Consider the following 144,179-nt stretch of genomic DNA (forward strand, 5'->3'; position numbering starts at 1 on the left):
CTCAATATCTCTCCTGCCTCTGGCTTTTTTCCTGGATGGTGCACCCATACTTTTCTTCCTGTGCTTCCAAATCCTCCCACACCTCTCTGGGTGTTATCGGAGAGGGAAGATCTTTCTTCAATGTTGGGGGTGTATACTTGTTCACAAATCAATTGAGCAAGTCTGTCATGTGCTTGATATGATAGAGCAGCATCTCCTTGGTTCAACAATACTACTTTACCTTCTCCTCTATAATCTGGGTCTATGACTCCCCCTAGCACTGACACTCCCTTGATGGCTAGGCTGGATCGAGGGGCAATTCTACCATATGTTCCAGGGCGTACTCTTACTCCTATTCCTAGGGGAACAGTTTTCCTACAGGTATTTCTCCATCCTCTGGAGCAAACAGGTCTAGTCCTATACTGCCAGAAGTAGCCTGCAAAGTAATCGAGCATGAGGGTTTGTTTTCCAGACAATCATTGTATGGGTGGTTTCTTTATCATGCCCTGTCATCCGAATGAAAGGAGTCTGCTGCCCAACTGGTCTGTTGTTTAATTCGAACAAGGCTTTGTCTAAATTGCTACTCCATCCTTTTAGAGTCTGATGTGCTGATAGCTTTTTTTAGCTGTTCTTTCAACAATCCGTTATATCTCGCAATCATGCCTGCAGCTTGTGGATAATAACTAAGGTGCAAAATCCACCGAATTCCCTGTTCCTGTGCCCAGTCCTGCACTGTTTTCCCTGAGAAGTGTGTGCCCCTATCTGTTTGGATCTCATCAGGTACCCCATAACGTTTTATCAGGTAGTTTAACCCTCGCAAAGTGGACTTCTGGTCTGCAGACTTACAGGGCATACCTAACATAAGGCCAGAGTAGGTGTCCACCATGGTCAATACATAGCTTTTTCCTCCTTCTTTTGGTAGCCGCCCGATATAGTCCAATTGCCACACCATAGCAGCTGTAGTTCCTCTTCTGATATGGCCGCTAGGCTTCTTTTGCTGGGGCATTTGTCTAATCTGGTTGCATGTGGGGCACTCCTTTACTGCTTGTTGCACTCGTTCTTTAGTAACTGGAATCTGTCGTTGTTATGCCCATGCATAAGTGCCATTTTCTCCTAGATGTCCGGATGTTGCATGGGCCCAGTTTGATAAAGCAGCTTCAGCTTCCTCATTGATGACCACTGTTCAAGTTTTGGCCATCTGATCTGCGGTCTTGTTGAATAGAGATGCAAGTGAGGTGTCCGATGGGCAATGGGCATCCACATGTCCCACATAGATTTGAGATTTTTGCCCTTTCTCCCACATCTCTTCCAATAGCTGCTCGCCTCCCCAAATAGGGGTGCCTTTAATTTTCCATCCATCCTTGCTCCAAGTGGGGGCCCAGCTTACTAGTCCTTGGTAAGTGGCCCAGCTGTCAGTGTACACAAATGTTTTCTCTCCGATGAGGGCTTGTTTGATCACTGCTGCAACCCCCTGCAGTTCTGCAAGCTGGCTTGATCCATTATCTCCTCCTCGCAGCAACAGCGTTTCTGTAGAAGGCTGGAATGCAACTGTTTGCCATTGCCTTTTTCCTTGATGGTACCGGGCGGTGCCATCTGTAAACCATGCATTTTGCTGTTCTTCTTCAGTGAGTTGTTCCAAAGGTGGGGCTGTTTTAAATGGCGAGGATTCCATTTCAGAGGGTTCTGGTGAGGGGGCCATTGCCTGCAAGTCCACTGCTCCTAGCATATCTTCTTGTAACTTCGACATTCCTGCTGGCCCCGGCTTTGCCCTCTGCTGCAGATACCATTTCCACTTTACGAAGGTAGACTTCTGCGCCCTGCCTACTTTAGTGCCAACCCCTCCTTCTCTTATCCAGCCTAGTAAGGGGACCCGTGTTCTTAAGGTGACCAGCCGGTCACCAGTTATGCGTTCTGTTTCCACTAATATGCCCCTGCTAGTTCTTTTTCTAACGGGGTGTAATTGCTCATGGATGGTGTTAATCTATTTGACCAGAATCCTTGTGGCACGCTCTTTTTCCCCTGCCTCTGCCATAGGCTCCACATCACTACATCATCCTGTACTATCATTTCCAGCTCAAACGGGTCTCCTTCTGTGATGGGACCTAATGCAAAATAGTTCTGTAATGCATCTTTTGCTCCCTCAAAGGCCTCTTACTGTTCAGGTCCCCATTGGAAAGTGTGATTCTTTTGTGTGACTTGATATAAAGGTCTCAGTATTAATCCTAAGTGATATGTTGTCTCCAGAATCCCATCAAACCAATAAATCGTTGTGCTTCTGCCTTGGTTGTAGGAATCTTTAGCTGCTGTACAGTATCAATCACTTTCTGTGGTATTCTTGTTACCAGCCCTGACCAAATAGCACCCAGGAATTTCACTTCTTGTGTAGGGTCTTGGACCTTTTTCGGGTTAATAGCCCATCCCCTCTGCTGCAAGTAATCAATTAACCTTTCCAGTGTGTCTGAGACTTGTTCTTTGGTTTCCCCAGTAATCATGATGTCATCAATGTAATGTCCAAGTCAAGTGTTTCCTGCTGAGAAGTTGGCTAAATCTCTGGCTATTAATCCATGACACAATGTGGGACTATGTACGTATCCCTGGGGCAACTTCCTGAATGTGAATTGTCTGTTCTGCCAGCTTATTGCAAATTGGTCTTGACTGGCCTCATCAATGTCAATTGAGAAAAAGGCATTTGCTAAATCAATTACGGCATGCCTTTCCCCCACATCTTTGCTCAACTGTTCCACTAGTGTGATGATGTCTGGGACTGTGGCTGCCAAGGGTGGAGCCACTTTATTCAGATGTCGATAGTCAACAGTCATTCAATAGGTATCATCTGGTTTCTTCACAGGCCATATGGGAGAGTTAAATGGGCTCACAGCCGACCTTAACACACCTGCAGCTAGCAGCCCCTGAATGGTTTCTGAAATCTCTTTATGACCTCCAGGTATGCGGTACTGTTTAATGCACACCGGCTCCTTTGGAGGAGGCACATGTAATGGGCTCCACTTTGCATGCCCAACCAAAACTGTCCTAGATTTCTTTATATGTACGCTTCTCACACCAAAAGTAAATGTTCCCCATTGCGTATCAATAGTTTTGCATAGTAACAAATCCATGCCAAAAATGTATTCTGGTACTTCAGCTATTAACACTTCTGCCATGAACGGGGGTCCTTTATCAATTGACAATTTGAGTTTAACAGGTTTGGCCTCTGTCTCAGTGCCCCCGTAACCATTTATGATCACACCCTTTCCTGGCAGCCTCATAGGGTTTCCATTTATGATCATGGATCAATAATAAGAGGTACATATGGCCGCCTGTCCCCGGGGCTTACCTCTTGCACTGCTCTGACCACCGGGGTTTGGCCTGACCTTCATAATAAGGGGTCCGGGACTTCCCTGCCATAGCTGAACAAGTCGGGATATAGGGTTGAGACAGGTACCTTCCTACTCTTCCTGATTCTGTTTTTTCTTTCTCAGACTCTTCCATGGGTAGTGCTGAGGGCTGCTTTTCATCTAATGCCTCCTTTTCTTTCTGTCTACGCTGTAATGCTTTCCATTTATTAAGCAAATAAGGGGTTGGCTTCCCGTCTATCTCCTCTTTCTTCACCCCAGCATTCAATAAATCTATCCACATTTGTCATCTGGTCACTTTTATGGTAGACTCTCCTCCCTTATACTTATTGTCCTGCCCCACGGCTCTTGCTGATTTTTGCCTGTCAAGCCCTTCCAATTGTGCCATTAATAATACCACATCCCCCCACTGGTCTTCCCTGAGCGGGTCCTAGAAGAGCCAACAAGGCACCTTTCATATGCGGAGGGGCATTCCTGATCAACCGTGCCCTGATCCATGCTGTCACAGGTTCAACATCAGGCCCTAAAATCTGTTGGGAATACACTGCATTCTGCATCCCCATTTCTCGCAGTTGTTCATTTGCCTCTGAAAACGTATGCCAAGGGCCCCAACTCTCTTCCACATCAATAGCAGTTGGGTACAATTGCTTCACTCCTTCCATCAACCAACCCATTAGAGAGAAAGCCTGTTGTCCCTGTGCACCTCGTAACCGTTGCCCTAACATGGCATGTGTAGTTACTGATCCCATTTTCAAAAGTTCAGTTGGTGATAAATATGTACCATCTGCTTCAGTGTCCCACAATCTCACCAACCATTTAAACAAAGGCTCTGCAGGCATCTGCCTAAACATACAGGTTATCTCCAACAACTCACTCTGTGTATAATCTCTTACCAAACGAGAATTCTGTATTTGCCCACCATTCACTCCGTTTGATTTGTTTTGCACGAGTGGGTAAACCTTCATTACACTTCTCCTTTCACCTTCAATTTCACCTGCACTTCCTTCTCCACTTTCAACTCCACCTAGTTCTGCTACACGTACTTCCACCTCATCCTCCCAATTCCTGTCATCATCATTATCCGAGACTGTTCCATCCCATGTATAAGGATCCCAGTTTTCTTTGCGTACCAATGCCCTCTCTTGCACAGCTGAGGGTATTTTCGGCTTCTGCCTACTCTTCTGTTTTGCTACTCGTACTGCTAATGCGGTGCACCTTGCCTCCATTTGATCACCCCGAGTCACTGCACTTTCTATAGTCTCTTTCATAAGTAACTGCCTTTCCTGCAAGGCTGCAACCTCATCCTGCAGCTTTCTTTTTTCTGCATCTTGTGTTAATGTTTTCCTGTATACCGTACGGAGTGCCGACAGGAAAAGCCATCCCACTTGCCCTGTTGCTTTCAGCTCCAACTTCGCCCCTCCTAGCTTCACACTCTCGACCACATCTTCCACTAAGAGTGGAGTCACTTTCTCATCTAATGCTTCCCATAAAACCGGTGCTGCCCACCGGTTCAGGAGTCCTGCCACACCAGAGAACGGGTCAGTTGCTAACCACCCGGGAATGGATCTGGCTTCTGGCCCATGCTGCCTTCCGCTCTCTGCCCCACTTTGTTTACGTCCCCAAAGAGGCGTTATTGACTTACACCCCACTTCTGGTACCAAAATGTCTTATCCAGGTGACTGATTGACACCTGATCTGTTTGACATAAGTCAATAAGGACGCTCAATGAAGGACCACACGCCAATTATGAACACCATTTAGCTTTACGGGAATTTCAGGTAAATGTATGCATTTGGCACATCAACGAAGTACAATAAAAATAGCAATAAAGAGCATCTATTTATATATGAGCACACTACAAAGAGCATCTATTTATATATATGAGCAAAGAGTTAATTGACAGATATAAGCTTTGATTAACTGTATACAAATGCGTATTTCAATTGCTGCAGCAAGCTCACACTACGATGTTCAGGAAGCAAAATATAAACGAGCTGAATACTTCAGATTATAAACAAAGTGCAAGCACAATAATCAATCATAATAATTGAGCAGAGAAACAAAGGCCTTTCATCCCTGGGTGGAACTTAACTTAGTCCACGAAATGCTGGGAAGCCCTCTTCCGCCCGCTTGGACCTCTCTCCCCCTCGAGCGTGACGGTCTCTGAACAGCAAAACAGGGATGCAGCGCTGTGGGCCTGGCGATGGCAGCTTTCACAACCCCATCTGCGAGCTTCAATCCCCTCACCCGCACTTCAGTGCTTAAATAACCTGAAGCTTAGATTCTATCCCTTTCTCGCATTTTCTAGCTATGTTATCAGCACGTGTCTCTTGGCTGCTCTGTCATTCCCTAGCCATTGTTTTTATTCCATCTTCTTCCTGTACTCTTGTTCTCAAGGTTGAGACGACCTCCGTCTTTCTCTCCTACACATCCTGTTTCTTACACATCCAGGTGCGAACAATTTTATCTATGGAATGTTGGAAAACAAGCTTGAAAACAACATCATGGATTTTTCCACGTTGTTCGGGTTTCAGCAGGCATCACGCTCATCTACACTGTTCAAGCTAATTAACCCTTCGTGTCACAATGTCTTCCGCACCTTTTCCTATACTGATCAAGCGTGCAGTGAAATTTTCACAGCAGTGCATGCTGTGCGTCGTTTCTGGCAGGCTGTGCGTCGAATTTCACCACACAGGGAGTCCTTCCTGTAGAGATAAAGTCTTTTTGGTCCTGAGACTTCAGGGAACAGGAAGCAAGCTCTATGCAAGCCCTTGGAGAACACTTCTTCACCACAGCCAGAGAGAAGCAAGGCAGCAGGGCAACAGCAAGGGATAGGTCCTTCACAGAAAACAGACAGGTGATTTCTTTGGGCAGCCAGGCAGTTCTTCTTGGCAGGATGCAGGTTCTGGTTCAGGTATCTTCTCCAGGAAGTGTCTGAGTTGGTAGGGGCAGAGGCCCTGTTTATGTACCCAAATGTGCCTTTGAAGTGGGGGAGACTTCAAAGAGTGGCTTAGAAGTGCACAAGGTCCCCTTTCAGTTCAATCCTGTCTGCCAGGATCCCAGTAAGAGGTGTGGCAGTCCTTTGTGAGAGGGCAGGCTACTGTCCTTTGACATGCAAGTGTCAGGCCCTCCACCCTCCCAGCCCAGGGAGACCAATTCAAAATGCAGATGTATGCAAGTGAGGCTGAGTATCCTGTTTTTGGGGTGTGTCTGAGTGAATGCACACAGGAGCTGTCAACTAATCCCAGCCAGGCATGGATTGTAAGGCACGGAAAGATTTAAGTGCAGAGAAATGCTCACTTTCTAAAAGTGGCATTTCTAAAATAGTAATATTAAATCCAACTTCACCTGTCAGCAGGATTTTGTATCACCATTCTGGACATACTAAATATGACCTTCCTACTCCTTTCAGGTAAGCAGCTACCACTCAAACAATTTATAAGGGCAGCCCCAATGTTAGCCTATGAAGGGAGCAGGCCTCACAGCAGTGTAAAAAAACGAATTTGTATACTACAGGGTCATGTAAACTACACAGGTATATGTCCTGCCTTTTGCCTACAAGGCACCCTGCCCTATGGGTTACCTAGGGCATACCTTAGGGGTGACTTATACGTAGAAAAGGGGGAGTTTTAAGCTTGTCAAGTACTTTTAAATGCCAAGTCAAATTGGCAGTGAAACGGTACACACAGGACTTGCAATGGCAGGCCTGAGACAAGGTTGAGGGGCTACTAAAGTGGGTGGCACAATCAGTGCTGCAGGCCCACTAGTAGCATTTAATCTACAGGCCCTGTGCACATATAGTGCACTCTACTAGGGACTTACAAGTAAATTATATAGTCCAATTAGGTATGATCCAATGTTACCATATTTAAAGAGAGAGAGCATTTGCACTTTAGCACTGGTTAGCAGGTGTAAAGTGCGCAGTCTTAAAACCAGCAAAAACAGTATCTAAAAAGTGGCGGGAGTCAGGCACAAAGTTAGGGGTGACCACTCTAAGGCTGTCAGGTCTAACATGTGTCCCCCCCAGCTGAAAGTGGGGAGAGCTATCCAACCTCCTGGGAGCTCTCATCACTAAGGTGGAAGTATCTGAAGAGACCATCAGCGTTGGCATGGTCAATCCCCAGGCGATGCTCCACCGTAAAGTCCATCCCCTGTAGGGAAATGGACCGCCTCAAGAGCTTAGGGTTCTCACCCCTCAGATGCATGAGACATCTGAGGGGTCTGTGGTCTGTGGTCTGTCTGAACCCAGAAGTGAGTCCCAAACAGGTATGGTCTCAGCTTCTTCAGTGCCCAGACCACAGCAAATGCTTCTCTTTCAATAGCACTCCACCTCTGTTTCCGTGGTAATACTCTTCTGCTAATAAAGACTACTGGTTGGTCTGAGCCCTCCTCATTTAGCTGTGTTAGAACAGCCCCTATGCAATGCTCTGAAGCGTCTGTGTGCACAATAAATTCCTGGGAGTAGTCAGGGGTCTTGAGCACGGAGGCCATGTACATGGTGTCCTTCAGGGAATCAAAGGCTTTCTGACAAGCCTCTGTCCAATTCACCAACCTAGGTTGCTTTTCGGAGGTAAGTTCTGTCAAGGGTGACACAATGGTACCATAGCCCTTGACAAACCTATGGTAGTATCCAGTAAGGCCTAAGAAGGCTCTCACTTTGGTCTGTGTTCTAGGTGGTTGCCAGGCCTTGATAGTTTTAATCTTGGCCTGGAGTGGCTGCACCTTGCCACCACCTACTAGGTGTCCCAAGTAAACCACGGAACCCTGCCCAATCTGGCACTTACTAGCCTTGATGGTCAGGCCTGCCTGTTGCAGAGCCTGAAGCACCTCCTTGAGGTGGATCAGGCGTTCCTCCCAGCTGGAACTATAGACATCGATGTCACCTAAGTAGGCTGTGCAGTAGGCATCCTTGCCAGCTAGGACCCCATTAACCAACTGTTAGAAGGTAGCGGGGCATTTTTCAACCCAAAGGGCATCACCCGGAACTGATAATGGCCATCAGGTGTGGAAAATGCAGATCTCTCTTTAGCCCCCTCAGTCCAGGCAATCTGCCAGTACCCCGATGTGAGATCAAAAGTACTCAGGAACTTGGCAGCCCTAGCCTGTCAAGGAGCTCATCAGCTCAGGGGATGGGGTGAGCGTCAGTCCGTGTGACTGAGTTGAGACCCCGGTAGTCCACACAGAACCAGATTTCTGGCTTTGCACTGGGGGCAGCAGCCTTGGGTACCAGCACCACAGGGCTGGACCAGGGACTGCTGGACTTCTCAATAACCCCTAGGGCCAACATCTTGGAGACCTCCTCCTTGATGCTGGCCTTCACCTTATCTGACAACCTGTAAATTTTGTTCTTTACTGGGGGACTGTCTTCCGTGTCAATGTCATGGACACACAGGTGGGTGAGTCCAGGAGTAAGGGAAAATAGGGAAGAGAACTGCTCTAACAACTCATAGCAGTTTCCTCTCTGATCTAGAGTCAGGGAGTCAGAGAGATTTACACCTGCCACTACCCTTCACCTTCTATAGCAGAGAGGAGGTCAGGGAGAGGTTCACTCTCCTCTTCCATGCCCTCATCTGTCACAAGGTGCATACTGACCTCAGACCTCTCAAAATTAGGTTTTGGGTCGGTTATGGTGGAGAACAATTAGGGGGTGCATAGGGATCTTGAGGTCCACTAGGTAAGTGGCCTCCCCCTTCCGCTCCTTGTTCTCAAAGGGCCAGACCAGTGGTCCTGGAAAGCCCTAGGCTCTACTGGCTCCCTTACCCAAACCTTGTCTCCTGGTGAGAATTCAACCAAAGTGGCCTTCCGGTCATACCGCTACTTCATCATCTCTTGACTGGCCTCAAGGTTACTCTTGTCTGCTTCCAAAAGCTTTAGGTTTAGTTGTGAATGGCCAGCATGTAACTGACCACATCCTGGGAGGAGTCTTGGAAGCTTTCTCCCAGCCGTCATTGACTCTGCTTAGCGGTCACCTGACAGGGTGCCCATAGAGAAGCTCGAAGGGGCTGAACCTCACCCCTTTCTGGGGTACCTCTCTATAAGCAAACAGCAGGCATGGCAAGAGGACATCCCACTTACGTCTCATGGCCTCAGGTAGACCAGTGATCATGCCTTTAAGGGTCTTGTTGAATCTCTCAACAAGCCCATTGGATTGAGGATAAGTGGTGGTAAACCGTAAGGTCACCCCACACTCATCCCACATGAACTTCACGTACGCAGACATGAAGTTTGTGCCCCTGTCAGACACAACTTCCTTGGGGAATCCCACACGGGTAAATATTCCCATCAGGGCTCTGGTCACCACTGGTGCAGTCACTCTTCTCAGAGGGATTGCCTCTGGATAGCAGGTGGCATGGTCCACCAAAACCAGGATAAACCTGTTGCCGAAGTCAGTTTTGGGGTCCAAGGGCCCAATGACGTTGATGCCCACCCTTTCAAAGGGGGTGCCAACGATGGGAGTGGGATCAGGGGGGCTTTAAGCCTTTTACCTGTCTTCACACTAGCCTTGCAGGTGGGACAGGCCCTACGGAAATTATCTGAGGCTACCCGCATTCTGGGCCAATGAAAGTTGGTGACAAGCCTGGCAAAGGTCTTGCGTTGGCCCAAATGTCCTGCCAGGGGGATGTCATGAGCCAGACCCAGTAGGAAGGCCCGGTAACACTGGGGGTCTACCAGAACATGTGATGCCCCAATGGCCAGAACCTTAGGCTCACTGTAAAGGAGATCATTCTCCCAGTAGATATGGTGATTGAAAGAGGCTTCACCAGCTGCTTGGGCTGTGGCCTGTCGCCTCAGACCTTCAAGGGTGAGGCATTCCTTCTGCACCTTGAAGAATTCTGCCCTGGTTGGCCCACCCTCTACTTGCCAGCCAGCAAGTTCAGGCAGGTTGCCCAGGTCAGCTATGTCCTCTCTAGTTGGTCCAGGGGCCTCCTCCTCCTCAAGGGCCCCATCCACCACCATGGGAACATCTGAGGTGGGTTTCACGCACCTCTTGCCCTTCCTCTTTGCAGCTGTCTGGGCCATTGTCCCAGGATCCAGATGCCCTTGACTCCTTTCCCGTGGTCATGCAGACCCACTCAGGCAAACCTAACATCTCCAGGTGGGATCTGAGCTCTACCTCCTTCCAGGCAGTATGCTCAAGATCATTGCCTAACAGACAATCTACAGGCATGGCAGGACTCACAGCTACTTTCAGAGTACCAGAGACCCCTCCCCCAACTCAAAGGGAACCAGAGCCACCTGTAGGTGACTCTCACGATTGTCAGCAACTTTGACCTGGTGGAATGTATTAGGGACTATCTGCTCTGCTGATACCAGCTGACTCTTGACAGTGGTCATATTGGCTCCTGTGTCACGCAGAGCCTCCACCCTTTGCCCATCAGTGGTGACCCACTGCCTATACTTTGAAGTATTTGCAGGCATGTGAGCTTTAGGCACCATCTCTATCTACCAGGGACACTAGGGAAACCTCTGTCTGCCCCCCCAAAGCTAACTGGGACTATCTCCCCCCGAGCGCTACACTAACCAACCCAGGTGTCTGTCCAGTGGTGGACTGTGCTCTCTTTGATCACTGGGAGTCGCCCTTCCAGTGTCCATGCTGGTAGCACTCTAAGCATTTGGGGATGAACATCTCTAACTTCTTATCAAAGAATCCTGGTTTCTTCCCAACTCTAGAAGAGGAATGGTTACCACCACCCCTTGGGAATTGTTTTGGAGACCTTTTGAGAGTTCCTTATCTTTAAGTTTTTCTCCCGCCCTCTTTCTTCTGTTGGGAACCCTGATCACCTTTGTGGGTGTGCCCCCCGGATACCTTTTTGGATACTCTTGTGCTCACCCAGAGGTCCGCCTCCTCAGCAAGCTTCCTGGGATCAGTCAGCTTACCATCTACCAAGTGCTGGAGCAACTCTATAAAAGAAATACTGAGCATATGCTCTCTCTGAATCAAGTCATATAACCCTTTGTAATCATCTACTTTGCTGCCCGCACCCATCCATTCAGTGCCTTATTGGAGAAATAAAAACAATCTACCCAAGTTTGTGTGGGAAGTTTGGTGCTGTCCCTAAACCTCTGACGGGATTCCTCAGGAGTCAGCCCAAACTTGGCCAGTAAAGCGGCTTTTATGGGTGCACAGACATCCTGATCATGTGGAGCTGGTGTAAGATGTGTGTCCCTCCTCACTGCTGGTCAATAAAGCCACAAAGCCGCCCCTCATTGCTCCTCAGAGGTCCCATGGTCCCTCAGTGCAACTTCATAGGCAGCCAACCATTTGTCAATGTTATCTCCCACCACAAAACTTGGCACCACATTCTTGGGTATACAAACCTTTTCCTCCCCAACAGGTCCTGCATGTATGCTGCCACCATCACTTCGGGACTCAGACTGTCTCGCCTTGATCTCCAGCTCCTTGAGACTCTGTTCATGAGCCAACAAAAGTTTATTCTCAGCCAAGGCGCTCTCAGCTGCAGCTTCAGCTCGCTCAGTTTCAATCTGCTTAGCAGCTCTTTCAGCTGCAGCTTTTTTGGCTTCTCTCTCTGCCCTCCTTTCCTCCTGTTTAGCCTCAATTTTCAGCCTTGCCATTTGCAATTGAAACTCTCTCTCCTTTCCTCTGAGGTCAGGCCTTGATCAGAGAAACTGCTCCCTGGTATGGCAGGGGGCACAATTGCAGTGGTAACATCATCCACTGATGGCAAAAAATCCTCTGAGGGGCCATCCTCTGGACCCTCCTCCTCAGCATCATCCTTTGAATGGGCTTCTGCCCAGGCCCTCAGCGCCATTTGAAATGTCTCCTTTCTGGAGGCACCTTGGGTGGGTACTCCCATATTCCTGCAGAACCCTTTCAGCTGTTTGACAATATATGTCTCTAACAGAGCTAGGTCAAAATCTCCAGCTTGAGACCCAGCCTGAGACATGTTGAGTGAGGATTTTAGTCAAAATTTGTCAGGAAAAATGAAATTGCAGAAAGAGATAAAAAATCAAGTTGACCTTTAACCGTGGGTAGGTAGTGAAATACTTAGCTACTGTATGTCACTGCACAAATACAAGTTCTATGCTCACCGCTGATCACCAATGTTAGAAATGGGGTCTTTGGTTGGCAGTCAGGTTACCCCCTGTCCAAGCAAGGACCCTCACTGTAGTCAGGGTAAGTCACACACAATCCAAATTATCCTGTGTCCACCCTCTGGTAGCTTGGCACTGACGGGTCAGGCTTAACGTAGAAGGCAATGTGTAAGGTAATTGTGCAATAAATAATACAATAACACCATATAGCACCACAAAAATACAACACACAGTGTTTAGAAAAATATATGACATTTATCTGGATAAATGCAGGTCAAAACAATTAAAATACAATAAAGTATATGTTGAGATATCACTTTAAAGTGATATAAAGTGTATTAAGGGCGTTATTCTAACTTTGGAAGAGGTGTTAATCCGTCCCAAAAGTGACGGAAAAGTGACGGATTTACCACCAGCCGTATTATGAGTCCATTATATCCTATGGAACTCGTAATACGGCTGGTGGTATATCCGTCACTTTACCGTCACTTTTGGGACAGATTAACACTCCTCCAAAGTTAGAATAACCCCCTAAGTCTTTAAAAAGCAAATAAAGCCTCTTTCAAGCACAAAGTACCTGGTTCGCGTGCAAAATCTCCACAAAGAACCGCAGAGGAGGATATGCATGGAAACGAAGGGGTGTGCGTTGATTTCTTGGACTGCACACATCGATGCGTCATTTCGTTTTCACGCAGGGATGGCTATGCATTGATTTCCAGCACTCTATAATGGATCCTCTTTGGGTTGCAATGTTTTCAGACGCCCCGGAGACGATGCATGGATTTTCTGCGCTGGCAGTACGAAGTCATAGGAGCTGCGTCGATTTGGTGGGCATTCCGTTGAATTTTCTACTGCACGCTGGTGCTGCGTCAATTCCTCTCTGGAAGTCAGGCTGTGTCATTCCGGCTTGGCTGTGCATCGATTTGGTGGGCCGTGCATCGAATTTCCAGTCGCTACGCCGGCGCTGCGTCGATCTTCTCATTGTGAAGTAGGGCTGCGTCATTCCAGTTCGACGTGTGGTGAAATTTTCACTGCGTTGCAGGCTGTGCATCATTTCTGACAGGCTATGCGTTGAATTTCGCTGCACAAGGAGTCCTTCTTGTAGAGGTAAAGTCTTTTTGGTCCTGAGACTTCAGGGAACAGGAGGCAAGCTCTATATAAGCCCTTGGAGAGCACTTCTTCACCACAGCCAGAGAGCAGCAAGGCAGCAGGGCAACAGCAAGGCAGCAGTCCTTCACAGAAAGCAGACAGGTGAGTCTTTTGGGCAGCCATGCAGTTCTTCTTGGCAGGATGCAGGTTCTGGCTCAGGTTTCTTCTCCAGGAAGTGTCTGAGTTGGTAGGGGCAGAGGCCCTGTTTATATACCCAAATGTTCCTTTGAAGTGGCGGAGACTTCAAAGAGTGGCTTAGAAGTGCACAAGGTCCCATTTCATTTCAATCCTGTCTGCCAGGGTCCCAGTAGAGGGTGTGGCAGTCCTTTGTGAGAGGGCAGGCTACTGTCCTTTGACATGCAAGTGTCAGGCCCTCCACCCTCCCAGCCCAGGAAGACACATTCAAAATGCAGATATATGCAAGTGAGGCTGAGGATCCTGTGTTTAGGGTGTGTCTGAGTGAATGCACAAGGGAGCTGTCAACTAAGCCCAGCCAGACGTGGATTGTAAGGCACAGAAAGATTTAAGTGCAGAGAAATGCTCACTTTCTAAATGTGGAATTTCTAAAAAAGTAATATTAAATCCAACTTCACCAGTCAGCAGGATTTTGTATCACCATTCTGTACATACTAAATATGACCTTCCTACTCCTTTCAGATCAGCAGCTACCACTCAAACAATGTATGAGGGCAGCCCCAATGTTAGCCTGTGAAGGGAGCAGGCCTCACAGCAGTGTAAAAACGAATTTAGGAGTTTTACACTCCCAGGTCATGTAAACTACACAGGTACATGTCCTGCCTTTTGCCTACAAGGCACCCTGCCCTATGGGTTACCTAGGGCATACCTTAGGGGTGACTTATATGTAGAAAAAGGGGAATTTTAGGCTTGGCAAGTACTTTCAAATGCCAAGTCGAATTAGCAGTGAAACTACACACACAGGCCTTGCAATGGCAGGCCTGAGACAAGGTTAAGGGGATACTGTAGTGGGTGGCACAATCAGTGCTGCAGGCCCAATAGTAGCATCTAATCTACAGGCCCTGGGCACATATAGTGCACTCTACTAGGGACTTACAAGTAAATTAAATAGTTCAATTGGATATGATCCAATGTTACAATGTTTAAAGGGGGGGCATATGCACTTTAGCACTGGTTAGCAGTGGTAAAGTGCGCAGAGTCTTAAAACTAGCAAAAACAGTATCTAAAAAGTGGAGGGAGGCAGGCAAAAAGTTAGGGGTGACCACCTAAAGGCTGTCAGGTCTAACACAACATATTTCACTTTTTAGACACAGAGAGATTAAAGAACACGCCCAGAGTTACACAATGTTAAATAAAACACCAATGACTTGATTCAAACCTGGGCCATCAAGCTCCAAAGTCAGCAGCTCTAGGAACTACACTGTATGTCCTCCTCATCAAGGTCTTTCAAGAAATGCAACCATTTCACCCCAATGCAGTGATGGCTGGTGGAATTTCAAAATGGTTGGGCATAAAGGACGAGGGAAAAGTTTGACTTGGTGAGTGAACTAAGCAAGTTAGTGTGTCAGGCATAAGGTTTGGTAGAATGAGGTTTGGGGGCAAGGGGGATGATCCCCCTGAGAACATTTTTGAAAAGTGGAGCATATTGCACATTTTAGAGGTAATTGTAAGAAATAATTTTGTGAGATTAAAAGAAAGATTATAAAGCAATTCTGAAACATTTAAAAAGGAAAGAATATCATGCATTTTTCTCTCTCCCTCTCCTTGTGATTTCCTTACTCTCTCCCAATCTTTTCCATTCCAACTGCTAGCTCATTCTTAATGTTTATGATTACTGGAAAAAATGCAAATGAATATGTCCAACTCAGTACGTTTTAAGGAAGAGGTTGGTGCAGTAATTAGCAAAATACTCCCTATAGGCTCTAAGGTAAGCACCTCTTTAGTAATTTTTGGATGCTAGCATAAGTCACCGAAGATTAATAAGGATGGCTCTAAATTGCTGTTCTACATGATGCTTGTACCAAGGAGGGAGATTTGTAAAAAATGGGTCCTCTCCTACTCTCTTGGACTGGAAAGATTCTCTAACGTATACCTTGAAGATAGATCCACGGGAAGATAGTAAGAGAAATAGATTTTGGAACCCTCTGAAGTAATGGTTGGAAAGGTGAGAGGATGTGGGTGGGTAGTTAGTTAGATGTGGTCCCATGATTATACGCACTTGGTATACCACCATATCCCTACAGTACGTTGGCAGGTGGTTACAACAGAGGCCAGACACTTTCCAGACTGGTTTGGTTTATGCAGAGTTGGGCTACAAACATGAATTGGTACAATCCGCACTTAAAGACGTCCACTCTCTATGAATGGAACGGTGGAAGGTAAATGAGGACAAGAATATATTTTAAAAAAATGCAAATGATTTACAAGATATTCAAATATTCAGCTCTGGTTAAATGAGTGTGGCTGCTTACACTGATAAACCAAGAAAATCCTATATTAGTAGTGCAGTATCTAAACTCCGTTTCTTTTCTTTGTGACCGCATCAATCACAATGCCTAAACTTTCATATCCACGAAGATTTATTATCTGCATGTGGACTCCGTAGGCCATGAGTTACATTAACATACCAATAACTTGGAACCAGTGGTTTACTCTGATAAAAGGTGCCTTTTAGCAGGCGCTGCTCCTCCGCAAGGCGGAGGAGCATCGCTCCCTGCCAGCAGCAGCAGCTGCAAACCTTATACCAAAAAACGATAATAAATTATGCACTCCCCCTCACTGCGCATGTATGTTCGGCCGTCTCGGGCTGACCAAACACACATGCGTAGTAGGCTCTCCCCAGCCCAGCAACACAGTTGCCGGGCTTGAGAGAGCATGCACAGGCTCCCAGATTGCCTGGGAGTGTCCTGGCTGTGTGCACCCAGCCAATCCTAATGTGCTCTGAGCAGCTTTATGATTGGCCGCAGGAAGAGAGGAGCAGCGCGGTTATGAAGGCGGTGCCGGCACAAGTACGTTTTTTTTAATGTTTAGATTTCCCACCCGCTCCTGCCTTTTTGTATTGATACTGTTCCGTCTGAAGTGTAAAACATACATTTGTTTTGATTGTTAAATTGCTAGCTACTCTATGAAAAGATAACAGAGAAGCAAAGCATTGTTTCTTTTCCTACTATCTATTTGTATAAAAAAATGTGGGTGTGGTTTTCTCCAAGCTCATCAGGTACCCTCCATGTCTAAGCCTTGAATTTTACTGTTGCCTGTAAAAGAGCTACATTTCATATCCAGTCAGGTCAAACCTTTATTTCGGCATAGAGGCCATACACTTGGTTAAAAGCCATGAAAATGTTGTACAACACAATAAAACAATAAACAAAAACCCATCCCATGACTAATGAATAATAAAATAAGTAACAATAAAATATTACATCCAAACATAAAAACACAATAAGTGAAATCTAAACATGAATTAAACCAAATAAATATATATCTAGATGATATACAAACGTCCTTCATAATTGCATACATCACCAGCACAAAATAAAAAAACTAAGGGGCAGAATTAAGAGCTCCTTGCGCCTTCTTGCGCTACATTGGCGTAATTTGTTTACACTAATGTGGTCCAACGAGGCCAAAATCGCCACACCAGGCATATTGAATGCAAAAGGGGTGTTCCCCTGTTAGGGGGCCCCAAAAAATAATGCAAGGAAATCTAAAAGATTTCTTTGAGTCATATTTTTCAGTACTTTTAACACCTGCTCAGAGCAGGTGTTAAACGGATGCACACCAATTTTTACAATGGGCCTCAATGGGCTATGCCATATTAGCGTCAAACGTTTTGATGCTAATTCTGCAACGCTCTGAACTAGCATCAAAAATATTGATACTAGTTTCTCTGCCTACCGCCATGGTGCGCCATATATTAAATACGGAGCACACATGGTGGCGTTAGGGTGGCGCTAAGCGGGCAAGTAAAGTGGCGCTGCACTGGATGCAGCACCACTTTTCTTAAATCAGGCCCTAAGCTTGGGAGCATAAAACTTGACTCTGAGTCGCCACATGGTGGGCCGTATTTTAAAAATGGCGCACAAATGGTGGCGTTAGTGGGCGCTAAGCGACGCAAGAAAAGTTGCACTGAACTGGGTGCAGTGCCACGTTTCTCAAATCAGGTCCTATACTTGGGGAGCATAAAACTTGACCCTGAGTGGCCACATGACCAGCAAATATCGAGTGATCACAAAGATTGCTGGCCTGCTAAAGTCAATTTTCAACATCCTAAGCACCTCTTTGTGTTCTCTGATTCCCCACTTCCGACAAAGCGGAAGTACCCAGAGGAATCTACTGGCCTTATAAGCTGGGCAAAAAAATCAAGACATTTTTAACAGACTCTTGAGATTCACCACAGGCCAAGCACTGCCCATCCATGGTCATCGAATTGTTAACCCATTTTACTGTAAACTGTAAACGTACTGTAGGGAGAGCGACGCATAGCGAAAGACCAGGAACAATCACTGAGCCTGTAGAGGCTCCATTTCATGCATAGATTCCTCCCTATGGTCGATGTCCTAGCCTAGGAGGAAAGCATATGTCAATGCACCACGTCTAACCTGTTAGTGCAGAAAGGAATCTCTGTGCTGTCAATAGGTCGATTTTACCTTTGCCTTGTTGACTAGCGATGCCTCTTCTGGAGAGCTCCACAGATTAGCCAACCAAATCTCCCTTAGCTTAGCTTTAACACACTTAATCCAAGCTATATTACATGAGCCTGAGGGGATAAAAATTTCTTGGAGACCTACACAGTAGGAGATGAGCTTGGGGGTGGCGCCTGATCCTCCTTCACCATAAAGTCATGGGTAGCCCCACTTTATCTGATATTGCTCTCCCATCTAAGTCCAGCCTAGGTGGCATCAGAGGAGTGCTAATAGGAACATGAACCAACGAACGCAAAAAGAGGTTCTCCACTGCATCTAGAGTGGGCGCCTGAAGATGACACCATATCTCATCTCCATATGTGGCAGCCCCCACGGCCTGATGGAAATACACATACAGTAGCGGATGGACAGTGCAAAAGGAGGAATTTTGGGTCATCTTAATTAGACCTCCCATGACTTGCTCAATTGTTAAACTACGTTGGGTAATGTGAGCCTGCCGTCCTAAGCATAGAGAGAGTTCTGCCCAGGTAGGTTAAGATGTGGACTCTTTCTAGTGGAATCCCTGCAGGTTTTGGCCTGGCCCTAGTTGAGTTGCCCGGGTTAAATATCACATACTTGGTCTGGCCAACTTTTATTTCAAGACCCCGTTAAACACAAAATGTCTCAAAGCTATTCAAAAGACTCTGTAGGCCCAAGGGAGACTTATAAAGGAGAAGAGTGTAGTGGGAAAACATGAGAGGTGGAATCCTCATGTTCACCAACTTTTGAACATCACTATCACTCTGCTTCAAGTAGACAATAATGCCATTAATGTAGAGTGAGAAAAGCATGAGAACCAATACATATCCCTGCCTGACCCCTCTACCAAAAGGGAATGGGGTGCCAGCCTGACCACATCTAACCTGTGCAAAATTGTTGTTATGGAGCCTTTCAAAATCTCTAGGAGATAACAGGGCACCCCCATTTCTTGTAGAACTCATCATAATGTCCACCTAGGTACTAAATAAAAAGCAGAGTGGAGATCCACAAATGCGATGTACAGGCGTCTGCCCCCCAGGGTGACTACCTTCCAAAGAAGCATCATGGGCCTAAAAACCTAGTCAATCGTGCTTATGGCTTCCAGGAAACCCACTTGCAGGGAGGACAAAATAGCCTTGTCTGCCATCCATTCCTGCAACCTGCCAAGTAAGACTCTGCAGAAAAGGGTTAACAAGCTATACCATAGACTAATGGGTCTATAGTCAGCAGGATTTTTGTGAGTTCCCTTTTCATGACTGGGAATAATTTCTGCCCCTGCAAAGGAGCCCCTTTCGGAAAAGTGGTGAGTAAAATTGAAAATTAGGAGCTCCAGATACCAATCTCACTCACAAATAGGTCCCCAGGAATTTTGTCCAATCTCAGCGCTTTATTAGGTACAATGGTCATGATGGCACCACGGAACTCCTGGTCTAAAATGTCAAAGTGAAACAGGGCAAGATTGGGGACCAGGGTGTCATACTGGATGTCCTCTTCACACACCACTCCCCCATCTTAGAAAGAATGTGATAGTTGTCCTAAAGCCCCCTGTCTTGTTGCATCACTCAACACAACTACAGGTGCACTCAGTTATAAATAGAGGCTTGCAAAATAGCAACCCAGTTGATGGCAGAAGCAAAAAAGTCTGTTGGCTCAGACCCTTCCCTGGCCCCAAGAGAAACCATGTTCAAAATAACATGGTGATCTTTCTGCTTAGCAGCTGTCAACAGGTTCTCCCACCTCACTTTGTAATCACTCCTTGCGCTTTGGGTTAGTGCTCTATCATTGATCTTAATGGCCTCAATCAAGCATGTTTTGGCTTTACTGCAACCTTTATTGAGCCAGGTCACGGGAGGGATCTTGCTGGACTCCCCCACCCTTTAACCCAGAAAAGATTCCTCATTTTAGCAAACAATTCATTGTGGATCTCTGTGGTGGATTGCAGGTGCCCTTCAATGCATTTTGTCACTGTAAAGGACATCATCCTCCATACTATCGGCCACCAACCCATATATCTGCCTAAAAGCCTTCTGAAAAATTTGCCATACTACTCCATTTAACCATGTGGTTGTTGCAAGTCACTCATAACCTACTGGCCAGTAACTGTTCTGAAATATTTAAAGGCCCTCTCATTTTAAAATTAAGCTTGAGGACCAAAGCATTGTGATCGCTATCCCAACGTTGCATAACAGACATATCTTCAAGGAGCGTCCATAGTCTTATGTCAAGCAAGATATAATCAATAAGGCTGGTGACATGGACGCGATTAAAGGTATGCCAACCCGACCTATCAGACCTAGTTCTGCAATTACATCATCTAAGGCCTTAATTGAAGGCAAGGGCATTGATATTAACTGCGATCGAAGTCCATTTCTAATTGGGGGGATCTCCAAAGCTGGTACCCACCATATAGTGTCCTCATTTATCATTATGGAAAGAAAATCTGGGCACAGCAGTTCACATTGGCAGTTAAAATCCCTCCGTATAATTTTCCTGGTGTTAGTGGGCAAGGAGGCTAGATGAGCATTTAACAATTCAAGCATCATCAGCTCCTTATTATGCCCTGCTGTCCTACAATAGACATTAAAAAAAATGGAAGGGAAATGTAAGCAAATGCACAATATATCTGGCAAATCCACTTGGATCTCTCTCAGCCCCCCCGCTCCTAGGTATGAATCAAGGTGGTTAAACCACCTGAGGGACTCCCCTTCCCCAAAGTGACAGCTTCCTTAGAGAAGTTAGCATAACCTGCAATGTAAAGGGGCTGCAGGGACATGGTCTCTTGAAACATACACAACTCAAACTGATTTATGAACTCACACTATTCTGGATTCGCAAGTTTGGAAGCTAAACCAGCAAAATTCCATGAAATAAGCATACATTGGGAGCTGGAGCTAACACCAGCCCCCTCCCTACTCCTTTTCAGAGGTCTTCGGCACGCACACCAGGAATTCCCCCTGCATCAACACTACAAATTGCAGTATCCTCGGCTGTGATGCCACTCTTAGTAATATGGTAAACCTGGTTATCAATAGCATTCTGGGCAGATGGAGTAATGTTCAATTTGGCACCAATCATAATGAAGGAATGACACCCCTGTAATACACTGTAATACAGTTCACAGGGGAAAACATCCAGGGGAACACATAGTTAAAGTGTAATCAAAAGAAAAGCCTGTTTTCATTCACTGTTAGCTCTGTTAGGTGATCATATGATATTCTATATTCAGACCCATGGCTTGCACTTGGCACTCAGTACTGGTGTCCAGTCTCACACGTTTGCTAGAAGATGGAACTGGGCACATGAAGATGAAGATGAAGTAATTTTCCCAGGATCACACATGTTGTACAAGTGTGAAAATCCACAAATAAACCTCCAGGCTTGTTGTTAGTATGTAACATAGTATTTGTGAATGCCTGTATATATATATCATGTGAGATTAGCTGGCGAGGAAATGAGCACTGTACAATGAGTTGAGCTGTGAGAGTCATACAAGCTTAAGTTCTTCAAACTGAGGACTTGCACATTTCATTTAGACAGCCATATCTAAGCAACATCATCATATTAACGGTTTAGACTTGAAGATTAAGAGATTCACAACAAACCATACAGTGTAGACCCAAATATGAATATGATATTAGAGAGGTTCCAGAGCAGATAACGTTAGCCATAGACCAGAACTTCTCCCCTGCCACTGACTTCGTCTATGTTAAAGCTGTTGAGTCCCAGACTCATCCAGTTGGACCAGTCTGACCTTTACACTGAAATACATTCAGAGGTCAAAATTGAAAAGTTATCATTCATGGGCAAAGGACATCCAAATAAAATGAGAATTCAACCTTCCAAAGGCAAGACTGTGAGCGCTATGGTTTCAGAAGTCGAGGTGATCCATTGTGGACCCCTTTCATTTTACTGCTGGGTTAGGCGTCCACCCCTTTGGTCACTGGTTCAATGACAGTATTATGGCTAAGATTTTTATAGTGCTTACTAACCAGACATGTGTAACACTTCGGCCATGAGTAGAAAATCACAGGCAGGTAGCACAAGGGGCTGGAATGCCTAATCCTGAATTTTATGTAAATGTGGGTGTGCATAATCCTCAGATTAACGGTTAAAAACACAGGAAGGAAGCTCAAAGAGCCAGTGCTCCTGCAACTGACATATGTATTTTTAACCCTTGGGTTGCCGCTCATGAAGAATAGCTCAATTGGATACTGTCCTTGCATAAAGATCTCTTTGTGGAGTATGCATATCCCAAGTACATTTCTTAAACACCAGAGCCCATTATACAGTAGTTTTCAAGTGTGAGAAGTAGAAAAAACTTCTCCAAAATGAAGCCAGTTCCAGAGCCCCAAATGTTTGAGGAGTGACCTTCGCTACGGCAGCCTCTGTGTTCCCAACTTCCCCATTAATTGGAATCCACTCCTTTGGGCACCTTCTTAGCTTGAAAGTTTTTGTAGGACTCAAAAAATAAGGTTTTGCTTAGCTCACTTTACTATTACTCATGTGATAAAGAATCCATGTCTGTAGAGTTTCTTGCCCTGAGAATTTTGCATTCTGCAGAACACATGCTCTGGGCTGGACAGGACAAGATAACAACAGAATATGTCTTTGATTACTCTTGTGCACAATGCCGTTAAGGGTACTGGGTGCAAAGGGAAGAGCATCTCATCACTGACAAAGACCAGAAATATGACCAATCACTGTATGGCTTCAAAATAAAGCCACACAGTGATTGACCATGCTCTGTAATACTCCTGCCCCCACATTATCTTTGTGCAAGGACAGGCCAAATGGAAGCTCCATGATGAGAACCATCTTTGCTACCTTGATGTTCATAGTAAGAAACAACAGGAGACCCACACAAGGATTTGTTAAAGCAGGTGAACTCTTCTCTCAAAAGGAGACCAGGGAGCTGTATGTGTTCCCCTGGCTCCTTAACACAGCATGTGGACACAGCTGAAGTGTGCGTGCCTCGCTGGTCACAGTAATAGATCTGTTCAACCCGACATGAGCACCTGACTTTAGCCTTTGCTTGCACCCTGCCAATCTAAAAGATTAGCACTGCCCTATCTAAATATGAATGGATCACAGCATTGTGACTTAGGACATTTTACAAAAGAAAAAAATTCACAAAAAATAAATAGCATGGAGCTGCTCAAAGTAGAGGGACAATGCTCCCGCACCATATAGGAGGAACCGCCCCAATGGCAAAGGAACTCAGTTCCCCTTTCAGGATCACATCATCCTGAAGATCCATTTACAAGTCCATCAGAAATGATACATACCTGGTCAGGAGCCGAACCAACTCAGGTGGACAGGAACCAGGATATTGCCGGACAAAAGATACAAATGTGCAAGAGAGATAAAAAGTAGAAGTCATCCCCCTCTGACATCAGGACCGCTCCAACCCTCCTGCAATTCAGAAAGAAGATGAATATTCTCTTCAAAAATACTCTACATCCTACACACGAGGGACTAACCTTTTACCAGGTTCTCAGTTAATGAGCCTGAACTGTTCACTGAGCTCCTGCTTTCTCGTAAATGATTCAATCCTATTTTTAAATGAAAATAAATGAATGTTTTAAATACCGCCTTAAAGTTATTCCTAATTCGTTCCTAAACAAACTCTCTGCCAAATGACTCTTCTATTTATAATTAAATACGTGTTGCATGCGCTCATGTTGTATACTTTCATGTTTCCTATGTCTCTGTTAGTTTATGTTCCACGTAAGGACTGTGATCTGCATCTCTGGCAAATAGATTTCCCAATTAGAGATCTATATTAAATATGTAATCCTCAACAAATTCACTGCATTATTTCTGTGAACTAGAGTGCTTGTTCCTGCCACCCTGTCTGAAACAATATATTTCCCTTCGGCAGAGTCCTAATAACACACGAGGCACTATATTTCCCGTAATAGTTTTTTCCACATTGCTGAGAGGTTGTAGCAGTTTCGTCTTTTAAAGAATTAATGGCGTTTGCTTAAAGGTCCTTAAACCCAAAATCCGAAGAACTCTGCGAAGGACTGAGTTTACCAATCCATCTATGACGGGCATAATTGACAAGAAAGCATCCACAAATGTGTAAGTTTGAAAGTTCTGCCACACATCTTTAAGAAAATAACCGATGATATCGTTTCAAAGAGGACATTCTTCAAATAGGAGCAAAAAGCACTAAATTGCGAAGGCACTTGCTCAAAAAGAAAAGAAAAGAACGTTGCCAGTTAACAGTCCTATGAACTGCATGGGCAAGGCAAGGTTTTGTTGTCTAAAAAATATTAAGATCACTCCTAGTTGAAACCCAGTGACTGCAGTGTTAGAGGTGTCAATGTCAGACACTCCCACCACACTTTCCGGGTCTAGTGTCCCTTCTTTGTGTCTCAATGGGAGTGGGGGCAGGTGTTTGAGGGTACACCACCTGTGCCACAACCCTCAACCATCCTGCTGGCCACCTTCTCCTTTGTGTGGAATCTCAGGTCATTCCACCTTTTATGGATCCCTGGAATAGTTCTCTGTGTTACACCAAGGGAATTTACCTTCTCCAAGATGCTGTTCCATATCTTGGTCTTTTGGCTCTGACGAACAGAGACAGAGGCCTTCCCAAATATCTGGTGCATATGGGCCACACATTTCTCTGTTAGGAGCCCAAGCTCTTTTCAGAGGATTTCAGAGGATTTCACCTTCTGTTTCCTGCTACCAGGTTCCTTGTCCAAATCTGCATTGTAAATGGTGTAGTGCAGTCACAGCTATTCCCTTGCTCGTAGTAAGACAGATGCATTCCTCTCTTCCAGCACTTTCCTAGTCCTCTCGGTTATGGCCACACCCTGTATTTGTAAACTTCCTGGTCTGACATCATCATTTTTCATCCAGAATGTGATTTTTCCTACTTTTCTGATTTCCAAAATTGTGATGTCCTAATTGCAAATACAAATCTGTAGGAATCATAACTAATGGAATCGGTGGTTCCATACATTTCGTTTTGCTATTCCCTAATAATGATTTCGCTAGTTGGAAGTCGCAAATCTAACATTTTGTGCATATGACCCTAAAAGACTTCCAGTCCTTATCACATATACAGCTGTGGCATAATTTACCTTATGCAGGCCGAAAATGTTAATCCCCATCAACTAGAAGTTCAAATTATTTATGTTAGACTGTCTTTTCCAGCAACGCAAAGATGCAAGCCAGCAGTATATTAGAGGGTGATTAAGTCAAACTTACTCAGGGACAGCTAATGTGTGTGTAACAGCAATGAGTCAAAATAATGACTGTTTCTTACGGATCCTTCAACATTAACTATTTGCAATGTGCCAGGAAGTTGTTGAATGCATGGAGTTTCCCCTGCAGGCTACCAGCTTCCACTTTTAAGGGACAAGGGACTGGATTTGGCACCACTTAGCAAGTTAGGACTCTCAGGAGAAGAGCCTACGCACTGGCAGATGAAGTCCTTGATGTCCCAGGGGGCAAGCTCAGTCTAAGCCCTTCGAGAAACATTACAAGCAGGGTTTCAGAAAGCAAAGTCCAGTCCTTTCCCTCTTAAGACAGAAGCAGCAGCAGCAGGCCAGCACAGCAAAGCAACAGGCAGAGTGGCTGGTCCTCCTCAAGCATCAAGCTCTTCTCACTGCAGAGGTTCATCTTGATCCAGAAGTAATCTTAAAGTCTGGGGTTTTGGGTCCACTGCTTATACCCATTTTGCCTTTGAAGTAGGCATACTTCAAAGGAAAGTCTCTGTTGTTCACAAGATCCTGCCTTGCGCAGGCCTGGCCCCAGACACACTCCATGGGGTTGGAGCCTGCATTGTGGAAGGACATGCAGAGCCCTTTTAGGTGCAGTTGTTAGCACCTCCCTCCCCACTCTAGCCCAGGAGATTCATCAGGATATGCATGACTCACCCCAGCTCCCTTTGTGTCACTGTCTAGAGGAAATTCACAAACAGCCTAACTGTCAGTGTGACCCAGATGTGGATTCCACAGGCAGGCAGAGGCACAGAATGATTAAGCAAGAAAATGTCCACTTTCTAAAAAGTGGCATTTTCAAACAGACAATCTAAAAACCAACTCTACCAAAAAATTTATTTTTAGATTGTGAGTTCAGAGACCCTAAACTTGATATCATATCTCTATCTGCTCCCAATAGTAAACTGCACTTAAAAGAAAATTTAAAGGCAGTCCCCATGGGAGAGATAGGCCTTGCAATAGTGAAAACTGAATCTAGCAGTATTTCACTATCAGGACAAGTACAAAACACATCAGTACATGTCCTACCTTTTAACTATACTGTACCCTGTCCATGGGGCTACCTAGGCCCTACCTTAGGTAAAAGGTAAGGTTTGGGCCTGGTAAGTGGGTACACTTGCCTGGTTGAATTGGCAGTGCAAAACACACACAGACACTGCAGTGGCAGGTTTGAGACATGTTTACATGGCTACTTATGTGTGTGGCACAATCAATCCTGCAGGCCAACTAGTAGCGTTTGATTTACAGGCATAGGGCACTTTACTAGGGACTTACCAGTAAATCAAATATACCAATCAGGGAAACCCAATATCTTTCAGACAGGGAACACTGAGAACTCAAGATCTCCTCTGGACCCTGCACGCCCGTCTATACTAGCCTTAGGTGCAGATATCATAGTGCCTGTCTTAACCAATGTTCTTAATAACTCCCTTACAGCTGGTCAGTTACTGCAAAATTGGAAACATGCTGTTATAAAGCCATTATTGGAAAAAACCTAGGATGGATGCATCTCTACTTAATAATTATAGACCTATTGCTCTTCTCCCTATAGCATCCAAAATAACTAAAAAACATGTTAATAAGCAAGTGACAGGCTTCCTTGAAGAACATAAGCTTCTTCATCCCACCCAAATGGGCTTCAGATCACAGCATAGCACTGAAACTGCTCTTTTGGCCGTGTCAGAAGACACTCATCAATGACTTGATGCAGGTGGATTTGCAGCAATCATTCTACTAGATCTGAGTGTGAAATTTGATACAGTGGATCACAAGATCTTACTTCAAACAATATCCCAAGTAAGATTTGAGAGTAAGACTTTTAAATGGCTTTCCTCCTTCTTGTGAAAAAGGTCCTTCCAAGTCCCGGCTAGGTCATTCCTTTCCAATATTTTCCCTCTTACTTGTGTGGTTCCTCAAGGCTCTTCCCTGAGGCCTAATCTTGTAAATATTTATGGGGGTCATCCCGGCCGCCAGGGCCGGGGACCGCGGAAGCACCGCCAACAGGCTGGCGGTGCTTCCTGGGCCATTCTGACCGCGGCGGTAAAGCCGCGGTCAGAAAAGGGGAACCGGCCCTGGGGGCCCCATAATGATTTTCAGTGTCTGCTTTGCAGACACTGAAAATCGCGACGGGTGCCACTGCACCCGTCGCACCCCAGCAATACCGCCGGCTCCATTCGGAGCCGGCTTCATCGTTGCTGGGTCTTTCCCGCAGGGCCGGCGGGCGGCCTTTTGGCAGTCGCCCGCCGGCCCAGGGGGAAAGCCAGAATGGCCGCCGCGGTCTTTTGACCGTGGTGCGGTCATTCGGCGGTTCCCGCCAGGCGGGCAACTGGCTAAGATTGTGGAACTCTATGGCATATGACACTCAGCTTGTCTTCTCCTTCTCTACTAATGTCAACTCCGAACAGGCTGCTCTATCTTCCTGTCTATCAGATGTTGCCAGATGGATGGCAGACTGCAAGCTTAAACTTAATGATGGAAAAACTAAGGTAATGTTGGTCTGGGAATTTTTCCTTAATTAAGTCCCCTACTCCAACCCAGAAGGGCTTAAAGACCTCCCTCCATCAAAAGAAACCATGAACAGTTTAGGTTTTTGGCTGGACTCTTGCTTTACAATGGAATGCCACTCCAAAAAACTTGCCACCACCTGCTTCTACTTATTAAGGATCCTTAGGAAAATGTTTTAGCTTCTTCCTTTTCCCTACAAAAGACTTATTATTCCGGCCCTTATACTGTCACATCTAGATTATGGTAATGTTCTCTTCCTGAGCTCTCCTATTTATGTATTAAATAGATTGCAAGTACAACAAAATGCAGCTACTCGCTTACTCATGGACTTTCCCAGATATCTTTCTGCCAAGTCAGCCTTAGTCTCCCTTCACTGCTTCCCATTCAGCAACGGATTAACTTTAAAACCATGTGTATTGCGCACCGAGCCCTTCAGAATAAGGGTCCGGCTCTTCTTAGATGAATCACAACACCCTACAAACCCCAGAGAATGCTTAGATCTTCATCAAACGTCCTAATTAACACTTGCCGTGTTAAGAAAGCAAGATGGGGAGGCAGATCCTTTGCTTGCAGAGCAGCCAATATATGGAACTCTCCCCTCCCCCTTGAAACTTCGACTAGACAAATCTGAACTCTGTTTTCATGGAAAAGTGAAGACTTTATTTTTCTCAGCATAGTCCCATTTTGGTTTCTTGTGTGTCCTGCATAAGTGCTGGGATGCCCCCAGGTAGCCATGCACTCTATAAATCCAGCAAACTAAACTAAACTAAACTAAACTTAAATAAACTAAACTTGCACTTTAGCACCAGTTAGCAGTGGTAAAGTGCCTGAGTATCAAAACCAGCAAAACAAATTACAGCACAGGGTCCAAAAGCAGGGGGTCAGAAGCAAAAAAGTACAGGAAAACCACCCCAAGAGCTGCCAGGTCCAACACGTGTCTCCTCCAGCTGAAAGTGGGGAGAACTACCCAACCCCTTGGGAGTTCTCATCACTAAGGCAGAAAATCTTGGAAAGTCCATCAATCACCATTGGCGTGATCTGTGCGAGAGCGGTGTTCCACCGTAATGTCCATTCGCTATAGGGAGATGGACCACCTAAACAGTTTAGGATTCTCACCCCTCAGCTATATAAGGGGCCTGTGGTCCGAATTAGCTATATAAGGGGCCCGTGGTCTGTTGAACCCAGAAGTGAGTCCCAAAGAAGTACGGTCTTAGCTTCTTCATCACCCAGACCACAGCAAAAGCTTTTCTTTCTATTGTGCTCCCCTTCTGTTCCCTGGGAAGTAACCTCCTACTGATGAAGGCCACAGGTTGATCTAGGCCCTCCTCATTCAGCTGTGAGAGCACAGCTCCCACACCATACTCTAAAGAATCAGTCTGCACCACAAACCCCTTTGGAAAAGTCAGGAGCCTTGAGCAGAGGTGCTTTGCACATGGCCTTCTTCAGGGTGTCAAAAGCACTCTGTCACAATTTTGTCCAGATCACCTGACGTGGTTGCTCCTTGGAAGTCAAGAGAGCAACAGTGGTGCCATACCCCTTGACAAATCTCCTGTAATATCCAGTGAGTCCTAAGAAGGTCCTGGCCTCAGTCTGGGTCTTGGAGGGTGCTCAAGGCAAAAGGGTGTACATTTTTGCCTGTAGGTGTGTCACTTGGCCACTCCCTACCTGGTGTGCTAAGTACACCACAGACCCCTGCGTTATTTGGTACTTACTTGCCTTAATAGTGAGGCCTGCTCTCTGCAGAGCCTTCAACATTTCCTGGGGGTGGTTGAAGTGGTCCTCCCAGCTGGAGCTGAACACTGCAATGTCATCTAGGTAAGTGGCACTGAAGTTCTCCATCCTAGCTAGGACCTGGTTGACCAGCCTCTGGAATGTGGCGTGGACCCAAAAGGTGTGTCACAAAACTGATAGTGCCTCTCTGGTGTTGACAACACAGACCTCTCTTTTGCCTCCTCAGTTAAGGCATTCTGCCAGTACCCAAACATCAGATCAATCTTGCTGAGGAACTGGGCAGCTCCTAACCAGTTAGTGAGCTCATTAGTTCTGGGGATGGGTGTGCATCAGTCCTGGTGACAGCATTGAGCCCCCAGTAGTCAACACAGAACCTAAGTTCAGGTGTGACACCAGGTGGAGCAGCTTTGGCGACCAGAACCACAGGGCTGGAATAAAGGTTGTTGGAGTGCTCAATCATCCCTAACTCCAGCATCTTGGAGACTTTCTCCCTGATGCTTTTTCTCACTCTGTCAGTCAACCTGTAAGTCTTGTGCTTAACAGGCAGACTGTCCCCATTATCAGTGTCATGGGTGCACCAGTGGGTGAGCCCGGGGGTAAGTGAAAAAAAGGAGGCAAACTGTCTCAGCAACTGCAGACAGTCCTTCTGCTGATCTAGGATCAGAGTAGGGGAGAGGTTTACATCCTCTACTGACCCATCCTGCTCTTTGGCAGACAGGAGGTTAGGGAGAGGCTCACTCTCCTGTTCCACCCCATCATCTGTAACCAAGAGCATGGTCAACTCACACCCCTCAAAGTGGGGCTTGAAGCAGTTCATGTGTAACACTTTCAACAGGTTTCTAGGAGTCTGCATGTGTACCAAGTAGGTGACATCACTTTTGCACTCTTTCACATCAAATGGCCCAGACCAATGGTCTTGGAGAGCATGTGGCTCTACTGGCGCCATCACCCACACTTTCTGGCCAGGTTGAAACTCAACCAGAGTGGTATTCTGGTCATACCAGTGTTTCATATCTTCCTGGCTAGGCGCCAGATTCTCTTGGGTGAGTTTGCAGAAGCAGGCTGTCTGGTTCCTGAAGGCCAGCATGTAAATAAATACATCCTAGGGGGCCTCTTGGGAGCTTGCTCCCTTCTCTCCTTCATCAAACTGAGAGGCCCTCTCAGAGGGTGCCCATACAGAAGTTCACAAGGGCTGAAGACAACCTCCTTCTGTGGTACCAACCTGTAAGCAAAAAACAGGCATGGTAACATGGTAACAAGGTGTCCCATAATCATGCCCTTCAGGTTACAGTTGAACGTCTCAACCAACCCATTGCTTCGGGGTGGTAAAGCATGGTGAATTTGTATGGGACACCACATGCCTTCCACATGAACTTCATGTACCGCAACATGAAATTGGTACCCGATCAGATACCACCTCCCTGGGGAAACCCACGGGGGTTTAGATTCCCATCACTGCCCTGACTACTGTGGGCACAGTCACTGTCCTCAGGGTGATAGCTTCTGGATACCAGGTGGCATGGTCCACTAAAACCAGAATAAACCTTTTGCCCATGGCTGTCTTGGGATCCGGAGGACCCACAATGTCAATGCCCACCCGCTCAAAATGGGTGCTCAGGACAGAAAAGGGTTGAAGAGGAGCCCTGCACCTCTTCCCAGATTACCACTTGCCTGGCAGTTCTGACAAGTCCAACAGAATGCATATGAGTTCTTCCCTTTTTGGGGCCAATAAAACTGGATGACAAGCCTTTCAAAGGTCTTGACCTGCCTAATATAACCTGCCAGGGCACATCTGTAGTGAAGTATGTGTTGAAATATGCGTTTTCGACCACTGACTTTGTGTTGCACCACTTTCGCCCCTGGGTTAGCTGTCTAGTCTTAACCAGTTGCAGACTACATTTTGTATTCAGTTTAGCTGCCTATTGACTTTATCGTAGCATTAGTCACTGCCATGTTAAATCTGCTCGTATTTTTCCACATTGTAAACTGTGCTTGTTTTTGTGCTTTTTCTCACCAAGGGCTTTGGTTGATAAAGATGTACTCAGATGGCAGGGAATGGCCTTGTTTTGATTGGACACCTTGGGATTGTGGCCAAATCCCAAAGTGTTATTTTTAAAGCAGATCTAAACTAGCCAGCATGTTTGAATTAAAAAGTGAGGTTTTTTTTCTGGAAAGCTCCTTTTGGTTCTTTAGGATATAAAAAGACCCAGTGCAACAGTGAGAGTGAGAGTGGCCTCAATCAGGATTCTTCCCGTCGGATGCCTGATATCTGTCCCATGAGGGTGGAGATCTCTTTCTCGCAGTATAATATAAAATAAATACATATATTTGCTGTGTACATTGCAGTGGAGAATCATTTTGGTATATTTTCCTTTCACTGCAGTGACTATTTTTAAATGTGTGCTTTCAACATGCTAATCTCCTTTTAGGAACCTTGTGGTGAAATAATAATAAATGTCTTCTTTGAACTGAGAAGTGCATTCCAGAGATTTTTGTCAGCTTGGTCATTAGTGGAACCAAAACAACATCATGAGCCAGACCCAGTAGGAAGGCTCTGAAACACTGGGGTACCACCAGTACACGGGCTGCCCCAGGCTCTACTAAACCATTTCAAGGAAGGTGTTCGATCTTAAAGGAATTATATTTAGGTGTTGGATACTGAATAAATTACATGTATTATTCCCACTCCAACCTAAACATTTGGGGAAGGTGTTGGGCACTAAAGAGGTTACAGTTACTATCCATATTCCACAGTAAAATGACTTAAATAATTGGTTTTCTAATAAATAAAAACATTACTTATAACGCTATTGTACCTAATTAAAATCTTCTGTATATTTAACACTAGCAACTAACCCCTTGCATGCGTCGGACGGCCAGGAGCCATCCAACATCACAATGGGTATGTGCACTGGGCGGCCCCTGGCTGTCTTAGCACCCACCCATAGGGAAGCACTGATGGGGTGTAATTTTTTGGGGGAGACTGAGGGGAAGGTTCGGATCTAGAAAAGTTGTGCCAACGTACTGATCACACACAGAAATGTGAGAAAAATGTGATTTTTTTAGCTAAATTTGAAAATTGCAGGGGATTCTGGGTAGGAAAATGTGGGGAGGATCCATGCAAGCCACACCTCCCTGGACTCCCTCGGTGTCTAGTTTTCAGAAATGTCTGGGTTTGATAGGTTTCCCTAGATGGCCGCTGAACCAGAGATAAACAACGCAGGTGAACCCCCTTGCAAAAACAGGTTGTTTTGTGCTAGATAATTTTTATGTGTCCATATTGTGTTTTGGGCCCTTCCCTGTTGTGGGCACTTGGCCAACCCACACAAGTGAGGTAGCATCTTTATTAGGAGACTTGGGGGAATGCTGGGTAGAAGGATGTTTGTGGATCTCCTCAAATTCCAGAGGTTCACATCACAGAAATGTGAGGAACATGTCTGTTTTAGAAATATTTGGAGGTTTGCAAATGATTCTGGGTGGCAGAACTTGGTGAGAGCCCTTCAAGTCACCCCCTCCCAGATTTCCCTAGCCATTTAGTTTTAAAAAATGTAGTGGTTTACCAGGCTTCCTTAAGTGCCGGATGAGTAAGAGCCCAAAATCCACAACTAGGCACTTTGCAAAAAAGCATCAGTGGAAAAACGTGATGCATCCACATTGCATTTTGGGGTGTTTTCTGTCCCGGGCACTAGGCCCACCAACACAAGTGAGATACAATTTTTATCGGTAGACTTGGGGGAATACTGGGTGGAAGGAAGTTTGTGGCTTCCCTCAGATTCCAGAACATTGCATCACCGACATGTGAGGAAAATGGTTTCTTTTGGGACACATTTTGAGGTTTACAAAGGATTCTGGCTAACAGGTCCTGGTAAGAGCCCACAGGTCACCCCATCCTGGATTCCCCTAGGTGCCTAGTCTTAAAAAATGTACCGGTTGCTAGACCCCAAAATCCACTTCTAGGCACTTTGCAAAAATGTGTCAGTTGGCAGTGGAAAAATGTAATGTGTCCATGTTCCATTTTTGTGTGCTTCCATTCGTAGGAACTAGGCCTGCCCCCACAAGTGAGGTACCATTTTTATCAGGAGACATGGGGGAACACAGAAAGCTGAACAAGTATTATTACCAATCGTCTTTGCCCTGTAATTCACATGCTAGTATGGGTACCCCCCAATTCAGAGATGTGTAAATAACCACTGATTCTAAACTCCATATCTTGTACATGTTTTGGAAACACATAGGTTTCCTTGATACCTATTTTTCACTCTTAATATTTTAACAAATGAAATGCTGTGTACCTGGTACACAATGAACACCCATTTAAAGGTGCAGCTCATTTACTGGATCTGGGTACCCTTTGTTCTTAGTGAACCAACAAGCCCTACATATCCCCGCAACTAGAAGGATACAGTGGATGTAACAGTATGTTGCTTTTGAAAATCTGCCATATCTGGAAAAAGATACAGATGAAAACGTAGACAGAATTTTTTCAACTCAATTTCAATATTTCCTATCTAGCTGTTTTCTTTCTATAGGAAAAACTTGAAGGATCTTCAAAAATGACCCCTTGCTGAATTCAGAAATTTGTGTACATTTCAGAAATGTATAGCATTCATTGCTTTCACTCCCATTTCTATCACTAACTGGAAGGAGGGTAAAAGGACAAAAAATAGGAAAAATGAGGCATGTCCCAGTGAAATGCCAAAACTGTGTTAAAATAATTTGTTTTTCTGATTTTAGTCTGGCTGTTCCTCAAAGCTAGGAAAATTGTGATTTTAACACTATACCTCTTTGCTTCATTGAAGCCATTTGCAGAGTAAATTGAGATGCTTTCTTCTGCAGCATGTTGTTCTTATTGTTCCCAAAAAACCCACATTTTAGCTATATTTTGGCTAATTTCCCCAGCAGGGGAATCCAGAAAACCTGGGTACCTTTAGAATCCCAAGGATGTTGGAAAAAAGAATGTAATTTGGCATGGGTAGCTTATGTGGCCAAAAAGATATGTGGGCCTAAGTGCGAACTACTTCAAATAGCCAAAAAAAGGCTTAGCACAGGAGGGTGAAAAGCACTAGCGGCGAAGAGGTTAACCTAAATAATTGCTTCTATTCTATAGCATGACATTAATTATACATAAAATTTAAATTGGTAAGTAAACTACAATTATTAATAATCAAATTGATAAATAGAAAACATTATTTAATATCATACATATATATATTATATTACCTAGTGGCGGTCGCCACTAGGTAGTTAAAGTGAGGACCTTGTTTCTAAATAAATAGTGTTTTTGACTTACCTATATCTTTGGTGCTGATTTATGAAGCTTCACGAAACTTCCCAAAAGTTTTTGCCAGTCCTGCCAGTTGCTGCCTGGAAAGTTTCGGGGCTATCCGTCCAAAGGGACCCCGCCGGAGTTTGAAAGTATCTTTGTTTGTCTTACGAATGCGGATCCACCATAAAGTTAAAAAAGGAGCTGAAGCATGGCCTCCCGCGCTTTGTTGCTATAAAGCCCCTGGGTGGGATAAGTCCCAGGGGCATTTGTTTGCAATTGTGGTTGGGGGGCTACTGGTCCCCTCCTGCTGCACCCGGGACCTCCACCTCCCCTCAGCTTACAATTTAAATGCGGGGCTGTATGCCCCCCCACTGCCCTGGGGACTACCTCTTCCCCAGGGCTTTCATTAAATTTGCAAGGGGGCCACATGCCCCCGGCCTGCCCCAGGGACCACCACCGTCCTGGGGCATTATGGTAATAATGTGCAGGGCTGCCCCGGTAGACCATCACCTCCACAGGGCAGTGATTTAATAGGCAGGATCTGCATGCCCCATAACTGCCCCGGGGACCACCACCTTCCCGGGGTGTTACAGTAGTAATGTGTGCAGTTGCGTTCTCCTCCGCTGCCCTGGGTACCACTACCTCCCAAGGCTTTGATTAAATATGCAAGGGGGCACATGCCTCCCTACTGCCCCAGAGACCACCACCTCCCCTGGGCGAAAAGTAATTGATTTGCAGATGGCAGCGCAGCCCCCCTGCTGCCCTGGGGATCATCACCTCCCCAGGGCAAATATTTAAAAGAAGAAAGGGGGCCCTTTGGGACCCCCTGGTCCAGATGACCACCACCTCTCTCGGGCTGTGTGCACAGTTGGAGGGGGGTTGCACAACCCCCCTTGAAGAGCCACAGATGTCCCTGGGAACCACCACCCCCAGGCTTGCACCTGCAATGCCCTGGGGTGCCCACCCCCAGGACACAGCTGTTTGCTGTGTCATGACTGCAGCTCTGCAGCGGCAGCCAAACCAAGGCAAACACTTCAGTTTTTGACAGTGGGACCCGCAAAACGGAAGCTTTCATCTCTGCCCCCTGCACATGTGCAGGGGACATTGATGAAATTCTTCAGCAAGTATGGAGCTGCTGTCAAAGCAGCTCCCTGCTTGCTGAAGCAATGGCACAGTGAGGGAAGCCTTAAGACTTCCCTCACAGTCCAGGTAGTCCGTAAGGGCATTTTCATAAAAAATAAACAAATAATAAATAATTATGGAGGGACCACTGGGGAGCCCTTGAGGGCTCCGTCACAGTCCCAGATAGCTTCTAAAGAGCTAAGAAAGAAAGGAAAAAATAAATAAAAGGCAATAGCTCTAGTGTGAATGTGAGTTGCAATATCTTCACACTAAGCAGTCAGGGTTCAAGTCCAGCCAGACTTGCTTCCTTTTTAAAAAAAAAAATTTTTCAAAAATATTATGTAAAAATAACGTACATTTTTTATTTTAAATTGCACAGAAATAACTCATTCTAAGTAGATCATAGATTAAAACCTGAAAAAAAATCTCCATCTCACTCATTTTCTCTCTCTTTCAATCTTTTTCTCCAAACACACACGCACTCAGACCTTTACGCACATACTCACAGACCCATTCAGACACTCACACACCCACTCACAGACCCATTCAGACACTCACACACCCACTCACAGACCCACTCAGATAGTTATGCACCCACTCACAGACCCGCTCAGACTCTCATGCACCCACTAACAGACCCTCGCATACCCTGACGTACCAACTAAAACACTGATGTACGCACTCTCTCACCCACGCAAACACTTTCACAGCCACTCTCACCCCCAGATTCACCCTCTCACACCTATTCTGACTCCTAGAGAGGCTGCGGTCAACTTCAGCTGCGCACAGCCAAAGAGTTATACACAGAATGGGGTTAGGTGGTTTAAGGGGGTTGGCTGCAGGGTCTGGCTGTAGGCCAGGTCTTGCAGGCAATCTCAACTATGCACAGGCGAAGACTGTGCATGGTGCAAGGTTTAGTGCTTATAGGGGGTTGGCCTCAGGGCCTGGCTACAGGCCAGGCCCTCTGTCCAACTGCCCCTGTGCATGGTTAAAGGCCATGCACTACAATGATTGGATTATTAGGAAAAAGACTAAAAAACATAGAAATTCACTTAAAAAATCAAAGGTTATGGGGACTTTATAGTTAGGCTGACATTTTAAATGTACAAAACCATAGAAATATACCTGTTATAGTTATCTCAAGTAACTATAACTTGTGCCCTAAGGTAACCATAACTCATGTCCTCGCCAATGCACTGCTAGCTACCCTACAAATTATAGCACTCATGACATCTTTGATAACATTATTGATAATATCAATGTAATCCTTGCATTAACACTTTTTACAAAAAAACATGCATGGTGGGCACATGAGTTATAGTTACCTTAGGGCATGAGTTATAGTTACTTGCAATTACTCTAACTGTAAAATCCCTTTAACCTTTGGTTTTTTAAGTGAAGATATATTTATAATTAGAGGATTTTTGCTTTGTCAATAACTTTGGTGCCGCTTGACAAATCTTCATGAAATGTTCAAAACGTATACTTTACTCGTTTCAGCTGCTGTCTTGAGAGTTTCAGGGTGATCCGTCAAGCAGGGGCCGAGAAAAAGGGCGGTCCCACAACACATTTTTTCCATGTATTTTCCCTTTGGGATTTTGAACATGTCTACAGCCTGAACTGCTGGACAGAATTGCACTTAATGTGGCAGAACGCTAGACCTTGAGATTGGGGCTCTTAAAGGACAAAAATACAGATATCTGAGCACGCGGATACTTCATGGATCCAACTGGCCCTGTGCTGATATCTCATTGGCTGCCAACACTTCAACTAGGAAGGGATTGCTACAAGGAATGTTGAAGAAGTGATAGGTGAAGAGTTTGAGGGAAGGTGTAAACAGCAATCAATTGATGTACTCAGAAATTTTGTATGTGATTTCTATGCAGAAGTCTGAAACAAAAATGTCAATTTTGTAAAGATTAGATCCATGCAAAATAAGAAAGCATACTAATTTACAGGTATATTCACTAGCTTTGCTATAAAATAATGTATGCCAAAGCACCTGCCATCACTTTAGCATGTTGGCAATTCACTACTCAAAGATGCGAAATTTAGCTGGGAGGATTTACAATGTGAAGACTCTAGTCTTGTGTTTAGGGGAAATGAATAGACTACTTTTGCATGGAACAGTAGCAGATGTGTAAAGAATTTGTGACGATGTGCAGTTTTGTTTTTTGGTGCCCAAAATGAGTCTAGGGAAAATGAGGAATTTGTACCTGCAGGGGTTGGGGAACATGGTACACCTATTACTACTGATAATTTTAAACAAGTGAGTAAAAGGTTTAACAGAATATACGACGAAACAACGACTGCAAAAAAAACTACTGCCTTAACAACGAGGTCGGAACACCGACCTCGTTGCTACTACTAATGATTTTACCACGAATGCCTTAACAACGATATTTCGTTGTAAAGGCATTCCTGATAAAATCATTAGCAATAGGCACCATTCACCCTACATCCCTCACCCCACCCCCCAACCCCACCCCAAAACCTAAAACCCCATGACCCCCCACCCACTCCCCAAAACCAAAAACGCCCCACCCCCCAACCCCACCCTAAAACCTAAAAACCCCTGACCCCCAACCCACTCCCCAAAACCAAAAATGCCCCACCCCCCCAACCCCACCCCAAAACTTAAAACCCCCTGACCCCCCACCCACTCGCCAAAACCAAAAACGCCCCACCCCCCAACCCCACCCCAAAACCTAAAACCCCCTGACCCCCCACCCACTCACCAAAACCAAAAATGCCCCACCCCCCCAACCCCACCCCAAAACCTAAAACCCCCTGACCCCCCACCCCCTCCCCAAAACCTAAACCCACCACTTACCTTCGCCAAGTCCCTTCTTTGTACCTTAACCACGCATGTTCGTTGTTCAGAACATACGTAGTTAAGGCACAAAAAACCGAAGTCGTGGTTAAAAAAAGCGTTGTTGCGCTTTCGTTAACCACGAACTTCGTAAAAAAAAAGTCGTAAAAAAGGATGTTTCCCGGTTTAACACAGTGTGTTCTGAAAATCCCAACTGTGTTTGTATTTATTGTTGATGCACTCACTATAAAAATCAAACTCAGATGCATATGTATTGTCTAAAACTGAAGAGGAAAATAGAGATAAGTAGCAAGAATTAGCTGCTTATTTATTGGTAGAGGAGCGTTTTGGCTTGTGTTGCAGCAAATTGTTATTAAGTAATGTTATGATAACTTAGAGGATAATAAAATACCAGCTGAGGCAGCATAAAATAAGTTAGTACTAGTAAGTGTCCCAGAACAATGGCAAGATGTAAATGTGCGTGAATCCATACTTATACAGGCTGTTAATGCATTTCAGGTAATTGTACAATTGGAACCAAAAACAGGTAAATTACATTCAACAGAGTTACAGAAAGGCCTCAAATGAAGAATGTTTGCCATTAGATTTTAAGCAGAACCTAAACTGTAGGGGTACAGAAAGGTGCTGATGAGCCACTTATTATTCCAGTAAATGGTGTCCCAACTAAGGATAAGAAAATCTGGCAAGCGTTAGTTGATGTTAACAAAATAAAAAAAAAGCAACATTATACTTGGTACAAAACAATATTTATTATAAAAATGTTGTTGTTGAACAAGATATAGCAAATGCGGATGATGAAAGTTGCCAGCACGTTTTCAGATAGAAAAGGGGTTCAATCCTGAACAGAAAACATTTATGAACACTACAGCATCTATTCTTTACATTCCAAAGACGTTACTGGAAATGCTATTGAGCTCTTTCTAATGAAGCAAGCAAAAGGAGCTCCCATGAGTGTTTGGGAAAAACATTTAGAGACTCATTGCTTGACCCCCTGTTGTTTCCCATTGGAGTAGGTTGCCACTATGGTGAGCAGCCCATACAAATATCAGCAGCTGAATACAGATCGACTTTCCTATGCAGTACAGCACATTTTAATAGGAGTTGCTCTTCAAACTCTGTCTACAAGAGATTTTATTAACAAAACTTGTGGGAATTATGAAATCCTAGATTACAACTTAATTACTTGAATGGCGTGCCAATGTGGGACAAATGAATATTGGTATCTTTGTCATGGGGAACTGAAATATGTGCTCAGAAATCTAGGTCCACGTACCTGGTTTTTGACACTCAGTTTCACTGAGTATGCATGGGATAACCTGCTTGTATTTCTGAGGCAAACTCAAATCTAAGGACATCTATATATAGACAGCTGCAGAACTCAGCTCATTAGATCCTACTAATGTTTGCAGATATTTCAACCATAAGTTTCAAGCTATTGTGGCTTTCATCTGTAACAAAACCAATCATCCTCTTGTGGAAGTCACTAATTTCTTTTGGCAGAAAGCGTACCAATCAAAGGGTGCTCCTCATATTCACAAGCTACTACGGATAAGAGATGCACCTAAGTTTGGAGCAGACACCTTTATAGAACAATATGTCACATGCACCATACAGAAAGACACTGATGAAAGAGATTTCAGAAACAAAGTCTTACATTTCCAATCTCATAAATGTGGGAAGTACTGCTGTCATAAATACACATTCAACGGAAAACTTTACATAAGATGTTGATTTATATTTTTACAACCTGTTATTTCGAAAGGAAAAGTCAATAGCCTTTTTCTTCAATCACACATACACTGTCATGGAAATCACCGAAGAACACATATAACCTAACAAGAACAGAGACTTCCCAATATATTACCAACTATAATTCTGTCATTTTGAAAATGTGGAATGCTAATATGGACATATCATTTGTTAACATATTATATAATTGAGGAGATATTGTATAGTATCTTTGATATTATCACTGCAACATTTGCAAAACAATTATTGATAAGAAAACTGTGCGTGGCAAGGGTTTGGGGGTGATTCATCAAGCTGGAATTAAGAAAAGCAGGTGTCACAAAACATAATGCTTAATGGGGATTTTGTAATTTTTAGACACAATTACAGCCTGAATCGCTGAACAGAATTACACAAAATTTGCCAAAAGGTAGATTTTGGACTAGAAAGAGTCCTTTATGCAATGTGGTGTAAATCTGTTCAGTAGTTTCAGACTTATAAAATTGAAAATATAGATATCTAGGGATGCAGATCCAGGCAAAAAGCAAGACCATAACAGGCAGGCCACAACCTGAAAGGAGAGTTGCAGCCACAATTTTGTTTCTTGGCTGAGCCCCCCTGGGGGAAAACATAAATAAAAACACACATAAGGGATCAGGATAGAGATATCCTCCCTCCATAGGAAACATGTATGGGTCTCTGAGGGATGTCTCATGGGCAAAACATTGGCCAATACTTTTTTTTCTGATCAGTGGATCCACAGATCCACAGTGGTGCTAGCCCCAGTGTGAGCCTGCGCTGGAGAGCAAAGCCCAATGGAAAAAAAAAACTTGCACACCATACCTCCGCCAAGCATGTCCGAAAAATCTGCTAAGCAATGGTTTGGGTGCATGCTGCCCTGTGCCCAATCACCACCATGCACACCTAAAGGCCATGAACGGGGCTCGTTGTATTAATGTACGGTAATTATATATTACTTTGTTAAATAAACATAGACATTCACTGATAAAAACAAAGGTTACAGGGACAGTATATTTACGATGATGTTTTACCCACACAAAACCATAGAAATTCAGTGTTTATAGTTAAACTTATAATTATACTTATCTGAAGTAAATATAAGTTGTGTTGTTAAGTAACTTTAGGCCACAAGTTATAGTTTCTTAACATAAGTATAACTATAACTTCTGAATTTCTATGGTTTTGTGTGGGTAAAACATCAACTTAACATAGCTGAACTTTGTGTTTTTCAGTGACGTATATATGCATACATATGTGTGTGTTTGTGTGTGTGTATATATAATTATATCTTACAATCATTGATGATCAGACACATAAATATGTTATGTTCACATTTACCTATTTTCTAATAGTTATACATTTATTTCCATGTAATTACTATTAAAATTAATGTACTGAATAAAAAATAGAATACATAATAAAAGTCAATATTATCATCAATTTTGAAAGATAGATTAATTTTAATATTTGTTAATTACACTTTCGAGATAAAATGTTTAAACATTTAAAAACATATATATAATTGCACTGTAAAGCTATTGAAAATGTAAGTATTAAATAATTTATACACAAATTATTTATAAAAAATTAGAGTAATCGAGAGTGCTAAACGAAACAAAATTATATTGTGATTATTTTTTAATAAATAAAAAATGTACATTAGAAATGTAAACCTAAACAATGATAAATGTTTACAAATTGAAATAAATTAATATTAAAGAAAAATATTTTTTAAATTTGAAAATTATCATTTTTCTTAGATTTTTTAAACTGCATATGTGATTTTACAAAGATGTATAAATCATATACATGTAAATGCACATTTGTTTTTAAAATATTAGACTTTTTTTAAATAAAAAAAGATAATTGGTTTAACAATTAGCTCTAATTTAAAAGAAACATCAATTTAAGCAATTAAAAACATATTTTATCAAAATTAAACATATACGCAAATTATTATTTACCAATATTAATAATGTTCCCACCATTATCCTCTAAAAACCCAAAATCATGCTCCCTTAATATAATTTCATATACATTATTTAGACACATTAATAACATTTAAAATAAAATCATTTGGGAAATTAAGACAAATATCAAAAGAATTGCCAAAACATATTAGCATGCAAATTAACATATACATAAAAATAAAACAATACATAAATACTTATACAATAAACCATAAATATTATATTATGTACAATTATATTTTCACAAAAGATATTCCTTATAACAATATTAAAACAACACTTAAAACAATATTCTTATCTTTGATATTCTGGTTGACGATGTTTTTGTCATGTCGATATTCTTGACATGATATTTATGCATCACAATATTTATTGTTTGATATATTGTCCAATTACCATAATAACAGAGGTAGCTCACTCTAGGGAGCTATCTTTCCTACTTTGTGGATGTCATTTTCTACTGGGATTTTCTGTGTGATGCTTCTATATATTTATTTTGTAATGCCTTTCTGTCTTTTTATTTTCTTCTTCTTTTTTTATGCTGAATATGCCTAAAACATTCTGTTTCACCTCCTCTTTGTTTCCCAAATGTGTGCATCGTCAATATTCCTCCTCTTCATCCTTGCTTTTACAATCCCCTTGCTTGAAATAGGTTTCCTTGTAATGTTTTTAATTATATTTATATTTTATTCTTTATCTCTTTTTGGTTGTGTTAATTTGAGCAATTCACTTGTTATGAATACATTTCTACCATAATATTTGCAATATTTAACATTAGAAGAATCTAAGTATAATTGTACTAGGGTCAACAAAGGGTTAGAACTACAAGGGGAGTTCCCTAAATTGCAGGTAAAGGCTGTTGCAGTGGTTCTTAACATCAGGTGGTTCCAAAAAGTCTATTCAGGCAGTCTGCCACTGCTTACAAAAAATAAATGATATTAACAGATTTACAAAGTGTATGCAAATAAACAGGCAGCATTGAAAGTTATAAAATAGTCTTAAAAAGTGAATGAATTTGAAATTGCAGACCTAAATTAAGTTGATATCCTCAGATTGATTCTTGGGACAATGCAAATCCATTAAACAGAATAAAGCATGGATGATGGGTTGCATTGATTAAATTAGGAATAGCTCCAACCTTCCCATTGAAAGTAAAACTAGGATTTTGTTATACTTGTTTGTGAATTAAATTTTAAAAATTCATCATCTGTGTATTGTTTTGTTGTTGAAATCATCAAAGATGCTTAGGTCAGGGTCCCCGGCTTCCAGTAAAGACCTAGTGGGGTTCCCTTAATTCCAATAATTATTTAGTGAGGGTTCCCGATTACAGCAATAATTAAGTGGGAGTTCACAGACGTCAAAAGATTAAGAAACACTGCTATTGCATTACTGATACCTACATGAAATGTAGTACATGCCTTTGAAACTAAAGTGATTTGAGCTGGTTGGGGATAAGGAATCTCTCCTTTGTAGTCAGGAGGGGCGATTTTTTTGCATTTAGGCTGGGTATTTTCCATGCTCCTAAAATACTGGAAACAATTCTTTGTTACCCTCTCGGAATTGGTCGGTGAAGTTCTGTCACCCCTGGTAGTTTTACTGGGTTTTGGGAAGGAATGGCAGATTCCTTGTTGCGATTCTAAACCAGATCATTACCCCAGGTATACTGTAAGAATACAGGTTAAATTATATTTGCCATTGCTGGCATGCATACCAGGGCATAAAGACATCTGGGGACCCATCTGCTGGTATCTAATAAAGAGGAAAGAAAATACTTCAAGAGGGCAGTGAACTGGATGGAGAAGTTGGAAGTTAACTGGATAAAAGAGTGGAAGAGTAATTAAGATGTGTATGTTTTAAGAGTGATTGGTATTAAACTGTTTAATGTACAGGGGGTAAGTTACTAAAAAGAGACAGACTGACCCATCATCACACTCACTTCATAAGTCTGTCATGGAACCTGCCTACTGCTTTTCTTTGTTGGAAGGGCCCTTTAAAGGTTTCACTTAGCCAACCTGTCCCATTCCAAATGATGTAAGTCACTGGCAGGCATGTGTTGCACGTTATTTGCGCATCCATGATATGTTATGTTATGTTATGGTGTTTTATGGTGAGCTGTGAGGGTATCCAGGCGCTCTACAGCAGGTGTGAGGCCAGCTCCTGGAAACTGCTCGAAAAGTCACAAACGAACAGTTCTTGATTGTATTAATTAGAATTATTGAATGAAGTTCAACAGTAGTTGTTTTGAGTACTGAGAAGTGCAAAAAAAGATCTGTTATGGTTTCAGCATGACTAAATTAACCCTTTCTCACATGCAGTAAACATTGTGATGCTGTTGACTTTGTTGTATGTGTTGAATCATCTGATTATTAATTTTTTACATTGTGTCCCATTGTGTTTCTTAGCAATATATGAATATGATTGAATTTCACGTACATGTGAAGTCAGATAGGCACACAAACATTAACATGAACAAAAATTGCAGGCCAACACAACACAATAAATACAGTCGCCATGTTACAAAGCAAAAATGATTATTTTCCTTCAACCCTGGGAGCCATTTAGTCCATTACTGCCTTTCCAAAAGTGCTTTCGTGTTTCATAACGCCACTAATGCAGTCACGTTTGTTTTGTACTTTCATATCCAGAAAATGTGTAAAGGATTTGTGACTCATTGTGAATTGTTTGTTTTGGTACAAGTAGTGGAGAAAATAATAAGCAGCCTTTGAAGTCAAGGCAATAAGGGCAAGGACTCTAAAATGTATTCCTGAGGAAAGCCATGGATCATCTAGTAATGTTTTTAAAGCAGTTAACAGTCTGCTTCATTCCATTGGAAAGCACTAGTATGTCTGCAGCCTCAGTGAAGTGCTATTAATATCAGCTTGGAAAGATGCTCTTTGCTGACTGTGGGTGATTTCTTAAGTCTTTACATTGATACCTTGTGGCTCAGACGCTCTTTCCCTGAGTAGAATCACTGCCGGAGGGGGTCTCAGATAAAAGAGCAAACCGAACTGTTTGTTATTAAGAGTTTTTTTTTATCATCCTTTGGTGCTTGATTAATAGTCTGAAAAGAGGGCTAACTCGCAATATCAACTTTGGAACAACAAGAATATCCGATCCAGGCCGGCGTAGACACCACAGTTTAATTCTATTTTACAGCAGGTAAGACATTGATAGGTATACTAGTAGTAAGCAAATTTCAATCTGAATTCTTAGATTTTACAGATTACATTCTGAGCTTGACGTTTTCCCGCAAAGAGAAATGCAACAAGGGCACTAATTACTCCCTCGAAGTTTTTAGCAGAAACATAATTCACCTAGAGAGCATTTTGGACTGAATTATTAAAATATTCAAGATTCGCAGAGGGGCCTGCAGATGCTTGAGATGTCCTTGCCATAATGAACATTTAGGAGGCACATTTTGCATCGGCTCAATGTAAGGACGTTTTTTTCCATGTGCATTTGAGGGTGCCCCTTTTCACAAAAGGCGTTATTTTTGCCCATGTCTTACATTGTATTACAGATGCGGGTACATGAGCAGAAGAGGGCCAGCTGTCAATACTGATGTTCCATTTTTCTCTGCTGCACACTCCCTGGATAACTCTCCAGAGTTAAAGCCCGGTGCGGGAGCCCACCTTTACAGGCCGTCCACCTTTACAGACCACTTAACTGGCTCTGCTTTTCTGTGGCAGCTTCAAAATACAGTACATTGTTAGCGCGTCTGACCTTAATAAGTCAACTTACAAGGGGACGCGAATAGGTCGATGAGCCCTTTGACTCGCAATTAAGATGATCCCATCATAACTCCAGTACATGCAGATCAATATTCAATAATCAATAAACAATATCAATAATCAACAATAATCAATGAGATTAATAATCATTGGAGTCAGTAATTTTCACACACCATGACCTTTCAGAAATGAATAACCACACCTTGTAGTAAAAGTTAGGATATTTAGGCCCATATCTATACTTTGTTAGCGCTGCCTTTGCGTTGTTTTTTGATGCAAAATCGGCACAAACTTAGAAAATACCATTGTATTTTCTAAGTTTGCCCTGCTTTTGCGTCAAAAAACAACACAAATGTAGTGCTAAAAAAGTATAAATATGGGCCTTAGTTCCCTATTAACAATGCTAAAGTCACGTAAATTAATCTCAAAATCAAATGATACATGTACAGAAACAACTCTGGCTGTCCAAAGCAACAGGAGAAACATAATCTAATCAAAGCATGAACTATTACACATTCTAAGATTACGATGCAAATTAATAACAAGAATAATTGTGCAAATAATATCACATACATTTAGATTCAGCAGAGAAATACATCCAACATTATTCCCTATTGGCAGACTTACATTAGTGAAAATCCTTATCTAACCTCAGATTAGCATCAGCATGTTGGGCTTCATGCAAAACAATTTAGTAACACAAATTTGAAAAACATCTAACTATGGCTCGATCAAAACAGTGTGGTTGTTAACTAGAAAGAAAAAGCAAATAGGTATACCAAACACATGGGTACAATAATAACTCTCCTCAATTTCATCGGCCAGCTAAAATAATCTTCATCATCAGGGCATCAGTCCGTCAGCAAAGATTCAAGATTCAGCATCAAAGTTCAGAAAACGCAAAGTCTTTAAGCAACTTGAAAGAATAGAGGTAAACCATCAAGAATATTATAGAGAATGGTGTAAACTAAAAGCGCAATGGCGACTTCTCCTCAGTGCAGTCCGGCTATGTTAGATTTCCTAAAACTACTTCTCAAGTCCCTATTGGTCAAGGGATCGGATGTTCACACTTTGTCCAATAAAACTAAAACTTCAAATCTATCAATTCTACCACTACTCCGTTCACATGTCGCTGATTGGTTTCTCCTGCAATGTTGTCATCATCCGGCTCGTCAGGTAACAATATTGCTGCAGCTTCTACTCCAGTCAGTGTCTCCATTGTTCTTCTCCTGAGAAAGTCAGTCCCACACACATTACATACATATTGTTACATTTAGAAAGAACAGCATCTTCTAGCAGTCAGTTCTCATGAGAAAGATTTTCAGCTGTGAACACATTTACACAATACAATGGAAAACCACAGTTTAACTCTCTAGGACTGCCATTTTATTAGACGTTAAGAAATACAGCTTGACATGAGGCCTTGCAACTAAGCTAAGACCTCCGCTAAGTTAAGGCCTACAATTAATAAAGCTAATACATAATACATAACCCTTTATATGACACATTACTACACTAGTCAAACATATACTCAACATTTCATATTAATAAACTATTAATAAGTACACTTTGTGAGCATTGGTGGCCACTCATCATGATCACTTTTTCAAATGCGTGCATTATTATTCTATTGTTACTACATCTTCTTTGCAAATCCATTACTCAGAATGCATGAACACTCATTCCTAATTTTCATTAAAATACCTGCACTAGCAAACCCTCCTCTGATGACTAAATGTGTCATCACACTAAACTATCACCCACAAATTTTTGCATCAGCTAAAAATTTGTCGATTCAATCACTTCATACTTTTGTTCCCGTTTTGAGTTTTCCCTGAACAAATTTTTCCTTTTCTTTTCTCCCCCCGTGATCATTCTCCAATTCAATCCGTTTGCACAATTTACACATTACCCATACTTTAATTAGGCAAACCATGATGATTAATATCCCCTGCAATTACCAATAGAATCCCATTACAAATGTTGCTGAGCCAATTTCCCACTGAAGCAAAAATGTTGCCAGCCCTTTCCCAAACACCTGGTTCTTTCAACTTATTCAAATCAGCACTTTCATTAGTCAGATTAGTAATTCAATCTCTAATTCCTTTACTATTATTAGGAATATACGAGCAGCAATGCCTAGAAATAATCATTCTACAAACTCCGCCATCCTTTGCTAAATTAATGTCTAAAGCAAGGCACTTTGGAAGAATCATAGCTCTTTCAGCAGCTAATTCAATATCTGTCAGGAGTATGGCTCCTGAAAAATTTGTCAGCAGGTTATCCACAATAGTAGACAACTTTCAAATGTTTATTGAATTCAGAACAACTCCTACTGAAGGAATCATTGCTCCAAATATATCTCCCACTATACCAGAAGGAATCTCCCTCCTCTGTCTCATATGATGTAATCCAGTCACTTTTGGAAACTTCTTCAAATCATTCAGTTGAAAAATCTTCAGGAAAACTATTCCTAAATAACATGTCCCATACCATCTTCTTGGAACACGGTAAGAAGCATTAGGACCACAGATGTAATAAATACCAGGAATTGCCGGGTCCTGTCCATTCAACATAAACGTCCATTTACTCTGAAACAAAAACACATTTTTCCACTCACCTGTTCCCACAAACATAGTGTCAGCGCGTGATTTAGGTCTATATATGCAACGTTTCCCTATGTGTTGTGCATCTAGAGCTAATTTCCTTTGTGTTTTAATGGCACTGTAAGCATGATCATTCCTGTAAGTCCTATTCTTGAAGCCTTTTTCTAACTTCTCTTTCAATGCCTTTCTCCTGTCTTCTGTGTAATCTAAGAAGCTCTTCTCTAAAGGTGTAAGCAAGCATGTTAAATTATTGCAGTGTGCGTAATCTGTGCCAAATGTCAATATAAGCTCAAAGAAACCTCTAATTAATACTATGGCTGGTGGTACGAAATGCCACATTTTGACCGCGGCGGTACCGCTGTGGTCACACCGCCGGGCCCGGCAGTATACCGCCATGGCGGTCCCTGCGGTCACAATCCACCAAGGCAATGCTGCAAGCAGCGCTGCTCTGAGTATTTTGACAACCCTTGCTGCCAGCCTGTCAATGGCGGCAGACCCCACCATGGAAAGGCTGGCGGTAAGGGGACTTGCAGGGCCCCGAGGGCCCCTGCACTGCCCATGCACTTGGCTGGGCAGTGCAGGAGCCCCCAGGCACAGCCCCATCGCGATTTCCACTGTCTGCTTGGCAGATAGTGGAAAGCATGACGGGTGCTGCTGCACCCGCCGCACCGACACATTGCCGCCGGCTCCATTAGGGATGTTGAAATGCAGCTGGCGGGTTTGCGGCCACATAGGCAGCGTTTTGGCGGTTCAACCTTGGCGTGCGGCCTGCGCCAACCACCAAAGTTGAAATGAGGGCCATAGTCATTATCCTTAGCTACTCTACTCAAATACCTAATTATAGGGACAAATGAAAACACAACATCGTAATTTGAGTAAAAATACTGGATGTACTCCTGGTTATAAAATCTTGTTAGTAACAGACTACAACTTATTCCATATGTTAGAGGCAGACTATGGTACGTAACTCCTTCCTCAACTGATGCAGGAATCTGCGTACACACATAAAAATTCCTCGCATCGATCATCTCAATATACTCACTCAGCAAGCGATAGAAGACATTAGAAAAAAGTTCTCCTTGCGCATTAGTATCTTGATGCAAATCTCATCTGACCTAAACTTCTCTTTTGCCGTCAGTACAGTATTTGCCTCAAAAGCAGAAGCATGGTTAGCTTCACTGTTATCAAGAACAGACATACCCAACAAGCAATATCCCACACATAGGGGGTCATTTTGACCTTGGCGGTCATTTTCCAAGACCGCCGAGGGACCACCCTGCGGAAGACCGCCAGTGGTGGCGGTTTGCCGCTCGGCCTATTATGACCGTTGGCAGCTCTCCGTCCTTTTACGGACGGAGAGCTGCCAACAGCCATACTGGCGGGAGGCGGGGAAGTGGAGGTTGCTCCACCTCCACCACCACGCCAACAGAACACCGCCCAGCGAATCACGTCCTGTGATTCGCCGTGGCGGTGTTCTGTTAACGGTGTGGTGTCGGCGGAGCTGCCCCCATGGCTCCTTTCCCCTCCCGGAGGATCGTCGGACCAGGTAAGTCGATCGTCCGTGAGGGGAGGGGGGTGGAGGGTGTTGTGTGTTGTGTGCGTGCATGGGGGTGTGCGTGTGTGTATGTAGAAGGAGTGTGTGAGTGCGTGTATGTTTGCGGGGGTGTTGTGTGTTTGGGAATGAGTGCGTGTATGTCTGTAGGTATGTCTGTATGGATGTGTGCGTGTATGTTTGAATGTGGGTGTGCGTGTCTGACTGTGTGTGGGGATGTTGGCAGCATGTATGTCGGTGTGTGTGCGTGTATGTGTGTTGGTGGTGCCTGCGTGCGTGTCGTGTGTGTATGAATGATGTTATGTTGGGGGTTGGGGTAGGGAGGGGGGTCCCGCCACCTTTGGGGGTGGCAGGGGTGGTGGGGGGTGGGGGAGGGAGTTGCGGTGGGGGTGGGGGAGACCCTTATCAGTGGCAGGGAAGGAATTCCCTGGCACTGATAGTGCTTACCGCCATGGATTTCATGGCGGTTCCAACCGCAGGAAATCCACGGCGGTAAGCTGGGTCAAAATACCGCCGGAGGTATAGTGACGGCCGCCGGGCGGAACGGAGAACCAGCGTATGACCATGGAGGTTATATACAAAAAAAAAGACCGCCAGCCTGTTGGCGGTCTTACAGCCGCTTCTCCGCCTTCCGCCAAGGTCATAATGACCCCCATAATCACTAAACCAATACTCATACATTTACAGCACCTAGTATTCCTACCTTGCTGGCTAATGTTACTCAGAATCTGTAAAGAATCAGAAAGCAGAAGAAAATTAAGAAAACTGCAGCAAAATCAAAACAAAATCTTCTTTCAGCAGTTATTTATAGCTCTCAGTTTCACTTCCAGGATCCCTTGCCAAAATCTGTAAGCAGCTTGTCAAACTCAGGTTTCCAAAGTCAAATCAGGTTGTCAATGTATTTTCCGGTTATTTTCAACAGTCTTTCTCAAATGTTTTCTCAGATTGTTTCAACAATTCAGTTCATCAACTTCCTGCAAGTGCCAAAATATTGACCCGGAACGTCTCTATAAAAAAAAAAGACAAAAATTCTTGCTGCCTTTCACTTGTAGTTGCGTATGTCCATTCAGGACCTGCGTATCTTCGACTTGCTATTCTCTTTCTTTTCAACTTTCGATCGCCATTTAATTCTCCTTCACTTAGATCTTCTCTCCTTGTTGTATTTTCTTCGTCCTCGATTGTTGTCTCAACAAACCACTTCCTTTCCATTTTCTTGTGACTCCGGCCACTTATCTCCTTTCAGTGGACCTTTTGTTTGTGTTCTCTTTAGAGTCGAACTTGAAACTTCTCCTTGCTCTGTGGTGTTTTCTCTTGACGGACCTGCAACAGGATCAGGAGGAGTCAGACCATAGTGACTTTGATCTGCCTTAACTCCTTTCCCTTTGGGGTCTAGCAATTACTCCCTTTGTCTCTCAAAATCATCTGCTTCTGGGAAAGCCCTCCTCTGACTAGGCTCTCCTGCTACCTCAATTGAGATAGGCTCTCCGTCACACTCCTGGAAGTCTTCTCCTTTGTCTCTCACAGGAGTGACTGAATTGTCCTCAATGGGCTTGGATCCGGTCTCAGTTCCTCTTTGTTCACTTTCTGGCCCTGAGACTTGCTCTGCTGTTGTTGGTACTCTCAACACCTCTTCTTCATGATCCAGTGGACATGCCACTTTCTTCGTGTGACTGGCATGGATCTAGTTCGGACCTCCAGTGCACTTCACAGCTGAGGTAGTTGTCAGAACTACCTGAAATGGTCCTTTCCAACGAGGTTCCAAACATGTTTTCCTCACGTGTTTCCAGACCACAACCCAATCTCCGGCTCTCAGGTTGTGCCCTGGGTCATGGATCGGTGGCGGTGTGGTGGCTTCTACCTGCTGAGAGAAAGAGTGAACCACACCAGCCAGACCTTTGTAGTAGTCCAACACCATATCATCTGTAATGTTGACAAGTGCATTTGCAGGCACCGCTGGCAACCTCATGGCTCGGCCCATAAGGATCTCATGTAGCAACAATTCTGCTTTCCTGTCGGGTGTATTTCTCATTGTCATCCGAACTAAAGGTAATGTATCAGACCATTTCAGATTCGTGAAAGCACACATCTTTGCAACTCTTGACTTCAAGGTACCATTCATTTGCTCCACTAGTCCTGATGCTTCAGGGGTGGTAACTACAATGCAACTTCTGCTCAATGTTCAATGCTGCACACAGTAATTTAATTACTTCATTGTTGAAGTGACTTCCCCTATCTAATTCCTAAGACATCGGAAACCCGAAGTGTGGTATCAGTTCCCTAAGTAGTAGTTTCGCTTCTGTGAGACTGTCATTTCTTTGTGTAGAGTAAGCTTCAATCCAGTGACTAAAAATGCACACAATCAGCAACACATATCTCAAACCTCCACACACAGGCATCTCAATAAAATCCATCTGCATTCTGTTGAATGGACCTCCTGCTCTGCCAATGTGGCTCAAATTAACCACTGTCCCTTTCCCCGAGTTCAATTGTTGGCAAATGACACAACAATGGCAAATTGCTTCAGCAACCTGTCTAAACTTTGGGTTGAACCCATCATGTTCGAACAACCAAATCATGGCATCCCTCCCAACATGTACTTGACCATGATAATACCTAGCCATTTGAGACAACAAACTGTTTGGCAAAACCAATTGACCCTCTTCTGAAACCCACAACTCATCTTGTCTTTGCACACATTTATTTTACTCCATAAACTTTTTTCCTCCCTGTCAACATTATTCTGCAACATTTTCAATTCCTCCAAGATGTCAATTACTTTTTATGCAAAACTTGGACATGTTTCGTCTTCTTCAGGTAACATTTCCCACTTATCTTTGACCGACATACAGTTCCATGCGCAAAACTTTGCGACTTGATCCGCATATCCATTTCCCAATGACACGAAGTCCTGCGACTTCAGATGTGCACTGCATTTCACCACGGCAATCCTTTCAGGCATTTGGATAGCATGTAACAGTTCTTTAATCCTTTCACCATTTCTCACAGGTGAACCAGAAGAAGTCATGAATCCTCTCTGTGACCACAACTGGCCAAAATCATGGACTATTTCAAATCCATACTGGCTATCCGTAGAGATTGTAACTTTCAGCTGAGCAGAACCATGGCACGCTCTAGTAAGGACTACCAGTTCTGCTACTTGGGCAGAATACACTCCTTGTATCAAGAAGTTTCCAAAATACCAGTAATTGTGCTCATGGCATATCCTATTCCCAATGTACCTGTATTGTCTCTTAGGCAAGAGCCATCAACAAAGATCATTTGGTCATCCTCTTCCAATCGGGTATCTCTAATGTCAGGTCTTGGTTTTGTGCACAAATCGGTTACTTCAAGACAATCATGTTCAACATCTTCCACCTTTTTAATTTCAACATTTTCATTAGGAAGTAAGGTTGCCAGGCTCGGCACTGTACATCTTTTCAATGATACATTTGGTTACCCTAGAATACTCATTTCATAGCTGGTCAATCTGGCACCAGTCAAATATTGGGTTTTCGTCATTGTAAGTAGAATCTCAATAGAGTGAGGGACCATTATAGTCAAAGGATATCCCATCACAATTCCCTTGCACTGTGTAAGGCTTTGACCAATCGCTGCAAATGTACGCAAATAACCTGGTAAGGCTGCTGCAACTGGGTCCAAAATATCTGAAAAATATGCTACTGGGCAGTTTACACCTCCATGGACCTGTGTTAAGGAAGACAAAGAACATGCATCACGCTCATGACAAAACAATGTGAAAGGTTTTGTGTAGTCAGGCATACGCAGAGCTGGAGCCTTGCAGGGACTCTCGCAATTCAGTGAACGCGTTAATTCCAACCTGGTCTAAAACTCTAGGATTAGTGATTTCCTTATGAGTCAGCTTCTGCAATGGTCTCAAAATGACTGAAAAATTGAGAATCCATTGATGACAGTAGCCTATCATCCCTAAAAACATTCTGACATTTCTCTGTGTAGTCGGGGGATTCATTTGCAATATGGTCATAACCCTTTCCCTGGATGTCTTTCAAGATCCCTTCTCAATCTGGTGACCCAAGTAATTCACTTCTTTCTGACAGTATTGCAATTTAAGCGCAGACACTTTATGACCATTCTTTCCCAAATGATTCAGTAAGGCAATCGTGTCATACTTACACTCGTCCTTTGTTTTGGACGCAATCAGCAAATCATCAATGTGCTGTACCAAAGTCGGTTGGAAAGGTAACTAAAAATGACTCAAAATTCTTCTTCAAGATCTGATTGAATAAGGAAGGGGACTCTGAAAACCCTTGAGGAATTCTGCACCAACAGTAAACTTGGTCCAAAAACTTGAAACAAAAGATAAATTGGCTGTCGTCAGGAAGAGGCACAGAAAAGAAGGCTTGTGACAAATCAATGACAGTGAACCAGTCAGCATCACATGGAATCTGAGACATTATCACAGCTGGATTTGGTACCACGGGACATCATGTGACCACAATCTCATTCATTTTTCTCAAATCCTGAACAATTCGAAGTTTCCCACAGGGCTTTTGAAAACCCATTATCGATTAATTACATGGAGTGCTCAATATTTCCTTCAAAACCCCTTGTTTCACAAAGTCTGTAATTATCTGGGGGACCTTCATAAGGACATCTTGTGGCATGTGGTGTGGAAAAACTGCATTTGGTTTTGCAGTAACTTTAATTAGCTCAACTCTCTTTATCAGACTTTTCCTGTCAAATCCCATGCCTTCTCTTAAACCATTCCCTGCAAATCAGGATGAAGCTCCTTTACTATAAACATTGGGAAAAATTCAATCAAAGGATATTCCTCATTTGTAGTTTCACATTCGGTCTCTGGGGTTTGATCAACTTCATCATTGCTGTTCGTCTGAATCTCAATTCCATCATTTGAACAAGTAATCGAGCATTTTGTTTTACACAGCAAGTCTCTTCCCAGCAGGGATACTGGACTTGAATCACAGACTACAAATTTGTGTAATCCCTGAAAGTTGCCAATTTGAACCTGAACCGGTTCTGTAATCAGGTTAGTCAAATATTGATTCGCCACTCCTACAATCTGAACAGTTTTACCTGAAAGGGGCAAGTTTGGAATTTCTGCAGTTCTCACTGTAGAGCGTGTAGCTCCAGTGTCAACCAAAAATGAAACTCTGTGACCCATGACTTTTCCCTTCACATATGAACCTCTCTGATCTACTTCTAAGGATGCTGCAAGCACACATGGCTCCTCATCTGAACTCTCACTAATCCAATCATCATTTATTCCATTCTCACTGTGTAACGGGAATTGGTGTACTGCGTTATTACTTTGGTTTAGCCTCTGGCCTGTGACCTGTTGAGAAAGCATCATTTGCTGCTGCTCCATTGGGGATTGAGGTATTTGAATTTGCTGTCTAGGTACCATGGAAACCTGTGGCTGCATCAATTGCAAGTGTGTCATTTGTACACATGGCATTTGCACCTGCTGCATGGGTTGAAAATTCTGCATTTGATTCACATTATTTTGGAAATGTGGGTTAGGACCTCTTACTCTCAGCCCTCTGATGTTCTGGAACGAATTGATGTAATTACTCTGCTGAACAACACCTTCCTGCACCATCGTTGGACACTCCCGTTTCCAGTGTCCGACGGCTCTGCAAACGTGACAAGGCAGTAACTTCTTTGTTCCCAACACATCATTCTGAACCAATACAGTACCTGAATCTGGACTGTGATTCACATTTCCTCTGTGACCTCTACCTCTAATCTGGGGCTGAAACTTCATGTTCCCCTGCTGCTGATGCGGTAACTGTTGTGGAAAATTTCCTTGCATACCCATTTGAGAAGCTTTAATCTGCATCACCATCACCTTTTCTTTCAGCTTTCTCTGCTTCAAACCAATTTGGTCACTACAGTATTTTCATACTGCAACACCTCATCAATTGTTTTTGCTTGCTAGAAAATCAAATGACTCTTAATCATCTGGTTAATTTCAGGTCTCAGCCCTTCCACAAATCTGAACACAAAATGAATCATGCCTTTTGCCTCAATTGTCTCCGCCCCACTGTAATGCTTGAACGCTTGCAACAATCTCTCATGTATCGACCCCTTTGCTTCCTGAGCTGTCCTGTCAATTCTCTGCCAACCAATATTCTTAGGCAAAATTCTCATTTAAAAAAAATTCAATCACCTTATAGTAATATTTCAGGAGATGGTGCACCTGTATTTTTGTTTCTTTCTGGTTCGCTTGTTGGCCAATCTACACTCCTTTTACATTCTATCTACCGATCAGCTCGAACCACTATCACTAGTAATGTGTTCAAGTCCTCCCACAGGCACTTTGCAAGTTTTACAAAGCTTTCTGTCTGCTGGTACCACTCCACTGGCTTCTCTCTCAATTTTGGATAATCATTCGTAAAGTATAGAATATCACTTCTGCTCCAAGGGACATGAACAAGATTCCCTCCTGTAATCTCTCTCATTGGTAAAATCTTTACTGGATCTTGGCCTTGCTGCACATTTGCAGTCAGCTCCACAGAATCCCTTTTTCTCTTGTCTCTTTCCTTTGCCCATCTACCTTCCCATTTGTCTAATGCTCCCCAGGTCTGGGCATTTTGAAGCAATTCCTTAAGGTGTGCCTTCATTCCAGCAGATCTCATGTGTTCAAAATCTTAAGTCTCAAAATCGAATCTGTCACTCCTTTTCAAATGCTTCATTTTCTCTATTTCTATGCCATACTTCTGCTACCTGCTAGCTTCTGATGCACATTACTCACTTCCCCTGTAATCTTCGGGCACAAATATCTAAATTCTGCATCTGTGTAGGATTGCAACCTACTCACACCCATTGTTCCTTCAATGAGCTCACCCACTTCCATTCTTAGCCTAGCATAATTCAAACACTCCTCTCCCTTAGAAGCACTCTGCGGATATTCAGCTTTTCTAACCATTCTGTCAACTGCTGAGCTGTCAATCCTTGTAATTAAATGTTACTGGCTTGGACTGGTGGCACCTGCTGTGCAACTACATTCGGGGACTGCAGTGTCAACAATTTCAAAATCTAGCTAATGTTTGACCCTACGTTAGTATCTGGAAGTATACCGAATGGACTGAGGTCGAACAGTGATCTTGATCCGTCAAAAGACTGTCCCACAGTAGAGACTACTCGAGCATTGTCGTTATATCCTCCCCTCATTTCATTATGTGTCATGACACCCTGTTCACCTACACTAGGTTTTTTCTGTGCAAATAGGGGCACGGCTGGACCAACAGTAATAGGTAAAGATATAGCAACTGGGGTTGTTCTGGTACTTAAGTTCTGTGGAACAGTAACTCCCATGTTCTGATCCATCATTGGAGTGATCTCTTACTGTGTCCCTGTTACTGGGGTGAATCTCAGCATGTCTTGTGGCTGCACTTGGAGCAGTAAAAGTGGAGTTGGTTCAGTCTGAACCAACATTGGTCTCAGGAAAACCTGTTCCGTAGTCGTTTCCATAATGGGCACATCAGGGTAAATTCTCTGAACCTGTGGTGGCTGCACCTGATTTTGCACTACAGGAGTAGTAGGCACATTAAGGCCACTCTGCATTGTATTCTGTGTCAGGCTAGCATTAACCTGCATCAGACTCACTATCCCATTAACCTGCGTTGGATCAGCACTGGTACTTGGATCACTTTCATGTGCTGCATATGGTGGTGGACGATTTCTTAATAACAGTAAAAAAACTCATCATCATCTGATTCTCCACTGTGGAAGACTTCCTAGCCTCCCTGTTTTCAGACGGGCTTCTGTTAGTTTTTCTAGTAGCTTTCCTTCCTACCTTATCATTGTCCTGCGTAATTGCTGGAAACAACTTAATTACGTGTAAGGTCTCCATCCTCCAAACTCTCTGAGCACTGCCCCACTTAGCCTCTGTTAAAGTGTTTATTGCTTTTCTCATTCTCCTCCGAATTTCTGTTGCTGTTGCTGTCTGGCTACTAGCTCCCAAATCTCTAATGCCTCAAACTGTGCTGGTCTCTAGAACCCTCAAATTGAATGTCCCATTTGTAGGAAATGCTATGTTCCCATCCTTCTCTGTCACTTTGCATCATTGCTTTAGCCAAAGACATTGAGCGAGACCCTTTTCTTCCATTACAATGTAAGCTGGTGTACCATCTGTCAGTGTAGCTTCACCTATATTTGCTGTAATGTATGTATCTCCCCTTAAAATGCTCTCTAAAGCTTTGAAAAATTTCAGCTGTTCGACCTTTTTTTTGTTTTTCAAAATCAAATCAGGAAGTGACTTTTAATCCCAGAATTCTCTTCACGTACTTTCTCAACCAATTGGCTCTCATGGATAGCTGCCAATCCATGCCAGACTCTTCGTACTAACCGACCTTTCCCAGTGCGGCTCCAATGACGTCACACTCACTCATACTGTGGCTGACAAAGTCTTGCAGCTCGTCCTCCCAAACTCAGATTCATACAAAACTACTGCAAAATTGTGAGCACTAATCAAAACCAAAAAACAAATTTGCTGGTTTACTACAGGAAAGGTAACGCAATTGCTTCAGAAACTTTACGGATTTTTGACTGACAGCTCTTCCCGCATTTACAGCTACTTCTTCTTTCTTCTTTCTCATTTTCCCAGATTCACAAGCAAAATTCAACCCGCAAATTTTACTCTCAACTGATCAGTGGGTCTGTCCTGGTGCACATGGAACTCGCCAGATCTCAGTCAAAATTTTCTTTCACTCACTTTGACTCACACTCTTACGTGTCGACCATGCCCAATCAACCTATTAAACCAGACAGATTACAACATAAAATCAAGTGTCTCATACACTTTTCAATATACTCCAGAGTCTTAGACCACGCAGGGTCCGTACATCAACTACCGCGTGGACAATTTTTTAGCACAAAGCACCACACGCATATGAAGTTCGACGACTTCCCTACTCTCACACTGCGGAGTACACCCACTCCTTCTATAACTTCATTTGGAGTACGCAAACTCTCTAACGCCTCACAAACATCACAATGCACCTGCGATTTGCATAAGCTGTGCAAGCGCAAAACCCTACTACATTCAAAATGTCACGAGAATATACTCAAACAACCTTTGGTAAGATCTGAGATTCTGGGAAAGTCATTTCTGGATTTAGGGAAACATTTTCTCTCCAATTAACATAATTGAAAAATAAAATCCAAATCTCAGTAATAATGAACTCTCAAAAGGGCAAATCATCAAGCTACAACCATCTCTCTTGATCTTTATGTCTTCCTGCTGCCACCTCTGAGACCATCAATCCTACTACTATCTCTGTTAATACCTGTTATTCTATTCCAGACGTCTATGCTTCCATCTCTGGGAACACATTATGATGGTTTCTTAGGGAGACGAGTCATCAGTCTCTGCTCTGATCCCACCATAACTCCAGTACAGTCCGTCTAAGTTAGATTTCCTAAAACTACTTCCCAAGTCCCTATTGGTCAAGGGATCGCATGTTCACACTTTGTCCAATAAAACGAAAACTTCAAATATATCAATTCTACCACTATTCCATTAACATGTCGCTGATTAGTTTCTCCTGCAATGTCCTCATCCTGTGACTCATCAGGTAACAATAATGTTGCAGCTTTTAGCATTTGTTTCTCATGAGAAAGATTTTCAGCTATGAACACATTTACACAATACAATGAAAATCACAGTTTAACTCTCTAGGACAGCCATTTTATTAGACGTTAAGAAATACAGCTTGACATGTGACCTGGCAACTAAGCTAAGACATCCACTAAGTTAAGGGCTACCTTTATTAGAGCTAATACATAATACATAACCCTTTATATGACACATTACTACATTAGTCAAACATATACGCAACATTTCATATTAATAAACTATTAATAAGTACACTTCGTGAGTATTGGTGGCCACTCATCGTAATCACATTTTCAAATGCGTGCATTATTTTTCTATCGTTATTACATCTTCTATCCAATACTCAGAATAGATGAACACTCATGAATAATTTTCATTAAAAAAAAAATACCTGTGCTAGCAACATCGAATTCATATTCTTGTACATTTCATAACGTTTGCTGAGGCCAAACAGGCCTCCCTGAGTTTGAGCTTCCAACTTTCTTGGCAATGATTCCTATCCCTTGATTACTCCACCATAAATGATAAGAAGCACAATTTGCAAACTCACAGGACAATGAAACAGCAGAAATGGTTATATCTGTCATTAACTTAATATGTTTTTTTTACTTTCATTAATCCACTTAAGATGATTTTATTTTCACATACATACACTGAATGGCAGTCACATCCCAGATTCCATTTAACCAAAATAATTCTTTGAGGTACTTGAGGAACCCTAGAAAGGAAAGAAGGGCAAAGTAAGAGAATCGAGAAAAACAAAGAAAAAACTAGAAAGTGCCCTGGCCAGGGAGAGAGAAAGGACAGAATGAGAAAAAAGGCTAGTAAGAGGGTATTCCGCGATGCAGGTCAAGAGATCCCAAGACGTGGAGGAAGAGGAAGTCCAGTATCTGAAGGAAGAGCAGAGAATGAGAGGTATGTGATTGTTGAGTGCAGCAACGAACAGAACTGGAGGCAGTGCGTAAATTGGGCAGTACTCACAGGTACTGAGTACCGTCACTCCTTATTTTTACCACTATGAGTACCCACACTTCTCTGCTGTCAAAGAGAGTACTGGTACTCATGAAAGGTAGAGGGTTTTTTCTGCTGGTGCTGCTGAGCTCGATGTCAGAGTGGAGCCTATCTGGACGACTCTCTGACAGCCAAAGCACCCCTGTAGCCCTGAGCTGAGCCACAGCCAAACTATTCAGGATAGGCTAGTTTGCATAATGTCTGGGCAACCACCATCACACTGTGTCTGACAAGGCAGAGTCCATTCAGGCTCTGCGCTGTCAATCACATTTACACTAGCTTGTGAATTTGTGAATACACTGGAATCCAGACAGCCTGCTCACAGCCACAATTAAAAAAGTCACATGAGGTTTAAAATGGCTTTCCTCCCACCTGAGTCTTTTGTGTGAGTGTCTGCTTGTGTTTGTGTATTGGCTTGCTTGTGTGGGCATGCTTTTGTGTAAGAGAAAAGTGATCGAAAGAGGGAAAGAATTGGGACCCTCAGCCTGATTCACAAAGGTAAAGTTAAACCAAAAGTCTAACTTTTGACCTGAATTTTATGTTTAGACCTAAAGACTAACTTTAAACCTGAAGTCTAGCAGTACACTTGAAAGGTAAGCTACTACTTGTAACTTTACTACTAGTAAGTTTACTAGTATTAAACTTACAAGTAGAAACTGAAGTTTGGGAATACCAAAAAGTAGCAAAGTTAAAGTGTTGGTCTAAGTTAGACTTCAGGTCTGAACTTAGACTTAAAACAAAAAAAAGATAGTAGAGCACACCGAGACTCAATTGATGTGTGTCAGGTTGTTAAACTAGTATTTTGTGTAACCATATAAGTAATATAATTAAGTATGGACATTTCACAGAAAAACAAATAAACAATATCACATATCAACACATAGGTATCATTTTGTTCCTTTTCTTTGCTGGTTTCATTTACAAAAAATACTTATTACAAATATTCACATTTTTGATTTCTATGGCCTCATAAGTTTACATAATTTCAGACAAATGAGAACAAGATAACAGCTTGTACAGAGTTATATTTTTCTACAAATGAAGATTTACAGCTATTCAGCCTTCGCATGTACTTCAGCAAATGATGGTAAGATTCAGCCTGCAAATACTTCAGCAAATGATGGTAGAGTTCACCTGACACGTGTTTCATCCCATTGCAGGACTTCCTCAAGACTTATTCCTGTTCACTGAGGACATCTCAGCCAAAAAGATTCAACCACTCGTACTTTTTCAGAATGATTCAACTAAATTCCTGTTAAGCGCAATAGTTATTATTATGTTCCCCCAAAGGGAGTCCACACGTTTTAATATCAGTCTACACTTCGAGTGCTTCACATATATGCGTCTTTATTTTTGGCACTTGACGTGAAACACAATGTAACATCCACAGCACACGCCAACCAAAACTTAGACTTCAGGTCTAAACTTAGGGCCTTATTACATGTTTGGCAGTTGGACTGCCTGACCACCCTGTTGGAGGTTCTAAAAAAGACTGCCATGTTGGTGGTCTCTCAAACTACCCTATTACGAGTTATACAGGAAGGACCGCAACCAAAAAAGACAGACCGTCAGCGGCGCAGAGGCCTAGAAATAGGCGGGCGGACCTCCACCGCTGACAGCACCGCAACCAACCAGCTGAGCATCGAGCTCAGCAGCACCAGCAGAAACGAGTCTCTACCTTTCATGAGTACCTTCTTAAACGCACACAGTCGCTGTGGCAGACTCCATGGCGGTGTGAACCACAGAGGTCCACACTCACCAAAGTAATACACATCAGCACAGTGGATGAATTTGAAAACAACACAGCTGACACACATTGCCACACTGGACACACCCTCAAAGAACACTACAAAACATACCCCTTCACTGACCACAATCCTTTGCAATCACACTGCAAGACAACAAAGCCCAAGCACCTTGTTTTGTTGAGTATATAGAATAAGCACCCCTTTTTCACCATCCCATTGAACACCTTGCAAACACTTTTGTCCTTTCACACCCTAATGCACTTCCTCTGTTACCCTTTTCTTTTGTTACACAATGTCACATTCCAATTAGAGTCATGGTGGATGAAATCATAAGAGTAGAGCCACAATTGTTTGGAGGACAAGTCCAGCACACTTCTCTGAGAAGGAAAATGGAAATGTGGGACAGGGTAGTCAACAGAGTAAATGCTGTAGGTACCACCCTGTGCACAAAGGAGGACTTTAGGAACAGTAGCTAGACCTCAGGGGCAAAGTCCATTCCTTGATCTCCAGGCACCAACTACAGGCCTAGAAGATTGGTGGTGGTCCTCCCAGTGCCCCATTACATGTCTTTCTCTGGGAGGAGAAGGTCTTGGCCAGCCTGCATCCTGAGGGCTTGACAGGAGTACTTGGTGGAGTGGAGTCTGGTAAGTCACAACACAAGAAATGTCCCAAAAATGCTATGTCAGGCATGCTCATAGCTCACCTTTTGCCTCATTTACTGTTACTCCACTCACCACCCCAGTGTACACCTGTCCAAAGACCTCTATTTGGCAACTCACAATTGAAGTGTACTCACCTGGGAGATGACATTTGTATAGTGTGTGTAGTACAGGTACTGACATGACTGACATGAGTCCAACATCCAGCAACAAAACAGTGGTCACTGCTCCAAATACCTCTGTTTGTTACCTATCAGTTTAAAGCGACATAACATTTGTTAAGTGTGTGTAGTACAGGCACTGACATGACTATAACTCACAGTAGGCACTATTCCTGTAACTACAAACACTAGCACAGTGATCACATGCTATAATACATCTGTTAATGAACTCTCAACTCATGTGTACTCACCTGGGGGGGAAAACATTGGTCAAGAGAGTCTAGACAGAGTAACCTGACTGCAATTCAAAGGAGGCAATGTTTCAGCAACTCCAAATGCCAGAACAGTGTATACTTGTCTAAAGACCTCTCTTTGGCAACTCACAATTTAAGTTTACTCAGCTGGGAGGATACCATTTGTCAAATGTGGGAAGTAGAGGGAATGACATGACTACTAAGGCCAGGAAGGCCCTGTGTCTGTAAAACCAACCACCAGCCAGTGTTCTCTTGTCCAAATAACATTGTTTGGAAACTCTCCATTGAAGTGTATTTACCTGGGAGGATACTATTTGTATAGTGTGTGTAGTACAGGGAGGTACATAGCTGCAACTCCCAGGAGGCTCTGTTACTTTCGCTTCAACCACTGGTCCAGTTTCCTCTTCTCCAAAGACTCCTGTTTGGAAACTCACCTATGAAGTGTACTCACCTTTGGGGCTAACATTTGTATAGTGTGTGTACGAGGGAGTGTGACCTGACTGCAACTACCAGCAGGCCCTGTATCAGTAACTCCAAACACCAACCCAATAGTCACTTACCCATATACCCCTGTGTGTCAACTCCCAAATGAAGTAAACTCATCTGGGGGATAACATTGGAAAAGTGTGTGAACTAGATGGAATAACCTGACTGCAACTCACAGGAGACACTGTCCCAGCAACTCAACACACCAGAACAGTGTTCCCTTCTCTAAATACCCTTCTTTAGAAACTCATAAATGAAGTGTAATCACCTGGGGAGACATTATTTGTATAGTGTGTGTACTAGAGAGAGCGACATGACTGCAACTCCCAGCAGGCCCTGTTTCTGTTACTCTAAACACAAGCCCAGTGTTCTTTTGTCCAAATACCCCTGTGTCTTAACTCTCAATTGAGGTGTACTCACCTGGGAGAAAAATATTTGTATAGTGTGTGTAGTATTGGGAGTTACATGACTACAACTCTTAGGGGGCTCTGTCACTGTCACTCCAACCACCAGTTGTGTTAACTTCTCTAAATAACCTTCTTTGGAAACTCATAAATGAAGTTTACTCACCTGGGGGATGACATTTATCAAGTGTATGAAGTAGAGGGAGTAATGCCTGCTAAGGTGAGGAGACTCTGGCCCTCATTACAACCCTGGCCATCGGTGTTAAAGCGGCAGGAATACCGCCAACAGGCTAGCGGAAAAAAATGGGATTTGGACCCTGGCAGTTACCGCCATCCAAAACCGCCACTTTAACACACTTACTGCCAGGGTGGTAACCGCCACTGGGCTGGAGACTTCGGTCTCCAGCCCGGCATCTGTCACATTCCCACCCTCGGGATTATGACCCGGCCTACCATCATGGTTTTCGTGCCAAACTTACTGCCACGAAAACTGCCCCCTCCCCAGGTCCCTCCCCCTCCCCACCCGCTCCTGCCCCCAAACATATACACACCCACACTTGCACCTATACCCACGCATGCACACATACATACCCACACTCCACAACACACACCAACATAGCTTGTCACACACATGCATCCACAACACAAAACACTCACAATCACTCATTCATGCATTCATACAACGTGACTCACACCCGCATGCACGCATCCCAAAACATACACACACACACCCCACATACACACAATGCCCTCCACCCCCTTCTCTGGTCAGAGAACCTGACTTACCTCCTTGCGGGGGGTCCTCCGTCTAGAGACGGTCTGCGGCGCGGCTGTCAGCAGTAGCGTCCGCCAGCAAAACACAGCCAGGCCGTATCATTGCTCATGATACGGTCAGTGATGTTTTGCTGGCGTGGCGGTGCTGCTGTCAGCGCACCGCCTTACCGCCGTCCGCTTCCATGACCGTCGGCGGTGTTCCACCAGATTTCTGGTGGAATACTGTCGGCGGTCATAATACGCGTTGTCGGCTGGTAGCCACGGCGGCAGTATGTTGGCAGCCGTCACCATGGCGGTAGGCAGTCAATACCGCCAATGTTGTAATGAAGCCCTCTGTCTCTCTAACTCCAAACACAAGCCCAGTGTTCACATACCCAAATACACCTGTGTCTTAACTCCCAATTGAAGTTTACTCACCTGGGAGGACAACATTTGTATGATGGTGAGAAGCAGAGGGTGTGACTGGAATGCAAAGCCCAGTAGGCCCTCTGCATCTAACTCCAGGCACAAAACTTGCCCAATTCCATCAATTTGTGAACTCTGAATTGAAGTTTACTCACCTGGGAAAATAACGTTTGTCAAGTGTGTGCAGTATGGCGAGTGAAATAACAGCAACTCCTAGGCGGCACTGTTTCAGTAACTCCAAACACCAGACCAGTGATCACTTGTTCAAATACCCTTGCTTGCTATCTCTCAAATGAAGTTGCCTCACCTAGGAGTTACCAAGATACAGATCATGCTCAACTCTGAGATGTGTCTGGCAATCCAGCTCCATATTGACCAGCTAACCCAAGTTGAAATTATTGAGAACAGGTGGGACACCTTCACCAGTGTTCAAAACAATGACCCCCAAAGGTTTTAAGATGCATTACCAGAATGGTATCGGGAGCAAACACTTTCACACACCACTTGGCCCACGGTGACTCCAATTACATAAACAACAAACCGCTGGGCCTGCCTGCATCACAATCAATCTGGCCTCAAAATGGGCAAAGGCATATCTTGCCTAGCCACTGTTTTGTCTGCCCTGGTGGCAAGACTGCATTCTCAGGCCATCCGTCCAAGTGCTAATGATCTGCATATTTCAGCAGTTGTTTGTCTTAAATGGAATTGGCATGCTTCACAAATGTCAGGTCAGTATAACAATACCAGGGGTATTTGCCTCAATAGGATTAACTTAAAATGGACTTTGTACAAGGTCAATACTTCATGTAACACTAAATAGTTGGAGGTAGATGTCACAATACAACCAGTAATCTTGTATCTTTCACATCAACAGGTCGAGCTGCCATGGGCACACAGAGGCCACAGAAGAGACTGACACTACCTCCCTGAATGAAGCCAACAGTGAAGAAGACACTCCTGGACATCTGGACGTGGAAGACGGTTCTAGCCCATCTGGGAAACCTGGTCAAACACCAACAGTGAGTCTCACTGTGCCCACATCAACATCTCCCAGCCTGGTTACTTCAACATCACTGGCAACCATTCACCCCCCAAACCTGCATACTGAGCACAGTGCCTTCAATTTTGTGGCCCCCAGTCCTGGAGGCTGAGTTGCAGTGCAACACTTTGGACACTGAGGGTCCAGGAACAATTGGGAGAGAGCATCCTGTGGCAAAGAGCACAGGGCCATGGGGGTAGGGTGCATGGGAGGGATGCTGTGGGCCAATGAGGCCACAGGGGCTGCTCCTGGCCAGGACACTATCAGCCACGTCGTGGGGATCTATTCTATCAGGAGCTCCAAGGCGTGATGGGCTGACTGAACTCTGGGAAATCAAGCAGCTATAGAGGGACATGCATATGGACAGGCGATAATAGATGAAGGTCCACAATAACAACATGGCCTCCCTAGCAGAGGTGATAAGAGACATACACAGTCCTGAGCTGGGCTTTTCAAAACCAATCTTTCCCTTTCTTTGGCTCATCAACAGCAGGCACATCTACATCAGTGCCAGCCACTGAAAGGGGGGCACTGCCAGTGGAAAACCTGCCCCAGACACTCCTGCTGCTGTAGCAGTAAATCCCCCCAACACACATGCAGGGCTGTCCGGTGAAGAATTCAGGAGGTACGGATGGAAAGACACCCACCACTGCCAGCAAGTGACCTCTTCCTAAAGAAACTACCTTGCATAAGACATATTGATTCTGTTGACTGATCCTCAACCACCACCTAATTCCAATGGGAGGAGTACTCTGGACTTTGGACTCCCAATGGTGTGGCATCTTCTCCAATGATTTCATTCACCATGATTGACACCTACACTTTATTTTTTTCTTCTTTTCTGTCCAAATTTTATTTTCTGCATCAGCATTGTAATAAATTCACCCATCCCAAACTCATTGTCTGCTTGCAATTTCAACATTTTGCTATGTAGAGATGTAAGACCATGTGAACCATATGATGAAGAAATAACTTACTTGTGCAAGGACAGATATGTTAAAGGTACACAGTATACAGGATTACAACCATTACACACAAACACATACATACAAATGTTACACCAAACATATTATTCGATTGTACAGCACATAGGCTGTTCACATGTCTAGACTTTTTGACTGAAGAATGTGTGACTCATACTAAGTCAAAGTAAATAATCCAAGGTACAGCCCCCACAGACCATGGAAGAAAGAGATTTGTCAGTCATTGTCCTGTACAGTGGGCAAACATTAAAGTGGATGATGTCACTAGCTTGTGCCTTATCACTTACCACACCAAAGTAATCCAACATCACATAATTCAAAATACGGACAGATGGCAGTACAATGCTCTCTGATCTCTGGCCCATCATAATGCAAAGACTATGGGCCTCATTCCGACCCGGACGGGCGGCGGACGCCGCCCGCCGGGCGGAAACCGCCCAAACACCGCCCCGCGGTCAGAAGACCGCGGGGGGCATTTCAACTTTCCCGCTGGGCCGGCGGGCGATCTGCAAAAGATCGCCCGCCGGCCCAGCGGGAAAGCGCCTTCCACGAGGATGCCGGCTCCGAATGGAGCCGGCGGAGTGGAAGGTGTGCGACGGGTGCTGTGGCACCCGTCGCGCTTTTCAGTGTCTGCTAAGCAGACACTGAAAAGCAATGTGGGGCCCTGTTAGGGGGCCCCTGCAGTGCCCATGCCATTGGCATGGGCACTGCAGGGGCCCCCAGGGGCCCCACGACACCCGTTCCCGCCAGCCAGGTTCTGGCGGTGTAAACCGCCAGAACCAGGCTGGCGGGAAGGGGGTCGGAATCCCCATGGCGGCGCAGCTTGCTGCGCCGCCATGGAGGATTCCCATGGGCAGCGGGAAACCGGCGGGAGACCGCTGGTTTCCCGTTTCTGACCGCGGCGTTACCGCCGCGGTCAGAATGCCCATGAATGCACTGCCAGCCTGTTGGCGGTGCATTCGCTGCCCTCAGCCCTGGCGGATTCAATCCGCCAGGGTCAGAATGAGGGCCTATGTATCTGGCGGTATGGCACACACATATTTCATTTTTGTGATATAGGCACTGTGGCCTGCAATGATTAAACACACCTACAGCTACATACAGATCATACAAGAAGAGTGTTTAGCCAATGTGAAGGGTGAATGACTTGCTCACAATCTATGACTACATATTTCATGCTCACATGATGACACACATAATGCAATTGGCCTAACACAGCACACAACACAAGTCTAATGTGCACTTCTGACCTTCCACCTAAACACTGTGCAAGCTGCCTTGGCCCAGGTCTCATACACCCCAAAAATACCTGGAACAATCCATGCTCACTTTGTATGTCAGAATAGCATCAGATACCTGTCAATGTCAAAACTCTGCAATGCCCACATAATGATGTCTTGGTAAAAGTACCTATAAAAAGACAAAACAAGGAGCATATGCTTGAAAACATACCTATTACACAAATCACAAAGCAAGCAACTAGACATGTAATTACATTGCAAGGAAACTGACGTAAACAAAGCAACGTTTTCAAGGTGGGGATATGTCAAAGGCTAATTCTTCAAGCAGACCTTGGCTGAATAGTGCAGAATATCAGCTACATAGTTGTTGCTAAAACACTCAACTCCACACATTCTCACAACTACAGTTCATTGAACATTCACAGTCATTATGTTAAATGACATACTTACACTCATGAAAAGTAGCTGTTCATGAGATCTTTCCGCAAGTCAGCTTCTTCCTCTTTACCACCATCATCCTCACTTGGCATTTCAGGATTTTCACTCTATGGCACTGCAGGCTCCCGCTCTTCTGGGATGTACAGGATATTCCATGTCAGGGCGATGTTGTGAAGCATACAGCATGCCATGATCTGACACACTTTTCCAGGTGAGTAGAGGAGGGCTTCATTGGTCCTTTCCAGACACCTAAATCTGGCCTTTAGGAGCCCAAAAGCCTGCTCCACTACTCGCTGTGTTATTTCATGGGCCTCATTGAAGCAGACTTCCCCTGGACTATTTGAATTCCTTTGTTGCATCAACAATCAAGGTCAGTTTGGCTATGCGAAGTTTCCTGTAAAGGAATGGGCCATGTGTGCAACAGTGTCACTCACTTAATGATTGCAGCACCTGACATTGCACAAACACAATTAGGACAGATGTGACTTACCAACTAGCCAGGCCCTCTCTGGGTATAGTTGTGAAATCATCTGGGGTATGGTGCTGTTCTGAATTTTGAAGGAATCCTGGGCTGAACCTGGATAACGGGCACACTTGTGAAATGTAGAGACCCGCCAAACAGAAAACTTGCACATTAATAGAATGGAAGTTCTTTCTGTTGCGACAAACTTGTTCATTAGCCTGCAGTGGGACCAAGCCAACATGTGTACCATTAATGGCCCCCACCACATGTGGGATGTGTGCAAAACCATAAAAGTCAGCCTCTACATGGGCTAAATCCTCACATCAGTGAAACTGGATATGGCTGTCAAGGTGTTTCAACATTCTTCAACACCAGACTGAATATAGGTTGGGACATAGCAGCAGATAGGGCAGCTGTGTGATGGAAGGACCCTGTGGCTAGGAAGTGCAATACTGACATGACTTGTATAACGGGTGATATGCTAGTTTGATAATTAATAGCTGGCATCAGATTTGGCTTCAACTGACAACATAAGTCCACTACAGTTTGCCTATCTATACAGTAATGCATTATTATGTGCCTTTGTCCCATGGTCTGAAGGTCTGGCAGTGGATAGTAGACATGAGGTTGTAGCATTCTCCTTCTTCGTGGGTTTCCTTTGTATGACAAGGCATGATTTCCAACATTTGTCAGTGTGTCCACAGCAGCACACATGATGCAAGTCAATGATATTATGTGATAAAAACATTTCTGACTGGATAGACATAGCACCCAGTGCACAACACAGCTGCAAATAACATAAAGGTCACATGTGACCCCCATGGTTTTCAACACGTTTCGACAACATGGATTTGAACAAAAATGAAAGATGTGCAACACAATTGCCCCTTGAAACATGACTGTATATTCCAACCACCAAAATGATCAGTGGTGGTGGACTGTGCCACACTGTTAAATGCCATCTGTGCACTGCAACACACTACAAAGGTGTTTGAGTAGTAGGATCAACATGACAAGAGGATAAGGATGTTTGTGGGATCCAAAATCTTTTTTTGTAAGTGTGATGCATTTTATAGAGCCCAATACAGCATTTCAGACTGCCAAAATGGTTTCCAAATGGCGGATTCTGTCAGAGTCACCAGATCCTCGGGGTCTGTGCACGTTCCCAACACTTCCACCACAAGACAGCTCCAATACTCTGATTAGATTTATCACAGAGTCTAAGAGAGTCCAAGTGGGGAAAAGGGGATTAGGACGGGAACAGCTGGGAAGGAGACCTGTAGGAAGCAAAAGGTTAAAACACAACATCAAAATTACATCTCATGAAATCAGTACCATGCTACAACTCTAAGCTTAGTCTTTTCCGAAAAACATGAACAACCCTAGAATAGTCCTAAAACTGACTAGGCTTTAGATGAGTGAAAGCCTGAGGAGGAAACAGTAAAAGTTAAATAGGACTTTCAGATTCGAGTACTTTCTTTAGCATGAGAATCAGGAAACACTCTGAGCAATTTCTAAACAACCATATGAATCTCCTTTTAAGAATATATATCAGGAACACACAGCATTACATCTAGAACTCTGGTATTGTTGTGTTCATCTCAGAAAAAACATTGGGAAGTGAATTGCGCACATTGCAGATTTATATATGAGTATTAAACACCATAAAGGATTGTGCACCATGAAATCACACAACGTAGATTCAAGGAATAAATCATGCAACGTGTCAACTTGAAATGCTACCAAGAAAATGTCTTAGAATAGTAGCGCACAGTAATTTACATTATTTATACACAAGGAAAGAATTGCGCGTCTTGCCGATTCAAATGCCACCATACAAATGCCAAGAAATGGTAGCGCACAATGAACAACATGAAAAGCACCGAGGGAAAGAATCGCGCGTCTTGTCGATTCAAATGCCACCATGCAAATGCCAAGAAATGGTAGCGCACAATGAATAACATGAAAAAACACTCAAGGAAAGAATCGCTCGTGTTGCCAATTCGAATGCCACCATGTAAATGACAGAAAATGGTAGCGCACAATGAACAGCATGAATTACACATGAGAAGTGAATCGCGCGTTTCGCCGATTCGAATGCCACCATGTAAATGTCAAGAAAAGGTAGCGCGCGCGCAATGAACAACAAAGATAAATGCTCATGAAACGAGTTGCACGTCGTGCCAACTCGTAAAACATCATGTAAATGTCAAGAAATAGCGCACAATGAACAACAATGTAATAACGAAGTCAAATCTTTATGGAATAAATTGCGCGTCCTCCCTATTTGCAAACCACCATACAAATGTCAAAATATGGCAGCACACAAGTAATCTGTTATTCATTTAAGAATTAAAATCAAGAATATGAAAATTCTCAATTACGGTGTTGGGAAATGTCCAAACACCGTCTTACTGACTGGAAACAGTGATCACCAATGAGAGATGAGTGCAGAAGACTGGAAAATCCAAATAGGCCGCCGGGACAGGAGCTCAGGAAGAAGCTGCTGCTCTGCACCGGGACCTCTGAATAGTGAGCACTGGAAGTTGGGCTGACTCTCTTTTATAGAGTCTTGGCCCAGCCTAGAACCACGCCCAGGCATGTTGCAGGGAAAGTCTCTAGAAGGCCCTGGAAAGGGACCACACCCTAACACACTCTGAATGTCTGCAGCAATACATTGCAAATGTACAGTGCGTGCTACCTCTGGAAGCAATCATGCCATGTCCAGCAGGTAATGGGGTCCTTGCCTTCTCTCCAGAGAAGCTGGAGAGGCTTGTGACTGAGGTTCTAGCCCTGTATAAACAACTCTAGGGCTCACCAGAGGAGCAGATAAGTACCTCATGTGTCCTAAGGGCTCTGTATTTCACCATTCTTTCCCTCCTCACAGGCTAGAATGTGCCAATGTGTGCCAGTTAGACTTCTTGTGTACTTGCTGTTGCAGTCTGTGTGGCATCAATGGGATGGACATTGTGCAGGTACTGGTGGCCAGTGTCATATGTTAAGTCCAGTCACATTGGCCCTCATTATGACATTGGCAGTAAATACCACTTACCGGCACGCTGACTGCCACCAAAATACCACCGCCGGATATCCTTTCACCATATTGTGACACACACACACACCAATCCATCACTATTCAGCCACATACACAAATCCACCACAGCAAAGGTCAGTGATAAACTGGCAGCATCAAAACCCACACTGTTACACCAACAGAACAACGCCCACCACATTATGACCCACGAATCACTACAGCCGACACTCAATGGTGGTACATACCGCCGGACACAAAATACGCACACACAGAAACAAAACAACACCACATTGGACAATTCAAACAACACACACCTGACACCAACACACACACCACACACACACCAATATAAAACACCCAACCACATTACCCACAACCCTTTACGACTACAAACAATTGCCACCAGAGAGAGACAGCAAGACAACTGACACAACCAGAGCCACACACCACTCACACCCGTACACCACTCACATACCCCTCATCACACACCCCAACACATTACCCTACACGCCCTCACCTACACACCTAACACAACACCCATGGCACCACAAAGACACCCCTGATTCTCAGAGGAGGAGATAAGGGTCATGATGGAAGAAATCATCAAGGTAGAGCCTAAGCTATTTGGAGCACAGGTGCAGCAGATAGCCATTGCAAGGAAGATGGAGCTATGGCAGAGGATCGTGGACAGGGTCAACGCTATGGGACAGCACCCCAGAATTAGGGATGACATCGGGAAGAGGTGGAACAACCTACGGGGAAAGGTACATTCCATTGCAGCAAGACACCAACTCGCTGTACAGAGGACTGGCGGTGGACCCCCACCTCCTCCCTCACAACTAACAGCATGGGAGGAGCAAGTCTTGGCAATCATGCATCCTGAGGGCCTGGTCAAAGTAGGAGGAGGACTGGACTCTGGAAAGTCAACTCTTTACTACTATCACCCCTCGACCTGCATGCCAGCACATACCCCCACCCTTACCATCTCCCTCATTCCCATCACTCCACCACCTCCCACACCCCTCCCATCACATCTCACTCATCCCAATGCCAAGCCCTGCATGCCATACAAATGCATGGACACCACTCACAGCCCTGCATGGACACCTATCACTAAAGCATGCACACTAGAGAGAACCAGCTAGCCCACCACTTACCAACTTACACAAGTGGAAGCTGCCAGGGCAAATACAACCAACAAGGGCAAGCCACCGATCCACAATATGTCACACACAGAAAAAATAACACATCATTTACTTCCCCATAGGTATCCCAGCCAATGTCACCGGAGAGGAGGTGCCTGCAATATCCAGTCCCCCCACAGAAGAGGCCCACAGTGATGACAGCAACTCTGGTCGTCTGGATCTGGATGACCAACCTGGCCCATAAGGGATCTCTGGACAGTTGGTTACCCAAGCCCAGTCACAGGATCAACCACAGAGCCTCCCCCATCTGGGAACACCACTACAGCACCCACCCAGCGTACCCACACCTCTGTCCCCAGGACACGTCACTCAGCAGTGTGCCCACCTCTACAGGGACCCCAGGCCACACCTCATACCCATGACAATCAGGGACCTGGGGTCAGTGGCAGTAGGCACACGGTTCAGGAGACAGAGGCACAGTACAACAGGGAAACTGGGAGGACTTCTGTGCACCAGGGGGAGGACAGGCCCAGGGAACCGACTCTCCAGGAGGCACTTGCAGAGGTCCTGGGAGCATACCAACATTCCCAGGACACGATGGCCCTGATCCTGGACAATGTGCAGAAGAACATGCGGCTGCAGGAGGGACAGCACCAGGGGATCAGGGAGGACTTGCAGGCCATCAACACCACCCTGGTCTCCCTGTCAGGGGTGCTGGCAGACATGGCCAATATAATGATGGAGGCAGTCTCACAACAGCGGGCCCCTGCCACTAGCCAGACATCTGAACTGCCTTCCACCTCCGCTGCTGCTAGTGGACAGGAGGCCCCACCAAAGGACTCACATGCCACCAGCACCCCTCCCCCTGCAGAAGGAGTACCACCCTGAAAATGTTCCCTGCAATCCAGGCAGAGCCAGAGACTATTGCCAAGACCCCCCAGGAAATGAGACTCTCCTGTAAGTCACCCTTGTAGGAGGCTGGCCTGGCTTATAGCGGGTACTTGATGGTACTTAAACCTTGTGCCATGTCCAGTTATCCCTTATTAGTAGATTAGTAGTGTTCTAGCAGCTTAGGCTGATAGAGGTAGCTATAGCAGAGCAGCTTAGGCTGAACTAGGAGACATGCAAAGCTCCTACTATACCACTTATAGCAAATAGCACTATATCATAAGAATCACAATACTCAGAGTTACTAAAAATAAAGGTACTTTATTTTAGTGACAATGTGCCAAAAATACCTCAGGGGATATACTCCCTTAGGAGGTAAGTAAAATACACAAAATATACACACAAACCAAACTCAGGTAAGTAAACAGTTAGGAAAGTAGTGCAAACACTGTAGAATACTATAGGATGCAATGGGCCTAGGGCAACACAAACCATATACTCTAAAAGTGGAATGCAAACCATGAATGGACCCCAGGCCTAGTGTAGTGTGTAGAGGCTCTCTGGGAGTGTAAGAAAACACTAGGGGTGTCCAAGATACCCCAACCCAAGACCCTGAAAAGTAGGAGTAAAATTACCATACTTCCCCAGAAACACACTAAAGTTGTGATAGGAGATTCTGCAAAGACAACAACTGACTGCAAAGCACTGAAGATGGATTCCTGGCCCTGAGGACCTGTAAAGGAAAGGAACCAAGTCCAAAAGTCACGGAAGTGTCCGGGGGGGGGGCAGGAGCCTACTAAACCCCAGATGAAGGTGCAAAAGGGCTGCCTCTGGTGGAAGAAGATGAAGATTCTGCAACAACAGAAGATGCCAGGAACTTCTCCTTTGCACAGAAGATGTTGCACGGCGTGCTGGAGGATGCAGAGCTGTTTCCACACCAAAAGACTGCAAACAAGCCTTGCTAGCTGCAAGAGTTGCAGTTGAAGAAAATGGGTGCTGCCTGGGCCCAGGAAGGACCAAGAGGTCGCCCCTTAGAGGAGGAAACAGTGGGGGCTCTCAGCAGCACAGAGAGCCCACTCAGAAGCAGACAGCACCCGCAGAAGTACTTGAATAGGCATTCAAGAAATCTGAGCACAGCAGTCGTCTCAACACTACAAAGGAGGGTCCCACGAAGTTGGTGGTCAACTCAGTGAGCTGAGCAATGCAGGACGGAGTGCTGGGGACCTGGTCTGTGCTGTGCACAAAGGAGTCCTACCAAAAGTGCACAGAAGCCCTAGCAGCTGCAGTTAACGCAGTACACAGGATTACTGCCTGGCATGGGGAGGCAAGGACTTACCTAAACCAAATTTGGACAGAACGACCACTGGACTGTCAGGCCACTTGGAGCCAGCTCCTGTGTTCCAGGGACCATGCTCGTGAAGATGAGAGGGGAACCAGAGGACCGGTGATGCAAAAGTTTGGTGCCTGCGTTAGCAGAGGGAAGATTCCATCAACTAACTGGAGATCTATTCTTGGCTTTCAGTGCAGGGTGAAGGCAGACAGCCCTCAGAGCATGCAAAACGAGGAAAAAGTTGAGAAAGCCGGCAGGATTAGGTGCTACAATGTTGCTGGTAGTCGTCTTGCTACTTTGTTGCGGTTTTGCAGGCGTCCTGGAGCAGTCAGCGGTCGATCCTTGGCAGAAGTTGAAGAGAGAGATGCAGAGAAACTTTGGTGAGCTCTCGCATTCATTATCTGAAGAGAAACCCACAGGAGAGACCCTAACTAGCCCTCAGAGGAGGATTGGCCACCTAACTAGGCAAGCACCTATCAGGAGGGGTCTCTGATGTCACCAGCTGGCACTAGCCACTCAGAGGCCTCCACTGTGCCCTCACACCTCTGCATTCAAGATGGCAGAGGTCTGGGACACACTGGAGGAGCTCTGGGCACCACCTCTGAGGTGGTGATGGACAGGGGAGTGGTCACTCCCCTTTCCTTTGTCCAGTTTCATGCTAGAGCAGGGGTTGGGGGATCCCCGAACCAGAGTAGACTGGCTTATGCAAGGAGGGCACCATCTGTGTCCTTCAAAGCATTTCCAAAGGCTGGGGAGGCTACTCCTCCCCAGCCCTTAACACTTATTTCCAAAGGGGGAGAGTGTAACACCCTCTCTCAGAGGAAATCCTTTGTTCTGCCTTTCTGGGACTGGGCTGCCCAGACCCCCGGAGGGCAGAAGCCTGACTGTGGGTTGGCAGAAGCGGTAGCTGCAGTGAAAACCCCAGAGAGCTAGTTTGGTAGTACCCCGGGTCCATGCTGGAGCCCCAGGAATGCATGGAATTGGCACCCCAATACCAGATTTGGCATGGGGGGACAATTCCATGATCTTAGACATGTTACATGGCCATATTCGGAGTTACCATTGTGAAGCTACATATAGGTCTTGACCTTTATGTAGAGCACGCGTGTAATGGTGTCCCCGCACTCACAAAGTCTGGGGAAATTGCCCTGAACAACACTAGCCAAGGTGCCCTCACATTTAGTAACTTTGCACCTAACCTTCACTAAGTGAGGGTTAGACATATAGGTGACTTTTAAGTTACTTAAGTGCAGTGTAAAATGGCTGTGAAATAACGTGGACGTTATTTCACTCAGGCTGCAGTGTCAGTCCTGTGTAAGAATTGTCTGAGTTCCCTATGGGTGGCAAAAGAAATGCTGCAGCCCATAGGGATCTCCTGGAACCCCAATACCCTGGGTACCTAGGTACCATATACTAGGGAATTATAAGGGTGTTCCAGTGTGCCAATCAGAATTGGTTAAAAAAAATGGTAACTAGCCTGCAGGGACAATTTTAAAAGCAGAGAGAGCATAAGCACTGAGATTCTGGTTAGCAGAGTCTCAGTGACATAGTTAGGCACCATATGGGGAACACATTCATGCCACAAACTATGAGCACTGGGGTCCTGGCTAGCAGGATCCCAGTGACACAGGCAAAAACACACTGACACACAAGTAAAAATCGGGGTAACATGCCAGGCAAGATGGTACTTTCCTACAGCCCTTGTGTCCCACTCTGTCACCCTGTCCACTTTGAACTGCCATTGCTCCCCTTCCTATATCCCCATTGACAATAAACCTGTGCTACAGACTGGAACTATACCCTAGAATGTCCTCCATCATCACCACAACCCATTGCACTTGCCCCTCCATATATTAGCACTTCAATAAACACTCTTTAAAAAAAACATTTTGGAGTATGTCATGTGTATCAAAAATGTATTCATTGTAACAGCTACAAACATTGCAAATCAACTGTACAGAAAATGATCACATATGAAAGACCTGTAGTTGGCTGCAGTGATCAAACCAGGAGCTATTTTGAGGCACCAACATCTGAAAAATTAATTGCCAAAGGGTACAGTAAGTGGGCATAGAATTGGGAAATAACAGCATGCCAATGACAATGAAATGTGAAGTAACAATGTCTTACCTGTGTGTCATTGGAAATATTGTTCGATCACAGCTGTTTTGTTGTCCTCATCCTCTGCCTCCTCATCCTCACTGTCCACAGGGTCTACTGCTGCCACACGGCCATCTCCAGCCTCCCTCTCCTGCAGAAAAGGCGCATGGCATCTCAGGGCAAGGTTGTGCAACATGCAGCATGCCACTATTATCTGGCAGACCTTCTTGGGTGAGTAGCACAGGGATCCACCTGTTAGATGGAGGCACCTAAACCTGGCCTTCAGTAGGCAAAATGTTCTGTTTGTGATCCATCTGGTTCGCCAATGTGCCTCATTGTAACATTCTTCTGCCCTTGCCCTGGCATTCCTCTCAGGGGTCAGTAGTCATGATAGGTTGGGGAAACCTGCAAATATTGAGGAACAGCATTTAGCCATACACTATCCCATATGGCCCACACCATACCCATACACCAACATTTACTGGTTCATTTTGATGTGGGCAAAAGCAATATGTGTTACATCAATCACCCCAATAATGTTGGGGATATGTCTCATTATATAGAACTCAGCCTTCAGCGTGGCCAAATCTTCCACTTGGGGAAATACAATGTAGCTGCACATGTGTTTAATCAAGGCAGACAACACTCTGATCAGCACTATTGAGAACATTGGCTGTGACATTCCTGCTGCCAAGCCCACTGTCACTTGGAAAAAACCAGCTGCCAGGAAATGGAGCACTGATAGAACTTGCACAAGAGGAGGGATCCCAGTGGGGTGACGGATAGCAGGTATCAGGTCAGCCTCCAATTGGGCACACAGCTCTGTGATTGTGGCCCTGTCAAGTCTATGGGTGAGGATGATGTGCCTGTCCTCTAGTGTAGTCCAGTCCACCAGGGTTCTTTACACGGGGTATGTCTCCATCTCCTATTCATCTGCAGCAGTAGCAATCTAGGGGACAAAAGAGTGAGCAGCCGGTCACAAACTGAACAATGGGCAACAACAGTACGATGCAAGCTGACAAGTTGTAATGGGTCAGTGAGAATTGTCCTGTTTTTCCAAATTTAAACAGTGATGCAGTTATTTACCAGGGCCTGCCCCCCCCCCTGAAATGGCATCCGCCTGTCCTGTGTGGATGGACAGGTTGGAGTGAGGTAATTTCGCTGATGTTGTGCGCCATTGCAGGAGGCGGTCAGGAACCGCCATGCAACTCCTCATTGGTTAACATTGGGCCCTATGGGGTACAGTGGCCATTGGTGATCTACACCAGTGGAGGTGGTATGCACCGCTGCCGACATGACCGTCATTTTCTAGCTGATTCCTCACTTGCAACCTGACCTTCAACCGGAGAGGACCTACACTGCATGTGCTGCTGTGACCTGTGTCTGTAACCTACCATGGCCTGTGTGACTGGGAAAAGGGCCCCTGCCTTCACTTTGGCAGAGTTGGAGAAACTGGTGGATGGGGTCCTACCCCAGTACAGACTGCTGTATGGGCCTCCAGACCAACAGGTGAGTAAACTGTGGGTACGATACATGTGGCATGAATGCATGGACTGGTGTGTGAAGGCCTCATGAAAGGGGAGTGAGTGGATGTCCCCTGGGCGGCGTATAGGTGTGCTGGGCCATGTGTCTGTAAATGGCGATGTGAAGGGGAATGGTGGGCTATAAGTGTAACAAGCAGGACTGTTTGACTAATTCTATTTTACTGTGTGTATTGCCTCTGCAGGTCAGCGCCCATCAAAAGAAGGGTATATGGGGTGCCAGCGGCAAGGACGTGTGAATCCTGGGGATCTACGGCAGGCGTAGCACCCACTGTCAGAAACGGTGGGAGGACCTGAGACGCTGGGCATGGAAGACCACGGAGGCCCAGCTGGGGATGGCCTCCCAACGAGAAAGGGGTGCCTGTCGAACCCTGACCCCCTGATGGCCCGCACACTGGCAATGACCTATCCTAAGCTGGATGGGCACTTGAGGGAATCAAAACAGCCACAAGGGGGTGAGTACAGTTCCCATCATTACAAATTATGCATGGTAGGGTGGTATCCGAGTGGGGGATGTGTGTCTGTGGGTGCCCCTAGGCCAGGCCTGACATTGCAGCATAGGTCCCCTGGTGCCAAGGGTCCAGAAGGGATAATCCTGCTACCTACCTCGTAGGCACCCACTACTGCCTAGGCCTGTACCCTGCCGTAGTTTGGACTCTTGCTCTGAGCAAGACTGCTGGTTTAAGGATAACAGTACTTTTGTTTGTAGGCGACTGAGTCTTTCCTACAACAAGTCGCAACTGTTGTCCCAACCTTACCGGCTCACTAGCAGCACCTCACCAGAAACACAATAGTAAAAGGTGATTTATGGCAGTCGCTTACGCATGGACTCAAAGTAAGATATCTCAGGGTATGCCATGGTTGAACGGAGATTACCCTTTTCTCACAGATATATTATATCTCATACAAACACAGGCAATGACACAGATGCAGTAAAGTTATAATAGCTTTTTATTTAACATAACTGCAATTTGCGATAAGTTGCATGGACTGCAATGATTAGGATAATGAATATAGCTAGTAACAGTATTGTGAAGAAGAGAGTCATTGTTATGAAGACCCCCACCATTTTGCAATACATGAAAAAGATATATAAGATGAAATATGCCCTATTACCCTCATGTGAATAGCCCTAACCGCCTACCTAAAGGAGAGCTGGGTTTGCTAAACCTAATCTGCCAAAGTCGTGTCCATGAGAGGAGCCCCCAACCCTCGTTACCTTGGAATGAGGTCTCTATCTCAGACTCCGTAGGGATACGAAGACCGGGTCAGCGCCAAGACGACTGCAGCATCGGTATCAGCAATGGTGGCGATGCCCTCTGGTCGGAATCCCTCTGATTATCTGTCTAAAGTGTGATGTATTTATACAGATCTACAAGGTCCCCTGACGTAGGTGTATTCCAAAACAATAGATAACAGGCATGCTTGGGACGGCAATTAATATCAACAATCCCTCGAAAGTATAGAGAGGGAAAATCCCTAAGTGTGAACACCTACTGTTTGTTTGTCTTTGGTGCTTGATCTTGACGCCTTGTCACGGTGACACTGATAATGTAACTCATAACAAGTGGCCTAACTATAAACAAGGCAGCCATCTTAGAAGAAATAAATAATTAAATGGGCTAAGACAGAGCAAGCTAAGTAGGTTAAAAGTCACTAGGTGACGGGGGCACGAGTCTACAAGCCAGCGGCTAAGCTAACTCCTGCTATCCCATTAAAACGAACAAGGATTCACTACACCCTCCCCATTGCCGTAACAGGTATGATGAAGGTATAGGAACCCAAAAGCTAAAAAATTGCTCCTTAACTAAAAGCTAAATGCTAAAACAAGGCAAAAAAGCATTCACATGTGTTAAAAATATGTTAAAACAAATCTGTCTAAAAATACATACAGAGATGTTAATATCAACGATGACAAGTACAGCGTGCAACAGCAAATGTCTATTAAATTGCATAATTTGGAATTGGGAAATGGCAAGTCAATTCATCAAATTATGTGTTATACGCATGATCTTGAAGACTGTCATCGAAGTCACCAGTCAAGGACCTCAAAAATTAGTCAACATCGTCCGAAGTGAAGTCTAGTGCTGGCCGGACAAACGGATCCACAGAGCAGAAGTGAGCCGCATTTCCTGGTGCATCGATATTTCCTGCAGTGTCCTCATCCATGGTAGATCTCATAACGGAAGGCTCATAGGTGGCCTCGCGGAGCAACCTCAGTCTCAAGGGGCATTACCGTGTATGAACCCTCATCGGGAACATCAGCAGTTCGTGGTCCACAGGAGATGTCGGTGCAACAGCAAGACAGACCATAGGCAGATGTTCAAAGAGACACCATATGCAGCGGAAGACTGGTTGTACACACCAGAGAAGTGGCCGGAATGACAACGACCAGTCAAGCTCCAGTTCCACCAGCAAAGGTGCACCGAAGATCCGAACCATGCGCTCACGGCACAGTGGAGTTGGCAGGAGCGGCTCCATTGCTCTGTGTTGCTGGAAAGAAACAACCACCGCGAATCAGAAGAAATAGTAGTAGTAGTCCGCCGATTAAAGCCAAAATAATTGGAAAGCCACCAAACACACTTGAAAAGAGAGAATGGATGGCTGATGGGATGACTCCGAAGACAGTCTGGAAGATGGACACGAAACCAGACCCGACAGCCTTAAAGAAATGCGCAATCCCAGTGGTGCTTGAAGCATTGAATATTCTGGATACCAGCTCTCCAAAGTGTTTGGGGAAATTGGTATTTAAAAGGGATTGTATCTCGGCTGATGATCTCGCAATCTGGAGAGCATACGTCTCTTTTGCGGATGTCAAAGCGACCTGTTTCTGAAACAATAGCGCCTTTAGTCTACTCAACTTGTCATAGTTCACATTAATAGTATCTATGTGGGGCCACATGTCAGATACTTTTATCTCTCGTGTGGGGGGAAACAAAACATGTCCACAACACGTAACGACCTTCGTGACCGAGATTGCGTAGGCAATTCCAGGTCGCAAGCCGCAACAGCTTTGATCGTTCAGTACCACATAACTGCCATTGGAAAGTACATGAAATACTGGACGAATCAAGGGGACGGGAGTACCCTTCATAAAACAGGCCAAATTCACGACTCCCGCATTGCAAAGACCGTGAAGAGACACCTGTTTGCATATCATAGGATGACGAACAGCAGTCTCACATTCACTTCCGCTAAGAAAGACCTCCTGTTCACCGTTCAGACATCTATAGTCAAAGGGCAACTCCCACTCTTCCTTAATAAAGCTATCTCCTAGCTGCTCATATCGTCCCACTGCAAGATGTTTCAGGCAGCTCGAGAAACAAAACATTGAAATCGGTAAATTAATAATGCCATGCAAGAGCCAGATAGTTGAAGGACTCTCTGCTACTGTGAAGGGCAACTTATCTAACTTTTCTACTTGAAGCAGGGTGAAACTAACCTCCCTTTTAGCCATTGTCTCTTGTTCCCTGGAAAAATTAAAAGCAGTGAATAGTTCACTCCCATTAATGTACCTCCATGGAATGTGGCCACTTTTCAGTGTCTGTAATGTCCAACCCAGCTGCATGATGGAAAGTAGCTGTGTTTCCCCATGATATAACCGGGACAAGTCTGTCTGAGTGATATCAATAGCAGACGACACTATATTTGATAATAAATAAATCCTGTTGGACAGCCTGTTCATGCCATTGTCGACAACAGCTAATGTTTTTTCCAAATTCTCTTTATCTAGTTGCCTTAAACGTGCAGCAGCCTCAATCTGGGAAAGTTTCCAAATTTCATTGTACATAGCATTTAAAAACCGTTTAGAGCGCTGTTTTCTAGGACCTAACAGGAAATCCTGTAAGTCTATACTGTCAGAAAGAGTGTTCAGGTGTTTTTTAACCGCTGTTAACGTGTTGTCTGCACCCATTGCTGGCACAGCTTACCGACACTGTATGTTGTAATTATACCTGTATGTTGACCTCATAGAAAGCGAGTGTCAGGCCTGTAAATTGAAAAACCCCCTGAAGAGTTCAAGAAACGCTTTTGACACTTATCAGTGGCCATACCAACCACCCGCCGGGACGGGAAAGTGAAGAATTATAGGTACCAGCCTTAACCATTGTATCTAGCCTGTCTTCTGAGACATTAAGAAAGTGTTGCCAATCTCTACATTTTGTCGGAGTAGGGATACTGGGCATGTTCAGATCTTTAATTTTTGCTAACCCCAGACAGGATGTCTGCTCAAAAGTGTCATTTAAGAAAATGATTTGCACAGGAATCAGGCATGCCCAAAACAAAGCCTCCTTACCCTGCATCTGCCAATCTTGTGTTCCCCATACACTTTTCAAATCAATAGTGTTTTTCCAATATTCGTAACCCTCAATCGAGAGCCGGGAAACAAAGGGATCTGAATAAATCAGTTTTGTATCTGTTAGCAAAAGTTTTCTAATTTGTGCCGGAGGTATTTTAAAATAATACGACTCTGCTTTTCTTGTATCATGCCCGGAAAAGTATGTAATTTTTTTTGCTGTAATACTTTTGACTCCCCTTCTGTGGTGTCGAACAGTGTTCCCACTGTGTGTAGTTCAAGAGAGGCCTATATCTAGTGGCACGGTGTAGGTAGTGATGTCCCTAATTGTTATAGCAGAACATTTCCCCATAATTCATTGTATAATCATATACATCATCACTTCCAAAAGCGGAATAGTCCTTCATTTCAGCTAGGATGGAATCAACTGTTTGGACATCCCAATCATCAGAGAAAACATTAGGTGTAATAACATCAGACATTGAAATTTTGAACACGTATGATATCTGAATAATCTCTGTAGGTCCGTATATATCGAATGGAACTTTGTCCCACACAATCCCATCAGTAATCGGTATAGCTGTAATATTTACAGGGGACAAATCTCGTCGGACCTTATGTGAAGAATGATGTGGTGTTAAAATTTCATCAACAGGCTCCACAGAGGAGCGATCAGGAATATAGTGACCATTAATCAGCAAAAAGAAAACAGTCACAAAACCAATCCATAAAAATAATGCAATAAGTGTCAAACAGAACCATAGATAATTCCATGGGTAGATCAAATAGTTATTTTTAAGCCATTGATACAGCTTACTACTTTTTGTAAGTTTGTCAGACACAGTTGAGGATGAATCCGAAGAAAAATCATCAATGTCAATGAAATAGCCAGAGGAAGTCTCTGCAAACACAGGACCCGCTGAATTTTGATCCACCACTTGTGGAGGTTCTTGATAGACAACATCATTAGTCGTGGAAGTGTTCGTGTAAAATACAGCCAAATCTTGAAGTGGGGTGGTCACCGAAGATGTGACTGGAACCAACAAAAGTTCATTTTCCGCCCTCTCCATGGTCGAGGAAGTGTCTGGAACTGCAGTTGACATGGCTGCATGGTCAGTAGCAGTGATGTTCATCCTACTATGTAGATGGATGTCCTGTTGGGTAGTGAGAGGAGATGGGGAACCACCCAAGGGACCTCCTGGTCTACTGTGAAGAATCGGCCACATGGTGTAATTTTATGTCATCAATGGAGATGAATCTATTCGATTTAGAACCGGACAATGGTGGTAGGATGACAGTCCTGGTGCCTTTTATCCCCAAGACCGGTACAGGTGCTCTGTATGATGGACCGAACTCCTTTTTCACAGCGATCTTCTCACAAACCAGATCCCCAATGTTAGGAATCCAGCCAGTCGAAGTTTTCACCAATTCCCTTATTCCTAAGGTGGCAGCACTTGCAGATGATTTATCATCACAAAATTGTTGAAGCTCCTGTAAAACAGTGAGACGTTCTTTTATGTCAAATGGCGTTTCTGCTGCCACCATACCAGGGGCATCAAGATCGGGGACATACATGGGTATCCCAAAGAGAACCTCATATGGAGACTTTCCCCTCAAGGACCGTCTTGGCAGATTATTCAGTGCTCTCTGGACCCCATATAGGTGGCGTAACCAACTGCGGCCTGAACCTAATACTCGAGCTGTTAAGGACTGCTTTAGATCACGATTCCGCCTCTCCACGACCGAATTTCCCTCGGGATGGTATGGTGAGGAGTAATGGAGTTCAACACCTATTGCCCCCATGGTGTCCCTGAATGCTTTAGAGGCAAATGCAGGGCCCTGGTCCGAATGGAATGCTGCAACCGCATATGTACCAATAAAGATCAGCAAATCTTTTATAACAGTTCGGGCGTCAGCCGACCGCTGTAGCCATACCCACAGGAATCTACAACAGGAATCCACAGCCACTAAGATGTATTTGTATGCACCATCAGGCTGTAAGGGACCACAATGGTCTAGGTACACACTGAAGTGGCCTGTCTGACACTAAGAGGGATGTCTGCGGAGGGCGTTTGATATTAGAGCCCTTAATCTGCTGGCAAATGTCACAGCAAAGGACATACTGTTTAGTTTGTCTGCATAGACCAGGCCACTAGTATCATTGCTGTAGAATTGTTATCGTGGCCTGTATACCAGCATGTGCAGAAGCGACACTCTCATGTGCGGCTGTAATCAGCTCTAATCTCTGGTCTTCATTGGGGATCACTCGATCCCCAACCCCAGGAATTGTTGTATAAGCAACATTCTGTGCACTGATATGGTAAGTATAGTTTGTAGGGTAACCTTTCGGAAGGGTCTTGCCTGCAGCCGAAGCTTTAACGGCAATCAGTATTTCATTATCCAACCTCGTCCGAGAATGAGTCACTGCAGCCTCAGAAGCCGTAGCTACTGATGCTTTGGCCGCTTCATCAGCCAATGTATTGCAGGCAGCATGTATCCCTACACGTTGGTGTCCTAGGCCCTCATTCCGGCCAAGCGGAAACCGCCATTTGGCCGCTCCGCGGTCAAAAGACCGCGGAGGCCATTCTGGCTTTCCCGCTGGGCCAGCGGGCGCCCGCCAAAGGAGCGCCCGCCGGCCCAGCGGGAAAGGCCCTGCAACAATGAAGCCGGCTCAGAATGGAGCCGGCGGAGTTGCAGAGGTGCGACGGGTGCAGTTGCACCCGTCGCGGTTTTCACTGTTTGCAATGCAGACAGTGAAAATCTTTATGGGGCCCTGTTAGGGGGCCCCTGCACTGCCCATGCCTTTGGCATGGGCAGTGCAGGGGCCCCCAGGGGCCCCACGACACCCGTTCCCGCCATCCTGTTCCTGGCGGTAAAAACTGCCAGGAACAGGATGGCGGGAAGGGGGTCAGAATCCCCATGGATTCCCCCAGCCGGGGGAAAGCCGGCGGAAAACCGCCGGACCCGGCTGGGCGACCGCAGCTTCACAGCCGCGGTCGGAATCCAAAATGAAGCACCGCCAGCCTGTTGGCGGTGCTTCAGTTGGCCTCCACCCTGGCGGTCATAGACCGCCAGGGTCAGAATGAGGCCCCTAATGTATGAACTACATGGACACATGGTAGCTTATCCTTAAGATCAGCCACCCTCCGCCACAACATTTTGTGTTTAATGGTGTTCCCTTTAGAATCCCTAAACCCGTTCAGTTTCCAATGATTGAGATATTCATTGTATGACTGGACGCAGTAATATGAATCACAGACTATCAAAGTCTAACTTCCTGCCTCAGTATGTTCGAGCATCAGAAGAAGAGCCTTAAGCTCAGCCAACTGGGTTGTGCAGTCCCCTAAGGTCTGCGTGTAGGTATTGTGAGGGTGAAAAACTCCATCTTCCATCACTCCGCACACGGCTGCGCAAGCTGCTGAGTATTGATGTTTAGTACCTACAGCCGGTTGTGCTGATCCGTCAGTATAAATGATAGTATTATAACTGTCTAGTGGCAAGATATTTAGAGGAGCGGGGTACTCCTGTTCATACTGGAGAAATTCTTATGTCTGAAGCCTTGGATCGAATACATAGTCGACATCAGTGGTGGTCAGAGACGTTGCCCATTGAATCCAGCGTGGATGTAATGCCTTAGAGTTCGGAACGCTCGCTTTAGTGACAGCCTCTAAGGCCGGCACCGGGGAGACAACAATAATGCGTTTCCCCTGGGCAAGTGGCCTCTCTTTTATGATAAAAGACGGCCATCTGAACTGCTGTCAGAATCTTTTCTGTAGGTGCAAAACGTCTTTCAGCATTTGAATATAAATGTGATTTATATGCTAACGGCACTGTGTCATCCTCATTAAAGGTGACATAAGTAAATCCAAGGGCACCAGCAATTATTCTGATGACCAAATTTGTTTTATTGTCACGTGTGTGTGTAAATGTTTAGCTTCTAGCATGTCCCGTTGCATGTCCCTAAGGATGTGTGTGTGTTCAATCGTCCATCGTCTGCTAGAAAAATTGGGCTGAATTAAGTCATAAAGTGGCTTGATGCGTTCTGCATAATCTGGAATGTATGTTCGGCCAAAATTGAAGAAACCCAGTAATGACTGTAATATCTTAAGTGTGTTTGGAGGCTGTAGTTGAGCACACTTTTCTAGGAAGTGCAGGCCAGGCTCTTACCCTCGTTTGATAGCTCATATCCCAGGAACAATACACTAAGAAAGGCTATCTTGCATTTCTTAAAATTAAATTTATTACCGAGGTCTGCAAATCCCAAAATGATCCGATCAACCCTTGCAAGATGAATGTCGAGGGCGTCGTCAGTGAGATAGATATCATCCACATAGGACAATGCATCGGAATCAAGCTCATGCAAAATTGATGTTACACGGGCTGAAAACAGGCCTGGGCTATTTTTATAGCCTTGAGGTAAACAACAAAAGTGTTTCTGAGAGCCAAATGAAAATGCACTTAGGTCCCTACTTTCATGTGCTAGATTCTGGCAGAAAAATCCATTAGATATATCCAATGTAGTTTTATATTTCTTACATACTATATTATTTATCAGTGCTGTGCTGTGTGAATTTTGAATACTATATGTGCGTGTATGACTATTTAAGTGTCTATAATCAACCACTATTCTATATGAATGATCTGGCTTTGCAACGGGGAATAGTGGATTATTCATTGCCGATGTACAGGGCTCAATTACTCCCTGGTACTCAAGTTGTGATAGTATCTCCTTCACTGGAGCTTTCGCTTCATGTTTAACAGGGTATTATGGCTGCGGTTGGGGTGTAGACCTAACGGGAATAACATGACAAGGAGACTCCCTGTCCCAACCGACATGATTGCGATATAGCGCAGGTGCTTGCGCTAAAGCCCATTCAGCAGCATAGGCTTCTTTCGCTGCTTCTGGAACAAGATCGGAGAAAGAAGGCAAAATTACATCTTCCTCATGCGGGAGCTTGCGGAAGTGTTCAGGTGGCCAGTCTCTCTCGGCCTATAGGATATCACTAGTAAGTTCATCCCAAAATATTACACTAATAGTGCGTTTCACGTCTTCCTTTATCTGAATTGTCAAATCATAAACCCTATCGGGGGAAGAACGCGGCCATCCGATGTCTCAACCACGATGTAATCGCTAGTCAACCGCGATGTAATCGCTAGTTGCTGTCGCATCCAGATGATCTTTCAGACTCTGGCGACATATCGTGACCTCTGCCGCGCTGTCCAACAGAGTCACGGCCCACTTCTTGTTCCTCAACAGTGTTCTCAATACTACTGGCATTTTTAACTGTCAGTGCTGCCACCTTCTTCATTTTAAACTGTAGCTTTTGCTGAGGAGTCTTTTCTTCTTTATTAATGGTAGACTGTGGTGAGTCTTTCTTCTCTTTCACGTATTCCGGACGTCGATCTTGATGGCCCCCTCTCTCGCTACGTTTATCCGGTGCGTCCTGAAAGGAACGAGAGGGACGTGAATCAGTATATCTGTCTGGAGGTCTAATGTGCTCCCTATTTCTGAGCTTATACCTCCTTTCGGAGTACTCCGGATGTGGAGAAACAGCTCTTTTCTTTCTTTGAAATCTTTTTGTTTGTCCCAGCGCTTCTTAGAGCCCTCTTGTGCCTGCTTCGTACCCTCCTTATGGGCAGTACTTTGTAACTAAAATTTTTTAGGTTTGGCTCCCAAACTATCCCGTCCTATACTAGTATAGGTATCGGAAATTATTTTCGGTAGCTGTCTCTCTTGTTCCAGATTTGGAGTTTCCCGGAGACGCTGGCGTATTGCCAGTGCCACCGCTTCCCCTTTAATATTACTCAGTATTATCAGGGAGACCGCGTCAAAGTTACGCATCAATTTCATCCCCAGATCCAGGGCCGGTGCAGCCCCATGTTCATTTTGTATTTGTTTTAACACTTCCGGTAAATTGGCAAGTGTCGGGGTACCATGTGTGGTAGTATACACGGCAGCGAAGACTGTACCCCATGTGGCACAGTCATCCACCGAGGGAACCATCCCAAACGGCAAGCACATAGTGAGCAATCTATGTTTTTCCTGTGGTCCCGTATGGGGAAACACAGCTTCCAGCTGATTAGTTTTCTGGGCTATCCAGAACGGTATTTTTTCCCGTTCAGTGGGCGCTTTACCCATAATAGTATGCACTGTTTGTGGATTAATCCCAGTAGCCAATTGATAACCACCAGCTACTGGTGGTGCTGGACGCGCTGGTGTAGTGTTCAACGTTCGCATTACGAACTGAACCAATCGTCTATATAATGCCACTAATTCATTATATAATACTCGTAAATCTGCGATCGGCATGGTCTGTATGCCTGGGTGAGGTGTATATGTGGCAAACATAGGCCATGTAGGTCCCTCATTACTTAAGGGACCTAGCCTCACTCTTCGTAGTACATGTGGTAGGGCGCCTTCAAACCAGTTCTGATGCTCTTGATATGTGAGCGATATTTCATGATACCGGTATGCTTCGTATCGTACAGGTACGTTCGCAACTTCATATGAGTGAAATGTGTGCGTTCGTTGGTCAACCTCAGGAAAGGTGACCCAACAGTAAAATGTTTCTGTTTGGTATGCTTCAGTTGCCTCTATTATCAGAGTAACATCCCGCCCTCTTCTGTAAGGCCATGCACTAATAAATGTTGTGTAAGTGCATGTCTAGCATTTGCAGGAATGTCTATGGTATTAGCCATAGTTGTTTAGAGAAACGGAACACCAAATAGGGGAAGTTTTTCCTTTTTATGAGTTCGAGCTCGAACAACCTACAGCTTAATTAGCTCTTACCTGTTCAACTGAGGAGAAATCTCCCAAAGATCACGGACGTCTCCGTATTACGGTACTTTAGGGTACCTGTTGTCTGTGAGACAGTGATAGTCAGGGTATCCGTAAATTAGTGCCTAAACACCATCGTTGGTGGCGCCATGTCGTAGTTTGGACTCTTGCTCTGAGCAAGACTGCTGGTTTAAGGATAACAGTACTTTTGTTTGTAGGCGACTGAGTCTTTCCTACAACAAGTCGCAACTGTTGTCCCAACCTTACCGGCTCACTAGCAGCACCTCACCAGAAACACAATAGTAAAAGGTGATTTATGGCAGTCGCTTACGCATGGACTCAAAGTAAGATATCTCAGGGTATGTCGTGGTTGAACAGAGATTACCCTTTTCTCACAGATATATTATGTCTCATACAAACACAGGCAATGACACAGATGCAGTAAAGTTATAATAGCTTTTTATTTAACATAACTGCAATTTGCGATAAGTTGCATGGACTGCAATGATTAGGATAATGAATATAGCTAGTAACAGTATTGTGAAGATGAGAGTCATTGTTATGAAGACCCCCACCATTTTGCAATACATGAAAAAGATATATAAGATGGAATATGCCCTATTACCCTCATGTGAATAGCCCTAACCTTCTACCCAAAGGAGAGCTGGGTTCACTAAACCTAATCTGACAAAGTTGTGTCCATGAGAGGAGCCCCCAACCCTCGTTACCTTGGAATGAGGTCTCTATCTCAGACTCCGTAGGGACACGAAGACTGGGTCAGCGTCAAGACGACTGCAGCATCAGTATCAGCGATGGTGGCGATGCCCTCTGGTCGGAATCCCTCTGATTATCTGTCTAAAGTGTGATGTATTTATACAGATCTACAAGGTCCCCTGACGTAGGTGTATTCCAAAACAATAGATAACAGGCATGCTTGGGACGGCAATTAATATCAACAATCCCTCGAAAGTATAGAGAGGGAAAATCCCTAAGTGTGAACACCTACTGTTTGTTTGTCTTTGGTGCTTGATCTTGACGCCTTGGCACAGTGACACTGATAATGTAACTCATAACAATTGGCCTAACTATAAACAAGGCAGCCATCTTAGAAGAAATAAATAATTAAATGGGCTAAGACAGAGCAAGCTAAGTAGGTTAAAAGTCACTAGGTGACGGGGGCACGAGTCTACAAGCCAGCGGCTAAGCTAACTCCTGCTATCCCATTAAAACGAACTAGGATTCACTACAACCCTGTGTGTGAGTGTGCTGTGTACGCCAATGGTGGTGTTGGTGCAGCCATTGATCAAGTGTATCCTTTGTCTATTCCCCCCCCCCTTTTTTGTTTTGTCACCCTGTCCTTATGTGCATTAGCATCATCTGGCAGATGAGCAGAGGCACTAGCGACAGAGGGAGCTGCATTCCATAGGACCCAGGAGGCAGAGTCTACCGACGGTGTAAGCACCAGTGGGACGGAGGGCGAGGGGAGCACCACAGTAGAGGCGGGAGGGGACAGTTCAAACACAAATAATACCTCCGATGGAAGCTCCCTGGTGTTGGTGGACACCTCTGTGACCACTCCAGCTACAGGTACAGCCGCCACCCCCATAGCAGCACCTCCCTCCCAGCAGCCCCTCAGTGAGTTGCCTGTGCCCGTTCACCCAGGAGGGTGGGCATCTCCTTCACCCAAGGGACCTCAGGCTCTGCCCCATTTAGCTCAGCTGCCCTGACTGAGGATGCTATTGACCTCCTGAGATTCATCTCTGTAGGGCAGTCAACCTTTGTGAATGCCATCCAGGGGCTTGCAGCCCAGATGCAACAGACTAATGCATTCCTGGAGGGCATTCACACTGGCTTGGCGGCCCAACAGTGATCAATCCAGGCTCTGGCCTCCTCTTTGGTGGCAGTCATTGTCCCTGTTTCCACCCTCCCCCCTCCAACTTCCTCTTCCCAAACCCATTCCCCTCAACCCCAACCCATCCCAAGCCACAGGCAGATGAGCATGCACATAAGACAACACACAAGAGTGGCACAGGCAAACACAAGCACCACACTTCATCCCACAGGCACTCACACAAACACCAACCAAATGCAGACATACCAACATCCACAAGTTCCTTTGTCTCCCCCTCCTCCTCCTCCTCCACCTCCCTTCCAGTTCCATCAACACTCACACCTGCATGCACTACACCATCATCCACTACCATCAGCACCACCACACCTAGCAGAATACACACCTCACTGGCAGACACCTCCACAACAGCCATGCTCATGTCCCCTGTGTCCTCTCCCACTGTGTCTGTCCCCTCTACTAAAGTACACAAACGCAAGCACTCAGACACCCAACAGCCATCCACCTCACAACTGCATCCAGCCCATTCACCTGCACCCAACATCAGCTGACAGACACCTCCAACAACTACTCCCTCTTCCTCCACTCCCAAGCCTTCTCCCTCTTCCTGCCCCAATGTCCTAAAAAGCTTTTCCTATCCACCATTGACCTCTTCCCTATCCCCCCGTCCTGCACGTCTGGTCAGGGTGGCAAAAACCCAACCAAGCACCTCAGGCACCCAGTCTACAGGCCCAGTAGTCACCACACCCACTCGTGGTGGGAGAGGATCCCGGGCACATGTCCTGAGGATGAAGGTGCCTGCACCAGGCAGCCTCAAGGGTAAGGATCCTGAACCAACTGCAGCCAGGAAGCCCGAGGGGCCTTCCCCAGCTGCTGCCAAGAAGACCAAGGAGCCTGCCCCAGCTCTTGCCAAGAAGACCAAGGAGCCTGCCCCAGCTGCTGCCAAGAAGACCAAAGAGCCTGTCCCAGCTGCTGCCAAGAAGACCAAGGAGCCAGCATGAGCAGGCAAGAAAGGGCAAGGGGCCTGGGGCTCGAACTCAGAAGGAGCCCCCAGCACCAACCATGGTTGTGCAGCCATCTGAGGCTGCAGGGGATGGGCTGGAGCTTCCCCCACCAGCAGCAGCACCACCACCAGTGGACAGCCATCCGAGGCTGCAGGGGATGAGCTGGAGCCTCTCCCCACCCGCAGCAGCAGCACCACCACCACCACCACTGAGCAGCCGTCACTGCCGGCGGACGGTATGTAGTCCTGCCACCATGGGCTGCTATGTGGGCTGCCTCCTGCAACTCCGGTGGGTATGACACCTACCTGAGAAACTGTGACCTTGCACTCCCCAGGATCAAGAGCACAGGGCACGATGCCTCCTCCAGAACCAGTGGGTAAGACACCCACTGTTAGACCTGACAGCCTTAGGGTGGTCACCCCTAACGTTTTGCGTGCCTCCCTCCACTTTTTGAACATTGTTTTTGCTGGTTTTAAGACCCTGCACACTTTACCACTGCTAACCAGTGCTAAAGTGCAAATGCTCTCTCCCTTTAAACATGGTAACATTGGATCATACCCAATTGGACTATTTAATTTACTTATAAGTTCCTAGTAGAGTGCATTATGTGTGCCCAGGGCCTGAAGATTAAATGCGACTAGTGTGCGTGCAGCATTGATTGTGCCACCCACTTAAGTAGCCCCTTAGCCTTGTCTCATGCCTGCAATAGCAAGGCCTGTGTATGCAGTTTCACTACCAATTGAACTTGCCATTTAAAAGTACTTGCCAAGCCCAAAACTCCCCTTTTTTCTACATATAAGACACCCCTAAGGGTAGGGTGCTGTGTAGGCAAAAGGCAGGACATGTACCTATGTAGTTTTCATGTCCTGGTAGTGTAAAACTCCTAAATTTGTTTTTGCACTGCTGTGAGGCCTGCTCCCTTCATAGGCTAACATTGGGGCTGCTCTCATACATTATTTGAGTGGTAGCTGCTGATCTGAAAGGAGTAGGAATGTCATATTTAGTATGGCCAGAATGGTGACATTAAATCCTGCTGACTGGTGAAGCTGGATTTAATATTACTATTTTAGAAATGCCACTTTTAGAAAGTGGGCATTTCTCTGCACTTAAATCTTTCTGTGCCTTACAATTCACATCCGGCAGGGTTTAGTTGACAGCTCCTTGTGCATTCACTCAGACACACCCCAAACACAGGTTACTCAGCCTCACTTGCATACATCTGCATTTTTAATGGGTCTTCCTGGGCTGGGAGGGTGGAGGGCCTGCTCTCACACAAAGGACTGCCACACCCCCTAATGGGACCCTGGCAGACAGGATTGTAGTGAAAGAGGACTTCAATTCTAAACCACTCTTTGAAGTCTCCCCACATCAAAAGGCACATTTGGGTATATAAACAGGGCCTCTGCCCCTACTAACTCAGATACTTCCTGGAGAAGAAACTTGTAACCGGAACCTGCATCCTGCCAAGAAGAACTGAATGGCTGCCCAAAGGACTCACCTGACTGCTTTCTGTGAAGGACTGCTGCCTTGCTGTTGCCCTGCTGCATTGATGCTCTCTGGCTCAAGTGAAGAAGTGCTCTCCAAGGGCTTGGACAGAGCTTGCCTCCTGTTCCCTGACATCTCTGGACCAAAAAGACTTTGGCCCTCATTACAACATTGGTGGTAAATGCCATTTACCGCCGTGCAGAAGACCGCCAACACAACGCTGCGGCCGCGGAGATCCGCTTCAACTATTACGATCCACAGGCCGGAATTCGCCAAAATCTAGACACCCACACAAGTCCGCCACACCAAAGGTCAGTGATAAACTGGTGATAAGAAAACCTCCACCGTCACGCCAACAAGAATACGCCCACACTATCACGACCCACAAATCCATGCAGCGGTCTTTCAACCGATGTATTCCATTGGCGGTACACACCGCCGTGCTCAAAATACACACATTTACAAAACACAACCACATTGGACAAATCGGAATACACACACCTGATACACATACACACACCACTCCCACACACCCAATACAATATAAAACACACACCCACATCACCCACAAACCCCTACAACAAAAATTTAGAATGAAGCACAGAGAGAGACACCACCATCAACAAACTAGCATCCACAGGCTTGCAACCACATCACTCACACAACATCCACACACCTCACATACACAAACACATCCCCTCAGACATTACAACACACACCACCTCACACACCATGGTGGAGGAAATCGTTCGGGTAGAGCCACAGCTATTTGGATCACAGGTGCAGCACACCTCCATTGCTAGGAAGATGGAGCTATGGCGCAGAATCGTAGACAGGGTCAACGCAGTGGGACAGCACCCAAGAACTAGGGATGACATCAGGAAGAGGTGGAACGACCTACGGGGGAAGGTGCGTTCCGTGGTCTCAAGACACCAGATTGCAGTTCAGAGGACTGGCAGCGGACCCCCACCTCCTCCCCCACAACTAACAACATGGGAGGAGCAAGTCTTGGCTATACTGCATCCTGAGGGCCTTGCAGGAGTAGCAGGAGGAATGGACTCTGGTAAGTCAGATCTTAACCATCACATCCCCCACCCTACCTGCATGCTATCACATACCCCACCCTCACCCCCATCACTCCAACACCTCACACATGTCCCACTATCACAACCCACACATCCTAACACCAAGCCCTGCATGCAACACCAAAGCATGGACACACATCACCAAAGCATGTCCACTACACATATCCACACAGATCCCCAAACCAAATATCACACAAGGTCCTAGACAAGAATGTAAGCACTGGCGTACAGGGTTACCCACTCATTGCACACAATGGCACACACAGATGCAATAATCATGCCTTTACACCCCTGCAGAACTCCTACCCAATGTCACCAGACAGGAGGTTCCAGACATGTCCCCCCCCCCCACAGAAGAGGCCCACAGTGATGACAGCAGCTCTGTCCAACTGGATCTAGATGACCAGCCCGGCCCATCTGGGACCTCAGGACAGTCGGTTCCCCACACACTGGCACATGCCACCACAGAGCCTCCCCCCTCAGGAAACACCAGCACAGCACCCACCCAGCAGACCCATACCTCTGTCCCCAGGACACATCAAGCAGCAGTGTGCCCACCACTACAGGGAACCCAGGCAAACCCACAAACCCAAAAACATCAGGGACCAGGGGGCAGTGGCAGTGGGCACACGGTTCAGGGGACAGAGGAACAGGAAAACAGGGGAACTGGGAGGACTGCTGTGTGACAGTGGGAGGACAGGCCCAGGGAACCCACTCTCCACAAGGCCCTCTCGAACATAATGGGAGCATACCATCATTCCCAGGAGACAATGGCAATGGTACTGGCCAAGTTTCAGGAGACCCAGCGGCTGCAGGAGGAACAGTATTTGGGGATCAGGGAGGAACTCAAGTCCATCAACACCACCCTGGTCACCATTGTAGGGGTGCTGAAGGACCTTGTGAACACCAGGAGGGACACTGTGGCACAACAAGGGGCCCCTGACACTAGACTCGATGATGAACTGCCCAACACCTCCACCGGCGCTAGTGGACAGGAGGCACCGTCACAGGACCACGACACCAGCACCCCACCCCCTGCAGATGGAGAACCACCCGGCAAACGGTCCCTGGGATCCAGGACAAAGACAGAGAACAATGCCAAGACCCCCGCCAAGAAATTAGACCATCCTGAATGTCATCCTTCTGTCCCACTTTGTCACCCTGTCCATCCTTAAACTGCCCTAGCTCCACTTCCTATGCCCCTTTGGACAATGCTTCTGTGAGACAAATAACTGGACTCTGCCATGGACATTCCTGCACCATCACCCCTGCCCATTTTCCAACCCCTCCACTAATTTCCACTTAAATAAACACCCTTGAATCACAAAACAAGCTGCAGTCAGTCTGTGCTTTCACAAATGTGTATTTGCTATAACTAAGGAACATAGCAATGTCCAATGTATTGTCAACATACCTATGTCACACAGCTCTAGTCCATGAGGTGACATAGCAGAGGTCACACAGTCGGACCCACATCTGTGAAATGGAAAGGCAAAGTGACAGGTCAGGGTCCATACACTGGGTGAAAGTGACAGACATATGATAGGTCTAACAATTGTATGGGATGCAGGAGACAGTGATGTCTCCTTACCTGTGTCTCACTGGAAGTATTGCTGGATCACGTTGTTTCTGTTGTCAATATCCTCTTCTTCTGCCTCCTCTTCTTCACTGTCCACAGGCTCCACAGCTGCCACAAGACCTCCTTCTGGACCATCCTCCTGCAGAAAAGGCACCTGTCGTCGCAAAGCCAGGTTGTGCAGCATACAGCAGGCCACGATGATCTGGCACACCTTCTTTGGTGAGTAGTAGAGAGAACCACCTCTCATATGGAGGCACCGGAACCTGGCCTTCAGGAGGCCGAATGTCCTTTCTATCACTCTCCTAGTTCACCCATGTGCCTCATTGTAGTGTTCCTCTGCCCTTGTCCTGGGATTTCGCACTGGGGTCTGTAGCCATGACAGGTTGGGGTACCCAGAGTCACCTGCAAATGTCGAGGGACAACTGTTAGACACACACTAACCCTTAGGGACAACCCCAGACCCAGACAACTATTCACAGAGTAAAGGGTCCTTGTCCTCACCTATTAGCCACACATGGTACCTCTGGAGTTGCCTCATCACATAAGGGATGCTGCTATTCCTCAAAATGTAAGCGTCATGCACTGAGCCTGGAAACTTGCCGTTCACATGGGCGATGAACTGGTCGTCCAAACACACCATCTGTACATTCATTGAATGGTAGCTCTTCCTGTTTCTGTACACCTGTTCACTCCTGCGGGGGGAGGGTATCAAGGCCACATGTGTCCCATCAATGGCACCTATGATGTTCGGGATATGTCCCAGGGCATAGAAGTCACCTTTCACTGTGGACAAATCATCCACCTGAGGGAAAACGATGTAGCTGCGCATGTGTTTCAGCAGGGCAGACAACACTCTGGACAACATGTTTGAGAACATAGGCTGAGACATCCCTGATTCAAAGGCCACTGTTGTTTGAAATGACCCACTTGCCAGGAAATGGAGTACTGAAAGGACCTGCACTAGAGGTGGGATTCCTGTGGGATGACGGATAGCTGAAATCAGGTCTGGCTCCAACTGGACACACAGTTCCAGGATTGTGGCACAATTAAGGGGGTCATTACGACCCTGGCGGTCATGGACCGCCAGGGCCGGGGTCCGCGGATGCACCGCCAACAGGCTGGCGGTGCATCCAGGCCAATTCTGACCGCGGCAGTAAAGCTGCGGTCAGAAAAGGGAAACCGGCGGTTTCCCGCCGGTTTTCCCCTGGCCTGAGGAATCCTCCATGGCGGCGCTGCAGGCAGCGCCGCCATGGGGATTCCAACCCCCTTACTGCCAGCCTGGTTCTGGCGGTTTTGACCGCCAGAACCTTGTTGGCGGTAACGGGTGTCATGGGGCCCCTGGGGGCCCCTGCAGTGCCATGCCAATGGCATGGGCACTGCAGGGGCCCCCTAACAGGGCCCCACCAAGATTTTCAGTGTCTGCATAGCAGACACTGAAAATCGCGACGGGTGCAACTGCACCCGTCGCACCCTTTCCACTCCGCCGGCTCCATTCGGAGCCAGCATCCTCGTGGAAGGGGGTTTCCCGCTGGGCGGGCGGGCGTCCTTCTGGCGGTCGCCCGCCCGCCCAGCGGGAAACTCAGAATTACCACGGCGGTCTTTTGACCGCACAGCGGTATTCTGACGGCGGTACTTTGGCGGGCGGCCTGTAAGTCTGTAAGTGATAATGATGTGTCTGTCTTCCATTTTTGACAGGTCCACCAGTAGTCTGTACACCGGAGGATACCTCCATCTCCTCACCTGCCCCAGCGGACGTGCCCTATGGACGAGAACAGCGAGCAGTCAGCCAACACTGAGGTAGTAAAAAAATTATTTATTGCATACATTTGTCAATCCGCTATGTGCCTGTCACTGTGTGGATGCAAGGCCTAGATATGTGTGACGCATTTAAAAATAATGCCATGTGGCCACCTGAAATGGCGGCTGCCTGACCTGTAATGTGGGACAAGGGGATATGAGGTAACTGCGCTGGCGTTGTACACCTTCGCGGTAGGCGGTCGAAGACCGCCGCGCAATCCTGCATTGGTTAACATTGGGCCCTATGGGTCCGAGGGGCCAGTGACGATGTACGCCGGCCGTGACGGTACGCACCGCTGTGGACGTGACTGCCATTTTCTGTCTGTTCACTCACTTGATACCTGACCTTCGACAGGAGAGAACCTACACTGCAAGTGCTGCTTTGACCTGTGTCTGGAAGCGACGATGGCTCATGTGTCTGGGGAAAGGGCCCCTGCCTTCACTTCGGAGTAGTTGGAGAAGTTAGTGGTTGGGGTCCTCCCCCAGTACATGCTAATCTACGGTCCTCCAGACAAACAGGTGAGTACACTGTGAGCATGCTGTATGGGCAATGCCTGTTTGGAGTGGTGTGGATGGAAGATACGGGGTTGCTGAGGCCTGCATGAGCGGACGGTGAGTGTATGTGCGTCAGGGCAAGGGTGGGAACGTGGGCCAATGGCTGTGGCGGTCCGGACGGTTAAAGTTTTTCCTTTTCCCCTGTACTATTCCTCTAGGTCAGCGCCCACCAGAAGAAGGATATTTGGCGTGCCATCGCCAAGGACATCTGGACCCTGGGGGTCCAACACAGACAGAGCACCCACTGCCGGAAAAGATGGAAGGACATTCATCGCTGGAGCAAGAAGCCGGCGGAGGCCCAGCTGGGGATGGCCTCCCAACGTGTGAGGGGTGCCCGTCGCACTATGACCTCCTGATGTTCCGGATCCTGGCGGTGGGGTATCCGGAGTTGGATGGGCGCTTGAGGGCATCACAGCAGCCACAAGGGGGTGAGTACTGTCACATCCATCTGATTCTGCGAGCATTACGAGGTGTCTGGATGAGGGAGGTGGGCAGTGGGATACCTTAGGCCAGGGTGAGCTTTGTAGGCAAGGACCATTTGTGAGGGAGGCTATGTGGCACCCCAACCCCACCAGTACAAGAGCCATCTACACCTAGTCAAGCTGCTGTGACTTCCATGTGTGCAGCAATCGGGCATAGGCCTTGTAGGGAACTCTAAGTGCATGGCGTAGTTCAGAGGGCTGCTGTGTCTGTGGTGTTCGCCAACGGTAGCTGTATTGCATGCACTGAACATGTTTTTCTTCTTTCTTCCCCCCCCCCTTTTTGTGGTCTCCCTGTTCTTGTGTGCATTAGCATCATCAGGTGGAGGAGCAGTGCCACCGGAGCAGGAGGGAGCTGCATCCCACATGGCCCTGGAGGGCGAGACAACGGAGTCTGAAGTCACCAGTGGGACGGAGGGCGAGGGGAGCTCCATGGCGGGGACAGGAGCAGAGAACAGCGACACCGACTCCTCCTCTGATGGGATCTCCCTTGTGGTGGCAGGCCCCTCTGTGCCCACCGCATCAACAGGTACAGCCGCCACACCCCTACCAGCACTGCCCTCCCAGCAGCCCCTCAGCGTGTGTCGCGTGGCCTCTCACCCAGGAGGGTGGGCATCTCCTTCGCCCCAGGCACCTCAGGCCCTGCCCCAGTCAGTCCTGCTGCCCTCAGTGAGGAGGCTATTGACCTCCTGAGATCCCTCACTGTTGGGCAGTCTACCATTCTGAATGCCATCCAGGGTGTTGAGAGGCATTTTCAAGAAACAAATGCATACCTGGGGGGCATTCATTCTGGCCCGGCAGCCCAACAGCGAGCATTTCAGGCTCTGGCCTCAGCACTGTTGGCAGCCATTGTCCCTGTGTCTAGCCTCCCCCCTCCAACCTCCTCCACCCAGACCAAATCCCCTGTACCTCAGCCTATCCCAAGCACACCTACAGACCAGCATGCACACACCTCAACACACAAGGGTGGCTCAAGCAAACCTAAGCACTACACATTCCACAGGCACTCACACAAGCACCATACCCATGCAGACATACCAACATCCACTGCCTCCACTGTGTCCCCCTCCTCCACGTCTCCCTCCTCCCTCCCTGTCTCGTCTCCACTCACACCTGCATGCACTACATCTTCAGCCACCACCTCCATCACCAGCATGCCCATCACCACACACCACTCACGTGCATTCACCACCCCCACTACCATTCACACATCCCCTGTGTCCTCTCCCAGTGTGTCTGTGAGCCCTCCTCCCAAACTACACAAACGCAGTCACACACCCACCCAACAGCCATCCACCTCACAACAGCCTCCAGCCCATGCACCTTCACCCAAAGTCAGCAAACGTGCACCTCCTACATCTACTACCTCTTCCTCCACTCCCAAACCCCCTCCATCTACCCATCCCAGTGTGTCTAAAAAGCTTTTCCTATCAAATGTTGACCTCTTCCCTACACCTCACCCCCCGTCAGTCCCCTAGGGCCCACCTTTCCAGGTCCCAACCCAGCACCTCAGCCACCACATCACCTGGCACAGTGGTGCCAGCAATAGCGGGATTCTGGAGTGTGCCAAGCAACAGGGCTGCCAGTGTCCCAAGGAGCGAGGGCAAGGACATTCCCCCACCTCCAAAACAGAAAAAGTTGCCCACATCCCGGAGGGAGAAGGCGAAACACCTGCCACCAAGGGCTCAGGCAAAACAAAAGTGGAAAGTGTCAAGACAGCTGCGCCACCATCCAAGGTGGGGAAGGGCCAAAAAATCTAAGGCAGGTCCACATCGATGCCCACCTGCATGGCGGACAAGACAGCCACCTGCACCGCCGCCACCAGCACCACCGCCAGCACCGCAGTCAGTGAGCCCGCCACCAGCACCGCAGTGAGTGAGCCCGCCACCAGCACCGCAGACACTGAGCCCTTCACCAGCACCGCAGTCTGTGAGCCCGCCATCAGCACCGCAGTCAGTGAGCCCACCACCAGCACCGCCGCTACTGACACCGCCGCCAGAACCGCCGCTACTGACACCTCCGCCAGCACCCCGCAACATCCTGAGCCAGTGGCACCACAGCAGACATGGCTGCCATCCCCAGTGGTCAGTCGTACGAGGCTGGTGGTCAGTTCCAATTAGCCTGTCCAGCTTGCATGTTGCACCACCGTCAGTGGAGTGTCACATCCACTACCTCAGTCCTTGGCAGGATGAAGCACTCTGGGCACCAAGCCTCCGCCAGAACCAGTGGAGTATCACATCCACTACATCAGTCCTTGGCAGGATGAAGCACTCTGGGCACAAAGCCCCTTCCAGAAGCAGTGGAGAAAGGCATCCACTATCTCAGTCCTTGGCAGGATGAAGCACTTTGGGCACCAAGCCCCCTCCAGAACCAGTGGAGTATCACATCCACTACCTCAGTCCTTGGCAGGATGAAGCACTCTGGGCACAAAGCCCTCTCCAGAACTAGTGGAGTAAGGTATCCACTACCTCAGCCCTTGGCCGGATGAAGTACTTTGGGCACCAAGCCCCCTCTTGAACCAGTGGAGTATCACATCCACTACCTCAGTCCTTGGCAGGATGAAGCACTCTGGGCACAAAGCCCTCTCCAGAACCAGTGGAGTAAGGTATCCACTACCTCAGCCCTTGGCCGGATGAAGTACTTTGGGCACCAAGCCCCCTCTAGAACCAGTGGAATATCACAACCAATACCTCAGTCCTTGGCAGGATGAAGCACTCTGGACACAAAGCCCCCTCCAGAACCAGTGGAGAAAGGCATCCACTACCTCAGTCCTTGGCAGCATGAAGCACTCTGGGCACCAAGCCCCCTCCAGAACCAGTGGAGTATGACATCCACTACCTCAGTCCTTGGCAGGATGAAGTACTCTGGGCACCAAGCCCCCTCCAGAACCAGTGGAGTATCACATCCACTAACTCAGTCCTTGACAGGATGAAGCACTCTGGGCACAAAGCCCCCTCCAGAACCAGTGGAGAAAGGCATCCACTACCTCAGTCCTTGGCAGGATGAAGCACTCTGGGCACAAAGCCCCCTCCAGAACCAGTGGAGAAAGTCATCCACTTGAGAGACTGTGGCTTTGCACTCCCCAGGATGAAGCAGTGGGCAACCCACCCACTGAAAAGACTTGAGAGAATGTGGCTTTGCACTCCCCAGGATAAAGCAGTGGGCAAACCACCCACTGGAGAGACTTGAGAGACTGTGGCTTTGCACTCCCCAGGATACATCAATGGGCATGGAGCCCCCTCGTGGAGCTGGCGTCGTGCACTCATCCGGCTGAGGTGCCCCTCTTCCCTTCCCCCTGAGGTGCCTGTTTCATTTTGATCTGATGCCCCAGCAGTGTTCTCTCCATTTGCAGTCTGGTATCAAGTGTGGGCCTCGCCCATGCATTTTGGGCCAAGTGGTCCACGGACTTTGAATGGTGTACTAACCGGACTTGTATAGTTGGTGTACATAATTGTTTATCCTGTATTTAATGTTTTGACTAATGGATTTGTATTGATTACAATCGTTCAACTCATTTCCTTTTGTCCTTGAGTGCTTCCAGGGCAGGTTGGGGGGTGTAAATCTATTGTTGCAGCATGTATTGGTGTGTGTGTTGTTGTGGGTGAGGGTGGGGGTGGACGTGTTGCGTGTGTCACTCTCTTTTCCCTCCCCCCTCCCCTGTGTTGTAGGTGCAGTACTCACCGTGGTCGTCGCCGCCGTCTTTCATGCTCCTGGTAGAGGAGCAGGAATACTATCGCAGGGAGTATTTGGAGTTCTGGCTCCATGGCGTCCTGGTTCCTCGTGGGTTGTGTAGAGGTGAGTGTTTCCCCTTCCAAGTCCTGTTTCCGTCATCTTTTTGTTTGCCTTTAATCCGCCCCGGAAAAGGTGGCGGATTGGCCTGTCATAATAGTGTGGGCAGTACATTGTCTTCCGCCTGTCTGTTGCCGGTGACCGCCATGCTGTTTGTTTGTACCGCGGTGGCGGTCGGAGTGTTAAAGTGGTTGTCTATGTTGGCGGTTTCCGCCATGGTCGTGATTCCATTTTATTTTACCGCCGGCCTGTTGGCGGTCTTACCGCCACTTTAACACCGACCGCCAGGGTTGTAATGAGGGCCTTTATCTCTTCAAGAAGGACTCCTTATGTGGCGAAATTCGACACACAGCCCGCCAGAAACGACGCACAGCCTGCACCGTGGTGACAATTTCACTGCACGCCGAACCGGAACGACGCAGCCCGACTTTGCAACAAGAAAATTGACGCAGCACCAGCGAAGCGATCGGAAATTTGACCCACGGCCCGCTGGATCGACGCATAGCCGAGCCAAAATGACACAGCCCGACTTACAAAGAGGAATCAACGCAGCGCCTGCTGTGCAGTAGAAAATTCATTGCAATGCCCACTGGATATACGCAACTCCTGTGACTTTGTCATGCCAGTACAGGAAATCCACGCACCATCCCTTGGGCATCTGAAAACCCACAACCCAAAGAGGATCCACGACCGAGCACCGGAAATCGTCGCACTTCCATCCCTGCATGGAAACTAAACGACGCATCGCCATGTGCGGCCCGAGAAATCGACGCACACTGTTTGTTTGTACCGCGGTGGCGGTCGGAGTGTTAAAGTGGTTGTCTATGTTGGCGGTTTCCGCCATGGTCGTGATTCCATTTTATTTTACCGCCAGCCTGTTGGCGGTCTTACCGCCACTTTAACACCGACCGCCAGGGTTGTAATGAGGGCCTTTATCTCTTCAAGAAGGACTCCTTATGTGGCGAAATTCGACACACAGCCCGCCAGAAACGACGCACAGCCTGCACCGTGGTGACAATTTCACTGCACGCCGAACCGGAACGACGCAGCCCGACTTTGCAACAAGAAAATTGACGCAGCACCAGCGAAGCGATCGGAAATTTTACCCACGGCCCGCTGGATCGACGCATAGCCGAGCCAAAATGACACAGCCCGACTTACAAAGAGGAATCAACGCAGCGCCTGCTGTGCAGTAGAAAATTCATTGCAATGCCCACTGGATATACGCAACTCCTGTGACTTTGTCATGCCAGTACAGGAAATCCACGCACCATCCCTTGGGCATCTGAAAACCCACAACCCAAAGAGGATCCACGACCGAGCACCGGAAATCGTCGCACTTCCATCCCTGCATGGAAACTAAACGACGCATCGCCATGTGCGGCCCGAGAAATCGACGCACACTGTTTGTTTGTACCGCGGTGGCGGTCGGAGTGTTAAAGTGGTTGTCTATGTTGGCGGTTTCCTCCATGGTCGTGATTCCATTTTTTTTTACCGCCGGCCTGTTGGCGGTCTTACCGCCACTTTAACACCGACTGCCAGGGTTGTAATGAGGGCCTTTATCTCTTCAAGAAGGACTCCTTATGTGGCGAAATTCAACACACAGCCCGCCAGAAACGACGCACAGCCTGCACCGTGGTGACAATTTCACTGCACGCCGAACCGGAAAGACGCAGCCCGACTTTGCAACAAGAAAATTGACGCAGCACCAGCGAAGCGAACGGAAATTTGACCCAAGGCCCGCTGGATCGACGCATAGCCGAGCCAAAATGACACAGCCCGACTTACAGAGAGGAATCAATGCAGCGCCTGCTGTGCAGTAGAAAATTCATTGCAATGCCCACTGGATATACGCAACTCCTGTGACTTCGTCATGCCAGTGCAGGAAATCCACGCACCATCCCCTGGCCGTCTGAAAACCCACAACCCAAAGAGGATCCACGACCGAGCACCGGAAATCGTCGCACCTCCATCCCTGCATGGAAACTAAACGACGCATCGCCATGTGCGGCCCGAGAAATTGACGGACACTCCTTTGTTTCCATGCTTCTCCTACTCTGCACCCCTTTGCAGTGATTTTTTACGCAAACCAGGTACTTTGTGCTTGAAAGAGACTTTGTTTGCTTTTAAAAGACTTAAGACACTTCAGATCACTTTTTAGTGATATCTCTACATTTACTTATTGCATCTTTGATGGTTTTGACCTGCATTTATCCAGATAAATATTGTATATTTTTCTGTGTGGTGTAGTTTTGTGGTGTTATTGTATGATTTATTGCACAAATACTTTACACATTGTCATCTAAGTTAAGCCTGACTGCTCAGTGCCAAGCTACCAGAGGGTGGATACAGGATAATTTGGATTGTGTGTGACTTACCCTGACTAGAGTGAGGGTCCTTGCTTGGACAGCGGGTAACCTGACTGCCAATCAAAGACCCTATTTCTAACACCCACCAACCCCAGCCTCCCCAGGATCAAGAGCACTGGGAACAATGCCACCTCCTGAACCAGTTGGCAAGTCACCCACCACCCACCAACCCCAGCCTCCCCAGGAACAAGAGCACAGGGCACGATGCCCCCTCCAGAACCAGTGGGTAAGATACCCACCAACTCCAGCCTCCCCAGGATCAAGAGCACAGGGCACAATGTCCCTTCCAGAACCAGTAGGCAAGCCACCCACTTGAGAGACTGCAGCCTTGCACTCCCCAGGACCAAGCACAGGGCATGTTGCCCCCCTCCAGAACCAGTGGTCTTGTTTCATCTTCCGGCTGAGGTGCCCCCCCAGTCCCCTGTCCCCCGGAGATGCCTGCCTATTTACCAACTGATGCCCCTGCAGTGTTCTCTTTGTGTTGATGCAGGTGACAAGTGGGACTTTGGACTTTGGTCTGTGGTCATGTGGCCCATGCAAACTGAGGACTGAGCAGTGTTCCATGAACTGTACAATTGTAATTATCTGTTACATTGGCTAAACTTTATTTATTCTTTGTGTTCTTTTTACACTCACTTTAGTAAATTTATTGTGTCCTTGCATTATTCATCCAAGTTACGGGGTAAATATGTTTTAGTAATGCAGCTGATTGTGTGTATGGTGTTGTGGGTGTGTGTGTGTTGTGCATGTGTGTGTCACTCTCTTCCTCCCCTCTCCCTTGTGTGCTAGACGTCTTTACTCACAGTCGTCGTCTTTGCAGTCGTTGGTGTTCGTGGTGGAGCAACACGTAGAAGAGCATGGGGAAGACATGCAGCTCGGGCTCCATGGAAGCGTGGTTGTTCCCTGTGTCTCCGATGGTGAGCCCTTTCACTTCTGTGCAGTGTTTCCGCCAGTCTTTTGATATCATTGGTACCGCCCAGGAAAAGGTGGCAGTGTCTGGTGTCTTAATATGGTGGGCGGAACATTGACTTCCACCTGGCTGCAGGCGTCTACCGCTGGGGTTGGTGTTGTTTCCACCCTATGGGTCGGAGTGGTAAAGTGGCTGTCTATCTGAGATCTATCCACCATGGTCATAATTTGTCGGTAATTATCGCCAGCCTGTTGGTGCTATTATCGCCATCTTTACACCAATCGCCAGGGTTGTAATGAGGGCCATTGTGTTGTGTGAGGTTTTTGGCGTCCTAGATCATCCTTGAGTTAGATGCACATAACTAGGTGAGGAGATATTACTGCAATCCACTGACATCTCTTTCCTCATGATTGTTGTAAATGTCAGACAACATGTATGTGCATGACAACATGAGCTGTGTATGCATGGTCTATGAGTATTTTGAGAATCATGTGAGCAATGTGTATAGTGCCACAGATCTTTCAAAACTGGCCTTGCTAAACTGTTGTGTGGAAGGCATATCATGACTCACTCTGCCCTTCAGGTTGCCGCACACCACATGCCAAATTGCTGTTGGCCACATGATGTACTGTCATGCATGGAAGTGATGGCAATGGAGTGTCATGTAGGTTCTGTCTGCTCAGCCTGCAGAGACCAGTCAAATACATCTCTCAGTACGAGACCTAGCCTAGTCTAGGCTGTGGGAGTGCCAGTGTGGCTATGCAACTGTGGCACTGTGCCCACTCCCTGTACCCCAGCATACCCTGGCATGTGGCTAATATGATGATCTAGTGGCAAAACCTACCCCAAATGCCACATTCCTTTGACTAGATTATGATGGGGTACAGAGGTTAATCTAGTGCATATGTGCACTTAGCATCATTGTAAACGTGTGCCTTAAACTCATGACACATCGATTACTCCTACATCTCTGTTCCCCCCTTCCCACAGGCCATATTTGTCCTGTACAGGTGTATTGCATAACAGGCAGTCCCACAGTGCGGACAGTGTGTTGAATCCTGGGAGGCTATGGTATGTGACTCAGTTGCTTGGTCACATAGCAGAAACTGTACAATGCACACCTTTTTTTTGTTGGATGCCATCTCTGTAGGATAGACACATATGACAAAGGAGTGTTTTATGGTACAGGTACATACCACCGACTCCACCCTCTGAATTGGCATGAGTCTGCATTTGTTATTCTACATGTACACACATGGTCAAGGAAGATACTTTCTGTACCCACCATGCCAGCCCATTGATTGTTACTAATGTGTAATGTTGGAGTTTATACTCTGGCAGTTTCCTGTAGGGGACTGCATGCAGTGAGTGTGTATGTGTTGGTCCATTACTGTCTAAAGAGTTTATCCTTCAGAAGCCACATAGCTGTGTGGTGTTTCACTGTACAGGTTGCTAGAGAATTGGCTACCTGTTGTCAGTAAGCTTGCTTAGTCATTGTAGGCCATCAGCAGGATAGTGCGTTAGTCTGCAGATGCAAATACATATGTCTGTAGTCAGGTCCCTGTACTTATTGGCTTGGGTGTTTCACACTTGGGAAGTGTTAACACATAGAAAGGTCCTAGCCTGATGTTATTGACATGTATCTGACTTAACCTTTTGTGAAAGATCTTGTGAGTCTAACCTTTTGATTTGTCTTTTGCATCCATGCAGGTTAATGCCCATCAGAAAAATAAACTACGGAGAGCCATCACCAAGGAGGTGCGGACCGTGAGGGTTAACTGCCAGAGGAACGTCCACTGCCAGAAGAGGTGGGAGGACGTGAGAAACTGGGCTCTGAAAATGGCAGAGGTCCAGCTGGGGATGTCCTCCCAACGTGGGTAGAGAGCCTGGCAGACCATGAACCCCCTAATGGCTCGTATTCTGGCTGTGGCCTACCCAGACCATGGTGGGCTTTTGAGGACAGCACAGCAGCCACAAGGGGGTGAGCGTAGGGCATATTCCTGCCTGTCACATTGCCAAGTGAATTTAAAATAGGGGTATATTTCATGTTGTGCCACATATAGAAGTGTCACCATTGTTTGTTGACTGGCACACACCTTCAAGTGTCATAGCTTGTCATTTGGCATGCACAACTGCAGTAGCAATGAGGGACATGACAGGTAGACCTTGAGTTTTTAGCCAAAATCTGCATTTCTCTGCCAGTGATGTAGAATCATGTAGCAAAGCGCTTAGTACTCATGAAATGGGTAAGGTTTGTAACCTGTCTGTTGGCATGCATCATGGAGTGACTTGCACTTATGTTGAGATCACATGTGTTTGGGTACAAGCATTCATCCACAGACATCTGGGTTTGCATGACCAAAATGGAGACAATAATGTAGCTTCCAATTAGGCAATATGTTGAGAGCCTTCAACAAGTTCTTGCAAATCCCCGGGCCTCTCCAACTCCTAAGGGACTAATGTCATCTACTGATGCACTCAGGGTATGTCATTGGAAGGGGTGCTAGACATTAGTGTTGATCTCCCTGGGGCTTGCTGATTCATTGTGTTTTGGAGTTTAGAGACAGTTCTCCCTGACATATTGCTCATGATGTCTACAGTGTCCATTTCCATGCCAAATGTGAGGCCTATGAGTGCAACATTAGTACTACCTCCATGACTCCATTGGGACAAATATCACTTGCTGAAGTGTGCATTGTGGAACTGCTTCCAGTATGACATGAGTATTTTCATGTCACCTTCTCCAGGCTATTTTACTGTTGTCAGCAACATGGCAGGATTTAGGACCATAATTTCTTATTGCTGGGCCATTATGTATTTGACAAATAGATGTGTGCGTGACCTTGTGTGGGATTTGTGGGAATGGACTTGACATTGGCCTACTATTGTATGACAACAGGTAACTGAGGTATGCTCCATGGGGAAAAGCACTGAGGGAGAAGAGGTCTCCTACTTGTTCAATGGTTACTGTGATTGCACAAATTCAGCCATGAAATTGTAGTTTTGTGAGATCCTGATTTCCCTGTAAGCAACTGTTGACAGTTCAATTTTCATGCATGCATATGGTACGGCACATGTATGGATCACCTAGGTGGAGTTTGTTGCTGGGACCTACTTGACATCATTGTTATGTTTACTCATCAGAGCTGTTGTTCAAGTGTGATCATAAACATGTGATGACCCTATTTCTATTTGTATTTGCAGCATTAGCCCAGGGGAGTGAAGGAGACAGGGCACAACTGAGTGGGGAAGCATCTGGCCATGGAACCTTGGGTCAAGAGACCACTGACACAGAGGGATCCAGTGGCCTCGAGGGTGAAGGAAGTGCTACGGGGTAGACTGGCCCAACATCCTGTTCATCATCAGATTCTTCCTCCAATGGCCACTCCCTAGTGGTTGCAGACCATCAGGACGTATTCCTGTACCATCATTGTCTGCCACCCCCAGTTCTATCACCACCATCCCTGTTGTTCCGCACCCAGTTGGCTGTGCCCACTCACCCAAGAGGGTGGACATCTCCTTTGCCATAGGCAGCTCTGCTCAAGCCCCTGGTTCCCCTGCTGCCCTCAGTGAGGAGACTATTGGCCTCCTGAGAAAGTATTTATGTGACTCAGACAGCCATTGTGAATGTCATCCAGGTTATTGGCCAGCCAACTGCAGCAGCCAAATGCATTCCTGGAAGGCATTTGTGGTGCAATGTCTGGCCTACAGAGATCTTTTCAGGCTCTGGCCTCCAAATGGATGGCAGCCTGACACCCCCCACCTTTGGTCCCCACACCACCTCTCTCTTCCCAATCCAAATCCCTCATTCTCCTTCCTACTCCAAGCACACAGACGTGCACACCCACCTCAACACACAAGAGCAGCACACATAGACACAAGCACCACAAAAACATCTGGCATGCAAGCAAACAACAGACACACACACACACCACATCAGTAACCACTTCCCCAGACATCCCCACCACCCCCATCGTACCACACGCAATATCAAGTATACCCACAGGCACCAACACAACAGTAAGTGAAACACCCACCATACCCACAGTCACCACCCCAACAGACACACAGATATCCACCACATGCAGCATACAAGCAGACACTACCCCAACAGACACACACACATCTAGCCCTCCCACATCACCCAACACCTCCACCTCCCGGTCTCCCAAGACAAGCATATGCCCACACTCATACACGTAACAGACATCACCCAATCACAAGCATACCTCCCACACACCTGTCCCCATGCTCCTAAGTTTGATTTTTTGTTTGAGCTTGCCTTTTCCCCTGTTCTCTCTACCCAGTCCCAAACCCAAGAGGCCCCGACTCACCTCTCAATCCATTTCTTCCACCTCCAAGGAGAATTTTGTTTGTGCAGACATGAAGTGTGTTCACTTGTGCTAACTTTGTTTGCATTTGACTGTGCATGTTTCCATTTAGCTGTGTATACCTTGCAGCTACTTCATGTAGATGTACGTCGCATGCAACTGGGATTATATGTGCTTTCCTGACTTGCACTTGCACATTGTGCGGTTAGTCATGCCATTTGGCTCTAGTATTGTTTGTCATTGAGTTACATGTAGGGCGAGTTCCTGGGCAATTGTTGTTTAAGGGGCATGTGCAAAGTGATATGTGTCCCAGTGCAGCTTCATTCCCTGATTGCTCCTGGTGCCCCCATCCTGATTGTGCAGGTATTGTTTGCATGATGAGCTTTGTATATTTGTCTCTCTCTCTCTATTGTGCATCCCATTGTCCTTCCATTGTGTTGCAATGTGGGTGATGTGTCATTGCAGGGCTGTTTAATCGTAGTGGTGTTCCATGCCACATCTATACATATATGTGCCATGTGAGTGTGCATGTTGTATTGGTAGATGTGATGTTTCTGTGTTGCTGGTGTTGTGCAACACAATGTTGTGTCCACTTCACTGTCCCTGTGCCTGAGATGAGCAGACATGTGTTTCTGTGTAGTGTTGAGGTGCAGTGTGAGTGACCTGCCCAAAGGGGGCATATTGTAACTGTAAATGTGTCCTCATTTGTGTATGATTCAGACCCGGGACACAATGGCAAGAGTACTTGGTGCCCGTAGCGTGACCTCCCTCCATATCATTTGGACGATGAATGGACAATCAATTGCTGAGCGGAAAGACACAGGTAGGTGTTTGTACTTACGGTCAGTTGCGTCCACAGTGGCATGGATTTTGAGCAACATCGATGATCAGCAGCAGTAGCAAGACGTGTGATGGGCTCCATGCTGCACCGGATGTGTAAGGCTGCCTGCAGGAGAGTGTCTCCTTTTATGCTCCCCGTTTCTGCCTGTTAAAATAAAGTGGTTGGACTGCCACGGTCACATTGGCAGTGTGCAACCTCATAATGTGTCCAGCTGCAACACTGTCTCTGCCAGCCTGTTTGTGCTGCATTGTGACCGTGGCAGTCTGTGCTGCCTGACGTTGCCAGCGGAACTGCAACGGTCTTTGCTCCATTGGCCCATATGACTTGTAATACGGTGGTCCGATCGCCAACTGGATGGCGGTCGGACCACCCACGCCGCCATGGAGGTCCACGGACCGCCAAACCTGTAATGAGGTCCTTAGTCTTCAAATGTAAAGTTAGACTTTAGGTCTACACTTAGAGCCCGATTCACAAAGCTAAAGTTAGACTTCTGGTCTAAGTTTAGATCAAAAGTGTAACATTATGACTTTTCGGTAATTAGAAAGGTAAGATACAAGTTATATCTTTACTTCCTTTTTGACTACTGAAAAGTCGTAAAATTAGACTTTTGGTCTAAACTTAGAGCACATGTCTAACATTACCTTTGTGAATTGAGCCCTTACACTTCAGATCTAAACTTAGACTTCGGGGTCTAAACTTATACTTTTGGTGTAAGTTTGTCTTTTTTAATTGGGCCCTCGGGAGGTAGTTTAAAGAAAAGTGGTGGTATATTTTGTGTGTGCATGTTTGCTTTTTTCTTTCATTCTGTACGCGCACTCAAGAATATACAAGTATCGTGCTACATGCAAGCATAAAAGAGCATGGCATTAAGAAGCCAAAAATAGTACAAAACAAGGAACTATTAACATACCATTGAGTTTGGCCTTCAGTTTGTGTGACGAGTTAACCTGTTTTATTAATATTAATACATTTCTCACTTATTTTGGTATGTGCTGCAACTGGTGTAAAAGTTGTGATTAATGCTGTTATTCCAGTCAGTTTCCAGGGGCATACCAATTATAAACTTGCTGGGGCCAATGGTGTTACTGTTCATGGCTTGGCAGCATTCATGGTTTATGGGTTCTTCCATTTTAATTTAGGGCATATTCACAGCAAGTATTCATACAACTTGCTCTTAACATATGTAAAGGTAAAAACCCTTCCCCATGTCACCTTGTAAAGAAAGGATGGCCCCTGAAAGGCACTCCATCACAGCTTATTTACTATGTGCACCTACATACAGCATGGGCCACTTCAGGTTTTTTGGTCCACCTTTACCTTAGAAGAGAACTAGGGGCACTTTCAGTTAATTTCATAAATCAACTCAGTATTATATTTTGCATTACAACTTTTAGCAATCACTAATAAAGTCACTCCATCTGACTAACTGTGAAAAGCATTTTTGTCTTAGGTTGATGATACTCATGCCTCTACTTCAGGTGCAATCAAATCTATTTTTCAGTGCAAATTGTAAATACTTATTAAGATATATAGTCAATTCCATGTACATAATGTAGGAACATCAGTGGCACTTATCTCAATATACAGTGCTGGCCCAGTCCATCTAAATAGGAAGTGGTAGGCAAGATCACTCATTATTTTGGCGTTAGCACAAAAGGTGGGCAAAGGGTCACAGCACTTGTCCAATACATATTAATGGCATAAATTCGCATACTGTCCTGTTGATGCCCAATATACAACAAGGCTGGTATCACATAACACTGGCCTACTACACTGTCCAGGTCTAATATCCCACACATTGTTGGCCACGGTGCAGCATTCAAAATCTGTTACATTTCTTCTATGGATCATTTGCCATGGTCTGGTGTGGCCAGTCCATATTAAAGCAATGGACCTCTAGAACCTGCTCCTTATGTGCAAAAGGAATTGAGGATGAGCCCTTAAAAGGACCACTAGAAAACTGTGGTGCTGAAGGTGGGTGCCCATGACTGCACAAATATGGTTAGCTCATGTAACTATAACTAGTGCCCTAAAGTAACTATAACTTGCACCTCCACCATCAACAGTTTTCTCATCTCATATCTTGCAGTGATATTATTATTTCACAGAAAATGTGGGGTAATTAGCAGTGCATTGCTAGGGCATGAGTTATAGTTACTTTAGTGCAGGAATTATAGTTACTTGGCCAACTGAAGCCCGTTCATCCATACGCAGCGGAGTTTAGCCACAGGGCCTGGCCTGTGGCCAGGTCCTGCAGCCTTCACCACAGCACTCTTGAAGTGCTTCTTTGTTTGGTGAAAATGTGAATATATTCCTGTTCATCAAGGGCCCTTTAGCTAAGCTGTCCATCTTCTTTGGAAAAGGGATAACACAGTGGCCCTTGTTCTGACATTGGAGGTAAATCCCGCTTACCGCCACGTTGACGGCCGCCAACATACCGCTGCGGTGGCGGATATGTGTTCATCATATTATGTCACACACATACTAATCTGACAGAATACTGCCACATAAACACAAATCCGCCAGACCAAAGGTCAGTGATAAAGTGGCGCTACCAACACCCATACTGTTACGCCAACGGAACAACACCCATCACATTATGACCCACGAATCACCACAGCGGACATTCAACGGCGGTAAACCATTGACGGTACATACCGCCACGCTCAGAATGGACACCCATGTACAAAACAACAACACATTTGCCAGTACTAAAAACACACACCTGACACTCATAGACACACCACACCCACACCACTATAAAACACACACCCAGATTACCCACAACCCCTTATGAACACCAATGGCTGCCAGGAGACCGAGAAGAAGAGCACAGAGACAACTAGACTCACACACCACTCACACCCAAACACCCCTAACGCACTCCACATCACACACCCCACCACATTACCCAACACACCCTCACCAACACACATCACACAACACCCATGGCACAACAAAGGCACCCCTGTTTCAATGAGGAGGAGTTAAGGGTCACAGTGGAGGAACTTGTCAGGGTAGAGCCACAGCTCTTTGGAGCACAGATTTCCATTCCAAGGAACAGGGAGCTATGGACAGGGTCAATGCCGTGGGACAGCAAGGGATGACATCAGGAAGAGGTGGAAGAACCTACGGGGGAAGGTACGTTCCATAGCAGCAAGGCACCAGTTTGCCATACAGAGGACTGGTGGTGTACCCACACCTCCTCCCCCATAGCTCACAGCATGGGAGGAGCAAGTCTTGGCAATACTGCATCCTGAGGGACTCACTGGAGTTGCCGGAGGACTGGACACTGGTGAGTCAACATTTATTACCCCCCAATACCTGCATGCCATCTCACACCCACACCCTCACTCCCAGCGCACCACTCCAACCCACCCACTCCACCTAAACATCTGACTAACCCCCAAGCCAAGCCCTGCATGCCATACCGATGCATGGACACCCCTCCCAGCCCTGTATGGACACCCATCGCTAAAGCATGCACAGCATATGGAAACTAACATACCCACAATACATCACCATACCCATGCAAAAGCGGGCAGGGCAACACCAACAATAGAGTGGAAGCCAGGGATGTACAAATCTCATACACTTGAAGCATAATACATCCATTACATACTCACAGGTACCTCAGCTAATGTCAGTGGAGAGGAGGTGCCACCACTATCCAGTCCCCCAAAAGAAGAGGCCCAAGTGATAACAGTAACTCTGGAATTCTGGATCTGGAGGACCTACCTGGCCCATCAGGGATTACTGGAAAGCCGGTCACCCAAGCACAATCAGAGACCACCACAGTGCTTCCCCCATCAGGATCCAATAGAACAGCACCCACCCATCGTACCCACACCTTTGTCCCCAGGACACGTCAGTCAGCAGTGTGCCCACCTGTACAGGGACCCCAGGCCACACCTCATACTCAAGACAATCAAGGACATGAGGTCAGTGGGCACACCGTTTAGGGGAGGAGGGGCACAGGCCAAAAGGGAAACTGGGAGGACTGCTGTGTGCCAGGGGGAGGACAGGACCAGGGAATTGACTCTACAGGAGGCACTCTCCGAGATCTTGGGAGCCTACCAACATTCCCAGGACATAATGGGCCAGATCCTTAACAACGCGCAGGAGAACAGGCGGCTGCAGGAGGGACAGTATCAGGGAATCAGGGAGGACTTGCAGGCCATTAACAACACCCTGATCTCAATAGCAGGGGTGCCAGCAGACATAGCCAACATCATGAGAGTGGCAACAGCACACCAGCGGGTCCCTACCACTAGCCAGTCAACTGAACAGTCCTCCACTTCTGCTGCCGGTAGTGGGCAGAAGGCCCCGCCACAGGTCTCACAGGCCACTAGCACGCCTCCCCCTGCAGAAGGTGAACCACCCTGCAAACATTCCTTGTGAACCAGACAGAAGCTAGAGACACTTGCCAAGACCACCACCAGGAAATTAGACTCTACAGGAGGCACTCTCCGAGATCTTGGGAGCCTACCAACATTCCCAGGACATAATGGCCCAGATTCTTAACAACGCGCAGGAGAACAGGCGGCTGCAGGAGGGACAGTATCAGGGAATTAGGGAGGACTTGCAGGCCATTAACAACACCCTGATCTCAATAGCAGGGGTGCCAGCAGACATAGCCAACATCATGAGAGTGGCAACAGCACACCAGCGGGTCCCTACCACTAGCCAGTCAACTGAACAGTCCTCCACTTCTGCTGCCGGTAGTGGGCAGAAGGCCCCGCCACAGGTCTCACAGGCCACTAGCACGCCTCCCCCTGCAGAAGGTGAACCACCCTGCAAACATTCCTTGTGAACCAGACAGAAGCTAGAGACACTTGCTAAGACCACCGCCAGGAAATTAGACTCACCTGATTGTCCCCGTTGTGTCCCACTCAGTCACCTTGAACTGCCATTGCTCCCCTCCCTATGTCCCCTTGGACAGAGCACCTGTGCTACAAACAGACTGGAACAATACCCTAGACTTTCCTCCATCATCACCCCATTCCATTGCATTTTCCCCTCAATTTCTAAGCACTACAATAAACACCCTTGGACAAAACTCAACTACTAGTATTTCATGTACTGAAAATTTGTATTGATGGAAACAGCTACACCCATTGCAAATGAACTGTACATTGTGAGAGCATAGAAATGATAACCTGTAGCTGGCTCTAGTGATCACATCAGGAAATTGATGCATGACGGATAGATGAGAACAGGTCTGGCTCTAACTGGGCACACAGCTCTGTGATTGTGGCCCTGCCCAGTCTATAGGTGAGTATAATGCACCTGTCCTCCAGGGGTCTGTACACGGCGGTATGTCTCCATCTCCTATTCATCCACAGCGGTAGGTATCTAAGGGACACAAGAGTGAGTAGGCTATTACAATTTGAACAAGTAAATCACAACAGCAGTTTACACCATGCACGTATGTATTGGGCCAGTGTGAATTTCGAAGCATGTGCCTATTTATTCTGTGACACAGCAATTCTTGATAGGCCTGTTCACCCACCCCTGAAATGGTGACCACCTGTCCTGTGTGTCGGGACAAGTGGAAGTGAAGTAATTCCGCCGACATTGGGTGTCATGGCGGTAGGCAGTCGTGCACCACCGTGCAATTCCTCATTGGAAAATATTGGGCTCTATGGAGTACAGTGGCCAATGGGGATGTACGCTGGCAGTGACGGTGTACACCGCCGCAGACGTGACTGCCATTTTCTATCTCATTCCTCACTTGTTTCCTGACCTTCAACAGAGGACCAACACTGCATGTGCTGCTGTGACCTGTGTCTGGAAGTTACCATGGCCCGTGTGACCAGAGAAAGGGCCCCAGCCTTCACTTTGGAGGAGTTGGAGTGACTGGTAGATGTGGTCCTACCCCAGAACGGACAGCTGTATGGGCCTCCAGACCAACAGATGAGTACATTGTTGGCACGATGCATGTGGAATGGATGCATGGAGATGTGTGTGAAGGTATTGTGTAAGGGGGGATTATCTGTTGGCAGTGTACATGTTGTGAGCTGGGCTATGTATATGCCATTGGTGATGGAAACAGGTATGGTGGGCCATGTGTGTGACAGGCTGGACTGTTACTGTAATGGTGTTCTCCTATCTTTATTGCCTCTGCAGGTCAGCGCCCATCAAAAGAAGGGATTATGACATGCCAGCTCCTGGGGTCTATGGCAGGCACAGCACCCACTGTCGGAAACGGTGGGAGGACCTGAGACACTGGGCACAGAAGACCACAGAGGCCCAACGAGGAAGGGGTGCCCGTCGGACCCTGACCCCCCTGGTGGCCCGCATACTGGCGGTGGCCTACCCTGAGCTGGATAGGTGCTTGAGGGTATCACAGCAGCCACAAGGGGGTGAGTACAGTGGGTATCATTACATATTTGGGCTGGTGGGGTGGTATCTGGGTGGTGGTTGTGTGTTAGTGGGTGCCCCTAAGGCCAGGCCAGACATTGCAGCGTGGGTCATCTCTAGGGTAATGGTTGCATGTCAAATATAGGTAACTTAGCTTGTTAGTAGTCACTTTCAGGCAGGTCATCGTGGGTCCCAGGTGTGCTGCAGTTGGCGGTGTGTGCTCCTCATCATACCTTGGTGACTAGCCATATCACTGGTAGTGCAATGCATATTCCCTGTGTGTGAGGGTGCTGTGTATGCAAACGGTGGGGTTGGTGCAGTAATTTACCCAGTGTTTCTATTGTCTTTCTCCCCCCCTTTTGTGTTCTGTCATCCTGTCCTTGTGTGCATTAGCATCATCTGGCAGAGGAGCAGGGTCACCGGCAACAGAGGGAGCTGCATCCCACAAGATCTTGGAGGCAGAGTCCACCGACACCGAGGGAACCGGTGGGGCGGAGGGAGAGGGGAGCACCACGGCAGAGACAGGAGGAGATTACACAGACTCAGATACCTCTTCCGATGGGAGCTCCCTGGTGGTGGCAGACACCTCTGTGACCACCCCAGATGCAGGTACAGCCACCACCCTGTATCAGCACCGCCCTCCCAGTGGCCCCTCTGCGAGTTGCCCGTGCCCACTCACCCAGGTGGGTTGGGTATCACCTTCGCCCCAGGCACCTCAGGCCCTGCCCCAGTGAGCACTGCTGCCCTGAGTGAGGTGGCTATTGACCTCCTGAGATCCATCTCTTTAGGGCAGTCAACCATTGTGAATGCCATCCAGGGGCTGGCATCCCAGATGCAGCACTGCAATGCATTCCTTGAGGGCATTCACAGTGGATTGGCATCCCAACAGAGATTAATTCAGGCTCTGGCCTCCTCTCTGATGGCAGTCATTGTCCTGGTTACTACCGTCTCTCCTCCAACTACCACTTCCCAGTTCCACTCTCTTAAACCCCAACCTATCCCATGCACACATACAGACGAGTATGCACGCAAGGCAACACACAAGAGTGGCACAGGCAAACACAAGCACCACACTTCATCCCACAGGCACTCACACAAATACCATGCAGTTGCAGACACAACAACATCCACTGTCTCCCTCCCTCCCCCTCCACCACCTCCCTCCCAGTCACATCCAGACTCACACCTGCATGCACTACATCAGCATCCACTACCAGCATCACCACACCAAGCAGAGAACACGCCTCACTAGCAGACACCTCCACAACATCCATGCATGCGTCCCTGGTGTCCTCTCCCACGTGTCTGTCCCCCCTCCTAAAGAACATAAATGCAAGCACTCAGACACCCAACAGCCATCCACCTCACATCAGCATACTGCCCATGGACCTGCACCAAAGTCCAGCAGACATACACCTCCATCAAACCCTCACTCATCCTCCACCCCCATTACTCCTCCCTCCTCCCCCCCCCACCCTGCACGTATGGGCAAGGTACCAAGGACACAGCCCAGCACCTCAGCCAAACAGTCCACAGGGACAGTGGTAGCACCACCTACTCGCGGTGGTAAGGATATCAGACCTCCATCACAGAAGGGGAAGGACCCAGCACTACCAGAGAAGAGTGTGAAGGAGCCTGCACCAGGGATGAGTGTGACGGGGTCTGCAGCACAAGGGAAGAATGCGACGGGGTCTGCGCCACCAGGGAAGAGTGTGAAGGGGCCTGCACCACCAGGGAAGAGTGTGAAGGGGCCTGCAGCACCTGTGAAGAAGAGGAAGGGGCCTGCACCCCCTGTGAAGAAGGGGAAGGAGCCTGCACCACCAGGCAGAGAGGGGAAGAGCCCATCCACCCCTGCCAGGAAGGGTAAGGGATCCATGCCCCATGTACAGGAGGAAACGAGGCGCTCTGCGCCAGCAGAAGCTGTCAGGCTGACACCGCCACCACAACCAGCTGTCACGGGGCCACCACCGCCAGCTGTCAAAGTGCAGCCATCAGTGAGTGGAGAGACTGCCCGGGAGGCACCTCCAACCACCACCACAGTGCAGCCATTGGACAGTGCAGAGGCTGCCCAGGAGGCTCCACCAACACAGTGCAGCTATCGGACAGGGCAGAGGCTGCCCAGGAGGCTACTCCAACCGCCACCACAGTGCAGCCATCGGACAGTGCAGCCATCGGACGGTGCAGAGGCTGCCCAGGCGGCTCCTCCAAACACCACCACAGTGCAGCCATCACCGCCAGTGGATGCCATGTAGGCAACCCTCCAGGGGCTGCTGTGCGGGCTGCCCCCTCGAGGACCGGTGGGCAAGTCACCCACTTCAGAGACTGTGGCCTTGCACTTCCCAGGACAAAGCAATGGGCATGTTGCCCCATCCAGTATCAGTGGGGATGTTCCGATATTCGGCTGGGGTGCCCCACCCATCCCCCTGAGGTGCTTTCCCACTTGCAAAATGATGCCCCTGTAGTGTTCTCTCCGGATGTGTCTTGGACTGTGCCCTGTGGCCTTGTGTGCCCTCATGACTTTGGACTGGGCTTTGGCCCTTTATGGACATTTGTATATATTTGGTTCATATGGAGGGTTTTGCTATGCTAATACACTGTTGTTACTCCAGCATTCTGGTCCGTGTTTTATTATGTTGTGTGTCGTATGCCATTGGTTTACGTGTGCAGCTGGTTGTGTGTAAGATGTGTGTGTGTCGGGTGTGTTTTGTGCATGTGTGTGTTACTCTTATTTTCCTCCCACCCTCCCTTGTGTGCTAGGCGGCTGTACTCACCGATGTTGTCTTCATCAGCATTGGTGCGTGGAGCATGACATAGAAGATCATCGGGAAGACTTGCATTTTGGGTTCCATGGCGGTGTAGTTCTTCCCTGTGTCTCCAATGGTGAGTCCTTTTACTTCTGAGCTCTGTTTCCGCCAGGCTTTTGTTGGCATTGGTACCACCCCAAAAAAAGTTGCGGTTTCATGTGTCATATTATAGTGGGTGGTACTTTGTCTCCCACCTGTCTGTTGTTGACTACTGCCGTGGTGACTGTTGTTTCCGCAGTGGCGGTGGGTGGGGTCATTGGCTGTCTATGGGAGTTATCACCGCCATGGTCATAATTTGGTGGAACTTACCACCAGGCTGTTGGTGGTATTACCACTACTTTATCACTCACCACCAGGGTCATAATGAGGGCCAATATCTGGTCTCAGCAGGACATGACAAGAAAGACCCCACGCATCAGAGTCACTACATGAGATATTGCAAAACACTTCCTTCAAAGTTTACTCGCACCTTTTCTTGGTGGAAATGCAGCAAAAATACACTTGTTTTGCCTTGCACACAAAGTTAGGATGATTAATAATTAACAGAAGTGGAGTTACAACTTGCTTTGTTTGTATCTGTAAATGTTTTCCATTGAGGTTTATTTTCTGTGAATTGAGCGTTGTGCCAGAATGAATTCTGCTCTGCATATTTATGTAAGAAAAGGGCAGAATGTCTGCTCAACTAGAGCACCTTCTAGTGGCTAATTAGTAGATGCTACCTCATTGGGTAAATGTTTAGTGCATCTTGTACACTACAGCTACCTAAGGACACCAAGGTAAAGTCTCCAGTTTCCTTGTGTGCTGTTAACTTTGGTAACGTGATTGTTCCTTAAGTATCCCCATCAGATAACTTTACAAGGATGAAATGCAGAGAAATCACAGTTGGATGATTTGTACTTTACAGAAGAAAGTGCTTATCTGTTAATGGAAGGGACCGCAGAGGAGCCTCAAACCCCAGTGGTCCCAGCAGGCTCCCTGTTTCCTGTGGGAGCCGACTTCCTGGTTGAAGTGGTGGCAACCAATCAAATCTCTGCAAAAGATGCAGAGGATTTGCAAAGTGTTAATGCCTCTAGATATACAAATTTGTTTGTCCCTTAATATCTCCAAAACTACTGAATGGATTTATGCCCAAAGATACCTTTCTACCAAATCTGATGTAATTCTGTCCAGTGGTTCAGGCTATAGTTGTGTTCAAAATATCTATGGGAATTAACACGGGAAAGACACATTTTTTTACCCCCCTTTTTCTCAGCCGTTCGCTTGATAGATCACCCCAAGACTTTCCATACATAACAAGTCCCTAGGGCACACATTTTTTGGAAACTTTTGTGAAGAGTTATCAAACTGCGCCAAAGATATAGCCAAGTCAAATATCTAACTATAACTACCTGCTGGCGATCGCCAGTAGATTAATTTTATATATATATAAACACATACACACCTATACAGATATCTAAATACACACATACAGTTAGATAGATAGATAGATAGATAGATAGATAGATAGATAGATAGATAGATAGATAGATAGAAAGATAGATAGATAGCACCATGAGAGAGAAGTAGCTGCAATAACAGTCTAAAGATAGGGTTTGCTGATGTTATTGTTTTGCTGGTTCTGAGTTTTGGGGTGTGAGGTTTTAAATAGACTATCAACCCAAAGAAAAAATGTTGGGGTGAAGTTATAAGAAGCTAAGATAAGGGAGTGAGACGCAAAGCTAAACGTCGCTTGATTTTCTTCCTGATTTTATTATTTTTGCATGTGTGGTTACTTTGTTTAAACAGACCAAAGGTGAAATCAAAAGACTTCAAAGAGAGAAAGAGAAAGAAAGTATGGAAGGAACTCACTTTGAGGAGCAGAAGAAAAAAATCTTTATAATTTATTAATTTTTTGACATGTACTTACCTTTTTTTTCCCCCTTAGAACCACTAGCCTTGAGAGAGGAAGAGAAGTTGCACCTCCAAGAAGTAAAAAGCAAGATCTTAAAAAGGCCTTATTGTGAACTCCAGTTAAAAAAATTAAAACTGATAGTGATTTGGGCTGATACTTAAAAGCAATAAAGGACAGATAGGGCACATGATACCCGCGTGAAGGACTACTTAAATACTCACCGTCACAAGTTCCCAGTGAGTGTGCCATGCTTTGTCAATCTACTGATCAACTGTGAACTTCTTTGTGCAAAGTGATAAAAAAATTCCTTATTCATATATCCATATTAAAAAAAAGATAGACAAAAACATGCCATTCAGTTATGCTCCCCTCCACAATGAACCAACACAAACATTTTGCCTGCCTCCTCAGGCTTTCTTATGGTTTTGCCACATACCCCTCTGCAATTACAAACCTTACTCTAGTTAATCATGAGAAAAAACTCATATGGAACACAATATATCCCAGATGAGAGGAAATGTAAATCATCAATTACATAACTAAGAATTTCTAAGTATATATAATGATGCCTTAATGTGCCTACACAAAGAGAGATAATTGCTGTGAAAGTGATAATGTGATAAGCATATGAAGGTGTGCCTGACTAAATAACACAATCATTCTAAAATTCCCATGTCAGTATTATCATCACTATTCGCATAGAATTAGCCTCCTTTAGATTTTGGAAACCAAGTTTCTTCAGCACAAGTGTGCCAGATATCCTGTCCCTGTTATTACAAGTCTATTATATCATATAGTAGCTGTAATAAGGTGGGTGGGATATCTGTCAAGTTGTGATGGAGTACCAATCCGTCAAACTTAAAGGTCCAATGTCCTTAAACTCAACAGTTCTATAACACACTCATAGTTCATGCATCAATGAAATTATTAGATAAAAACAAATTCATATAATTTGATGTACACTGTCTTCCGAAGACCATATTTAGCCAGTAGAAATCTCATCAATTGTACATTACAGGAAGTGGGCATAGATCGTCCTCAATATTAATTCCATCGGCTGTAAGGCGGATAATAACAGGGTCAGCTGAAATACCATTTGTCTTAACTAAAGTCCTATGTTTCAGCTTTGGCACTGTTTTGGTGTCTTACAAATAACTGCAAGTTTTAATGGAGATAGCTCAATGCTGAGTTTTTCTTTAAAGTAATTCAATGTAGCACATTATTCCTCTGCTCATTTGGTAGCTGTTGAGCGGCAACAAGCAGTTCACTGTTGTTGATTATTATTGTTTATGATGCATTTTCATTTAATTACACCCTTATGTGGCCAGGTTTCTACTACTATTGATTTGCAACGGGACAATGTTAAGGAAGCCAATTCCACACGGATCTAAATGAAGCCGTAACTGGTGAGCGGTAACTGTAATATTAAAGTTACCGCTTACTAGCGAGCAGCAAGTGGTTGACTATAGATGATTATAATTGTTTATGATGTCAGTTTCATTTCATTTCATTACACCCTTATGTGACCAGGTTACTACTACTGTTGATTTCCAGCGGGCAGAAGGGATTTAATTATTGCTGTTCGTGACCCTCCATTTGAAGCGTGTCATATTGTAAATGTTAATTTATTTAGACCTGTGGTAAAATTGGTTTCCTTAATGATGTCCCGGTATTATTTTAATGCTTGTTCTTTGTTTTACACACATACCTTGTGTAAGGAAATGCCTCCTTGGCATGGTCACCCCCTGACTTTTTGCCTTTGCTGATGCTATGTTTTGAATTGAAAGTGTGCTGAGGTCTGCTAACCAGGCCCCAGCACCAGTGTTCTTTCCCTAACCTGTACTTTTGATTCCACAATTGGCACACCCTGGTATCCAGATAAGTCCCTTGTAACTGGTACCTCTGGTACCCAGGGCCCTGATGCCAGGGAAGGTCTCTAAGGGCTGCAGCATGTATTATGCCACCCTAGAGACCCCTCACTCAGCACAGACACACTGCTTACCAGCTTGTGTGTGCTAGTGAGAACAAAATGAGTAAGTCGACATGGCACTCCCCTCAGGGTGCCATGCCAGCCTCTCACTGCCTATGCAGTATAGGTAAGACACCCCTCTAGCAGGCCTTACAGCCCTAAGGCAGGGTGCACTATACCATAGGTGAGGGTACCAGTGCATGAGCACTGTGCCCCTACAGTGTCTAAGCAAAACCTTAGACATTGTAAGTGCAGGGTAGCCATAAGAGTATATGGTCTGGGAGTCTGTTTTACACGAACTCCACAGCACCATAATGGCTACACTGAAAACTGGGAAGTTTGGTATCAAACTTCTCAGCACAATAAATGCACACTGATGCCAGTGTACATTTTATTGTAAAATACACCACAGAGGGCACCTTAGAGGTGCCCCCTGAAACTTAACCGACTATCTGTGTAAGCTGACTGGTTCCAGCAGCCTGCCACACTAGAGACATGTTCCTGGCCCCATGGGGAGAGTGCCTTTGTCACTCTGAGGCCAGTAACAAAGCCTGCACTGGGTGGAGATGCTAACACCTCCCCCAGGCAGGAGCTGTAACACCTGGCGGTGAGCCTCAAAGGCTCACCCCTTTGTCACAGCACAGCAGGGCACTCCAGCTTAGTGGAGTTGCCCGCCCCCTCCGGCCACGGCCCCCACTTTTGGCGGCAAGGCTGGAGGAAACAAAGAAAGCAACAAGGAGGAGTCACTGACCAGTCAGGACAGCCCCTAAGGTGTCCTGAGCTGAAGTGACTCTAACTTTTAGAAATCCCCCATCTTGCAGATGGAGGATTCCCCCAATAGGATTAGGGATGTGCCCCCCTCCCCTTGGGAGGAGGCACAAAGAGGGTGTACCCACCCTCAGGGCTAGTAGCCATTGGCTACTAACCCCCCAGACCTAAACACGCCCTTAAATTTAGTATTTGAGGGCTCTCCCTGAACCTAGAAATTAGATTCCTGCAACTAACAAGAAGAAGGACTGCTGAGCTGAAAACCCCTGCAGAGGATGAACAGAAGACACCAACTGCCTTGGCCCCAGACTTACCGGCCTGTCTCCTGCCTTCCAAAGAAACCTGCTCCAGCGACGCTTTCCAAGGGACCAGCGACCTCTGAATCCTCTGAGGACTGCCCTGCTTCGAAAAAGACAAGAAACTCCCGAGGACAGCGGCACTGCTCCAAAAGAACTGCAACTTTGTTACAAGGAGCAGATTTAAAGACCCCTGCAACTCCCCGCAAGAAGCGTGAGACTTGCAACACTGCACCCGGCGACCCCGACTCGACTGGTGGAGAACAACCAACTCAGGGAGGACCCTCTGGCGACTCTACGACTGTGAGTAACCAAAGTTGTCCCCCCTGAGCCCCCACAGCGACGCCTGCAGAGGGAATCCCCAGGCTCCCCCTGACCGCGACTGTCTGAACTCCATTTCCCGATGGCTGGAAAAGACTCTGCACCCGCAGCCCCCAGCCCCTAAAGAAACGGAACTTCTGTGCAGGAGTGACCCCCAGGAGGCCCTCTCCCTTGCTAAGGTGGTGGCTACCCCGAGGAGCCCCCCCCTTGCCTGCATCGCTGAAGAGACCCCTTGGTCTCCCATTGAAAACTAAAGGAAACCCGACGCTTGTTTGCACACTGCACCCGGCCGCCCCCGCGCTGCTGAGGGTGTACTTTCTGTGTGGACTTGTGTCCCCCCCGGTGCCCTACAAAACCCCCCTGGTCTGCCCTCCGAAGACGCGGGTACTTACCTGCTGGCAGGCTGGAACCGGGGCACCCCCTTCTCTCCATTGAAGCCTATGTGTTTTGGGCACCTCTTTGACCTTTGCACCTGACCGGCCCTGAGCTGCTGGTGTGATAACTGTGGGGTTGCTCTGAACCTCCAACGGTGGGCTACCTTGGACCAAAAACTGAAACCTGTAAGTGACTTACTTACCTGTTAAAACTAACAATAACTTACCTCCCCCAGGACCTGTGAAAATTGCACTGTGTCCACTTTTAAAACAGCTTATTGTGTTTTATGAAAAAAGTATACATGCTAATGTAATGATTTAAAGTTCCAAAAGTACTTACCTGCAATACCTTTCAAATGAGATATTACATGTACAATTTGAACCTGTGGTTCTTAAAATAAACTAAGAAAAGATATTTTTCTATAACAAAACCTATTGGCTGGATTTGTCTCTGAGTGTGTGTACCTCATTTATTGTCTATGTGTATGTACAACAAATGCTTAACACTACTCCTTGGATAAGCCTACTGCTCGACCACACTACCACAAAATAGAGCATTAGTATTATCTCTTTTTACCACTATTTTACCTCTAAGGGGAACCCTTGGACTCTGTGCATGCTATTCCTTACTTTGAAATAGCACATACAGAGCCAACTTCCTACATTGGTGGATCAGCGGTGGGGTACAAGACTTTGCATTTGCTGGACTACTCAGCCAATACCTGATCACACGACAAATTCCAAAATTGTCATTAGAAATTGATTTTTGCAATTTGAAAAGTTTTCTAAATTCTTTAAAGTCCTGCTAGGGCCTTGTGTTAGTCCCTGTTAGCATTTCTTTTAGAGTTTAAAAGTTTGTAAAAGTTTGAATTAGATTCTAGAACTAGTTTTAGATTCTTAAAAGCATTCCAACTTTTAGAAGAATAATGTCTAGTACAGAGATGAATGTGGTGGAACTCGACACCACACCTTACCTTCATCTCCAGATGAAAGAGCTAAGGTCACTCTGTAACATAAGAAAAATAACAATGGGCTCCAGACCTACCAAAGTACAGCTCCAGGAGCTGTTGGCAGAGTATGATAGAGCCAACCCCTCTGTGGATAACACAGAGGAGGATGATAGTGAACTGGAGGAAGAATCCCCTCCACCAGTCCTATCTAGGGAGAACAGGGCTTCTCAAGCCCTGACTCCAAAAATAATAGTCAGAGATGCTGGCTCCCTCACAGGAGGGTCCAGCCTCTCTGAAATCACTGAGGATAACTCCAGTGAAGAGGACATCCAGTTAGCCAGGATGGCCAAAAGATTGGCTTTGGAAAAACAGATCCTAGCCATAGAAAGGGAAAGACAGGAGATGGGCCTAGGACCCATCAATGGTGGCAGCAACATAACTAGGGTCAGAGATTCTCCTGACATGTTGAAAATCCCCAAAGGGATTGTAACTAAATATGAAGATGGTGATGACATCACCAAATGGTTCACAGCTTTTGAGAGGGCTTGTGAAACCAGAAAAGTGAACAAATCTCACTGGGGTGCTCTCCTTTGGGAAATGTTCACAGGAAAGTGTAGGGATAGACTCCTCACACTCTCTAAAAAAGATGCAGAATCTTATGACCTCATGAAGGGTACCCTGATTGAGGGCTTTGGATTCTCCACTGAGGAGTATAGGATTAGATTCAGGGGGGCTCAAAAATCCTCGAGCCAGACCTGGGTTGACTTTGTAGACTACTCAGTAAAAACACTATATGATTGGATTCAAGGCAATAGTGTAAATTATTATGATGGGCTGTACAATTTATTTGTGAAAGAACACCTATTGAGTAATTGTTTCAATGATAAACTGCATCAGCATCTGGTGGACCTAGGACCAATTTCTCCCCAAGAATTGGGAAAGAAGGCGGACCATTGGGTCAAGACTAGGGTGTCCAAAACTTCCACAGGGGGTGACCAAAAGAAAGGGGTCACAAAACCTCCCCAGGGGAAAGGTGGTGAGACAGCCAAAAACAAAGATAGTAAAGAGTCTTCTACAGGCCCCCAAAAACCTGCACAGGAGGGTGGGCCCAGAGCCTCTTCACAAAACAATTCTGGGTACAAGGGTAAAAACTTTGATCCCAAAAAGGCCTGGTGTCGTAACTGTAGTCAGTCTGGACACCAAACTGGAGACAAGGCCTGTCCCAAGAAAGATACCACTTCTAACTCCCATCCAGCTAAAACTGGAATGGCCAGTCTCCAAGTGGGATCAACAGTGTGCCCAGAGCAAATCAGGTGTCACACTGAAGCTACATTAGTCTCTGAGGGTGGGGTGGATTTAGCCACACTGGCTGCCTGGCCCCCTAACATGCAAAAATACAGGCAGCAGCTCTTAATTAATGGGACAAGTGTAGAGGGCCTGAGGGATACAGGTGCCAGTGTCACAATGGTGACAGAGAAACTGGTTTCCCCTGGCCAATACCTGGCTGGACAAACTTATCCAGTCACCAACGCTGACAATCAGACTAAAGTACATCCCATGGCTATGGTAACTTTAGAGTGGGGAGGGGTCAAAGGCCTGAAACAGGTGGTGGTCTCCTCAAATATCCCAGTAGACTGTTTGCTTGGAAATGACCTGGAGTCCTCAGCATGGGCTGAGGTAGAACTGAAAACCCATGCAGCCATGCTGGGTATTCCTGAACTGGTGTGTGTCAAGACTAGGGCACAGTGCAAGGCACAGGGTGAAAAAGTAGAGCTGGAGTCTGGAAAAATGGCCCAGCCTACCAAGAGAAAAGGAAAGTCAGCTGGGAAACCAGCTGCAACACAACACCAAAAAGAGAACCTCTCTTCTCAGGAAGAAGTTCTGCCCTCTGAGGGAACTGAGCCTATGGAGCTGGAACCTTATCAGGTTGAGCTCTTGGGCCCAGGGGGACCCTCACGGGAAGAGTTGTGTAAGGGACAAGAAACCTGTCCCTCTCTTGAAGGCCTTAGGCAGCAAGCTGCTGAAGAGTCCAAAGGCAAGAAAAATGGAACACATAGGGTCTATTGGGAAGATGGACTCCTGTACACTGAGGCAAGAGATCCCAAACCTGGTGCCACTAGGAGAGTGGTAGTGCCTCAGGGTTTCAGAGAGTTTATTCTGACCTTAGCCCATGATATTCCCCTTGCTGGGCATTTGGGACAAACCAAGACGTGGGAGAGGTTAGTCAACCACTTCTACTGGCCCAATATGTCCCAGAAGGTTAAGGAGTTTTGCCTCTCCTGCCCCACCTGTCAATCCAGTGGTAAGACAGGTGGGCATCCAAAGGCCCCCCTCATTCCACTTCCAGTGGTGGGGGTCCCCTTTGAAAGAGTGGGTGTGGACATAGTTGGTCCACTAGAACCTCCCACAGCCTCAGGAAATATGTACATCCTAGTAGTAGTGGATCATGCTACTAGGTATCCTGAAGCTATTCCCCTTAGGTCGACTACTGCCCCTGCAGTAGCCAAGGCCCTCATTGGTATCTTTACCAGAGTGGGCTTCCCTAAGGAGGTGGTGTCTGACAGAGGTACCAACTTCATGTCAGCATACCTAAAACACATGTGGAATGAGTGTGGAGTGACTTACAAATTCACTACACCATATCATCCACAAACTAATGGCCTTGTTGAGAGATTCAACAAGACATTAAAGGGCATGATCATGGGGCTCCCAGAAAAACTCAAAAGGAGATGGGATGTCCTCCTGCCATGTCTGCTTTTCGCTTACAGAGAGGTGCCTCAGAAGGGAGTAGGATTCTCACCCTTTGAACTTCTGTTTGGCCACCCTGTAAGGGGACCACTTGCTCTTGTTAAAGAAGGCTGGGAGAGACCTCTTCATGAGCCTAAACAAGACATAGTGGACTATGTACTTGGCCTTCGCTCAAGGATGGCAGAGTACATGGAAAAGGCAAGTAAAAACCTTGAGGCCAGCCAACAACTCCAGAAGTTGTGGTATGACCAAAAGGCTGCACTGGTTGAATTTCAACCAGGGCAGAAAGTCTGGGTTCTGGAGCCTGTGGCTCCCAGGGCACTTCAGGACAAATGGAGTGGCCCTTACCCAGTACTAGAGAGGAAGAGTCAGGTCACCTACCTGGTGGACCTGGGCACAAGCAGGAGCCCCAAGAGGGTGATCCATGTGAACAGCCTTAAGCTCTTCCATGACAGGGCTGATGTAAATCTGTTGATGGTAACAGATGAGGACCAGGAAGCTGAGAGTGAACCTCTCCCTGATCTCCTCTCATCAGACCCTAAAGATGGCTCAGTAGATGGAGTGATCTACTCAGACACCCTCTCTAGCCAACAGCAGTCTGACTGCAGGAAGGTCCTGCAGCAGTTTGCTGAACTCTTTTCCCTAACCCCTGGTCAGACACACCTGTGTACCCATGATGTGGACACAGGAGACAGCATGCCTATCAAAAACAAAATATTTAGACAGTCTGACCAAGTTATGGAAAGCATCAAGGTGGAAGTCCACAAGATGCTGGAATTGGGAGTAATTGAGTACTCTGACAGCCCCTGGGCTAGCCCAGTGGTCTTAGTCCCCAAACCTCACACCAAAGAAGGAAAGAGAGAGATGAGGTTTTGTGTGGACTACAGAGGTCTCAACTCTGTCACCAAGACAGATGCTCATCCCATCCCTAGAGCTGATGAGCTAATCGACAAATTAGGGGCTGCCAAATTCTTCAGTACCTTTGACTTAACAGCAGGGTACTGGCAAATCAAAATGGCCCCTGGAGCAAAAGAAAAGACAGCATTCTCCACACCTGATGGGCATTATCAGTTCACTGTTATGCCCTTTGGTTTAAAGAATGCCCCTGCCACCTTCCAAAGGTTGGTGAATCAAGTCCTTGCTGGGCTGGAATCCTTTAGTGCAGCTTATCTTGATGATATTGCTGTCTTCAGCTCCACCTGGCAGGATCACCTGGTCCACCTGAAGAAGGTTTTGAAGGCCCTGCAATCTGCAGGCCTCTCTATCAAGGCATCCAAATGCCAGATAGGGCTGGGAACTGTGGTTTACTTGGGACACCTTGTAGGTGGAGGCCAAGTTCAGCCACTCCAGCCTAAGATCCAGACTATTCTGGACTGGGCAGCTCCAAAAACCCAGACTCAAGTCAGGGCATTCCTTGGCTTGACTGGGTACTATAGGAGGTTTGTGAAGGGATATGGATCCATTGTGACAGCCCTCACAGAACTCACCTCCAAGAAAATGCCCAAGAAAGTAAACTGGACTGTAGAATGCCAACAGGCCTTTGACACCCTGAAGCAAGCTATGTGCACAGCACCAGTTCTAAAAGCTCCAGATTACTCCAAGCAATTCATTGTGCAAACAGATGCCTCTGAACATGGGATAGGGCAGTTTTGTCCCAAACAAATGACGATGGCCTTGACCAGCCTGTTGCTTTCATTAGCAGGAGGTTACTCCCCAGGGAGCAGCGTTGGAGTGCCATTGAGAGGGAGGCCTTTGCTGTGGTTTGGTCCCTGAAGAAGTTGAGACCATACCTCTTTGGTACTCACTTCCTAGTTCAGACTGACCACAGACCTCTCAGATGGCTGATGCAAATGAAAGGTGAAAATCCAAAACTGTTGAGGTGGTCCATCTCCCTACAGGGAATGGACTTTATAGTGGAACACAGACCTGGGACTGCCCATGTCAATGCAGATGGCCTTTCCAGGTTCTTCCACTTAGAAAATGAAGACTCTATTGGGAAAGGTTAGTCTCATCCTCTTTCGTTTGGGGGGGGGGGGGGTTGTGTAAGGAAATGCCTCCTTGGCATGGTTACCCCCTGACTTTTTGCCTTTGCTGATGCTATGTTTTGAATTGAAAGTGTGCTGAGGTCTGCTAACCAGGCCCCAGCACCAGTGTTCTTTCCCTAACCTGTACTTTTGATTCCACAATTGGCACACCCTGGCATCCAGATAAGTCCCTTGTAACTGGTACCTCTGGTACCAAGGGCCCTGATGCCAGGGAAGGTCTCTAAGGGCTGCAGCATGTATTATGCCACCCTAGAGACCCCTCACTCAGCACAGACACACTGCTTACCAGCTTGTGTGTACTAGTGAGAACAAAATGAGTAAGTCGACATGGCACTCCCCTCAGGGTGCCATGCCAGCCTCTCACTGCCTATGCAGTATAGGTAAGACACCCCTCTAGCAGGCCTTACAGCCCTAAGGCAGGGTGCACTATACCATAGGTGAGGGTACCAGTGCATGAGCACTGTGCCCCTACAGTGTCTAAGCAAAACCTTAGACATTGTAAGTGCAGGGTAGCCATAAGAGTATATGGTCTGGGAGTCTGTTTTACACGAACTCCACAGCACCATAATGGCTACACTGAAAACTGGGAAGTTTGGTATCAAACTTCTCAGCACAATAAATGCACACTGATGCCAGTGTACATTTTATTGTAAAATACACCACAGAGGGCACCTTAGAGGTGCCCCCTGAAACTTAACCGACTATCTGTGTAGGCTGACTGGTTCCAGCAGCCTGCCACACTAGAGACATGTTGCTGGCCCCATGGGGAGAGTGCCTTTGTCACTCTGAGGCCAGTAACAAAGCCTGCACTGGGTGGAGATGCTAACACCTCCCCCAGGCAGGAGCTGTAACACCTGGCGGTGAGCCTCAAAGGCTCACCCCTTTGTCACAGCACAGCAGGGCACTCCAGCTTAGTGGAGTTGCCCGCCCCCTCCGGCCACGGCCCCCACTTTTGGCGGCAAGGCTGGAGGAAACAAAGAAAGCAACAAGGAGGAGTCACTGACCAGTCAGGACAGCCCCTAAGGTGTCCTGAGCTGAAGTGACTCTAACTTTTAGAAATCCTCCATCTTGCAGATGGAGGATTCCCCCAATAGGATTAGGGATGTGCCCCCCTCCCCTTGGGAGGAGGCACAAAGAGGGTGTACCCACCCTCAGGGCTAGTAGCCATTGGCTACTAACCCCCCAGACCTAAACACGCCCTTAAATTTAGTATTTAAGGGCTCTCCCTGAACCTAGAAATTAGATTCCTGCAACTAACAAGAAAAAGGACTGCTGAGCTGAAAAACCCCTGCAGAGGAAGAACAGAAGACACCAACTGCCTTGGCCCCAGACTTACCGGCCTGTCTCCTGCCTTCCAAAGAAACCTGCTCCAGCGACGCTTTCCAAGGGACCAGCGACCTCTGAATCCTCTGAGGACTGCCCTGCTTCGAAAAAGACAAGAAACTCCCGAGGACAGCGGCACTGCTCCAAAAGAACTGCAACTTTGTTACAAGGAGCAGATTTAAAGACCCCTGCAACTCCCCGCAAGAAGCGTGAGACTTGCAACACTGCACCCGGCGACCCCGACTCGACTGGTGGAGAACAACCAACTCAGGGAGGACCCTCCGGCGACTCTACGACTGTGAGTAACCAAAGTTGTCCCCCCTGAGCCCCCACAGCGACGCCTGCAGAGGGAATCCCCAGGCTCCCCCTGACCGCGACTGTCTGAACTCCATTTCCCGACGGCTGGAAAAGACTCTGCACCCGCAGCCCCCAGCCCTTAAAGAAACGGAACTTCTGTGCAGGAGTGACCCCCAGGAGGCCCTCTCCCTTGCTAAGGTGGTGGCTACCCCGAGGAGCCCCCCCCCTTGCCTGCATCACTGAAGAGACCCCTTGGTCTCCCATTGAAAACTAAAGGAAACCCGACGCTTGTTTGCACACTGCACCCGGCCGCCCCCGCGCTGCTGAGGGTGTACTTTCTGTGTGGACTTGTGTCCCCCCCGGTGCCCTACAAAACCCCCCTGGTCTGCCCTCCGAAGACGCGGGTACTTACCTGCTGGCAGGCTGGAACCGGGGCACCCCCTTCTCTCCATTGAAGCCTATGTGTTTTGGGCACCTCTTTGACCTTTGCACCTGACCGGCCCTGAGCTGCTGGTGTGATAACTGTGGGGTTGCTCTGAACCCCCAACGGTGGGCTACCTTGGACCAAAAACTGAAACCTGTAAGTGACTTACTTACCTGTTAAAACTAACAATAACTTACCTCCCCCAGGAACTGTGAAAATTGCACTGTGTCCACTTTTAAAACAGCTTATTGTGTTTTATGAAAAAAGTATACATGCTAATGTAATGATTTAAAGTTCCTAAAGTACTTACCTGCAATACCTTTCAAATGAGATATTACATGTAAAATTTGAACCTGTGGTTCTTAAAATAAACTAAGAAAATATATTTTTCTATAACAAAACCTATTGGCTGGATTTGTCTCTGAGTGTGTGTACCTCATTTATTGTCTATGTGTATGTACAACAAATGCTTAACACTACTCCTTGGATAAGCCTACTGCTCGACCACACTACCACAAAACAGAGCATTAGTATTATCTCTTTTTACCACTATTTTACCTCTAAGGGGAACCCTTGGACTCTGTGCATGCTATTCCTTACTTTGAAATAGCACATACAGAGCCAACTTCCTACACCTTGCGTCCTTCATACTGCGTGTATCCATTTTATGAATAATTTTCTTAGGCAATGTTTCCATGTTTTTCCATGACTGCCTACCTGTGAAGTCCACTAGTTATGTTTCCCCTAACCTTTAATTTGCATTTTACGCGCATAGCCCGATAAAATGATGCACGAGCTGTGTTTTATGAGTCACCCTGGCAACCAAATCAGTTCGTTTTCATATTCGTGTTCATTCCAGGGCACCTTAGGCCTGGGACGCTTCAGTTGCAAGCCTAGCTTTTATCTTCGCCTCAGGCATTCCTAAGGAAGAAGTGCCTTCACGGGCAGCGAGGCAGGATGTGTGCTCTCCGCTTTCCCTACTTGGATTAATTCCTTGCCGCTCTGTACCTCCGCCTTTTCGCTGATGTTAGCTAAGTGGCGAGGCTTGATTTCTATAGCCGGCATTTTTGATCCCTAAAAACACACTGGAACCGTGCGGCATCTGCGCTATTCTCTACTTGTACTGCGGACCGTGGGGCCTAGCATAAGCAATTTGCTTTTTAAGCCAATCCATTTCCTTTGGGGTAAACCTTCTTATTTTTATTCCTCCAATGACTGCTGCCACATCCTTTAAATTATTGATAGTGGCATATTGTTTTTCAATAACAGTCCTTCTGTTCCGGACATGTTGTGAAACAAAAACATATTTACTACTTATCTTTGTTTTTCACTCAGTTCGGGTTCAGTTTGCCCGACGGGAGTACCCTTTCCCCTTTCTTTATCAGCACTTTGGTGAGATGCACTCAGTGTTGTACTTTTGAACGCATCTGGTATGGTGTGGAAGAGTAATGATTCAGACGCTTTATTGTCATTGTCCCAGTACCAAGTAGTCACACCTGTTTTATATTTTCTGCTGTCCCCTCTATCAATGGCTTCTGATGAGACCCCATATTACAAAGGGGGTCGAAACATCGTCGACACACACACAACAGTCCAATTTTTTGATTCCTTTGACTGTCAAAAAGGCTCAAATTAATTTGATATATCTTATGTGGTCGTTTGTTGTGGTTTTGGTAACATGTAAAAAAAAAATTCTGTTTGTTTGTAATCTAATGTAATGTTTTCTATTTGGTTGATCCGCTTTTCACTTGAGGCACTTCGCCTGTCATGCATTTGCTTTCAAGAAAAATACATATTCTTCAAATATTCTCTTTGTGACTACTTATTTTCCTTTCCTGTTGGTTCCTTCAACAGTCCTGTTACATTGTGTGATTAAGGGCCTAATTTAGATATTGGTGGATGGGTTAATCTGTCACAACGGTGACAGATATCCCATCCCCCGAAATCTAAATCCCATTATTTCCATTCGCCAATTTCTAATCAGGCCCTAAGTCTGTCTTTATAGTATGAACCTGTTAACGCGTCCGTCTATGTTAAATTATACACATCAGGACTCGTTTTAGGTCGATGAACCTTTTGACCCAGTGGTGAGTCTCCGTAAAACGAGATTACCATGCATCAAATATATTTCACAATAACCATTAATGAACCTTCGGCGCACTTAGACTCAAATAACCACACCTTGAAGGAAATTTTTTGAATTTATTCCCTATTGATTACAATCTAATAGTAAACGTATTAATCTCAAACCAAGAAGCATAATCACAAAGTGGCAATTATGATGAACTTTCATCAATGCAATGATCAGAATCATAGGATAGACATGTTAGGATAGAATAGACCATAGTGCATGATAAACAACAGAATATCAGTTCAGCATAGCTACATGTCAGTCACGTCAGTTCCGTCCGTCAAATGAATACCTCATCTAACCTCCGATTAGCATTAGCATGTTGGGCTTCATGCAAAAACAATTTAGAACATCAATTTGGAAAACATCTAACTAAGATACCTAATTAAATATACAGCAGTTGGTACCTAGAAAGAAAGGCATATAGATTCTGTTAGCATTTATAATTACCCTCCTCGAGTTAAGTCAGCATACAAGATCAGTCTTCGTCTTCAGGACATCAGATGGTTCACCGTCAATCTATCTAAAATGGAATCAAGGGACACTCTCCTCATATGGATGAAAGTATAATAGGGCGGGTTATAGGCTATGGTAGTTTTGTCTAAGTCTCAAATCACCAAATAGAGTGACAGAGTTTCTGGATGCAATTGATGTCATCCCTCCCTAACTGCTCTCCGTCTCTTGTGTCATGAGTTTTTATCCCTTTTCTCAAAGTCCAATCCCCTTAATTCTATTGGTTATTAACTACACCCCATCATTGGTAACCAATCAAATTATTCATTAAGTAATGCATTTGTTATTTCTTGATATTGAATTGTCTTTCAATTGGTCTTCATAATCAGCATTTTCGTAGGTGGTACGTACGGGGTTACTTCACCATCATGGCACACGTCTCGGGTCAGGAGTTCTTTTTCCCTCGTCTCATCGTCCTTGAGAGTGTCCATTACTGTTTCGAAGCACATATCTTTTATACTAAAACTGTTAGCATGCGGATGGGAAGATTCCTCCATGTTTCGAGTTAATACAGAAGAGAACAATAGCTCGGTCATAGTCATTTGCGAGTCCGCACACAGAAAACAGGAAAAATAAGCTTTAAATGAGAGTTACACGGCGAGTTCGCAACTCATGCTAACTTAAGACATACACGTTTTAATGAATACAGTTTTGATTGTAATAATACATATACCTTATTATTATTATTATTATTCAACATTAGTGTTCATAAATGAGTACATCTTTACGTTTATTAATGCATTTTATTTATTATTTATTAATATTGCTTTGTCAAGTATAAGTGTTTCACGTCTATTATATATGATATTTATACTACGCTCTCTCAGTCCCTCCTCTGATGACGCACGTCATCACACAATTCTTCATTTTCAATTTTTCACCTTGCGCATAATGCGCATTTCAACATCTTGCCCTTTATGTGTACTTTCCCATATTTCATTGAACATTTTCTCTCTTTCACTTTCTTCATTCTGTTTGACTCTTTTTGATAAGTTTCTTCTAATTTTGTCATTAATTTTGCATGCTCCCCATAATCCTAATAGACAAATTAAAACAATCAGTAGGCCCAACATAATTTTTGCAAGAACACCATTCCAAATGTTGGTAAACCAGTTTCCTATCCGGGCAATTCCTTTTCAAAATTTTTCCCAAACTCCAGGTTCTTTCAATTCCTTCAAATCTGCACTATCTCTAGTCAGGTTAGTAAGCATATTTCTAATTTTCTTACTATTATCAGGTATGTAAGAGCAGCAGTGACGTTCATTAAGCATTTTGCACACACCTCCATTCTTTGCTAAAAGAATGTCTAAAGCAAGCCGATTTTGAAGAGTCATAGCTCTTTCTGCAGCTAGTTCAGTATCCATTAATAATATTGCTCCTGTAAAGTTTGTCAGCATGTTATCCACAATAGTAGACAACTTTTGAATTTTCATAGAATTCAAGATAACCCCAACTGATGGGATTATTGCTCCAAATATGTCACCAATGACAGCCGCCACTGATTCTCGTTTTTGTCTAGAATGTTGTATTTCAGAAGATTTAGATATCTGTTTTAAGTCATCAATCTGGTATATCTTTGGGAAAACTATTCCCAAATAACATGTCCCATACCATCCCTTTGGGAGACGATAATATGCATCTAACCCACAGATGTAATAGATTCCAGGAATCGCTGGGTCTTGTCCATTTAACATGAAGGTCCATTTACTCTGAAACAAAAACACATGCCTACATTCACTCGTACCCACAAACAAATTGTCTTGATCAGATTTTGGTCTGTATATACATAGCCTACCTACGTGTAATGCATCTATAGCTAATTTGCCTTGTGTCTTAATGGCAGTGAAAGCATAATCATTTGCATATGTACGTTTTTCTAAACCTTTTTCTAATTTCTCTTTTAGTGCTTTGCGTCTATCATCTGTGTGATCTAAAAAGCTTTTCTCTACAGAAGACAGTAAGCATGTTAAATTGTTGCGGTGTGCATAAGCTGTTCCAAATGTTAGTGTTGGCTCAAAGAATCCTCTCACTAATTTTATATCATGCTCTTTAGCTAGCTTATTTAGGAATTCAATTACAGGCACAAAAGAAAACACAACATCCAGATTTGAATAGAAGTATTGTACATGCTCTTGATTATAGAATCTCGTTAGTAACAGGCTGCAGCTAATTCCATAAGTAAGAGGGAGACTATGATAAGTAACCCCCTCCTGCACAGATGAAGGAATTTTAGTACACACATAACAATCTTTCGTATCCATAGTTTCCACATACTCATTTAATAAGCGATAGAAGACGTTAGTAGAAAGTTCCCTCTTCGTATTAGTTCCCTCATGAAGATGTTTAGTATCTTGTTCGAATTTCTCCCACGGCGATAATTTATTAGTTGTAATGGTAGTCTCAGGTTTTGAAGTTGCATTAATTGTTTCACTCTCTCTCCACGGCATTCTCACAATCACTCCCACAATTATTATTGCGCATACAACACCTATCATAAGTCCTAACCAACCACACACTTTACTTCCTTTATTGCTATAAGCCATGTTTGTATAGAATCAGAAGAGCAGATCAACAATCAACTTTAAGATGGCAAACTCTTTCTGCGTATTTACAGCGTCTTCTCTCACTCTAGGACCCTTTTTGTCAATTCAGGATAGCAGCTTGTCGTAATCAGGTTTCTTATAAGTCAAATCCAGGTTTTAATTGTCTCTTTCCGGTAAACTTATAAAGTCTCTTTTCTTTCGATATATTCTTTTGCACAATTCTCCTGTTGTTTTCCTTCAGGTACCGTAGTATTGGCCAGGTACTTCTCGATCAAAACAGAATGCCAAGAATTCTTGTTGCCACTCAGAGGTCGTAGCATATGCCCATTCAGGACCTGTATACCTTCGGTTTGCTATTCTCTTTCTTTTTAATCTTCGTTCAACTTTCTGTTCCCCTTCACTCAGATCATCCACCTGTGAGGTATCGCTTTCTTCTATTATTGTCTCGTTTGTTAATTTTCTTATTCTAAAAGGTGACTTTTCTGGCCATGTATCACCTCTATGTGTCTTGTTTCGGTGATTTCCTTCAGGACGTTGGACAGCACCCTTCTCTTGTGATATGGTGTTTTCTCTCGATAGGCTTGGAATTCGATCAGAAGAGTCTGATTCGTTTTGATTTGGATTTGTCACTATTCCGTCTCTCTCTCCTTCTTGTTCAATACTGTATTCTGGTTCTGAATTGTATTCGTCTGCTTCTGGGAGAACCTCTCCTTGTCTTTGTTCTCCTGCTGCCTCCACTGAGATTGGCACTCCGTTACCTCTCTCGAACTCTCTGATAGTATGAGGAACGCTGCTGTTCTCAGCAGGCTCTCCTGTAGTCTCAGATCCTTCTTGACTGATCTCTGATTCTGAGACTTCTTCTCTCGAAGTTGCTGTACAGGAATTTTCAAGTTCCTCTTCAACAGGACACGTTACCTTCTTTGTGTGCCTGGCATGTATCCAGTTGGGAACCCCGGCACACTTCACAGCAGTAGTGGTTGTCAATATCACTTGATATGGCCCTTTCCAACGTGGCTCAAGACACGATTTTCTTACGTGTTTCTTGACAACCACCCAATCTCCAGCTTGCAGAGAGTGTCCTGGTTCGCCGATTGGTGGTAACGTGTTAGCTTCTACCTGGTGAGAGAAAGAGCGTATCACGTCAGCTAAATTTTTGCAGTAATCCAACACCATATCATCTGTAATATTCACTAGTGCATTTGCAGGTACCGCTGGTAGCCTCATTGCTCTACCTATGAGGATTTCATTGGGGGACAATCCTGTTTTCTTATCTGGTGTGTTTCTCATGGACATCAGTACTAGCGGTAATGCATCTGGCCACTTCATGTTTCTTGCTGCACACATTTTCGCTATTCTTGATTTTAAGGTACCATTTATCAGTTCAACTAGTCCTGATGCTTCAGGGCGATAGCTACAGTGTAACTTCTGCTCGATGTTGAGTGCTGCACACAGAAGCTTGATCACCTCATTGTCGAAGTGTCTTCCCCTATCTGATTCTATAGAAACCGGGAACCCGAATCGTGGTATTAATTCCCTCAGCAATAGTTTTGCAACTGTGAGACTGTCATTTCTACGTGTAGGGTATGCCTCAATCCAATGACTGAAAACACACACAATCACCAACACGTACTTCAATCCGCCATAAACAGGCATTTCAATGAAATCCATTTGCATCCTATTAAATGGACCTCCAGCTCTTCCAATGTGGCTCAAATTTACCACTGTTCCTTTTCCAGCATTCATCTGTTGACAGATGATGCACCTGTGACAAGTAATTTCTGCGGCATGTCTGAATTTTGGATTAAACCAATCAACTTTAAAAGATCTGATCATGGCGTCTCTTCCTAAATGTGCTTGCCCATGATATATTCGGGCAAATTGTGACAGTAGACTATTAGGTAAGACCAATTTTCCATCATCTGAGACCCATATATCATCTGCTCTTTGTGTACATTGCATTTTCTGCCAGGAGCGTTTTTCTTCTTTATTAGCACGGTTTTGTAGTGTCTTTAACTCATCTAAAGTATCAACCACTTGTAGTGCTAGATTCAAAGTTGTGTCATTTTCAGGCTGAGGTAACAATTCCCACTGTTCTTTGAATGATATACAATTTAAGGTACAAAATCTGGCTACCTGATCTGCATAATCATTCCCCATTGACACAAAGTCTTGTGATCTGGTATGAGCACTGCACTTTACCACGGCAACTTCAAGAGGTAACTGAATTGCATGTAACAAATCTCTTATCTGTTCTCCATTTTTCACAGGTGATCCGGAAGAGGTCATGAAACCCCTTTGTAACCAGATCTGACCAAAATCATGTACAGTTCCAAATCCATACCTACTGTCAGTATAAATTGTAACTTTCAAATTTACAGCAGCATGGCAGGCCTTTGTAAGAGCTATTAATTCTGCCACTTGTGCTGAAAATACCTTTTCAAGCCAGGAGGCTTCGACTATGCCAGACATTGTACACACTGCATAGCCAGCTCTTAATGTTCCAGTTGAATCTCTTAAACAGGACCCATCCACGAACATAATGCAATCATTTTCTTTTAATTGGGTGTCCTGTATGTCTGGGCGAGGTTTGGTACAGAGGTCAGTCACCTCGATACAATCATGCTCAAATTCTTCCCCCTCTTTGATTTCTGTATTTTCATTGGGAAGTAGAGTTGCCGGGTTCAGTACTGTGCATCTTTTTAGTGTAACATTTGGTGATCCCAAAATAATCGTCTCATATTTGGTAGGTCGTGCATTTGTCATGTGCTGTGTTTTCGTTCTTGTTAACAAGATTTCAACAGAATGTGGAACCAAAACTGTCATAGGGTATCCCATTACTATGCCCTCACATTGGGAAATGCTTTGACCAACTGCTGCAACTGCTCGCAAACAACCCGGTAGAGCTGCTGCGACAGGGTCCAAAGTAGCTGAAAAATATGCTACAGGGCGATTTGCATCTCCGTGGACCTGTGTTAAAACAGACAAAGAACAAGCATCACGTTCATGACAAAACAACAGAAAAGGTTTTTCATAATCAGGCATCCCTAATACTGGGGCACTGCACATGCATTCTTTC

This window comes from Pleurodeles waltl, chromosome 8 (assembly GCF_031143425.1).
Source record: "Pleurodeles waltl isolate 20211129_DDA chromosome 8, aPleWal1.hap1.20221129, whole genome shotgun sequence".
NCBI lineage: Eukaryota > Metazoa > Chordata > Amphibia > Caudata > Salamandridae > Pleurodeles > Pleurodeles waltl.